A 144179-nucleotide genomic window follows, 5' to 3' on the forward strand; every position below is an offset into this window, starting at 1 on the left:
CTAAAATTTCAGATTTTTATCCATTTATTTATTTGCTGAGAGTATATTTTCACTTGTTTCAAGAATGTTTACAATTGCTTGCTGGAGCATTTTTATAATAGCCGCTTTAAAGTCTTTGTCAGGTAGTTCTAACATCCATCTCATCTCAGTGTTGATGTCTGTGGGTTGTCTTTCCCATGTGACATGGGGTTGGAGGATTTTCTGGTTCTTCGTATGCCCAATAATTTTGGATTAAATCTGACACATTTTGAATATCAGGTTGTGAGATTCTGGGTCTTGTTAAATCCTATGGTGAATGTTGATATTTTTGTTTTAGCAGCCTGATTAGGTTCAGGTTGAAAGTTTAAAACGACCTTCAGTGCACTGTAGTTCCGATGTTAACTCAGTTTTCAAAACCTTTGCAGCGTTATCTGAATGTGTACATGTATTACATGTGTACATCAGCCAGTGGCCAGCCTGGGATCTGGGTGGTGGTCATTTAGTTCAGTTCTCAAAATCTTTTATTTTCTGATTAAGATCTTATCCATATGTACACAGGTCAGGGGGTATCCCAGGAATCGATATACAACTTTGTGAGGTCACTTTCATAAGCTTCTTCACCACTACAATCTCTTCAGTACTTTCCAGCTTCCTGGGGAATCTCCTTTTTCAGTCTTTTTGCCAGAAATATGGGGCTTTAGTTATCCTGGTCTACCATGGATGTCCATAGCTGCATTCACATATGGGGACAAATGGTGGGGATTCCAAACAGAGGGGAGAAAATGGCAAACTCACCACTGGTCTGGTACTACCTTGAATTGTAGTCTATACCCCAATCTACCTGTCATTACTTTACAGTTTCCCAACAGTTTGCTCGTGCGTTCTGTCCAGGCTTTAAAACTGAATTCAGTGGAAGAGACAGTGAGAAGTGTGTTTACTTCATCTTACCCAGAACCAGAAACTTTTGCTGAGAATTTAAAGATTGAGAATTTTTTCCCTAAAGGGCCAGATAGTAAATCTTTTAGGCTGGTAGGTCGTACAATTTCTGTTGCCACTACTCAACTCTGCTGTTACAGCACAAAAGCAACCATAAACAATACACAAATGAACGGTATGACTGTGTTACAATAAGACTTTATTTTAAAATGGGTGTCTGGCCTGCAGACCATAGTTTGCCAATCTCTGTTTTAGATAATGAATGCAATGCTTACCGAGTGAAGGATGTTTAGTAGGGATGTGGAACGGTAGTAGGAAGTGTAAAAAGTTTTATCATTTCACTATCAAAATCTAGCATGGGTGCTGAGAACTCTCAAGAGTACCAGCTATTTTATTTTGATTGATTTAAAAACTCTGCTCCCATTTACTAGGCATTTAAGTGCTAAGGGCTTACTTCTTGAATTGTAGGCTAGGTTGCACTCTTACACTCTTCATGACCTCATTACTTGGCTTTGTTCTTTTGAGCTATTTGGTGTTCTTGGCTGAGATTTAATTACCTATGTCTTTGCTCAGTGTTGATTTTTGATGGGGTTAGGGTGGGACAGTTAATGGGCTCATTATCTGAGCTGGATGCATAAGCATTCTTGAGTGGTGCCATCTCTGCAGGTGTCATCCAAGAGAATGACAAGCAAGGATAATACTTTCATAGTGCAAGACTGACATTTCTAACTAACTCATGTAGACATATCAGCACAGTATTTACTATTTATCATAGTAAAGACTGTTGATGTTAGTCCTGGTTAATCAGAAGCATTCTTTCACATTTTTCTCCAGGCCACACAAGTCAGTTAGACGTATATTTTGACCAAAGAAACTCAGCCACTGTTCAAGTGTGGAAGCAAATGTGTATGAGGGTCTACTTGGGTTGCCTCTCAGGCCTAAGCATTATCCCAGTAACTCCATTTTTCACCATGGGAACACAAAGAAACAGTTTTGTAAGATCCCAAAAACCAGGGAGAATTGGCAGAGCTGTACTGTCTTGATTTCAAGAGGAGATCTGTCAGGATAACGGTAATTTTCAATTTTATATTCTAGACTAAAGTCTGGTCAATCTTGTGCAAAGCGGGCATCCCTAAAAGTTCTGAGACGTCCACCTGCCTAAGATTTCACATCCTAGTGGAGGCTGATAGGAGACTGTATTCAGGGGTTCTCATGGATGTGTCCAATGGACCTCTCCTTTAACCCTACTTTCAGCAACTCTCATTTGAGGAGCAGTGGGCTTTGCCATCCTCTCCTCTTTGAGGAGCTGATAATGAGGAGAACAAAAAGGATAGAAAGGAAGGAAAGAAGAGTAAGAGAGGAAATTATCAAACCAGAATTTCTTGTAAAAAGAATAGCTTAATACTTTCATACAAAAGTATATCATTTAGGGCTTCCCTCGTGGCGCAGTGGTTGAGAGTCTGCCTGCCGATGCAGGGGACATGGGTTCGTGCCCCGCTCCGGGAGGATCCCACATGCCGCGGAGCAGCTGGGCCCGTGAGCCATGGCCGCTGAGCCTGCGCGTCCATAGCCTGTGCTCCGCAACGGGAGAGGCCACAACAGTGAGAGGCCCGCGTACCGCAAAAAAAAAAGAAAGTATATCATTTAATCTCCACAACCACTCAGTAGAATGTGTGGGCTTGGAGGAGTCCTGGTGGGACTCAGTGATGTTCCTCAGTGCTCTTGACCCTCCAGAGGGCTGAAGCAGTTCCCTGATCTTCTGGCAGAAGCTCTAGGCTTAGTAAATGGATTTTCTTCCCATATAGTCTAGGTGCCTTTTAAACAGCTGGGTTTTTTTTTTGCTATATCCCAGGTGCTCAAGCCCCTCAGTTATATCCCTTCCCACTGCAGGTTGGAGTAGGTTTCCCATCGATACCATGTCTGTCTTTTCTACCTGTTGCTATGTGGTCCCTCTATGTGCAGTAGCTGTCCGGTCAGTCCTCAGGTCTTCAGGAGGAGTTGCTCTATATGTAGGTACGGATTCAGTCTGTCAGTGGGAGGAGGTGAGCTCAGGGTCTTCCTATGCTGGCATCTTGCCCTTCCCCCTGGTTTATTTTTTTAATTTATTATATTATTATAGAAGCTTTCATGGATATATAAGAGGGAGATTAAATTCTAGAAGAAACGACATTTCTGCTGTGGAATCACCTACCTACCCTGTACTTTGTGATATTCTGTCCTTCGTGAAAACTTAACATCCTTGGGACTTCCCTGGCCGTCCAGTAGTTAAGACTCCACGCTTCCACTGCAGGGGGCATGGGTTCGATCCCTGGTCGGAAACTAAGATCCCACATGCCACCCGGCATGGCCAAAAAGAAAAAAAAAACAAACTTAACATCCTTTATTAATATCTCATGCAAAGGAGATAGAAAAGAGGTAAAGTTTTTGTTAGAGATGCCTAATATATTGAGATAGGTCATAATTCAACAATCCCTAGTGTTACATTGTGGGAGTGAAGCCCCTACTGCAGGTGTTCAGTTTTACTGTTAGAAAGGTTTTCCTCCTCAGTAAAATGAGATGAAGAGTACTGATGTGTGATGGTCCCAAACACATGAAGGTTAGTTACCTACCCAAAAGGTATCTTAGAAGAGACGATTAAGAAAAGGAAGCAAGAACATACATGTCTTTTGAAGATGGTATGAAGAGAGGCAGAACATGTATAAGAACTTAAATTTGAGACTTGGAATTTTGGTTAGGACAAATTCTGGGTACTTTTATTTGAAAGGTCATATTTACATTCTGGGATGGTACAAAATAAATTGATTTGATTACCCTAATTTAGCTGTCACTCCTACAGAGATTCATATTTTCAGGGATCAAATGGCCTAACTTTTAAAGCTAAAATTTTCTTAAGGTTCTAAGGTCCTTCTTACCTGGTACTGAGGTGTAGCAGAGACAGTTGTTCAGCTGATAGAACATTGATAGAACATCAACTTTGGGGCATTGCCTTTGGGTCTAAACTTTACTTCCTCCCCTTAGGATGTTGCTCACTGTTAAGACTCACTGTGACTTTAGTAATAGTGTTTTGGAGTAAAACGAAACATTAAATATGTGTACAGATTTTTAGAATTAAAACAACTACAAAAATAGTAAAACAGTGAAATATGATATTTGATTACATTTCATGCCTGTGTGGCCCAGTTACATACAAGTGAAGGGATGTTCAGGATTTTAAGTATCTTTCTCAACATTGTATAACTAGTTAGGCAATACTTGTTTGAACCCCTGTATGTTTACTCTTTCCACTGACTAGTTCCAAATGGCAGTGCATGCCAGAATCATTTGGGGGAGCTTTTAAAATATGAACATATTTGGCTCTAGTAAATTTCCAGTAAATCTGAGTGTCTGAGGGTATGTTCCAGCACATGTGCTTTAAAGTATCTTCCCCGATAATTCTTTTCTTTTTTTTTAAGTAATTTTTAAAAATAAATTTACTTTTGGCTGCACTGGGTCTTCATTGCTGCACATGCACTTTCTCTAGTTGCGGCAAGTGGGGGATGCTCTTCCTTGTGGTGAGCTGGCTTCTCATTGTGGTGGCTTCTCTAGTCGCAGAGCACAGGCTCTAGGCACGCGGGCTTCAGTAGTTGTGGCACGCAGACTCAGTAGTTGTGGCTCACGGGCTCTAGAGCGCAGGCTCACTAGTTGTGGTGCATGGGCTTAGTGGCTCCACGGCATGTGGGATCTTCCTGGACCAGGGCTCGAACCCGTGTCCCCTGCGTTGGCAGGCAGATTCTTAACCACTGCGCCACCAGGGAAGTCCCGGGAACTCCCCCAGATAATTGTGATACACAGCCCCATGTAAGAGCCCTGCTAATCCAAGCTGAATGCTAGGTAGAGAGTCTTGAATGAATGACACTTATTTACAGTCACTCAAGCAATAGACTTCGAGAACAAATGCTTTTTGCTTTTAGCAAGCAAACATCTACATATTTTGTGGACTTAGTAGTTAACAGTTGGATTTTTTTGTGTGTGTGTATGGTACACGGGTCTCTCATTGTTGTGGCCTCTCCCGTTGCAGAGCACAGGCTCTGGACGCACAGGCTCAGCGGCCATGGCTCACGGGCCCAGTTGCTCTGCGGCATGTGGGATCTTCCTGGACCGGGGCACGAACCCGTGTCCCCTGCATCGGCAGGGGGACTCTCAACCACTGTGCCACCAGGGAAGCCCAACAGTTGGATTTTTATGTAGAAGAATTCTGTTTGAAACATACTCGGAAATCTATTTAAAAATATAGAGCCTACTATTAGGATAGTGTTTGTTTTGATTTTCTGAAAAAAGCGCAAATCACTGCCTGTTTTAGGAGTTGGCTTTTCTTCAGGATCCATTCCCAGATTCTAATCATTCCTAAATTTCCTGCAAGGATTATTGGCTTTTATTAGCTTTCTTTTCATAATTCCTATAAATTAATGTTTCCTACAAGTAAACATTTACTCCATTATTATTCTTCAAATTTGATTAGAACAACAATAAAAATAATCACAGTGTAATCCAGAAGGTTGTTATGGCCTATTGACTATAATCTTGGATTTCTGCTGTATTTTATCTATTTATTTACAACTTTATCAGAGTATAATTGCTTTACAATGGTGTGTTAGTTTCTGCTTTATAACAAAGTGAATCAGCTATATATATATATAAATATATCCCCATATCTCCTCCCTCTTGCATCTCCCTCCCACCCTCCCTATCCCACCACTCTAGGTGGACACAAAGCACTGAGCTGATCTCCCTGTGCTATGCGGCTGCTTCCCACTAGCTACCTATTTTATATTTGGTAGTGTATATATGTCCATGCCACTCTCTCACTTGGTCCCAGCTTACCCTTCCCCCTCCCCGTGTCCTCAAGTCCATTCTCTACATCTGAGTCTTTATTCCTGTTCTGTCCCTAGGTTCTTCAGAACCTATTTTTTTGTTCTCTTCAGATTCCATATATATGTTAGCATACAGTATTTGTTTTACTCTTTCTGACTTACTTCACTCTGTATGACAATCCCTAGGTCCATTCACCTCACTACAGATAACTCAGTTTAGTTTCTCCTTATGGCTGAGTAATATTCCATTGTATATATGTGCCACATCTTCTTTACCCATTCGTCTGTTGATGGACACTTAGGTTGCTTCCATGTCCTGGCTATTGTAAAGAGAGCTGCAGTGAACATTTTGGTACATGTCTCTTTTTGAATTATGGTTTTCTCAGGGTATATGCCCAGTAGTGGGATTGCTGGGTCATATGGTAGTTCTATTTGTAGTTTTTTAAGGAACCTCCATACTGTTCTCCATAGTGGCTGTATCAATTTACATTCCCACCAGCAGTGCAAGAGGGTTCCCTTTTCTCCACACCCTCTCCAGCATTTATTGTTTGTAGATTTTTTGATGATGGCCATTCTGACCCGTGTGAGATGATATCTCATTGTAGTTTTGATTTGCATTTCTCTAATGATTAATGATGTTGAGCATTCTTTCATGTGTGTGTTGGCAATCTGTACATCTTCTTCGGAGAAATGTCTATTTAGGTCTTCTGCCCATTTTAGGACTGGGTTGTTTGTTTTATTGATATTGAGCTGCATGAGCTGCTTGTAAATTTTGGAGATTAATCCTTTGTCAGTTGCTTCATGTGCAAATATTTTCTCCCCTTCTGAGGGTTGTCTTTTGGTCTTGTTTATGGTTTCCTTTGCTGTGCAGAAGCTGTGAAGTTTCATTAGGTCCCATTTGTTTATTTTTGTTTTTATTTCCATTTCTCTAGGAGGTGGGTCTTGCTGTGATTTATGTCATAGAGTGTTCCGCCTATGTTTTTCTCTTAGAGTTTGATAGTGTCTGGCCTTACATTTAGGTCTTTAATCCATTTTGAGCTTATTTTTGTGTATGGTGTTAGGGAGTGTTCTAATTGCATTCTTTTACATGTAGCTGTCCAGTTTTCCCAGCACCACTTATTAAAGAGGCTGTCTTTTCTCCACTGTATATTCTAGCCTCCTTTATCAAAAATAAGGTGACCATATGTGTGTGGGTTTATCTCTGGGCTTTCTATCCTGTTCCATTGATCTATATTTCTATTTTTGTGCCAGTACCATATTGTTTTGATTACTGTAGCTTTGTAGTATAGTCTGAAATCAGGGAGTCTGATTCCTCCAGCTCTGTTTTCTTCCCTCAAGATTGCTTTGGCTCTTTGGGGTCTTTTGTGTTCTCCATACAAATTTTAAGATTTTTTGTTCTAGTTCTGTGAAAAATGCCATTGGTAATTTGATAGGGATTGCATTGGGTAATATAGTCATTTTCACAATATTGATTCTTCCAATCCAAGAACATGGTATATGTCTCCATCTGATGGTATCTTTAATTTCTTTCATCAGTGTCTTACAGTTTTCTGCATACAGGTCTTTTGTCTCCCTAGGTAGGTTTACTCGTAGGTATTTTATTCTTTTTGTTTCAATGGTAAATGAGAGTGTTTCCTTAATTTCTCTTTCAGATTTTTCATCATTAGTGTATAGGAATGCAAGAGATTTCTGTGCATTAATTTTATATCCTGCAACTTTACCAATTTCATTGATGAGCTCTAGTAGTTTTCTGGTGGCATGTTTAGGATTCTCTATGTATAGTATTATGTTATCTGCAAACAATGACAGTTTTACTAGTTTTACTTCTTCTTTTCCAATTTGTATTCCTTTTATTTCTTTTTCTTCTCTGATTGCCATGGCTAGGACTTCCAAAACTATGTTGAATAATAGTGGTGAGAGTGGACATCCTTGTCTTGTTCCTGATCTTAGAGGAAATGCTTTCAGTTTTTCACCATTGAGAATGATGTTTGCTGTGGGTTTGTCGTATATGGCCTTTATTATGCTGAGGTAGGTTCCCTCTAAGTCCACTTTCTGGAGAGTTTTTATCATAAATGGGTGTTGAATTTTGTCAAAAGCTTTTTCTGCGTCTATTGAGATGATCATATGGTTTTTATTCTTCAATTTGTTAATATGGTGTATGGCACTGATTGGTTTGTATATATAGAAGAATCCTTGCATCCCTGAGATAAATCCCACTTGATCATGGTGTATGATCCTTTTAATGTGTTGTTGGATTCTGTTTGCTAGTATTTCGTTGAGGATTTTTGCGTCTATGTTCATTGGTGATATTGGCCTGTAGTTTTCTTTTTTCGTGATATTTTTGTCTGGTTTTGGTATCAGGGTGATGGTGGCCTTGTAGAATGAGTTTGGGAGTGTTCCTCCCTCTGCTCTATTTTGGAAGAGTTTGAGAAGAATAGGTGTTAGCTCTTCACTAAATGTTTGATAGAATTCGCCTGTGAAGCCATCTGGTCCTGGGCTTTTGTTGCTAGGAAAATTTTTAATCGGAATCTCAATTCCAGTGCTTGTGATTGGTCTGTTTATATTTTCCATTTCTTCCTGGTTTAGTCTTGTAAGGTTGTACTATTCTAAGAATTTGTCCATTTCTTCCAGGTTGTCCATTTTATTGGCATATAGTTGCTTGAAGTATTCTCTCATGATCCTTTGTATTTCTGCAGTGCAGATGTTACTTCTTTTTCTTTTCTAATTCTACTGATTTTAGCCTTCTCCCTTTTTTTCTTGATGAGTCTGGCTAATGGTTTATCAATTTTGTTTATCTTCTCAAAGAACCAGCTTTTAATTTTATTGATCTTTGCACTTGTTGCCTTCATTTTTTTTCATTTATATCTGATCTGATCTTTATGATTTCTTTCCTTCTGCTAATTTTGGGGGTTTTTGTTCTTCTTTCTCTAATTGCTTTAGGTATAAGTTTAGGTTGTTTATTTGAGATGTTTCTTGTTTCTTGAGGTAGGATTGTATTGCTCTAAAATTCCCTCTTAGAACTGCTTTTGCTGCATCCCACAGGTTTTGGGTCATCGTGTTTTCATTGTCATTTGTTTCTATGTATTTTTTTGATTTCCTCTTTGATTTCTTCAGTGATCTCTTGGTTATTTAGTAGCATATTGTTTAGCCTCCATGTGTTTGTACTTTTTACAGATTTCTTTCCTGTAGTGATATCTAGTCTCATAGCACTGTGGTTGGAAAAGATACTTGATATGATTTCAGTTTTCTTAAATTTACCAAGGCTTGATTTGTGACCCAAGATGTGATCTATCCTGGTGAATGTTCCATGAGCACTTGAGAAGAAAGTGTATTCTGTTGTTTTTGGATGGAATGTCCTATAAATATCAATTAAGTCCATCTTGTTTAATGTATCATTTAAAGCTTGTGTTTCCTTATTTGGATTTTTGTTTCCTTATTATTTGGATGATCTGTCCATTGGTGTAAGTGGGGTGTTAAATTCCCCTACTGTGATTGTGTTACTGTTAATTTCTCCTTTTATGGCTGTTAGCATTTGCCTTATGTATTGAGGTGCTCCTGTGTTGGGTGTATAAATATTTACAATTGTTATATCTTCTTCTTCTTGGATTGACCCCTTGATCATTATGTAGTTTCCTTTTTTGTCTCTTGTAATAGTCTTTATTTTAAAGTCTATTTTGTCTGATATGAGAATTGCTACTCCAGCTTTCTTTTGATTTCCATTTGCATTGAATATCTTTCTCCATCCCCTCACTTTCAGTCTGTATGTGTCCGTAGGTCTGAAGTGGGTCTCTTATGGACAGAATATATAGAGGTCTTGTTTTTGTATCCTTTCAGCCTGTCTTTGTCTTTTGGTTGGAGCATTTAAGTCATTTACATTTAAGGTAATTATTGATATGTGTGTTCCTATTACCATTTTCTTAATTGTTTTGGGTTTGTTTTTGTAGGTCTTTTCCTTCTTTTGTATCTCCTTCCTAGAGAACTTCCTTTAGTATTTGTTGGAGCGCTGGTTTGGTGGTGCTCAATTCTCTTAACTTTTGCTTGCCTTTAACGGTGTTAGTCTCTCCGTTGAATCGCAGTGACATCCTTGCTGGGTAGAGTAATCTTGGTTGTAGGTTTTTCTCTTTCATCGCTTTAAATATGTCCTGCCACTCCCTTCTGGCTTGCAGAGTTTCTGCTGGAAGATCAGCTCTTAACCTTATGGGGATTCCCTTGTATGTTATTTGTTGCTTTCCCCTTGCTGCTTTTAGTATTTTTTCTTTGTATTTAATTTTTGATAGTTTGATTAATATGTGTCTTGGCACGTTTCTCCTTGGATTTATCCTGTATGGGACTCTCCGCACTTCCTGGACTTGACTCTTTCCTTTCCCATGTTAGGCAAGTTTTCAACTGTAATCTCTTCAAATATTTTCTCAGTCCCTTTCTTTTTGTCTTCAGTTCAACTGTTGGTGCATTTAATGTCGTCCCAGAGGTCTCTGAGACTGTCCTCAATTCTTTTCATTCTTTTTTCTTCATTCTACTCTGCGGTAGTTACTTCCACTGTTTTATCTTCCAGGTCACTCATCCGTTCTTCTGCCTCAGTTATTCTGCTATTGATCCCTTCTAGAGAATTTTTAATTTCATTTATTGTGTTGCTCATCATTGTTTGTTTGCTCTTTAGTTCTTCTAGGTCCTAGTTAAACGTTTCTTGTAGTTTCTCCGTTCTATTTCCACGATTTTGGATCATCTTTACTATAATTACACTGAATTCTTTTTCGGGTAGACTGCCTATTTCCTCTTCATGTGTTTAGTCTCGTGGGTTTTTGCCTTGCTCCTTCATCTATTGTGTTTCTCTTCTCATTTTGCTTAACTTACTGTTTTGGGGGTCTCTTTTTTGTAGGCTGCATGTTTATAGTTCCTGTTGTTTTTGGTGTCTGCTGCCACTGGGTAAGTTTTGTTCAGTGGGTTGTGTAGGCTTCCTGGTGGAGGGGGACTGGTGCCTGTGTTCTGTTGGATGAGGCTGGATGTTGTCTTGTGGGCAGGACCACATCTGGTGGTGTATTTTGGGGTGTCTGTGAACTTATTATGATTTTCGGCAGCCTCTCTGTTAATGGGTGGAGTTGTGTTCCTGTCTTGCTAGTTGTTTGGCATAGGGTGTCCTGCACTGTAGCTTGCTGGTTGTTGAGTGGAGCTGGGTCTTAGCGTTGAGATGGAGATCTCTGGGAGAGCTGTTGCCGTTTGATATTACGTGGGGCTGGGAGGTCTCTGGTGGACCCATGTCCTGAACACAGCTCTCCCACCTCAGAAGCTCAGGCCTGATACCTGGCCAGAGCACCGAGACCTTGTCAGCCACATGGCTCAGAAGAAAAGGGAGGGAAAAAAAGAAAGAAAAAAGATAAAATAAAGTTATTAAAATAAATATTATTAAAAATAAAAAAAAATGAAAAAATAATGAAAGGAGCGCAGCCAAACCAAAAAACAAATCCACTAATGATATCAAGCACTAAAAATTATACTAAAAAACAAAAAGACAGACAGAACACTAGGACAAATGGTAAAAGCAAAGCTATACAGACAAAATCACACACAGAAGCACACACATACACACTCACAAAAGGAGAAAAATGAAAAAAATAAAATAAAAGGAAGAGAGCAACCAAATCAATAAACAAATCTACCAATGGTAATAAGCTCTGAATACTAAACTAAGATAAACATAAAACCAGAAACAAATTAGATGCAGGAAGGAAATCACGAGTCTACAGTTGCACCCAAAGTCCACAGTCTCAATTTTGGGATGATTTGTTGTCTAGTCATGTATTCCACAGATGCAGGTACATCCAGTTGATTGTGGAGATTTAATCCGCTGCTCCTGAGGGTGCTGGGAGAGATTTCCCTTTCTCTTCTTTGTTCGCACAGCCCCTGGGGTTCAGCTTTTGATTTGGCCCCGCCTCTGCGTGTAGGTCGCCTGAGGGCGTCTGTTCTCGCCCAGAGAGGATGGGGTTAAAGGAGCAGCTGATTCGGGGGCTCTGGCTCACTCAGGCCGGGGGGAGGGAGGGGTACAGAATGCGGGGCGAGCCTGCGGCAGCAGAGGCCGGCATGATGTTGCACCAGCCTGAGGCACGCCGTGCGTTCTCCAGGGGAAGTTGTCCCCGGATCCCGGGACCCTGGCAGTGGCGGGCTGCACAGGCTCCCGGGAGGGGAGGTGTGGAGAGTGACCTGTGCTCGCACACAGGCTTCTTGGTGGCTGCAGCAGCAGCCTTAGTGTTTCATGCCCGTCTGTGGTGTTGGCGTCGTTAGCCGCAGCTCACGCCTGTCTCTGGAGCTCATTTAGGCGGTGCTCTGAATCCCCTCTCCTCGTGCACCCTGAAACAATGGTCTCTTGCCTCTTTGGCAGTTCCAGACTTTTCCCCGGACTCCTCCCAGCTAGCTGTGGCGCCCTAGCCCCCTCCAGGCTGTGTTCACGCACCCAACCCCAGTCCTCTCCCTGGGATCTGACCTCTGAAGCCCGAACCTCAGCTCCCAGCCCGTCTGCCCCGGCGGGTGAGCAGACAAGCCTCTTGGGCTGGTGAGTGCCGGTCGGCACCGATCCTCTGTGCGGGAATCTCTCCGCTTTGCCCTCCACACCCCTGTTGCTGCGCTCTCCTCCGTGGCTCCGAAGCTTCCCCCCCGCCCACCCCCTCATCTCCACCAGTGAAGGGGCTTCCTAATGTGTGGAAAGTTTTCCTCCTTCACAGCTCCCTCCCAGAGATGCAGGTCCCATCCTTATTCTTTTGTCTCTGTTTTTTCTTTTTGCTTTTGCCTTACCCAGGTACGTGGGGAGTTTCTTGCCTTTCGGGAGGTCTGAGGTCTTCTGCCAGCGTTCAGTAGGTGTTCTGTAGGAGTTGTTCCACATGTAGATGTATTTCTGATGTGCTTGTGTGGAGGAAGGTGATCTCCACGTCTTACTCCTCTGCCATCTTGAAGGCCCCTTCTTCTGCTGTATTTTAAATACCTGCCATCTATCTCCCTTGGAGAAGGTGATCCCAGATTGCAAAAGAGAGGCTCATTGTTTATGCAGGCAGATTTGATAGTGTAGTAAATCTTGAAATCTTAACAACAGCAGAAACTTTGTAATATACCTTTGTGGAGACATTTGTAAAGAATGAAACCTCTGTCTGAACTGATGATTTTGTGAACATCACAGGGTCAAGACTAAACTGCTGGGCCAAATTCTTGATTTGACATCGAATGTGAGTAGGTCAGGCCCTTGTATCTTAGCCTGTTGAACGATCTACATACTACGTTCGCAATGAAATTGGTCTCTCTTCTCCTTAAGTGCAGTGGCCAAGCTGCTGAATTCTGCACCTGTAGCAACTTGTGGCTGATTTTCAAGGCAAGCCCAGGGAATCGCAAATTATACAGTAACAGGCCTTGTACAAAAGTTTAACGACATGACCTCATGTAGTCTTTGCATTAAACAAATCAGAAATTAAAGAAAATAAAGACAAATTAAGCAGCAAATATTAAAATTTCGTTGTTCTCAGCATGTATGGAGTTGGGGTTTGTACAACCATTTGCTTAGTGTTTTCACTGTCTGGACAAAGCCCTCTTTTTCAGGTATTTCGTACAGATATCTAGAATCCTAATACTAATTGTCAGGAATAATGAGGTTCTAGTTTTTTAAAGAAAATTATGTTTATCCCTATTAAATCTAATAATGAGATCTTTGCAAATAATTCAGACAGCAGTGCTGTCAGCAGAGCTTCTGAGAGGAAAAATAATTGCAGTGGTGCAGTGAGGTGTATGGGGGAAGTGGAACTTTTACACAATTTCTAGCCTAATGTCTAGTGTCTGCCTAGATAAGGTGGCTTCTAACCTTACTGAGGACTTGTACTCTCACATTACAGTAGTTATCCTAGCTATTGATTGAGAAAATATTATGATATGTCGGTAAATAAATGCATAAAGAAGAATAAAGTTAGAAAATCACTCTTGGCACTTGCAGCAGAATAATATCAATAGATTTTTAAACTAATGAGCTAAGGTTGTTGGGAACAGGAAATTTACATGGTCTTGAAGTATAGTCCCTTAGATCACCGACTATTACTTTCCATTTTGAATTTTTTAGAAATTGAGATATAATCGACATATAGCATCGTGTAGGTTTAACATGTATAATGTGTTGATTTAATATATTTGTATTTCCGTCATAGCATATGCTAACATCTCTGTCATGTCACATAATCATTTCTTCTTTTGTGGTGAGAACAAGATGTAGTCTCTTGCTACTTGGAGGATGCTGTGTGTTAGATCTTCAGAACTTATTTACTGGTTCCAAGTTTGTACCCTAATGATCCCCTGTATTTCCCCGAAACTCCAACCCCTGGTAACCACCATTTTACAGATTTTATGAGTTCAGCTTTTTAAAAATAGATTCCTTACATAAGTGAAATAATACAGTATTTGTCTTTCTTGTCTGACTTACATCACTTGGCATCACGCCCTCAAGGACCATCCACATGGTCACACTGTCAGGATTTCCTTCTTTCTCATGGCTGACTCATATTCAATTATATATCTAAAAACACACTACATCTTTATCCATTCATCTCTTGATGGACACTTAGTTTTTGTATCTTGGCTGTTGTGAGTAATGCTGCAATTAATATGGGAATGCAGATATCTCTTTGAGATACTGATTTCAATTCTTTTGAATGTATACCCAGGAGTGGGATTACCAGATCATATGACAGTTGAATTTTTAATTTTTTGAGGAGCCCTCCCATACTGTTTCCACTGTGGCTGAACCAATTTATATTCTCATCAACAGTGTACAAGGGCTCTCTTTTCCCCACAACCTCACTAGCAGTTTTTACCCCTTGTCTTTTTGATAACAGCTATCTTAACAGATATGAGGTGATATCTCATTGTTTTTTTTTTAAATGCAGCTTTTATTGGGTGTAGGATTGCTATAAGAAAGCCATATCTTATAGACACTGATATGATTTCTCTCCCGTTGCGGCACAGGCTCTGGATGCACAGGCTCAGCGGCCATGGCTCACGGGCCCAGCCGCTCCGCGGCATGTGGGATCTTCCCAGACCGGGGCGTGAACCTGTGTCCCCTGCATCGGCAGGCGGACTCTCAACCACTGCGCCACGAGGGAAGCCCTCATTGTGGTTTTTATATGTGTTTTCCTGATGATTAGTGATGTTTAGCATCTTTTCATATACCTATTGGACATTTGTATATCGTCTTTGGAAAAATGTGTTCAGGTTCTTTCCCTATTTTTTAATTGGATTATTTGCTTTTTTGTTATTGAGTTATGAGTTATTTCTATAGTTCTGAATATTAACCCCTTTTCACATGTATGATTTGTGAATGTCTTCTCCCAGTCTGTAGGTTGCCTTTTCAATTCATTGTTTCCTTTGCTGTACAGAAGCTCTTTAGTTTAATCTAGTCCCACTTATTTTAGTTTTTGTTGCTTGTTCTTTTGGTATCTTTTCCAAGAAATCTTTGCTAAGGCAAATGTCAAGAATATTTTCTCTTATGTTTTCTAGCAGTTTTGCAGTTTCAGGTCTTACATTTAAGTTTCTGATCTATTTTTTTTAATTTTTAAAATTTTATGGAAGTATAGTTGATTTACAATGTGTTAATTTCTGCTGTACAGCAAAGTAACTCAGTTATACCTATATATATATATTCTTTTTCATATTCTTTTCCATTATCGTTTATCACAGGATATTGAATATAGTTCCCTGTGCTATACAGTAGGGCCTTGTTGTTTATGATCTGTTTTGAATTAATTTTTGTGAATGGTATAAGATAGGGGTCCAGTTTTATTCTTTTTTGTGTGGATATCCAGTTTTCTCAACACCATTTATTGAAGATGCTGTCCTTTCCCCCACGGTGTGATCCTGGCACCCTTGTCAAAAATTAGTTGACCATATATATGTATTGTTTATGTCTGGGCTCTGTATTTCACTGCCTTATGTGCCTGTTTTTATACTAGTACTGTACTGTTTAATCACTTTGTAATAAGGCTTAGAATCTGGTAATGTGATGTGTTCAGCTTTGTTCTTTCTCAGAATTACTTTGACTCTTCAGCGTCTTTTGTGGTTCCAAATAAATTTTAGAAAAGTCTTTCTATTTCTGTGGACAATGCCATTGGGATGTTGATAAGGATTGTGTTGAATCTGTAGTTAACTTTGGGTAGTATGGACATTTTTGCAATATCAGTCATTCCAATCCAAAAACATGGGATATATTTCCATTTATTTGTGTCTTCTTCAATCTTCTTTTCATCAGTGGCTTATAGTTTTTGTTGTCCAGATCTTTCACCTCCTGGGTTAAACTTATTTCTAAGTGTTTTATTGATTTTGATGCTATTATAAATGGGATTGCTTCCTTAATTTCTCATTCAGATAGTTCATTGTTAGTGTATAGAAACACAACTGATTTCTGTATGTTGATTTGGTATCCAGAGACTTTACCGAATTCCTTTATTCTAGCAGTATCATTTTTAGTGAAGTCTTTAGGGTTTTCTGTATAATATCATGTCAGATACAAACAGGTAAGTTTACCTTTTCCTTTCTGATGTGAATGGGTTTTATTTCTTTCTCTTGCCTAACTGTTCTGAGTAGGATTTTCAGTACTATATTGAATAGAAATGGCAAAAGTGGGATTCTTTGTCCTATTCCTGACCTTAGAGGAAAGGATTTTAACTTTTCACCATTGAGCACAATGTTAGCTGTGGAGTTGTTGTGTATGGCCTTTATTATGCTGAGGAATGTTCCTTCTGTACCCAGTTTATTGTGTGTTTTTATCATGAAAGGATGTTCTGTGTTGCCAAATGTTTTTTCTGTATCAGTTGAGGTGATTATATGCTTTTTATCTTTGATTCTATTAATGTGGTATATCATATCGATTGATTTGTGTATGTTGAACTATCCTGAGATAAATGCTACTTGATCATGATGAATGATTCTTTTAATGTGCTATTGCAATGGAGACATATGCCTGTGATTCACTTAACCAAGTGATCAGATTTAGTGTTCCTTATGGTGAGACAAATGAGTATTATGTGTCCTGATTCAATGAAATAAGAATAATACAATATCACCCCTGTAGCATTTTTTACAAAAAATATATTAGCTGAATCTTTTAGTTGATAGATTCATCAGTCAGACAAATTAATTACATGACATATTTTACAAGACCACTGGCCTGGCCTCTGGCAAAAACTCAATGCCATAAGAAAAAGAGAGGGTACAGTTCTGTATTAAAAGAGACTCAAGGAAAAACAACCAAATTCATTCTCTGAATCTTGTTTAGATCCTGGGTCAGAAAAACCCTAAACTTTTAAAAATATTTTAGGATATTACATTGTTCATTGCAGCTCTATTTACAATAGCCAGGAGATGGAAGCAACCTCTGTGTCCATCGACAGATGAATGGATAAAGAAGATGTGGCACATATATACAATGGAATATTACTCAGCCATAAAAAGAAATGAAATTGAGTTATTTGTAGTGAGGTGGATTGACCTAGAGTCTGTCATACGGAGTGAAGTAAGTCAGAAAGAGAAAAACAAATACCGTATGCTAACACATGTATATGGAATATATTTAAAAAATGGTTATGAAGAACCTAGGGGCAGGACAGGAATAAAGACACAGACCTACTAGAGAATGGACTTGAGGACACAGGGAGGGGGAAGGGTAAGCTGGGACCCAAAGTGAGAGATATGGACATATATACACTACTAAATGTAAAATAGGTAGCTAGTGGGAAGCAGCCGCATTAGCTCAGGGAGATCAGCTCGGTGCTTTGTGCCCACCTAGAGGGGTGGGATAGGGAGGGTGGGAGGGAGGGAGACACAAGAGGGAAGAGATATGGGAACATATGTATATGGATAACTGATTCACTTTGTTATAAAGCAGAAACTAACACACCATTGTAAAGCAATTATACTCCAATAAAATGTTAAAAAAATATTTGGGGGTATCGGTGAAATTTAAATATAGTGTCTCTTTTATCCTCGCCCCCCCCCCCTTCAGTAGGTATGGGAGTCATATTGTGGTTTTGTAGGAGAATGTCCTTAATTTTAATCTTAGGAAATGATGCTAGAGTACTTAGGGGTGAAGAAGTGAAGTCTGCAATTTACTTCAAATAGACCAGGAAAATAGTAGAAACAGCATCACAGGTGAGCACACAAGAGAGTGAGAGAGAATGGGAGTATATTGCCAGTAATGTTAAAAATTGGTGAATCTAGATGAAGGGCAGATGGTTGTTCGTGTGCTGTTCTTCCAACTGCTCTGTAGCTTTGAAACTGTTCAAGATTAAAAGCTGGGGAAAATCTGCTTATTGAGTCAAACATACATGAAAATCTCCTAAGTGTGAGAGAAAGCTGAGTTCATTAATGTTTTTGAAATAATTTGAATTTTATTAAACATAAAATCAACTACTTATCTTTGAACAGAGTGTTTTATGTGGATGACATATTCTTTCAGCCTATAAGCATTGCTTGCTAACATGTAGACTCACAGATCTCTTGAAATAACTGTACACCTGCTCATGGTCAACTCTTGTAGGTACCTGTCTCCTTGGAAGGAAGTCTCTTATCAATAGAGGTTAGCTTCCTTGTAATCCAAGCTAGTCTGATGGAACTCTGTGCCAAGTGTAAAGCTACGCTTCATTTCAAAAATAAAAATTACACCCTGTGCAGCTGCTTCGGGAGATACTGTTCATTCTTGGGATGATTGTATCTGCATTGTTAGGGTGGCTGCTCTGATTCTGATCTCTGTCATATGAACATTTCCAATTCTGTGGAGAGAAACACCAGAAACACTTCAGTTCTGTATAAAATCAAAATTGGTTTGATATATACTTTCCATGGGTATCCTGTTTGCTCTTCAACTTCTGGATCTCTTATTCTAATGGAGGTACATTTTACTGTGCTTTGTAACCACGCCCTGAGTCCCTGCTCTATGCCCTCTTCTGTTCTAAGAGTGGATACAGCTGTAAGTGTAGTTTTCCAATAAAACGGTAACTCCAGAAAGGGGAGTTCTTATTTAAAAAGCATGCTCATTAATTCAGACTAATAAACAAAGGCAGGCTTGAAATATAAAGTATTTAAAGTATTTTTTCAATTTTTAAAAACGATCTTTATTATAAAATACAACAAAGAATTGCATAAACACAGGTATAACAATGAATCAAAGCAACTACCTTTGTAAGTTACCCATTTGAAGAAATAGAGCTTTGTTGGTTACCTTAGAAGCTTCATGCACCTTTATATTTGCAATTCCTCATTCCATTCATAGCCCCTTCTATTTCTTCTAAAAGTAACCAGTGTCCTGACTTTTAATGCAATCACTTTTTGCTTTTATTGTTTTATCACCCGAAGTGTGCAACCTGGAACTTCCTCCCATCATCTCTCCCTCCCTCTCTTCTTTCTTTTATATATGGTGCCTACGTAATATAGGATAGTGTAGTCCCTTTACGGTCTCCTAAATGTGCAGGTTTTCCTTCTTTCCCTACCACCACTTTCCCTTGCAATGTGTTGAAGAAACTCAGATCTTTGATCTGTAGAGTTTTTCTCACTCTGAATTATGCTAATTGCATCCCCAACATGTGGCTTAGCATGTTCCTCTGCGCTTTCTGTTTCCCGTATGTTGATATCTGGATATAGAAGCTTAATCAGATACTAATTTTTCGCAAGACTATTTCACGGTGGTGTGTGACTTTTACCGTTGTTGGTAGCAGCCGGTGCTGCATACTGCTCAGATGCAGCCCTTCACTGAGATTGCAAGGTGATGCCATCTATCATTCTTCATTTGTTGTAACCGTCTCTAAGAAGAAACTTACCCTCATCTACTATTTGATTATTCTTAAGTATAACTAGACTTAGAAAGACAGCATAGCTGTACTTCTTTCCCAGTAGTTACCGGTTATAATCCTTATTAAATCTCAAATTGGCCCTCTTTGGCTGTGGAGGCCTCCTTAGGTTTACTCCCGAGTCCTTTGCACATGCCCCTAGTAGTCCTGGACAGCTTCTTTGCTCTCTGGTAGGTGGTACGTTCTGACCCATCTTGTACATTTCCTGTTCCAAACCTCTAATCAGTCATTCCCCGAGAGTCCCTTGTGCCTTAGTGGAAAATAGTTTTTCAGGCCCATAACCTTGGTGTGAGGGGGTACTCACTGCTCCTGGGTTGGTCACTGTTTCTAAGCCTTTTCAGTGGAGTTAAGAAAAAAAGATACAACAATAAAAATATTTTATGCTGAGAAATGATACTTCGAAGTCAAATTTATGAGTACGGTGTTTCTATGTAATAGTTTCTATCTTACATCTGACTTTTCTTTCTTCCAAGAATTCTGACTCTTATGGACAAGAGATGATTGAATTATAATATCACTTAATTGCTTATTTACTTTATTTCACGTTAGTTACACAACAGACTCAGAATTACACACTGATATTACCATCACCAAGATAAAAACAGGTAACCTTTCTTTATGTATGCATTCTCCTTATTCTTCCCCATTAAAAAAAATAGTTGCATGATATTTTTGTCAGAATATAGCCACAGATACTGTATTATCACTCTTTTAACCATCATCCAGCCCTAGTTCTACAGTTAAGTGTATATTTAATGTTCATAACTCCTCTTTGTGATAGTGTTTCACTGGTTATATTTAGTTATCTGAAACTTGTTCTCTAGTAGATTTCCCAGGAAAATCATGGGAAAAATACTGAATTCTTGTGTGTTGATACTCGTTTGATGTGGTCATTATATTTGCAAGTTAGACTGGATATAAAATCCTTGACTTGCTTTTGCTTTCCTTAATATCTTAAATGCCACCCCATTTTCCTTCGGCATAAAGCATTGCTGTTGGAAGAGTCTGATAAAAACTGCTTTCTTTCCTTTATAAATAAGATAGTCTTTTTGCTTGGACATAGGGTTTTTTTCCCTTAAATTCCATTACTTTGCTAGGATTTTTCTGGGTGTTGTTAATTTCTATTTTTCTCAGATACACCTTTTGTTTCAATATTTGGTTTCAATTTGTGGTTTTAATGTTTTTAATTAAAGAAAAAATGTTTTTAATCAAATTTATTTTATCAAGTAAATTTTTATAGTCTGTTCCCTCAGTCTGATTTTCTCTTTGAGCACTCGTATTTATATATATTGAATATTCTCTGCTTACTTTCAATATTTGTCACTCTCTCAAATCCTTTTTACCTATTTCTTCAAACCTCTGTTTAATAGACTTTATTTTTTTAGAATAGTTTTAGGTTCAGAGCAAAACTGAGCAGAAAGGACAGAGTTCCATATAGCACCCGGCCCCTCCCACACACATTCTCCCCATCATCAACACCCCACACCAGAGTGATGCATTTATTATGATCGGTAAACCTACGTTTACACACCATCATCGCCGAAAGTCCGTCATTTACATTAGAGTTCACTCCATTGTTGTACATTCTATGGGTTTTGACAAATGTATAATGCCATGTATCTACTTTTGTAGTATCATGTAGAATACACTTGTAGGGCACTGGATACCGCCCTAAAAATCCTCTGTGTTCTATTTATCCCTTTCTCCCCACTAACCCCCAGAAACCACTGATCTTTGTATTGTCTCAATGTTTTTGCCTTTGCCAGATTGTTACACAGTACGTAGCCTTTTCAGATTGCCTTATTGCACTTAGCAGTATGCATATAAGATTCTTCCATGTCTTTTCATGGCTTTATAGCCCAATTCTTTTCAGTGATGAATAATATTTCATTGTCTGGATATATCACAGTTGATGTATCCACTTGCCTTATGTCTAGGTTGCTTCCAAGTTTTGGCAATGATGAATGAAGCTGCTGTAAACATCCATATGCAGGTTTTTGTATGAACTTAAGGTTTTAACTCGTGTCAGTAAATACTAAGGGGTTCAACTGCTGGAATCATATGGTAGGAAATGTTTAGTTTGGTAAGAAACTCTTCCAAAGTGGCTGTACCATTTTGTATTCCTACCAACAAAGAATAAGAGTTCCCGTTGCTCCACATCCTTGCTAGCCCTTGGTGTTGTCATGTTTGGGATTTTCGTCATTCTAATAGTGTGTAGTGGTATCTCATTGTTACTTTAATTCCTTTTTGATTTAAAAATATTTTTCTCCCTTTTACCTTCTATGTGTTTAGCGTCCACTTCTTTTTCTTTTATTCCTTCTAGTTTAGTGTTCTCTTCTAAATTCTCCCCTATCACGTCATTTGAGTTTCTCTACTTCGGACTTATGTTGATCTATTACGCCTTATCATTTTTAAAAGTATTTGGCTCATCTTGAAAAACATGATTTTCCGATATTTTTTGAGGATGGCTTTATGTCATGCTTTTCTTCTGGTAATTCAGCAACATGATCCTGAAAAAGTCCATTCTCTGTGAGCCTCAGTTTTCCCAGTTATAAAATGAGGAGAATATTCTAACACCAAATACTGGATAGAACTTTAAAATTATGAGGAAGTGCAAATCCTCTATTTTATTATTTTTAAATATACAATTTTTTAAAAGTCTACAAACTCATTGTCTTCCATATAATGAACATACCCTTCAGGTCACTTGGGAATTCCTCAGAAAACGCTTCCTGGTGTATAATCATGTTGACCTCAGTTCCACAGATTATGTTGTTTATTTCTTCTTTTTCTTATATTAACTTGTTATGAGATTAACCTCACTCCTTTTCCATTGCTTATTTTTATATGAAATTAGTTTTGTTAAACTTTTAGGAGTTATTGTTCAAGATAAAGTTTCTAACTTTACAGTCTACAGCTAACTCTTCTACTCCTTTGTGTAGTGTTACAGAAGTATGGTGGTTTACCTTCTTGATCTCCGTGGCCCTGTTCTCATGTCCAGCTTTTATGTGAGCCTCCTCTTTCCTCTCTCTCCATTGTTCTTGTGTTTCTCACCTGGATTTTATTCCTAGCACTTTACACTCAGTGTGGGGCTTTGTCCTGTGAGGGAGCTTTGGCAGCTGGCTTTGAATCCATGGGGCACAGACTACTCCAGTCTCTTCAGAACGTACTGCAAGGGCCCTCACTCTCATGCACTACTAGATTACGTAAAATTCACCGAGTTCCAGCTGCTGTTCTCACATTGGCCCTCTGAAATTTCCAGTGAGTTCCTGTTGGCTATTTTAGGAGTCTTAGGACTAAAGAGGATACCTAATTCTTTCTTACGCTTCCTCTGATACAGACGCTGTGTGTATCTTGTAGCTATTCAAAGTTCGTTCACACCTGCCCATACTGTGAGGCATATGAAGATACTTTGTCATCTCAGTTTGTTGGAGATGTTGATCATCCCTTTGCTTCCCTGGCTGCCTGTCTGCTTTGTATGGTGAAATTTAAGAAGATTGAAAAGCTAAGCTGCCACTGATACCATCTTCCCTGAATCAAATTTTATTATGTTCAAGAATACAAAATGAAGTAGTACAGTCATGGAATTACTGTAAACAAATAGATGATTTTGAAATATTTTTGTGATATAAGTACATAGAAATTTCCTTTGAGTAGTAATGAGTTATCTACCGCCATTATCCATGAACTCTTAGGAAATTGGCTGAGTTGTTTTGTGACCATGTTTCATGTTTTTCTCTTCAGTTAGTCCTCCGACCTCTACTGCCCTACATTTTTTTCAAAGAAGGAAGAATAAGAGTGGTAATTATCTAGGACCACACACATGGATTTCCCACTATTATAGTAATCGTACTTTCCAAAAGCAGGAACCATACTCTATTTCCTAATTCTCTTCACTTCTGAGTTGTATTTTGCTTAAAAAACTCTTAGAGCTCAACTTCTAGTTTGTTATATGTAAATATTCTTTGGATGTATAAGCAATGCAGAATCTTAAACTTTCACTCTTTTGAGGGTTTTTTTGTTGAACTATTGAGATCTTAGGTCATTGTAGAAGCAAATTCTAGTGGTTGATGAAATAGCATATTGTAAGGAAAGAAGGGAACAAAAACATAATACAGTAAATTGGAAAAATTAGCTTGAAGTCATACTTTTAAAATAAATACATGTTCCTGGTTTAGACACTTCAAAAAAAAGTCCAACAGCATTTTGTCTTTTGCCCATGATCATTTCTATAGTGTATCCTTAGTGTCAAGATCTTGTTTTATGTCCAATTTTGTTCTCTACATAAAAAGGGTCATGTCTCACTGGAGGTACTTGATTTGCTGCTTCAAGGCAGGAGAAAAATCAGGATATATATGGAATATCCTGTTGTCAGAAAGCAAGAATGCTTTGAGAGATGTAAGGGGCAGTAAAAAGAGTGAGTAGATCTGCTTAAGAGGACTCAAAAAATAACAATAATAATACTTAGAAATTAGCATCTGTAAAAACCATGAATTTATAACACACCAAGTAAAAAAGTTTAACATTAAGTGTGCAAAAAGTAGTTGTCATATAAAAGGAGCACAGATACACTTGGGTATTTTTTTAAATTTTATTGTTTTACAGTAAGGAGTATTACTACTATGTGGTATTTTGGTTTTGCTATTAAATGTGTGTGTGTGTGTGTGTGTGTGCGCACGTGTACACACACACACTTATTTCTATCTGTGTAAGCAGGAAAGAAATCCTGTGTAAAGTAGGAGCTCTATGAAGAGCAGGAAGTAGTGATTAGCATTTGTGGTCATATGAAATAACCAGCAAATTAGGTATAAAAGTTAATCAGACCTGTTGGTCAGGAAGATGGAGATTTCAAAAATTTGTTTCCAATAAAGTAGCCTAATCTCTAACAGCCTCATCTCTTGAGTCTAACAGCGCAAGAGGTGAGGTATTCATAGAGATTAAACCCTAGATAGCTCTAGTAATTAAAATTTTTAGAAATCTAGTAAAAATATATACTTTTAATAATGCCAGTAGACTAGGTTCATATATCATAGTGACAGGCCAAAAATTAGGGACCAATAAATCCGAAAGCTTAAGAATACATCATTTTCCAAAACGACACCAACTTTAAAAAATGAAACTTAAAACATTTATTATATAAAAGGACTCAGCTTACAATGCTCAGTGTCACTTGTGTGAATCACTGTGGCCATTACAGTCACACCCAAGGTCCCAAGCCAGAGTTTCCTAGCCAACAATTAGAATCTGCAAGCTTGATTTGTGTGACTATGATCTTTTTCTTGATTGTGTCTGGTAAGATGAACAAAACTCTTAAGAGCATCTAAAGATAGCACTTGCAATGTGTCAAATCAAGGCTAATAAGAAACGAAGTTAAACATTTATTTTTAGCATTTTGATAACTAGCTTTAATGTAAAGGTATTATAAATTTTTTAATCATTGTAATTTTATTATTTGCTGTTTTAGATGCTTAACACATTCAAAGGAATCAACCATACTAAATCTATAATTACGGTTTAAGGGAATTAATCACATTTGTAACTGGTGTCCAGGTGCTCAATAAAACAATTTTGCAAGTTTTTTTAATCAGATATGAGATTAATAAATTGGAATCACTAAATGAAGTACCATTTCAGTGTATATTCCTCTCCTTGAATAAAAACCCCTTGGTCATGATCATTATTGGTTCTCTATAAAGGAGCTTTTTAAATTTAAAACCAATCTTCTCTTGTGTCTAAAACTTTAACTTGCCTTTCAAATTACTTTCCCTCTGCGTTAAGAAGCTGCAGCAATGAAACTAAACCATTATGAATCACCACAGGGTGATTGATCATGGTGTCCACCACCAGCCCTTGGTCATCTATTTCTGTCATTGCTGAAATGGAAGCAGAAGAGATCAAGCACAGTGAACAAGCTGGTTGTGTAGAAGCAGAATTGTCTTACTGGATAGTAGATTTGCAGACTGGGCTTTGTAATGGGGCCTTAAATAGTGGCCTGGAGGAGAGAAAAATGAGGCATAGAATGATACTGTTGAAGTATTTGTCGTGGGTATTTGTTGTTTTGTCTTCTGTCCTTTCTTTTGGGGGAGCTCTGCTTTCTTCTCTGTGCCACCCATGTGCTTCTGATGGCAGCTACAATCATATAGCCCCTTATTTCCTCCCTACAGAAATGCACATGTGTCACATAAGGCACAAGAGTTGTACATCCTCTTGGTCACAGAGACTCGTTAAGGAAGGCAGCAGGGGTGGGGCAACCATGACTCAAAACTCCTTCAGAGTTTATTTATAATGAAGTTGAAGAGAAGCCTTCACCCCAGTCCTCAGCCTCCACTTTGGTCTTGGTTTGGAAAGTATGATTCTGGATGATGACAGTGTCCATGATCTGACTCATGAAAGAGCCCATCCATGGTTGAAAGGTACAACAGAATGAGGGTGATGCTTAGAGGAGAGCAAGATGGGAGGTGGAGAGGCAGAATGCTGCCGGTGTTGAGTCTCTGCTCCTAGCACCTGAGATCTGAGGAGCTGTCCTGGTTTTCATAGCACTTATTCCAGTTTGGGGGAGTGTGCTGGCTATCGGTTACTTCTCATCTCTAAACCTACCCTTTTTTGTCCTACTGTTTGGTAATGGATCTGGACATTGCAGACTGCATTTATCCTTTACCAACTGGCTTGACGTTAAGCTCTGCCAATAGGTGGTGCTGTGGAAGGGACAGCAAGATGAGAGAGGGAAGAAGGACGTTTTTTTTCTTTCTGTTTCCTCTCTTCCTTCTGTGATGGCATGCAGATCAGAGCTCAGTGGGTCTACCTCCCACGGTGCTGGCAGGTAGCCTGGAGTCACCTTGATTAGTGGCTATGTGTTCTGCAGCAACCAGTTTCTTCTCAAATATCAGAATCTCCCTCTTGCAGGGGGAAGCCCCCTTCTTTAAGTTTCTAAGTTGCTCGTTCACTTCTTTTAGCCTAACAACAGTGGCAGCAGCTTTCTGAAGTTGCTACCCTATTATACCTTAAAGTTTTCTTTTACATCTTTCAGTGAGTAACTACCTTTTACCCCGTTAACAAGTCTTGCTATTAATATTATCCTTGTTCAAATTACTGGTATGGTTTTTGTGTTCTAATTAGACCCCAGTGGATATGGCGAGCTGTCTGAATTTATTACTCTCTAAGAAATACTGGTTTTGCTTAAGGGAACTCAGTTTGGGTTTCTTCCCTTATTCCAGCCCTTCAGTTATTGTTCGGACTCATTCGATAAATCATCAAAAATACGTGAGGCACTAGGCCAAACACTGTATTAGGGGCTTGGGATATAAAGATTAGCATGCTAACCTACTCCCAAGGTACTAGACAGTCATGTACAAGATAATTATGATATGCAAGGTATTGTTGGGTTGACAGATATGTAAACAAATGATTAAGATACAATGTGATGCTTATTAAAAGTACAAACAAAGTGATGAGGAAGCATTAAGAAGGGAGTGATTAATTTTGTAGGAGGAAAGATTGAACTGGTCAAGGAAAGCTTCACAGAGGAGTGAAAGATTTTAGCAGCAACTTAAAGGATGAGTAAATATTTACTAAGGAGGAAAGTGGCAGAGGGAATAGCACAAGCCAAGCTAAAAAAAGTCTGGATTTGCTTAGGCTGTTCAGGGAACTGTAGTTGGTCACTGGATGTAAGGGGAAGAAAGCTGAGGGCCGTGGTTTTCCAGTTAGATTGGAAAGAACCCTGTGGGTTATATTAAGGAGTTTGGGCATATTCTAACCGTAGCTGAACATGTAAAGTTTTCTCCTCATACTATGTGCTAGATCCTGTGCCAAGTAATTACATGCATTATTATATACTTATATAATAATATAGAGTGGATACTCTTCTTATGCCCATTGTATATATAGAAAAGTAAATCTAAGTACACTGAAATACAATAGTTCCCCCTTATCCGCAGGGGATACATTCCAAGACGCCTCCAGTGGATGCCTGAAACCATGCATAGTACTAAACCCTGTATATATAGGAATGTGTATATATATGTATATAGGAATGTGTATATATATATGAGGGGGTATATGTGAATGTGTATATATGTGTACATATATATACTTGTAAACACACTCACATATATGTACATATACACATACATATGTGTATACATATATATGTGTGAGTGTGTATATATATATATACACACACACTATGTTTCTTCCTATATGTACATACCTGTGATAAAGTTTAATTTCTAAATTTGGCACAGTAAGAGATTAACAACAGTAACTAATTATAAATAGAACAATTATAACAATATATTTAGTATAATAAAAGTTATGTGAATGTAGTCTTTATCTCTCTCTCAAAATATCTTACTGTACAGATTTAACGCATTTTCCATCATAACTAAGCACTTGTCACACACTGGAGGCGTAACTTTTGCAGTTTGAGGTGTGTCAGCAAAACCAGCATGAGTTTTTTTCCTTCACAATTTCACAGTTAGAAGATTCCTTCTTACTGTAGATCTTAACAACCTCAGCGTAGGATTTTGTTTCTTTCCTTTTTAAGTTGAGAATTTTCACCTTTTCCCTTATAGGAAGCACGTTATAGCTTCTCTTTGACATATGTCAATTGGCTGAATCACTATTCTTGGGCTTTGGGGCCATTATTAAGTAAAATAAATGTTACTTGAACACAAGTGCTGTGATACCTAGACAGTCAGTCTGAGAACCAGATGGCTGCTGAGTGACTATTGGGTAGGATAAGCAGGGCAAGTGGATGATTAACATCCACGGCGGGACAGAGCAGGACAGTGCAAGATTTCATCGTGCTACTCGGAACAGTGTACAACTTAAATCTTATGAATTATTTCTGAAATTTTCCATTTAATGTTTTCCCACTGTGGTTGACCCTGCGTAAATGGGAAGCTGTGAAAAATGAAACTGTGGATCAAGGGGACTACTGTAATTTTATTGTGTGCATATGACCACACAATAGTAAATGATGAGGGTTTATGACCCAAATATATCCAACACCAAAGTCTAGCTTTTTGCCACTAAGCTGTACTGTTTCCACAGACAGTAACTTCTTGGGTCTATTTTTATGACTGACACTCATATGATACATTGTCCATTGCCCCCTAATTCAGTGGTGTGCTAGAGATAGCTTATACCAGTTCACAAGAGCCCACTGTGCCCATCTTTTTTCCAAATCTGATCAGTGATGTGTTGGCGGCTTGAAATTTGCCATGTCATTGATATTTACGCCATGGAAATAGGCAAGCACTACAGGTCAGTTTTCTTTTCTGTAAAACTGGTTGTTAAATGTATAGCAATACTACTGTTCCAAACTCTTAGATTTTTTAATATACAGAATGCATGGACCTATTGTTTTTCCATCTATTTTGCTTTCTTGTAAATTGAATGATTTTTGATCCAATACTTAAAAACCTTTCCAGAATACTTAATTGGCATTAATCCACATGGTGTCTTCATATTGACCTGATATTTTATGAGAATAAAGTCAAAACATTCACCAAGACCCCTGTTTTTTATTTAACCACTCGTTTCATTACGATTGTTTGTTATGATTTATTTATAAACAAATTACTCTTAATTATGGATTTTGATCCCTTTTTCTAAAATTGATTAGCCAACCTGGACTGCCATTGCTGTTCTTTTTCTGCTTCGAGTATGTATGCCTCTATACCTCCTTTTAGGGACTGGGATTATATTTACTTTCCCTCGCCTGTTTTCTCTTTTCTTTAAACTTGTCAAGTATGTAGTTCATATTTTCTCTAATTAGTCTCATGTTTTCTCTAGCATTCATTATTGGCTCATTATAATTATGTTCTGCTCAATTATTTATTGTCAGGGAAGAGCCTCAGGCCCATAATGAACAGCAAGGACTAAAACATTCAACAACTACATAAATAACAAAGTAGACAGTGATCTGAGTGAGACCGTTATTAGTATTATTCATGGCACAGCACACAGCAAGAGTACCAACACGGTAGCACTGATTTCCTTGCCCCCAAGTCTCACAGGCAATGCAGCGAACCCAGTGTGCAGTAGACTGTGCTTCAGGAGAGGAACATGGGGCCAAGGGCACAGCATCTTTTATGGCAAAGAGAAAACAAGCCAGTGTCAGTGCCAATAATTACAGTGGGCAACAGATGGGCCAAAAAACAGACTCCGTCTCAATGGCAGGCATTCCATGGCCCGCTCTCCTTCCCATATAAACATATAACCCAGAGGGCACGGGTTACTCCAGTTCAGGATTTGTCGTTGAACTTGGTTTGGCTTACTATTACTTGGGTTTGGTTAAGCACCACGGATAGTATCCCCAAGTAGTCGCAGACTTGCTTCTCATACCTGGTTGTTGGGTTGTTTGGGCTTCAGAAGACACATGTGCATTTGTATCAATCGTATTGACACAGCCTATGTGTCTGTCATAAATGGAGGGGAGGTCCCCAATGGGAGCCGTTGACAGTAGCGTTGAGTACAGAAAAATAATTCATGTATAGTCAGGCCCACATGAGTTTTCCTGTTCCCATAGCATGTGTACAGGGACCATAAACCCAGCAGAGGACCAGCTTGCCAGCTTACAGCTGCTTAACTCAGGCAGGTCACAGGATTGCTTTGCCAAGTTGTGGCGCTAGATCTAGGAGACAAGGATAATAGTAAGCATTTTTCTCTCCCCACACTTGTAAGGATCTAAGGTTGTCTTCCCCCTTAGGTGCCAGAGTTGTTTTTCTTCCTCCAAAGCCACATGGATTCTTCTAACTTAGAAGCCACTTCTCCTTCCCATTGCCCAGCCTGATGGGTCAGGCATCAAGGGGCATGGGGCACAATGGAAGAACTTGTAATGACCCAGTGTGCCCCCATCACTTTCTAAGTGGGCTAATGTAAGGATGCTTTAGAGTTTACTCCTTCAACCAGCTGCTCAATTTGCTTATGGTCTGTGATCTGTCCTGCCTAATAACTGAAACCAGGTAGAGTTCAAGCAGTAGGTTGCAGTCACTCAAACCCTGTTAACTAATTGCTACCCTAAGTTGAAACTAGTCAGGCCTCCCAGATGGAGAGTCAGTGGAGAAAAACAAAAAGTAGAGGGGTGATTGGGTATTGTCAGATTGTTGGGATCACAGATAAATAGATCTGGTCTCTGCATTCTATTTCCCATCTTCCCTCTGAGTTTACCCAAGCAGTTATTCCAAAGGGCACGTTCCCTTGTTGGGAATAGCTGTATTTAATGCGCTTACTAAGATGTTCAGCCACAATGCTGACAACATGTTCTGTCCAGAAATCTTTTTCAGTCAGGTATTTAGATGTCCATCCCTCCATTCCTCTGGGTGATTATGCCAGTATTCTTAGAATAAGGGTGTGAAATGTCTATCACATACCATGTCTATTGCTGGGTTCCTTTTGCCATGAGTAGGATGCCACTGTCATATATTGAAATAGCCTGGATATACAGAAACGTAGCATATCTTAGTTTCTAATGTTACTATGGTGTGGCTGTAGCTGGAGTACCTGTCAATGGCCTTTAGACCCTAGTGGTAGCAATGAGGTAGCAGCAGAGGATCAATGTAGTCTGTTTGCCAGAAACAGGCAGGATATTTGGCCTATGAACCCTGCCTGGGGTATAAGACTTAGTGTCCTCTTAGGTACAGAGAGACCTTAGACACACCCCTAGCCCTCCTTTTCTTTAAAGGCTGTCAAATCAGGATACCGATGTGCTGGGTCAGGCAGAGGAAGTACTGAAGGAATATTTTGATCTAAGGATGCCACCCAGATTCTTACTTCCTCCAGTAGATCTTCATGGAAGAATCTGGTTCTATAGAGGCACTTTCCGTTTTATTGGTCTTGGAGAAGTCTTTCTGGGCAGGCCGTGACATAGTCATTAAAATAGAAATCCAAAGTAGGAAGCCTTATTGTGGACCATGATGCTGTCTCAACTAAATTGGATGCATAGTTGGAAGCATAGGGTTGAGTGTGAGCTGGCCCAGGTGCTGCCATTCACCTTCTAAGAGCATCATCCTTCATTCCCTCACTTTTTTTTTTTTTTTTTTGGACACTTTTCCTTAGTGGATTTCAAGATAATTCTTCCTAGCCTAGCCTTCTCATAGCATCTCGGGTGTTCTCCATATATTTTCTCCGAGGATTAAATACCCACTTATTCTGAACTGGGTCCACCTGTTCCCTTACTGATTTAATTGAATGATGTGTTATACTTAATATGTTGCTTTAGGAGTGACTCAAAACTAACGGGTAGAACTAAAAGGAAAGGAGATGAGCTGTGGGAAAAACTCCAAAACCGACTTGGATGTACCCTTAATTTAGAGTGTATATTGCCATAGCCACCTGAATAGTGGCTATCAAACTGTGCAATAACCCCGTCTGATTGATGGCTTTGGCTCAACAATTTTTGGATAAACATGTTCAGCACAAACCGCTTCCATGCATTTTTTTTTTTTTTTTTTTTTTACTAAATAAAGACAATGATTATTTTGTCAAGATCAGGTCCCCTCAAATATTGACTTCAGAGAGAGAAAAATAGCTTATTCATTGAGTTCACAGTTGTCTGATCCCTTACCAGCCCTGAAAGTACTATTTTTATGATCTTTCAAAGCCCTAATGTCTTTAGGACAACAGTAAAAACTATAGACTGTGTACCATACACAAATCAGAAATATAAAAATATAGACTATGCACCATCCACAAATAAAAAACATATTTATAAATCTTTACCCACACAGTAGAGAGGAAAGAAAACCTATATGTGGGGACCAAGATTTCCTGAAGTGGAGGTGAGGAGAGGAGTGACAAAAGAGAAAGAGACCCTACCATTTGTAATGTCTCAGGGAAGAAGGAAGGGCACCTACGTGGCATATGGAGAACAGGTGAGGTCAGGGCTGGGGAACTACCTAGGGCAACTTCATGGGGCAGTTTTAGCCCCAGAAGAGTCTAGAACAATCAGAATGAATTGGATAAAATAGTTATTTCTCCTTGAATGTTATAGGACCAATTTATTAATAAAAGTTTGTTAACTTGTTAACACGGCTCTAATTAATATAAATGTTATAATGGAAATACTTCTGACCCTGGGGTGTCACAATATTTAACAACTAGTAATGCTTGGCCAGTGACCAACCAGGACCTTGGTCACAGTGTTGGAGCCCCTTTATGCAGCTGGGTGTTGACCCTTTCATTTTGGGACCCTGGAGACGTCAAGGTACGTCTAAGGGAGGGGCTAAGGATGGGGAAAGGGGGCACTCAGGAGGTACTGGGCAGTGGCTATATAATAACTTATATGGACATATTTCAGTATGTCATAAACCACTGTGGCTATACTAGTGTGTCGTGTTTGGTTATTAATGGGTTCTAACTCAAAAATTCTATCTCCAGGATTTTTCTCAGAGGAAATGAGCCCAAATATTGAAAATACTGTGTGTGTGATGACAGTCACTGTGATAATTCATAGATCATAGGACAACTGGGAATAACCTGTATATTCCGTAGGGGACTATTTAAGTTTTGATGTATTTAATCAATAGTATATTATGCAGCTTATAAAATGATGGTTATGAAAGCTTTATGATAACTTTATGCAAATGCCTATAATACATTGTTGAGTTATAACACTGTGTTTGTGTGTTGTACATAACTATTTAAAATATACATATGACCCTGAGAAAGCCATAATTCAAAAAGAGTCATGTACCACGATGTTCACTGCAGCTCTATTTACACTAGCCAGGGCATGGAAGCCACCTAAGTGTCCATCAATAGATGAATGGATAAAGAAGATGTGGCACATATATACAATGGAATATTACTCAGCCATAAAAAGGAACTAAACTGAGTTATCTGTAGTGAGGTGGATGGACCTAGAGGTTGTCATACAGAGTGAAGTAAGTCAGAAAGAGAAAAACAAACACCATATGCTAACACGTATATATGGAATCTTAAGAAGAAAAAAAAAATGTTCTGAAGAGCCTAGGGGCAGAACAGGAACAGAGACGCAGACATAGAGAATGGACTTGAGGACACGGGGAGGGGGAAGGGTAAGCTGGGACAAAGTGAGCGAGTGGCACTGACATATATACACTACCAAATGTAAAATAGATAGCTAGTGGGAAGCAGCCGCATAGCACAGGGAGATCAGCTCGGTGCTTTGTGACCACCTAGAGGGGTGGGATAGGGAGGGTGGGAGGGAGATGCAAGAGGGAGGAGATATGGGAATATATGTATACCTATAGCTGATTCACTTTGTTATACAGCAGAAACTAACACACCATTGTAAAGCAATTATACTCTGATAAAGATGTAAATAAATAAATAAATAAAATAGAACAGAAATCCAAGGTTATAGTCAATAGGCCATAATAACCTTCTGGATTACACTGTGATTATTTTTGTTGTTGTTCTTATCAAATTTGAAGAATAATGGAGTAAATGTTTACTTGTAGGAAACATTAATTTATAGGAATTATGAAAAGAAAGCTAATAAAAGCCAATAATCCTTGAACGAAATTTAGGAATTGTTGGAATCTGGGAATGAGGACCGAATTTTAAATTGATCTTTATGAAACTTTGTCTTGCATGTTTGAGCCCACTGTTCCAGACTGCCACATTCTATTAGCATAGGTATTTTGCCACCAAAGCCAAAAGCCTAGGATTCATTCTTGTTTGCTCTCTGCCCTTTATCTCCTGATCTAGTACCTTCAGTCTCCATCAGCAGCATCTTCAAAATCTATCCTGAATCTGCCCTCTCTCCCAGCTTCCACTACTACTATCCTCTTCTAAGCTGCGCCCATATCCTGTATTGATGCCTGTCATAGTCTACCAGCTTCCACCCACCCCCCACCATCTCCAGTGCCCACAAGCTGTTTTCCACATAACAGCTGGGGTGAGCCTTCTGACATGTCAACCACCTCTCATCACTCTCCTGCTTAAAACTGTCCCATGGCTCTCTACTACTCTTAGAATGAAATTCAGATCCCTTGCCAAGGCCTGTGTCTCTTGCCTGACTTGGCCCTTGTCTACATCTACAATCTCATCTTTCCCCATTCTCCCCTCACATGTGATACCCCTTCAGCCACTCTCTGTGGTTTCCTTCCCTAAAGCACATCAAGCTCTTCCTGCCTCCAGACATGTGCCCCAACTATTTTTCTATCTGAAAGATGTGCCCCCAGAGCATTCAGCCACAGGCTCCTCCTTGTCATTCAGGTCTTAGCCAAGTTAGTCGGTATTTTTACATTGTCAAAACTTGTAGGCATTTTATATGTAGGACTCTTCACATTGTGCAAATGTTTCGGAGTAGCTACTTCTAACAGGAAGCAGTTGAAGAGAGAGCATGAAAACACTTTGTCCTCGTTGGCTTGATACATGTATTTTTTTCTGATAAATCACTTCTGGGGCCTCTCATTTTAAGAACAGTTGGAGGGTAGGAAACATTGTTCTCTGAGCATTATTGTTGCATTTGTCAACAAGCATGCATTTACTGCAGGACTTTATTTAAGCCCTTTAAAAAGGGGTCAAACTGTGTGTGTAATAGGAGAGACAAAAGAGGAATGAAGTGTATGTGGCTGCTTGAAATTTCATATTGCTGAGCTTCCAGCAGAGAAAGCTTGAGATACGTGCTCTCCTCTCTGAGAAGCTGCTAGAATGGTCAGCATGGTAGAAACTGGACGAAAGGTAATGAATACATTTATAAATTTGCATCTGTGATTGTATATTTTCAATTTAAATATGTATACCATTGTTGCATTGATCATGCTAATCAACATTGTATTTATTGCTGTTATTTTTATTACTAATCATGATTACTAAATGTCAGATGATAATTTTGTTTTACCATAAGTCATTTTTTTCTTAAGGTTTGAAATACAAAATAGACATTTAAGTTTGTATGTAAAGGCACTTTAACAGGGGAGGCACATTTAATTCTGATGAACAGAGGCTTGCTGGATATTGTGAGTTTGTCATACCTAGAAATATCAGAAGTATATTTATCAATGTATTTTGCCATAGCCCATCCACTTTCTTCATTGTAACTTTCTTCTTTTTGCCTCTGCTCCTTAATTTCTTATATTACCTCAAAATTTGTAGGACGTTGGAGTTTTATAGAATGTTAGTCATATTCCGTAGGCTCTCATTTCGGGGGTGAAGAAACTACCATTTGAAAAGGATGTAGGGTCATGTTAACATATCTATTAAGAGTATATAATATAGGTGTGACATTAGAAAGATGGTAGAAAAGGAAGCCCCAAAACCTCTTTCCCCCTCCCCAGACACCAGTTGGACCAATTCCTGTTGTAAGAAATCCAGAAACCAGTTATAGAGGCTCCTTCACCCCAGGTGAACATCAAATCACCTACACACACTCATTATACTACCTCCCTTCAACTCAGTGTGTGATCAAGAGAAAATTCCCAGCACCTGGCTTCTCTCTGGAGGAGGGAAAGCAAAAGGACTGCGTATGCAGTGTTCAGACTTTTGGTTTTGGGAGTGGGGAAGCTGCCAGGGGAACTGGCTTCTGTGTTGCCTGAATCTAAGCACTGACAGGAAAGGGCACCAGGTTGGGGGCCACTGAAAACAAAGGCACATGTTTTGGCAGACATCCACTCACTTTCAGAGTCCCTCCCTCTGGCTCAGTGCAGAATATGTGGGAGAAAACATGCAACTTCCAGGACTCTCTCTGGTGAGGAAATAAGATGGAGCATGTGTTCAGCATTTCAGCATTTTAGGGGTGTGCCTGAGAGACTACTTTCTGTCTCATTTGTCTAGGAGCCATAATAGGGCCTGGTATACTTTAGATACCCGGAGGTTGCTGAGACCAAAAGAGAGATGGGGAGCTTGCTGTTGCTCCAGATGACCTGTGATACAGCAGACAGAGGCTGACATGGCTTGGTGGACTCTGCCTTGGTGGGGATATGGGGGAGAGGATGAGAGGAGTAGAGCATGCATCCAATGTTCTAATATTCTCAAGAGGCTGACTGAGAGACTGATTGCAGTCTTGTGTGACTTGGAGAACTGATGGGACCTTGGCATAATCTAGAAGCCTGGGAACCATAGAAATAAGAGAGAGCTGGATGGCCTGTGGCAAACTCAGAGAACTTGGGGTTCCACAGACAGATGCCAGAAAGAGGAAGAGATTATGATCTAAAAAAATTGGAAAATCACTCTAATTCATAATTTACATGTATAACTTTGTAAAAGACACATCCACAGAAAAGGTTTGATAGTATCCCACAATCTTTAACTGGGCTTCTTGGTGAAGATCTTTCTCTGTATGAAGGCAGTCTGTAAAAGCTGGCTTTTTTTCCCCCCTCAAAATTGTGGATTGCAACCCAAGGTTACAAGGTATCTGAAGCAAGATGAAAACGTGGTTAAATCAAAAGAACAAGATAAATCTCCAGAAACCAACTCTAAAGAAATGGAGGTATATGAATTACCTGACAAAGAACTCAGAGTAATGTCATGAAGATGCTTAATAAGCTCAGGAAAATGATGTATGAACAAAATGAGAATATCAGCCAAGAGACAGAAGATGTTAAATTGGGAAAGCTGCAGAAACAAATAGCTGAGTTAAAAAAATTCACTAGAGGTGTTCAACAATAGCCTTGATCAAGCAGTAGAAAGAATCAGTGAACTACAAGACGGATCATTTTAAGCTATCTAGTCAGGAACAAAACGAAAAAGAATTTAAAGGTTGAAGGAAGCCTAAGGGACTTAAGAACATCATCAAGCAGACTGGTATACAAATTATAGAGTCCCAGGAGGAGAAGGTGGGGGGGCAGAAAGCTTACTTGAAGAAATAATGGCTGAAAACTGTCCAAATCTGGGGAAGGAAATAAATATCCAAATTCAAGAAGTCCGCAGACCCCCAACTACAATGAAACCAAAAAGTCCATAGTGAGACACATTATAATTAAATTGTCAAAGACAAAGGGAAAGCAACAATAAAAAGTGACACATCATGTACAAGGGAGCCCCCGTATGTCTATAGGCAGGTTGCTCAGCAGAAACTTTGCAGGCCAGAAGACAGTGGGATGACATATTCAGAGTGCTCCAGAGAAAAAATGCCAACCAAGAATACTGTATCTGGTAAAACTGTCTTTCAAAAATGAAGGAGACATACAGACTTTCCCAGATAAACAAACTTGATGGAATTTATCACCAATAGACCTGCCTTACAAGAAATGCTAAAGGGAGTCCTTCAAGTTGTAATGAAAGAGTGCTAGACAGCAACATGGAAGCATAGAAAAGTATAAAGCTCACAGGTAAAATAAATATTATAGGCAAATAGAGAATACTGTAATATTGTGTAATGGTGGTGCATAAATCACTTTTAATTCTGGCATAGAAGTTAAAAGACAAATGTATAGAAATAACTATCACTATAAAATATGTTAATGGATATAATAGAAAACGTAATTTGTGATAGCAATATCATAAATGTGGGAAGAATAAAAGTATGTGATTGATGTTAATTTATTATCAACTTAAAACATCTTTTAGCTATCATAATCTATTTTATGTAAGTCCTATTGTAACCATAAAGAAAATATTTATAGAAGATTCAAAAAGGAAAATAAGAATGGATCAAAGGATGACACTACAAAATATCAATGAAGAACCAGGGAAGACAGCAAGAGAGAAAAAGAGGAACACAAGAAATACAAGACAGAAAACAATCATCAAAATGACAATAGTATACCCTCCCTATCAGTAATTACTTTACATGTAAATGAATTAAACTCTGTAATCAAAAGATAGAGTGAATGGATTAAAAAAAATCTAACTGTATGCTAAATCACTTTTTTACATTTTATTTATTTTTTTAATTGAAGTATAGTTGATTTACAATATTGTGTTTCAGATGTACAACAAAGTGCTTGTTATTTTTTCAGATTGTATTTCATTATAGGTTTTTACAAGTTATATAATTCCCTGTGCTATACAGTAAATCCTTGTTGCTTATCTATTTTATGTATAGTGTTTATGTCTGTTAATCTCATACTCCTAATTTCTCCCTCCCTCCCTGCCTGCCTTCCCCTTTGATAATCGTAAGTTTGTTTTCTATGTCTGTTTTTGTTTTGTATATAGATTCATTAGTATTATGTTTTAGATTCCACATATAAGTGGTATCATATAGTATTTGTCTTTGACTTCACTAGATATAATATTCTCTAGGTCCATTCATATTGCTGCAAATAGCAATATTTCATTCTTTTGTTTGTGGCTAAGTAATACTTGATTGTGTGTGTGTGTGTGTATATATATACACACATATATATATCTCACATCTTTTTAAGGCAATAGTCTGTTGATAGGCATTTGAGTTGTTTCCATGACTTGGGTATTGTAAATAGTGCTGCTATGAATATTTGGGTGCATGGCTAAATCACTTTAGATTTAAGGATACACATAGGCTGGAAGTGAAAGGATGGGAAAACAATTCCATGCAGATGGTCACCAAAAGAGAGCAGAAGTAGTCATAACTATTTCAGATAAAATAGACTTTAAGTCAAAACTGTTGCAAGAGACAGATAAGTACTTTACATAATAATAGTCAACCCACCAGGAAGCTGTAACAAGTATAATAAATATGTATTCACTCAACATTAGAGCACCCAAATACATGAAGCAAATATTAACAGAACTAAAGGGAGAAAGAGGCAGTGACATAGTAATAGTAAAAAATTTCAACATCTCACTTTCAAGAATGAATAGAAAGAACATGCAGACAGAAGATCAAAATGGAAACAGAGGACTTGAGCAATGCTACAAACCAAATGGACCAGACAGACACATACAGAACATTCCACCCAACAGCAACAGAATACACATTCTTAAGAACACACAGAACATTCTCCAGCATAGATCATATGTTAGGTCAAAAGCCAGTCTCAAGAAATTTAAGAAGGTTAAAATCTTACCAAGTATATTTTCCTACCACAATACAATGAAACTAGAAATCAATAACAGAACGAAAAGTGGAGCATTCACAAATAAGTGGAAATTAAACAGCATGCTTTTGGACAACCAGTGGGTCAAATAAAAAATCAAAAGGGAAATTAAGAGATATCTTGAGACAAAGGAAAACAAAAACACAATGTACCAAAGCACATGGAATGTGGCAAAAGCAGTACAAGAGGGAAGTTTATAATGATGAACGCCTCCGTTAAAAACGAAGACAGATCTCAAACATCCTAACTTTACATACACTTCAGGGAACTGGAAAAAGAACAAGCCAAGCCCAAATTTAGCAGAAGGAAGGAAGTGATAAAGATTGGAGAAGAAATAAATGAAATGAAGAACAGAAATGCAATAGAAAAGATCAATGAAACTTAACGCTTGGTTTTGTAAAAAGATAAATAAATTGACAAACTATTAGCTAGGTAACCAAGAAAAGAGAAGACTCAAATGAAATAAAATCAGAGATGAAAGAAGAGACATAACAACTGATGTCATGGAAATGAAATGGATTGTGAGACTACTATAAACAATTATACAACAACAAATGGGATAACCTATAAGAAATGGTTCAGTTCCTAGAAACAACCTACCAAGACTGAATCGTGAAGAAATAGAAAATCTGAACATACCTATAACTAGAAAGGAGATTGAATCAAAAAGCTCCCAATGAGAATAGGCCTAGAACCAGATGGCTTCACTGCAGAATTCTTCCAAAAATTTGAAGAATAATTAATGACAGTCCTTCTCAAACTTTTCCAAATAACTGAAGTGGAGGAAACTTCCAAACCAACTTTTTGAGGCCAGCATTACCCTGATGCCAAAGCCATACAAAGACACTACAAAAATATAACACTACAGGACAATATCTCTGATGAATATTGATGTAAAAATTCTCAACAAAATACTTGCAAACCAAATTCAAGAGTACATTAAATAGATCATACACCACGACCAGTGGGATTTATCCTTGGGATACAAGAATTGCTCGACGTAAAAAAAAAAAAAAAACAAAAAAACCCAAAACACCCCACAAAATCAGCATGGTATACCATATTAAGAGAAGGAAGGGTAAAAATTACACTACTTAAACATAAGTCCTGAAACTGAAACTCCTACAAGAAAACAGTATAAAATCTTGATAGCATTGTCTTTGCAATGATTTCTTAGAAATAACACCAAAAGCACAGGCAGGGCTTCCCTGGTGGCGCAGTGGTTGAGAGTCTGCCTGCCGATGCAGGGGACACGGGTTCGTGCCCCGGTCCGGGAAGACCCCACATGCCGCGGAGTGGCTGGGCCCGTGAGCCATGGTCGCTGAGCCTGCGCGTCCGGAGCCTGTGCTCCGCAACGGGAGAGGCTGCAACAGTGAGAGGTCCGCGTACTGCAAAAAAAACAAAAAAAACAAAAAAAAACAAAATACAGGCAACAAAAGCAAAAATAGACAGGTGGGAGTGTATCAAACTAAAAAGCTTCTGCAAAGCAAAGGAAACTTTCAAAAAAGAGTGAAAAGGCAACAAGTGGAATGGGAGAAAATATTTGCAAATCATTGGATAAGGGGTTAATATACAAAATAAAGAACTCATATAACTCAATAGCAAAAAACAACCCAATTTAAAAATGGAGAAACTGAATATATACTTCTTCACATACCTATTGGATGGCCAATAGGTATGTGAAAGGTGCTCAACATCGCTAATCATCAGGGGAATGTAAATGCAAACCGTAAGATACCACTTCACACCTGTTAGGATGGCTATTATATATTAAAAAAAAAAGTGTTGGAGAGGATATGGAGCAAAGGGAACCCTTGCACACTGTTCTTGGGAATGAAAAATGGTGCAAGTGCTATGGAAAACAATAGGTGATTTCTCAAAAAATTAGAGTTACCGTATGATCCAACAATCCACTTCTGGGTATTTATCCAAAATAATTCAAAACAAGATCTTGAATAGATACGTGCATACTCATGTTTATTTCAGCACTGTCCACTGTAGCCAAGAGATGGAAACCACCTAGATATCCATCAGTAAATGAATGGGTAAAGGAAATTTGGCATAGATACACAGTAGAATATTATTCACCTTTAAAAATGAAAGAAATCCTGTCACATGCTACAACGTGAATGAACCTTGAGGACATTACACTAAGTGAAATAAGCCTGTCACAGGACAAATCCTACATGATTCCACTTTTATGAGTTATCTAAACTAGTCAGACTCATAGAAACAGAAAGTAGAACGGTGGATGCCAGGGGCTGGAGGTGAGGGTGGAGTTCGAGGGGCAGTGGAGTTCCGTGGATGTAGTTTCAGTCACGCAAGAAGAAAAAGTTCTGGAGATCTGCAGTCCAACAATGTGCATATAGCTAACGAGACTGTGCTGCACAGTTAAAAATTTAAGAGGGCAGATCTCACGTTGTGTTTTTACCACAATAAAAGAGTGAGAACACGGCATCTATCATTTTTGTCACTCTTCCTACACTGTCTGTACCAGATTTCTGGGAAAACCAGAAAACAAAGGAAAGAAAGTGGAAACATGTTTAGTTTGAGGCCTGAAGATGGAAATATTGGGTATGACCAGATTTCTTGATGTCCCCAGTTTAGGAAAACCTGTGATTAATGACGTGTAGTACTAGTATTCACGTTGTTAGTGATTTCAGTTTTAAAACAAATAATTTTGCTCCTTAAAATATGTAGAATTTTAATATACAATATCTATAGAAACACCATAGAGAGTATTATATACAATATATAGCAGTGTATGCTTTATATAAAGTACTTATACTTTATTTTTTAAAGTTTATTTTTTGCAAAGCGCATATAATTATTTTTATATAGCGGAATAAGGCTTTCATGTAAGGGTATGATTGTACCATTTTATATTAATATTAAAAGTGTATTAGTGTGCTCATTTCACTTGCCAGTGTATAGTTTATATACCATACAATATATTTTATAGGTTGAATATATTTTTACATATAAATGCACACTTTTATATAATATAGAAGATACTTTCTGGGGGACAGTAATGAGGGACAAATAAGAGGAAAATAGGGAGCAGAGTCTGTCTGAAATTAGAAGTAAGTGCTCTTCCCTTTACTTTGATGGTGATGGAGGAAGGTGTGATTGTTTTGAGATGGGAAAGGGAAGTACAGGAAAAGCATCACTAGAGCATTCCTAGACAGGCGTGTTCACCATCCCTTGTCCTGAGGAGGGGCAGTGTGGTAGGATAGATGTTGGCTCTGGGCACCAGGAAATGTGGCCCTTGTCCCACACTCTGCCATCAGCCAGCTAAGGCACATGGGAGCAGTTCCCAAACCTGGATTCCTCATCTGTAAAATGAGGAAATTAATCTATCTGACTTCTAGATTGATTTCCTTGTTTCTTCATCACGGTGTCAGTTTCAAATATGTTTTCCCCTTTTCAGACAGTATCCTGATTTTGACTTAGTAAATATGGCTGCCAAACTTCTTAGGTCTGTCCCCAGACTGAATCTTGATCTTTTGTCACTTCTATAAAACCCAGGAGACTCTTTCCTCTCGTTGTAGTGTCTGAGATACAGATTTGGCCAGAAGGAAGGAGGGAACAGGGCTGTGATGAGCTGCTTTTAGCAGCATCACTCGGGTATCAGGCTGCGTCTCTGGGTGACGCTGGGTGAGTGCTGGTGACAGGAATGGTCTTTGGCAGAGAACATCAAATGAATCCCTAGAAAGGAGGATTCTGCCATTTAACCCCTCTCTTCGGCTGAATTTTCCTCGGGGTGTAACTTGTTAGTATCCATTGTTGATCACCTGCAGGTTATCACACCAATGCATGTGAGAATGTGTCTTAGAGAGATGGGCAAGGGCAGAAGGACCCTGTATGGAGCCTGGCAGAAATTCAGGACCTCTGAGCCCATGTACTGTAAGATCATCATTAAAAAACCAAACACTTACCAAGCACATACTGTAAACTAGGCGCTGTGCAAGATACCCTCCCTTACATTCACTCCTTATTTTGCTGGTCCAACTGTATGTTCAGTTCTCTTTTCTACTGCAGTGTTTGCCTAACATTCGAATGTCCCGATCTATGGCAGATCCTGTCCACCTTGTTTTCATCGTCCAGATCCTAACTCATAGCCTCTTCCTCACAACACCTCTGCATTACTTCTACCTCAATGGGACCTTTTCTGTATTTTCAGTTTTATTTGATGGTTTGACACACAAGCACATTTATCCCCAGGAAGGTCCTCAGGCTTGAAGAACCCTTCGAGTGTAGTGATAGGAACTTTATCTTGTGGGTCGTGACTTCCATGTCAGAAAAGTCCTGCTAAGGAGCATGTTGTTGACCTCACACCTATTAATCAACTGGAAGGTGTTTTTTTACTGAGTACATTCTCAGGGGCTGAGATTATTGTCATTGTGATATCATCTTAGATTAAATATGCATTCATATTTTTAAAAATCTTGAAACAGTCTACTCTCCCCTGAAAAAATAACAGTGACATCAAAGAGCTAACTTAGAAATCTGTCAATGAGTTTATCATCATATCATATCTTAATTTTTCCCCCTTGGAAACTGTGAAATCATGACATTTCTGTAACCCATAGCATTTTTCTTGGTGATCATAAATGTAAAGCCTAGATTAAAGGTGAAAACTGAGATTGAGTTTTTGGATTGGATTTAATTAGTACGAAATTAATTTGTCTTCTGCTAGACTTGAGAGAAATGTAATCATTTGTTAAATAGAGCTTGAATGATTATATTTTCCAGGCTGTTTTAGAATAAGCTACAAATGATAATACCTAGTGTTTATTATTACTTTGCTTTTTATAGTTACTAGGTATTTTCATAGCTCTAACCTCATTTAGATATGGTTTCTGTTCTCAAAAAGCTTACATTGAATAATTTGGGGAGAAAAACTAACCTGTGGAGCTACTAGAGAATAGTGATATTGAATAGGAATCTAAACATCATAGAGCAGACAAAGGTCAGTTGAGGTTGAATAAATCCCATTAAATGAGAATCAGCCTACTCCTGCCTCAGGTTGGCTTTGTAAAACATGCGTTAGTTGAACTTCCCTAGACTCAGACCATAGAACTATTACCCTAGCTCACAAATCCTAGATTTGTAAGAATGGTAGAGGTTGTTTGCACTCTCCAGATAGAGAACATGCCTATACCTAGTCCCCTCTGATTGATTCACTCAGTTGTATAAGCCAGAGACACGTGCAGTTATGGAATAAAATCATTGCCAGGGGCTTCCCTGGTGGCGCAGTGGTTGAGAGTCCGCCTGCCGATGCAGGGGACCCGGGTTCGTGCCCCGGTCCGGGAAGATCCCACGTGCCGCGGAGCGGCTGGGCCCGTGAGCCGTGGCCGCTGAGCCTGAGCGTCCGGAGCCTGTGCTCCGCAACGGGAGAGGCCACAACAGTGAGAGGCCCGCGTACCGGGAAAAAAAAAAAAAAAAATCATTGCCAGAAGAAACAGTGAGAATAATAAATTCACTCTTAGGGGAAAAAAGTATGAATTGTTCTGCTTGCTTTATGTTATTTTGTTTCTATTTGCCTCCATCATGATGCTGTATTCTCCCAAAAGAACCCCTTGAAGATCTTGCAGTTTATGTTTAACATCAGTTTCCTAACTGCAAAGGCTCATTACCTTAAGTGATACCATTTATCCCTCGTGGGAAATGTGTGCAGCAGGAGGAGAATTCAGACTCAGAATTAGCACAGGTTTGCGTCGGGAAAAATGGGGATTCATTTATAAGTTCTCTCTTTTTTTTTTTTTTTTTTGCGGTATGCGGGCCTCTCACTGTTGTGGCCTCTCCCGTTGCGGAGCACAGGCTCCGGACGCGCAGGCTCAGCGGCCATGGCTCACGGGCCTAGCCGCTCCGCGGCACGTGGGATCTTCCCGGACCGGGGCACGAACCCGTGTCCCCTGCATCGGCAGGCGGACCCTCAACCACTGCGCCACCAGGGAAGCCCTGATATTGCTCTTGAGAGGCTTTTTACCTTCGGAAGATTGATCGCTTTTACACTGATTTACTTATTACTACTTTATTTCTTATTCAAGTGCTATTGCTTCTGATGTAAAAATGTGATGCTATATATGTGAATTTTGACTATTCTGAATTCACATACATATCTTTCTTTGTTGTCAGATTATTTAATCAATTGATTTTATTGATGCTGTATCACTTCGGATAGGGAAAGTTAGACTGTAGTAACAAACAACCTCTAATATTTTTTTGATGAGCCAATATTGATACATTATTATTACCTAAAATCCATAGTTTACATTAGGGTTCACTCTGTGTTTTTCGTTCTGTGGGTTTTGGTAAGTGCATAATGACACATATCCATCATTACAGTATCATACGGAATGGTTTCAACTGCCCTAAAATTCCGTGTGCTCACTTATTCATCCCACCCACGCACAACCCCCTAACAACCACAGATCTTTTACTGTCTCCATAGTTTTGCCTTTTCCAGAATGTCATGTCGATTGTAGCCTTTTCACATTGGCTTCTTTTACTTAGCAATGTGCATTTAAGTTTCCTTCATTGTCTTTTCATGGCTTCATTGCTCATTTCTTTTTAGCACTGAGTAATATTTCATTGTCCAGACGTACCACAGTTTATCCATTCACCTACTGAAGGACGTATTTGTTGCTCCCAAGATTTGGCAGTTAGGACTAAAGATGCTATAAACATTCATGTTCAGGTTTTTGTGTGGATGTGTGTTCTCAATTCATTTGGGTAAATACCAAGGAGCATGATCGCTGGATTATATGATCAAATTTCAGAGCAAAAAATTTAGTTTTTGCTCAAACTACATGTTCATCTTGAATTAGACTGGGGGCTCTGATATGTTCTTCTTATTTAGCAGCTCAGGCTCAAAAGCACCTCTCAGGGGTCATTGGGTTTCCACGATCAGCACAGCAGAAGAAGCAGAGAAAGAGCTTTAGAGGGTCTTAATACTAGTAGTTCAGTACTCTAGCCTGGAAATGATCCACATCATCTATGCTCACTGGTCACATGGCCTCACCTGCACAAAAGGGAGCCAGGAAATTCATTTTTCCAATTTCCCGAAAGATAGCTGAATATCCAGATAGCTGGATTTCGGTGAGCAGCAGTAATAACTACTACATTCTGCCCATATGTCCATCAACTATTTGGTTTACTCTTCTAAGTACATATGAAGTACACTCAGCCCTCTCTTAGGATCACAACCCCAAAGTCCCATTTATTCATGGCATCAAACTCAAAGCTCAGGATCGCTGGATTATGCATAGGAGTCTCCACACCAGGAGTTGGGGATATGGCCATCATCTCTGGGTGGAGTTATGGGGATGGAGACTGTTACTAATTAGGCTTGTTGGATGGAGCTCCCGCTCTGTTGCTCTCCATAGCCCTTGGCTTCAGCCTCTGGGGGATTCTTGTTTTTCTAATATCCTTTTTGATCACATAGGAAGTAGGGATTGGATGGTACCTCCTCTTGAGCTCTGAGCAGCCTTCTCAGCCCTTTTTTTTTTTTTTTTTTTTTGCTATAGATGTTTGAAACCCCAAGTCTTTTAGGTTTCATGGTCTTGGTTTGTTTTGGCAATCCAGTTCTGTTTATAGCTCAGGTTTTTTCTTATTTTAATTCAATCACCAAAATGTGCTAATAGCCACACTGACAGTTGTTTTCTAGGTATTTTCCCTGGATTTGCTGTATAGCTCTGCTTTCTTACTCCTCTGCCTCTCTCAGTGTAATTGTGAATTCCATGGACCTACTGGGCTTCTTGGGCAGACACAATCCTTCAGCTTACCTTTTGCTGAGCCGTTTTCTCTCGACTTTCACAATTTACTGGATGCCATCTAAATCTGTTCAAAGATTTTAACTACGGGTGAGACAGCTAAACTCAGTTTAATTCTTGCTGCACTGTGGAGCTCTAGTTGGCATTTATTACTAAAGACATTTCTCAATTTTTTCCCTCATTCATTAGGCGTGAGAAGTAGTGCTCTCTTTCAGACTTAGAAGTTTCTGCGTTTGTGGACTCTCTCCGTTTCCTAATAACTTTGCTTGCAGTGTGGCTTACTCTTTACTGATTTCATCTCTTTCTTGTAATAGTTACATAATGGGTGGAGTTGTAGTCTCCCCAAAGGATACATTGAAGTTCTAACCCCCTACTACCTCCCCCTCTCAAAGTACCTTATTTGGAAATAGCATCTTTACAGAGGTAATCGAGTTAAAGTCATTAGGATGAACTCTAATACACTGCAACGCGTGTCCTTATAAAAAGGGAAAATTTAGACACAGAAACCACGTGAGGATGAAGACAGAGTGATGCATGTACAAGTCAAAGAATACCACAGATCGTCCACAAGACACCAGAAGCTAGCACGGAGGCATGGAAAAGATTCTCCCTCTCAATACTGAGGAGGAACCAACCCTGTCAATACCTTGATCCTGGACTTCTAACCTCCAGAACTGAGACAATACCTTTCTATTGTTTAAGCCACCCAGTTTGTGACAGCTTGTTGCGGCAGCCCTAGCAAACTAACACACCCTGTAAATGAAGCCAACGACGTTAAGAACACACTATACCGTTCTGATTTCTAACCATTTCTGGAGACACATGTTCACTAAGTATATTTATCAGCTTTCCAAACTATCACAGATAATTATTTTGTCAAATGTTATCACTGAACAGTGTGGATCACCATATTCCTGGTACCAATTTCTGCTTTCATTCAGGGTAGTTTATGCTGCTGTAACAACCCTGAAGTCTCAGCTCAAATGGTGACGGCTTATTCTCCCTTGTGCTACACATCCATCACAGGCTGACCGGCAGGCTCAGCTCTCTGTGGTTCTCATTCAGGGATCCAGGCTGATGGAAAGTTCATTTCAATGTGATTTCAGGATCACTACAGAAATCAAAAGCAAAAGAATACTTAAAGGTCTCCCACTGACAGTTAAATGCTCCCCTCATTTATAACATATTAACAAGAACTAGTTACATGTTATCATCCAACTAAAAGGGAATGGAAAATTTGATCTTTTGTGTGCACAGAGGAAAAGAACAAGATATTAGTGTAACACTGATAAGTACCACCAAAATATCCCTGAAACATTGATGTAGGAACTGCCAGTGTTTCAATTTACTCATTAATTCAGTATTTATCAAGTCCTTATTATACACGTACACTACGATAGGTGCTGGGGATAAATGGTGAGTAAAACTGAACTTTTTTCTTAGGGAATTTATAGCCTGGTGGGGGACATGTATGAAATCATAAAATGTAAAATTGCAACTATGATGATTGCTATGAAGAAAGGATACAAAAACTCTAATGTTTATGATGAAGCAATTTGACCTAGTCAGGAAGGTTAAAAAAAAAAAAAAAAAGGAGATTCCTTAAGGAAATAGTGCTTGAGCTGAAGTCTAAAGGATGAGTCATAGGAAACCAGTTAGAGAGTTGAGTTTTCAGGAAGAAGGAACAGCATATGCAAAGGTCCTGGAAAGAAGGGAGCATTAGATAGGCATGGGGTGAAGATGGTTAGCTACAGCATCATTAGAGATGAGGCTGAAGGGATGGGTACACAACATACCTTGTAAGGGTTTTTAGGCTATGGAAATGAATTTTGTCTTCATCTCAATGTAAACTGAAATTATAAGGTTTTAGCAGGAGTGTAGCCATGAGGTGAATTTCTTCTGTTAATAGCTGATGGTTTTTTGCCTCCACTACTCCCAGCAGCTGGGGCTCAAGGTCTTCCTTGAAGCGCTGGGAAGCTCATCTCCATCTCAACCTCACTGGTCTAATATGTGGTAGAGCCATGATTGGAACCAGTCTTGCTGAGTCCAAGTTCAGTTTTTGCTTCTTCTTACCACCAGAAACCTGGGGATTAAGGCATCAAAGTCAGAGGTAGAAAATACTGCAAAGTACAGTGGAGAACTTTGCCTGGAGAACTTTGCCTGGAGATAATAAGAGAGATAACATACAGTCAACTCTTCTTCCCCAAACCAGTATCTTTGGCAAATGAATCTTTTTTTCTCCAGGGTTCCTCCCACTTCCATATTCTTAGTGTCTGCCCTTTGATCTAAAATAAACTTTCATACAAGAACATTTGATTTTTTTCCTCCAGTATGACTTTTCATAACCTATTTAAAATTGATTTATAGTCTTACAGTCTTCAAATTCCAGGCATAGCCAGGAGGTCATCTTCCTCGTGATTTTTACAGTTTATCAGGGTTTTTCCTCTACCTAGTTTAAAGGGACAGCTTCAATCTCACTGCTTTGCTGTTCCTGCCTTTAGCATGCGTTCACCCAGGTAAATTGCACTGATCTAGGTTATCACCCATTTTCTTCTGCTTGAGATCATCTACTCTGGAGGCCACCAAGGCCATGTAGGCAAAGACGTATAGCCACTTGCTCAGTGTTGTGCCGCTAATTTGTCTGAGAGTTAACCATTGGGAACCAGACTTACCTACCCCTCGTCCTAGGGCATTTCCATTACAAGCCTCAGCCTCATTGCTCCTCGGAGGCAGAGAGAGCTGCCATGAGTGCCAGCCAGTCCCTGTGCTGAGTACTGCATCCTAGGAATGGCTTGATTTGCTGTAAGGAGATTCTGTTATGGTTTGCTCTACCTTTCTGAGCTTCCAAACTCACTCACTATGCCTGCTTCTACTCACTCAAGTTCTTAAATCGTGATCATCATTTTTATCCTTTGTGAAATCTCTAGGTTTAGAAAACCCTTATGCTGAATTTTCCTATGCTTGGAGGTGTCTGCTCCTCCCCTGTGGGGTTGTTCTGCAGTTATCTTGTGCCTCAAAATTGTCTTTCTTCTTTATGTATTTCTTAGTCTTCCTCGGTAATTAAGCATCTTTGATTAGTGGCTTTTGTCCTCCAGCTTAAGTGAGGGGTCTACTTTTTGGTCTGGAAATATTTATGTTGTATCTAGTATTGACAGAAACTTTTTGAAAATGTTTTATATACTTCCATCTTTATTGTTTAAAGAATGTTAAGTAAATATTTTTTGATATTTCAGGTTATAATTGATAGGTCAAGACAATCTATTCCAGTTCTTATATCTGCCCTTTTATGGAGGACACAGAGATTAATTCGTACAAGCTCCAGAGCAAGACCACTTGTGTGTGAATCTTGATTTATCCACTTATTAGCTGATGTCTTGGGCAAGTCACTTAACTTTTCTAAGCCTAAGTTTCCTCATCTGAGAAATGGGCATGACAGTGACAATAAAACATCACAGACTTGTCCTAGACTCTTATGAGATAAGGCATGTAAAGAACTTAACATGGTGCCTAAAACACAGATACGGATACTAATAAAATATTTATTAAGCATCGCCACATGCCAGGCATTACGTTTTACATACATTATCTCTTATAACTGTCATGCAGCTTTGCTAAAATGCCTATAATTTACTCATGAGGAAACTGAGTTACCCATGATCATAAAGCTAGTAACTTGCAGAGCTGGGGTTTGCATTGCTGTCTGACGCCAGGGGGTCAGCCTGTTTCTGCTGTGCAGCAGTGCCTCCAGAGCACTGCTTACTGTGGTCATTGTACCATTCTGTAAAATGGGTTCTCTCAAGGGCTCCTGGGATGTTTGAGGCTGGCTTATTTCTTACTGGATTTCCTGAACAGCTATGCCGTTCCACGTGGGGTTTCTCATATCAACTCTGTTATGTACTGCATGTTTGTCCTCTCAAAATTCGTACACTGAACCCCTAACCCCAGTAGGATGATATTAGGAGGTGGGGTCTTTGGAAGGTAATTAGGTTTAGATGAGGTGATGAGGGTAGAGCCCCAATGATGGGATTAGTGCCGCATAAGAAGAGGAAGAGACAAAAGAGCTATCTCTTTCGGTCATGTGAGTATATAGCCAGAAGGTGACTGTCTGCAAGCCAGGAAGAGGGCTCTTGCAAGGAACCAAATCGGCCAGCACCTTGATTTTGGACTTCTAGCCCCAGAACTGTTGTTTATCCCACTCAGTCTATGGTATTTTTTGTTCTAGAAGCCTGAACTGGCTAAAACAATCTCCCTCAGGATTATCCTCTTTTAACCTCGCTGTTGCATTCCTTGTACCCAAGTCCCATCTCTCACCTGTTGCCCTGCCTATTGTGTATGTTTTCTGCCCAAAACAATTACTTTGATGGCAACCCATCAGGTAAATTTCACTTCACATATATTAAGCAACTACTAAGTCATTGTGGTAGGCATTTTCACGTAATTTTTAATCCTCAAAAAACCATATTGTGCTATTCCCATTTTATTATCAAAAAACCTGCATTAGTGAATGGACCGGGGACCTGGAAGAACCAGTGTGTCCAAATCTAAGGGTTAACTTAGTAACTGGGGCCAGGATTATTAACTGGAAATACGGGATTGGTGATCTGACACGTTTGAAGGTAGTGAAGGTCCTGCAGTAGTACAGTGGGAGGCACAGGTGTTCAGGGTTGCGGTGGTTACTGAAATGATCACCTAAGGTTATCTAGAGGGAGGTGCCCATGAAGAGCTAGCTTGGGCAGGCCTGGAGGCATCTCTCACAGTGCAGTCCTGATGCACAAGGGATACTGGCCTGTGGGCTGGCTCCTCCTTCCTGGGGTCCAAAGCTTAAAGGAGGAGAACTACAAGCTCAAAGTTTTAATTGCTATCACTCTTTCCCCGACCATAGAGCTCTTCTTTTTGAAAGAGTTTGAACGGTAAGAGTTTTTTTTTTAATTAATCTTTATTGGGGTATAGTTGGTTTATAATGTGTTTCTACTGTACAGCAAAGTGAATCAGCTATACATATACATATATCACGTCTTTTTTTGGATTTCCTTCCGATTTAGGTCACTACAGAGCACTGAGATCCCTGAGCTACACAGTAGGTTCTCATTAGTTATCTATTTTATGCATAGTATCAATAGTGCATATATGTCAATCCCAATCTCCCAATTCATCCCACCTGCTCCCTTTCCCTACTTGGCGTCCAACATTTGTTCTCTATGTCTGTGTCTCTATTTCTGTTTTGAAAATAAGATCAGCTATACCATTTTTCTAGATTCCATATATATGTGTTAATATGATATTTGTTTTTCTATTTTTAACTTGACTCTGTATGACAGTCTCTGGGTCCATCCATGTCTCTACCAATGACCAAATTTCATTCCTTTTTATGGCTGAATAATATTCCATTGTATGTATGTACCACATCTTCTTTATCCATTCCTCTGTTGATGGACATTTAGGTTGCTTCCATGTCCTGGCTATTGTAAATAGAGCTGCAATGAACATTGCGGTACATGACTCTTTTTGAATTATGGTTTTCTCAGGGTATATGTCCAGTAGTGGGACTGCTGGGTCACATGGTAGTTCTATTTTTAGTTTTTTAAGGAAACTCGATAATGTTTTCCATAGTAGCTGTATCAATTTACATTTGCATGAACAGTGCAAGAGGGTTCCCTTTTCTCCACACCCTCTCCAGCATTTGTTGTTGGTAGATTTTCTGATGATGCCCATTCTGAATGGTGTGAGGTGATACCTCATTGTAGTTTTGATTTGCATTTTTCTAATAATAAGTGATGTTGAGCATCTTTTCATGTGTTTGCTGGCACTCTGTATGTCTTCTTTGGAGAAATATCTATTTAGGTCTTCTGCCCATTTTTGGATTGGCTATTTTTCTTTTTTTTTTTTTGATATTGAGCTGCATGAGCTGTTTGTATTTTTGGAGATTAATCCTTTGTCAGTTGCATCGTTTGCAACTATTTTCTTGCATTCTGAGGGCTGTCTTTTCCTCTTGTTTATGGTTTCCTTTGCTGTGCAAAAGCTTTTAAGTTTCATTAGGTCCCATTTGTTAATTTTTGTTTTTATTTTCATTATCCTAGCAGGTGGGTCGAAAAAGATGCTGCTGCAATTTTTGTCAAAGGGTGTTCTGCCTATATTTTCCTCTAAGAGTTTTATTGTGTCTGGCCTTACATTCAGTGTATAGAAATGCAGGAGATTTCTGTGCATTAATTTTGTATCCTGTGACCTTAGTAAATTCATTGATTAGCTCTAGTAGTTTTCTGGTGGCATCTTTAGGATTTTCTGTGTATACTATCATGTTATCGGCAGACAGTGTTATCGGCAGACAGACAGTTTTACTTCTTCTTTTTTGATTTGGATTCCTTTTATTTCTTTTTCTTCTCTGATTGCTGTGGCTAGGACTTCCAAGACTATGTTGAATAATAGTGGCAAGAGTGGGCACCCTTGTCTTGTTCCTGATCTTAGAGGAAATGCTTTCAGTTTTTCAACATTTAGAATGAGGTTTGCTGTGGGTTTGTCATACATGGCCTTTATTATGTTGAGGTATGTTCCCTCTGCCCACTTTCTGGAGAGTTTTTTTCGTAAATGGGTGTTGAATTTTGTTGAAAGATTTTTCTGCATTTATTGAGATGATCATGTGGTTTATTCTTCAGTTTGTTAATATGGTGTATCACATTAATTGATTTGCATATATTGAAGAATCCTGGCATCCTTGGGGTACATCCCACTTGATCATGGTATATGTTCCTTTTAATGTGCTGTTGGATTTTGTTTGCTAGTATTTTGTTGAGGATTTTTGCATCTATGTTCACCAGTGTTATTGGCCTTAATTTTCTTTTTCTGATATTTTTGTCTGGTTTTGGTATCAGGGTGATGGTGGACTCGTAGAATGAGCTGGGGAGTGTTCCTCCCTCTGCTATATTTTGGAAGAGTTTGAGAAGGATAGGTGTTAGCTCTTCTCTGAATGTTTGACAGAATTCGCCTGTGAAGCCATCTGGTCCTGGACTTTTGTTTGTTGGAAGATTTTAAATCACAGTTTCAATTTCATTACTTGTGATTGGTCTGTTCAAGAGGTAAGAGTCTTTTCACTCATCTAAGGCAAAGTTGCATAATGTTAGGCAAAAGTGCATTGTTTTGCTTTGTTGTTATTTGGAAGTTTAATTATGAGAAAGTGTGAAAGGACATTGAACTGTTAAAGGAACAGACTGTGACTGATACTCTAGGTTGGCTCACTCAATACCTATTCTCACTCCATTGGCTTGCTTTCCTCTACTACAGAGGTTGGAAAGCTGAGAACCGGTTTCTCTGATTCCCTTCCTGCTTACAGCGCAGGGAAGTGGCTTAGGTTCTATCAAACCAATGAAGCAGTGTAAAACTTGGAGGTAGACAGGAACCACTGTGGCTGTGAGCAAGGTGGAAGTGCAGTGGTGGACGATCTGAGTGTGTAGAGTGGTGGCAGCCAAGCTTCTGGAGTTAGGCCCCAGTGGTGACACCTACGGGGAACTGCTAGCTGTTCTCTTGGCTATGCAATAACAAGCTCCAGCGTGTCCGAGTGTGTAGCAAGCACCTTTGGTTCTGCAGCCGCAGAGATTCTGTCGGTTACAAACGTCTTTTACAAATTCCCTGTCTGATTACATTTCCCAGAATGGACTATGTTATTTCCAACTGAACACTGGTAGATATACTGCCTCTTCTGGTTCCAATTTCCTAGTCTTTCTACTTTATTACAACTTCTTTTCAAGAAAAAAATACATAGTCAAATGAGTTTGATTAGTCACATAAGTTTTACTTCTAAGATTAAGTAAAACAGACTTCCAGCGTACATGGGGACACTTTGTGACAACTAATTTTTAAAGTTTTTCACCCTTGGAGGCTTTAAATTAATTTCTAGAGTCAAGACAATTTTATCGGATTGTTGTCACTGGTTATTTGTATGATTCCATTGTAAAAAAAACTAATAAACTGTTTCCATAATGAAAAATCTGAGTTGTTTTTTCATTAACTAAAGTCTGCCATGTTATTTATTACATTTTTGAAGACAGTTAATTTATGGATTCCCCAAGGGTTTTAGAATTGCTAACTACTCTTTAGGCTTGTTACTATTTTGTTATAATTTTCTTACGTTTGATTACCTGACTATCTATAATGATACCTTTGTGGCTATTTTTGGAATAAGTTAGAGCTGTGTCTAGGTGGAGCGTGAACTTCACCCCTTCTCTGGTGAAGTCAACTGTGTTTAAATTTCAGCTTGAATCAGTATCATAATTCACATGGGCTCAGCTCAGAGTCCTTAGAGAAAAACTCAAGGGGACGAAGGGGGAAGTCGGGTCTACAGGGGATATGATCTAATTCCTAAGGGCATATCAGAGGAGTACGATCAAATCAGCTTGGTTTTGACATTTAAGAATGTCTCATTTGGTAAGCCTGGTCGCCTGAGTTAAGCCCTCATAGCCAAAGAAATACTTAAATTTCAGATGGGTAGCTGTGGTCTGGTTAGTTCCTGGAAAGACGTTAATTCGTGTCTAGGATTATTAAGTGCAGCTTCCAGCTTTTAGGAGAAGGGAGTTGTCAGAAAGGCTCTGTGCATGCGTGCCCTTGTGCAGGTCTGGCAGAGGAGGACGTAAAAGGGATGAGTAGTGAGGCAACCCCTGATCTGAGAGTTTTACCTGAGGCACCTGAGAACGTAAATCTATGGCAGTGAGATCATAAACCCCCATTAGTTAAGGTGAGGCAGTTGGGTTACTTCCTGCTACAGCACTATTGTTTCAGTCATGGCGTAAGTGGTGAGCCTAGCCAGGGGGTCTGTGCAGACAGGGACTGACAGATGGTAACAAAGGCACTGTGCTTTGGAACTGGAAACAATACAATTAATTTGCACGGGTCTATGAATGAGACATTAGCAGTCACTTTCGGGCCAATTGTTTTGGCCATCACATTTTAATAGTGGCAGTTACGGCCAATTTAATTAGTAAGTTTTTGTGAGTAATTTAACATTTCAACAAAGGAAAGACCATTCTGAGAGGAAAATAGGTATCCTCTCTAAATAAGATTCACTGCTCTTCAGAAGCCAATCAGTTAATAAACAGACGTCTAACAGCAGACAAGTTGTTGTTCCATAGTTTTGAAGTGACAATTTAATTAGGTATTTAAAATGGAAAAATAGAAACACTGTTTGCTATGAAAGGAGGTGATGAATAAGTTGGCTTAAATTTTGGCATAAATTTTATTCATTCTTATCACTAGTTCCTGAGTTCCAACTCATTACTAAATATGATCTATTTCTTCTTTTATTCTCTCCATTAGCCCCACTCCCCATTTCCACAGCTGCCATTTGATTTAAGCTCTCTTTGCTTGGTTTCTACTCTTTTCTGTGAAATTCCAGTTCTTTCTCCCACCAACCCACCCGTCAATTCAATTTAAGCTTAGAAAAGAACCGTTTGGTTCTTGGTACTCCTTTGTTAAAAAGGAAAAAAACATTCATACCTTCCTTTAGACCAATTCCACGTTTCTTAGACTTTTATTCAGAGCTCGCCACAAGTCTGTCCATCTGTCTTTTTCAGTTGGAGTTCTTTTATTTGAAGCTTCTGTCTGAGATTTACTCCCTCTCTCTTGAAGATACATAGATCTTTTTATTTCCTCTGGGGCAAAAATGTATTTCCTATATATAGGTATGAAAATACATAGATCTCATTTTCTCTGTAATTTTGTCTACACCAGTCAACCTACTTAGGTGCCTGTACTTTTTATTGTTCTTGTTAATTTACTTACAATTATGGGAGAGTACTATTTTAATCTCAGGATAAACACCCTTAGAAGTCAGGCAGAATTTGATCGTCTGTTATGGGATGATTTGTGTATTCCACCAGATCATAGAGTATTGAAGTCTTAATCCCTGAGAATGTGACTATATTTAGAGATAGGGCCTTTAAAGAGGTAGTGAAATGAAAATGAGGTCTAAAATACATGACCGGTGCTCTTATAAGAGAACATTAGGACCCGTTAGGACATGTACGGAAGGAATAAGATGTGAAGACCCAGGGGGAAGCCCTCAGGCCTCCATGCACCACCCCTGATCTCTCCTTTAGACAGCCATGCACAGGGGGGCTGAAATCCTCACTGCCACTCTCTCCCTCAGGGCTTTCCCTAAAACTAAGTGGCCCCCCTGAGTAACTGCTTGCCAAACTTACCATCTCTCCTGATCCCTCTTCTATATTTATCTGAGTGTCTGAGATTAATCTTCATATCTGAAACGCAAGCATAAGAACTTGGCTTTGTCATTCCCAAACTTCCAAGGCCCGTTTCAGGGTCTCCCTTGAGTCATGTTCTTCCCATGTATTCTTAACACTGATTATGTTTAGGGATTAGGTGCCCCTTCTCCACGCTGTCAAAATGCCTTGCGCATGCCTCTCGCATTGTGTTTATCTCATTAAACTCCAGAATCTAGGTGAAGTGGGGAAGCCATCAACAGTCTCATTTCTTACCCTGCTGTTGTCATTGAGGTAGACTCAGTACTTTAATGCATCCCTACACTGGTCCGAGTTCACCTTGCACTAATGATAGATGGACAGTCTACTGCAGGTTCAGTGGGGAGCTGGAGTGTCAGTGCGCCAGAGTGGCAGTGTTCCTCTCCTACAGCTTTTCTTTGTTTCGCTTCAGCCATCTGATGCCTCCTTGAAAATCTCCTCTACTGAATACGGCGATAAAGCTCTCATCCCTAAGTCGCATGTTTCATCCAAAAAACCCCCGAAAATGGGGAGAGAAAAGTTTTGAAGTGCCACTTACTCCTATGTCCACCAAAAGGTGAGGTTGGCTTATGTATGAGAAGAGGTGCATTAGCTTCAAAATAAAACAAGGCTCCAAAAATACCAGCAGAGTTGTTTTGGGAACTTAGAAGAAAAAACATAGCTTTTTATGTACTTGTTTTAGGTTTGCAGCTAGTGTCTTCTGCTAAATGGAACTGACAGTTCCTTTGTGATCCTGAAATACGTATATCCTGTGTTAAAAGCTGTTTGATTCCACTGGGGTTTCTTTTAAGTGAAGATAGAGTATTGACTATTTCCTCTTTAGCTTTGGAAATTAACACTGTCATTAAACTGCACGAGGATTATGAATTGCAGGTGTAAATCAGATACTGGTTTCTACCTATGTTTGTGGTTCCTACATTTATCTGTGGCATTTTCAGACTGTAAAAAAATTTTCAGACTTTAAAAAACTAATTATTGATAATTAGTAGCAATGCCTCAATATTTTAATATTTCTCTTTATAAAAAGCATATACTGAAATAATTTGTTTGCAGATGGCTCAGGAAGTGCTCTTTATGTTTGACCTAAAAATAGGAGAATAGACCCATCAGACCTGAAAAGTTAGGAGAGCTCATCTGTATTGTGCCTACCTAGGGTAAAGGATATGCCATTATTAAAACATTATAATGCAGATGACCTTAGTTCTGCTCCCATCTACATTCAGCCTAATTATCCAGCAGAGTAACTTATTTTTTTTAACATCTTTATTGGAGTATAATTGCTTTGCAATGGTGTGTTAGTTTCTGCTTTGTAACAAAGTAAATCAGCTATATATATATATACATATATCCCCATATCACCTTCCTCTTGTGTCTCCCTCCCACCTTCCCTATCCCACCCCTCTAGGTGGTCACAAAGCACTGAGCTGATCTCCCTGTGCCATGCGGCTGCTTCCCACTAGCTATCTATTTTACATTTGGTAGTGTATGTAAGTCCATGCCACTCTCTCACATCATCCCAGCTTACCCTTCCCCCTCCCTGTGTCCTCAAGTCCATTCTCTATGTCTGCATCTTTATTCATGTCCTGTGCCTAGGTTCTTCAGAACCATTTTTTTTTTTTTTAGATTCCATATATATGTGTTAGCGTACGGTATTTATTTTTCTTTTTCTGACTTACTTAACTCAGTTTTGTTTCTTCTTATGGCTGAGTAATATTCCATTGCATATATGTGTCACATCTTCTTTATGCATTCATCTGTTGATGGACACTTAGGTTGCTTCCATGTCCTGGCTATTGTAAATAGAGCTGCAATGAACATTTTGGTACATGACTCTTTTTGAATTATGGTTTTCTCAGGGTATATGCCCAGTAGTGGGATTGCTGGGTAATATGGTAGTTCTATTTGTAGTTTTTTAAGGAACCTCCATACTGTTCTCCATAGTGGCTGTATCATTTTACATTCCCACCAACAGTTCAAGAGGGTTCCCTTTTCTCCACACCCTCTCCAGCATTTATTGTTTGTAGATTTTTTGATGATGGCCATTCTGACCGGTGTGAGATGATATCTCATTGTAGATTTGATTTGCATTTCTCTAATTATTAATGATGTTGAGCGTTCTTTCATGTGTTTGTTGGCAATCTGTATATCTTCTTTAGAGAAATGTCTATTTAGGTCTTCTGCCCAGTTTTGAATTGGGTTGTTTGTTTTTTTGTTATTGAACTGCATGAGCTGCTTGTAAATTTTGGATATTAATCCTTTGTCAGTTGCTTCATTTGCAAATATTTTCTCCCATTCTGAGGGTTGTCTTTTGGTCTTGTTTATGGTTTCCTTTGCTGTGCAAAAGCTTTGAAGTTTCATTAGGTCCCATTTGTTTATTTTTGTTTTTATTTCCATTTCTCTAGGAGGTGGGTCAAAAAGGATCTTGCTGTGATTTATGTCATAGAGTGTTCTGCCTATGTTTTCCTCTAAGAGTTTGATAGTGTCTGGCCTTACATTTAGGTCTTTAATCCATTTTGAGTTTATTTTTGTGTATGGTGTGAGGGAGTGTTCTAATTTCATTCTTCTATATTTAGCTGGTCCAGTTTTCCCAGCACCAATTATTGAAGAGGCTGTCTTTCCTCCACTGTGTATTCTTGCCTCCTTTCTCAAAAATAAGGTGACCAGATTTGTGTGCGTTTATCTCTGGGCTTCCTATCCGGTTCCATTGGTCTATATTTCTATTTTTGTGCCAGTACCATACTGTCTTGATTACTGTAGCTTTGTAGTATAGTCTGAAGTCCGGGAGCCTGATTCCTCCAGCTCCGTTTTTCTTTCTCGAGATTGCTTTGGCTATTCGGGGTCTTTTGTGTTTCTATACAAATTTTGAAATTTTTTGTTCTAGTTCTGTGAAAAATGCCAGCGGTAGTTTGATAGGGATTGCATTGAATCCGTAGATTGCTTTGGGTAGTAGAGTCATTTTCACAATGTTGATTCTTCCAATCCAAGAACATGGTATATCTCTCCATCTGTTTGTATCCTCCTTAATTTCTTTCATCAGTGTCTTATAGTTTTCTGCATACAGGTCTTTTCCCTCCTTAGGTAGGTTTATTCCTAGATACTTTATTGTTTTTGTTGCAGTGGTAAATGGGAGTTTTTCCTTAATTTCTCTTTCAGATTTTTCATCATTAGTGTATAGGAATGCAAGAGATTTCTGTGCATTAATTTTGTTTCCTGCTACTTTACCAAATTCACTGATTAGCTCTAGTAGTTTTCTGGTAGCATCTTTAGGATTCTCTATGTAGAGTAACATGTCACCTCCAAACAGTGAGAGCTTTACTTCTTCTTTTCTGATGTGGATTCTTTTTATTTCTTTTTCTTCTCTGATTGCTGTGACTAAAACTTCCAAAACTATGTTGAATAATAATGGTGAGAGTGGACAACCTTGCCTTGTTCCTGATCTTAGAGGAAATGGTTTCAGTTTTTCACCATTGAGAACGATGCTGGCTGTGGGTTTGTCATGTATGGCCTTTATTATGTTGAGGTAAGTTCCCTCTATGCCTACTTTCTGGAGAGGTTTTATCATAAATGGGTGTTGAATTTTGTCGAAAGCTTTTTCTGCATCTATTGAGATGATCATATGGTTTTTCTCCTTCAGTTTGTTTTTATGGTTTATCACATTGATTGTTTTGCGTACATTGAAGAATCCTTGCATTCCTGGGATAAACCCCACTTGATCATGGTGTACGATCCTTTTAATATGCTGTTGGATTTTGTTTGCTAGTATTTTGTTGCGGATTTTGCATATATGTTCATCAATGACGTTGGCGTGTAGTTTTCTTTTTCTGTGACATCTTTATGTGGTTTGGGTATCAGGGTGATGGTGGCCTCGTAGAATGAGTTTGGGAGTGTTCCTCCCTCTGCTATATTTTGGAAGAGTTTGAGAAGGATAGGTGTTAGCTCTTCTCTAAATGTTTGATAGAATTCGCCTGTGAAGCCATCTGGTCCTGGACTTTTGTTTGTTGGAAGATTTGTAATCAGAGTTTCAATTTCAGTGCTTGTGATTCGTCTGTTTATATTTTCTATTCCTTCCTGTTTCAGTCTTGGAAGGTTCTGCTTTTCTAAGAATTTGTCCATTTCTTCCAGGTTGTCCATTTTTTTGGCATATAGTTGCTTTTAGTAATCTCTTATGATCCTTTGTATTTCTGCAGTGTCAGTTGTTACTTCTCCGTTTTTGTTTCTAATTCTGTTGATTTGAGTCTTCTCCCTTTTTTTCTTGATGAGTCTGGCTAATGGTTTATCTATTTTGTTTATCTTCTCAAAGAACCAGCTTTTAGTTTTATTGATCTTTGCTATCATTTCCTTCTTTTCTTTTTCATTTATTTCTGACCTGATCTTTATGATTTCTTTCCTTATGCTAACTGGGGTTTTTTTGTTCTTTCTCCAGTTGCTTTAGCTGTAAGGTTAGGTTATTTATTTGAGATGTTTCTTGTTTCTTGAGGTAGGATTGTATTGCTACAAACTTCCATCTTAGAACTCCTTTTGCTGCATTCCATAGGTTTTGGGTCGTTGTGTTTTCATTGACATTTGTTTCTATGTATTTTTTGATTTCTTCAGTGATCTCTTGGTTATTTTATAGTGCATTGTTTAGCTTCCATATGTTTGTATTTTTTACAGATTTTCCCCCCGTAATTGATATCTAGTCTCATAGCTTTGTGGTTGGAAAAGATACTTGATATGATTTCAGTTTTCTTAAATTTACCAAGGCTTGATTTGTGACCCAAGATGTGATCTATCCTGGCGAATGTTCCATGAGCACTTGAGAAGAAAGTGTATTCTGTTGTTTTTGGATGGAATGTCCTATAAATATCAAGTCCATCTTGTTTAATGTATCATTTAAAGCTTGTGTTTCCTTATTTATTTTCCTTTTGGATGATCTGTCCATTTGTGAAAGTGGGGTGTTAAAGTCCCCTACTATGATTGTGTTACTGTTGATTTCCCCTTTTATGGCTGTTAGCATTTGCCTTATGGATTGAAGTGCTCCTGTGTTGGGTGCATAAATATTTCCAATTGTTATGTCTTCTTCTTGGATTGAACCCTTGATCATTATGTAGTTTCCTTCTTTGTCTCTTGTAATAGTCTTTATTTTAAAGTCTATTTTGTCTGATATGAGAATTGCTACTCCAGCTTTCTTTTGAGTTCCATTTGCATGGAATATCTTTTTCCATCCCCTCACTTTCAGTCTGTATTTGTCCCTAGGTCTGAAATGGGTCTCTTGTAGACAGCATATATACAAGTCTTGTTTTTGCATCCATTCAGCCAGTCTGTGACTTTTGGTGGGAGCATTTAATCCATTTACATTTCAGGTAGTTATCAATATGTGTGTTCCTATTATCATTTTCTGAATTGTTTTGGATTTGTCTTTGTAGGTCTTTTCCTTCTCTTGTGTTTCCTGACTAGACAAGTTCCTTTAGCATTTGTTGTAAAGCTTAGCCAACAGAGTAACTTTAAGAGACACTTACTGCATGGGACAGGCAACTGCTTAGCCAAGTATTCATGAATAATTGATTTTTGGGTGGGGTAGGAGTCAGTGCTTAAAAATGAAATGGCAAAAGGATGCCAGCCTGCAGAAAATAGCTGTGAGGAGTGTTTGAAAGGTTTTTTATAAATTCTCTATTTTATATAGGGTGCCTGCTAACGTGTAAAATTGGGGAAGAGAGAGAGCGATGGAGTCACCTAACCTAAGTCATTGCCACCCACAGGGCATTTCTCTCTCCTTTCCATTTGGGGGATGAATGGTTCAAGATTAAGGTATCGTCTAAAGGCTATTACCTCTCATAAGTTTCTAACTTAATTCCACTATGCAGAAGTAATCTTTACTAGATCCATATATGATTCCTGGAAAATTATCTCCAGCCTCAGGACTTCCTTATATTTCAGGTGCTGTTTAAACCAGATGTATAATTATTTAGCTAATTTCTCTGAGTTTTGTCCAAAAGCAATTGTCTTCTCCCTGTTCATTCCTTGTAATTTTCTTTGAATTTATATGTACATTTAACATGGATTCTTTAGTTTAAAAAATCTTGAGTGATACAAAGCATGCATTTTTTTCAGTGATCCAGGATAAAATTAGTTTAAAACATATTCTGGAGCCATACTGGTGATCTCTGTTGGGGGTCGCCTGCTGACTCATGGTCCAGGTGGGACTCCATGTGATGGTTTAACAGTACTCAGATCACTCTGGTCCAGAACAAGTCCTTAGCATATGAACAAGAAAAGGTGACGCATAGAGAATAACACTGCTAAAGTACAGCTGTGAAAACGACCTACTCAGCGTTGCCTGTCCGAGCCATGTCTTTGTATTGATAGGTCTTTGGGTTCTCATGGTGACAGGGGTGTCTTCATGTTCCAGAACATAGGACATGTCTGTTGGTCATTTGAATATATTTTTGCATCATTCTGTTCTTGATTCGGTGTTTACTTCTGGAATCCATCAGTAGTCCACTTATATCCCAGAGATGGTGGAGGTGGGCAGTGGCTGTGTTAACAAGGGCAAGTAACCTATGCTCTGAACCTTAGTCTTGCTGTCTGTGAAATGGGCTTTCTAATGCCTATATCACTGTCATTTTGCACCAACTAGAAGTCAGTCTCTCTCTTCTTCCACCTCTGTCTTCTCTCTCTCTTTTCAGTAATTACACACAACACTCTCTTATCCCTCTAGTGCCAAGTGTTTTATATATTTAGTATTAGAAGTCAGGATAAAAAATACCTTCTGAACCTTCTGAAGCCAGAGTTACTCCTAGAGTTTGTGGAGCCCAGTCTATAATCAGTTTAAGATACCATAAATCAGTGTGTCAGTACCATTCTGGAGGCCCAATCTCAACCCCGCAAAAGGAATGCCTCACCAGTCAGCAGGAATGATCTGCCTGCCAGGTTCCTCCCCCAGCTCCTGAAATGGGGCTGAACATGGAGCCCCAGGATGACCCCACAGGCAGAAGTCCAGAGCTCTTTGGGGTTTTGGTGAACCTTCCATACAGGGTGGAAGGTCAGGGAATGCCCTAAGGGGAAGAAATGGGTTTGGGCTTGGGGTCCTTTGCCAGGGTGACTGACCATCTGTTCCAAACACCAGAGAAGACTTAGAAAGTTTTAAGAGTTGCAGTCCAAATCATGGAAACATGTGACTTGTGGATCCTGAGGCAGGGTCCGCTTTTTCCAGAGCTTAATGGAGATGCTGTCTGAATCTATGGTTATTTTCAGACGTCTCAATTCCAGTCATCTGTTTTCAAAACTCTCTGCATTGGGGCTGTGGATTTTCAGGCTAAACTCTGCCTTCTCTATTTAGTGTTCACTAGATATAATTTACAGTAAAGGGGGCTAAGAAATTATATAAACCTGTAAGAATTCCCGAAATCCTGGAGAGAAAAAGTAAATCAGGTTATATCCTGGTGTAAGATTCAAACAATGCCTCTCTGTTTTACAACCTTTTCCTGTTCAGGAAATATGAGTTTAACCCTGGAAGTTCTTGGGTTTGTCATCTCAGGTCTGCCTTTTTTTTTTTTTTGTGAACTGAGGTCTTATGGGGACATTTCTACAGGTACATAAAGCATCAGACTATTTACAACATAAACATCTGTGCTGGTACCATCTGTTGGTTGATTGCTTATTACTCATAGGATGACCTGATCTTTTTTCTCTCTCAATCATTTACATTTCTATAGTTATCAACCAAAAATGAAAATAAAGAAAAATAACCATCTGGCTTTATTTGTTACTTGTCTCCGTTAAGGTCTCTCTCTTTAAGAGCTCATATTTCTTATTTTACCAACTCCAGAATGCTTTTGATCTTTTCTTCCTTTTTATTCTTAGTGAGCTTGGCCAGCTAGTTTGTTGTTTTATTCACAACATTTCTAGCATGTTGTCCTCTCAAGTGTCAGTTCACTTTATATTGGTGAACTGAAATATCTCTTAACATACATCCAGTTGAAAAGCCCACAAACTCCACTATTTTTATGTATAATGGTGTTGATTTCTGGCTTCCTTGATTTTTGGCTTTGACCTCAAATTATGATGAGCTGATTTTGGATTTGTTTGCATGCCACAGTTATGCCATTTTTTATTAGGAAATAGAAATTAGTACATTTCTTGACCATCTAAAAATAGTCACTTAACGTAGACCTATTTTTTAAAAAATTCTAACTGCCATGAGCTTGATTTTAAGGATATTTTCAAGTTAGGGGTCACTGGCAATATCTAAATCCCCTGAGAGATAACCTTTGGGACTAACCCCTGATAATAAAGGTCAAGAAGATATGTGGTTCCTAGAATCAGTACTGCCCTTAGCACTTGGCAATTGCAGCCCTACCTTGGCTTTCTCACTTTAGAAGAACAGAGTGTCAAAGGAAAACTGTACCAGACAGAATTCAACAGGCAAGTAAGACTTTATTCCAGACTATTGCAACAGGGGAGAGTGAGAGAGAGAACTCAACTCAGCTGAAACAAAGGGTGGCTGAGTTGTTAAAGGTCAGCAAGTGGAAAAGCCCTGGAGGACTTTAGAAGGGAAGTAAGGCAATGTGATTAGGCCATCTGTGTTGCTGATTGTTGCTTTGGAAAGTTAGGCTGTTCCTCCTCTTCAGAGGCTGGGAGGTGGGGCTTTATCTTCCTTGATGCTGACACTTCAAAGGGGTAGCTCCCAGGTCCTTGAGAAAGACTGTCCTGGATTGTAAAACTGGCAAGAGGCTGGGAGAAGATTTATATTGTAATAGAGGCAGAGGAAGAAATCAGAAATGCAAGGGGTTTGTTTGTTTTGTTTTGTTTTGTTTTTTAAAGGTAGTTCCTCTAAGAAAAGGGAGCTCAGAGGTTATAGTCAGTAAGAAAACTGTCTAAAGTGTAGTCAAGCCAAGACCATCTTGCTCACCACTCTTGCCCTTCACCAACTGAGTCCTTCCTGAAATTATAAGGAATCCATAGGGCAGAGGAGATGTGACTTACCCAGCAAGTAATTCTTCACAGTATTACCTCAGTTTTTCATGGCTGAACTCTATAGACTTGGGAGATTTCACTAGGTAAATGTACAAGGCCATCTGTTGAGTCATACAAAATTAGACTACTTGTTTTTCTTTCTTTTTTTGTTTTATATTTAAAATTTTTTTATTGTATACTGGCATATAGTTGATTTACAATGCTGTGATAGTTTCAGGTGTACAGCAAAATGATTCAATTTTACATACGCATATATTTTCTTTTTCAAATTCTTTTCCCATTTAGATTATTACAGAATATTGAGTAGAGTTCTCTGTGCTATACAGTAGGTCCTTGTTGGTTATCTACTTTAAATATGGGAGTGCATATATGTCAAACCCAAACTACCAATTTATCCTCCCCTCCCCACCTTTGCCCTTTGGTAAGCATAAGTTTGTTTTCTAAGTCTGTGAGCCTGTTTCTGTTTTGTAAATAAGTTCATTTCTATCACTTTTTTTAGATTCCACATATAAATGATATCATATGACGTTTGTCTTTCTCTGTGTGACTTATTTACTTAGTATGATCATCTCCAGGTCCATCCATAGTGCTGCAAATGGCATTAAGCAACCTAAATGTTTATTGACAGATAACTGGATAAAGAAGATGTGGTACATATATACAGCGAAATATTACTCAGCCATTAAAAAGAATAGAATACATGTTTTTCATTATAGAGTTTGTTAAAAAAAAAAAAAAAATTGATAAGGTAAACCACACAACTCTTAAGGGTACATCTCAGTAGGTGTTTATACAGGTATAAACCTATGTAATTCCACCCAGATCATGAAATAGAACTTTTCCAGTGATCTGTTTGGCCCACTGTTCCCCCACTCTCGGTAAATACTACCCAAAGCTAACCATTATTCTGACCCATATTACCATAGGTAGGTTGTGACTTTTTTTTTTAACTACATATACATAGAATCATAATGAATGTGATCATTTGTGTGTTTATTTATGCTGTCATGTGTAGCAGTAGTTCATACTTTTTCCTTGTGTGGTATTTCATTCTATAAATATATCACAACTCTTTCATTAATTCTACTGTTGATGGGCAATAGGGTTGTATCCAGGTTTGAGCTATTATCAGTACAACTGTTCTGAATGCTTTAGTACATGTCTTTTAGTGAACAAATGCCTTTATTTATTTTGGGGGTATTTCTAGGAGTGGAATTCCTGCTCTTAGGTTAGGCATATGTTTTATTTTAGTAGATAATGCCAAACCAAGTGCTTGCACCAATTTACATTCCCACTAGCAATGTATGTGTTTTAGGTTACTTCACTTCCTTGTCAGCACTTGGTATTATCTGTCAGTTTAATTTTAGCCATGTTGCTGAGTTTAATAGTGTATCATTTTGATTATAATTCCAGTTCCATGGATAAATAATGTTGTGGAATACAATTTTCATGTTTGTTGGTCATTTGAATATTTTGGCTTTTTCTGTAGGAGGAGGTTTCTATTTAAATCTCATCAATTTTTTCTGTCAGGTTGGCTGTCTTTTCCTTAATGCTTTGCAGGTCTTTATATATTCAGAATATGAATTCTTTTATATATATATACATACATACATACTGCAGACATCTTTCCTCAATTTGTATATTGCTCTCTTACTCTTTATAGTGCCTTTTGATAAACAGTTCTTAATTTCAGTGAAGCTTAATCGTTAATATTTGCTTTTATTTTTTATCCTGTTTAAGAAATTATTGCCTATCCAAAATTATGAAGGTACTCAATTGTACTTCTAGAAAACTATTTTTTTTTCAGCTTAAACATTTAGGACTGTATGCCTAAATTAAAGAATGAAGTACCTTACTGTATTGGATAGGACAACCAGTGCAGTATGGATTAGAAGTGGTGATAATGGCCATCGTTGTCCTATTTTAACTCAAAATAATTTGAAAAGAAGAACAATAAGATGAGGTACGTTAGCTACAATTTGGTCTAAAATATATTTCCAGAGTTGTAAATAAAATTTAGTCAAATTCAGTTCTATACTGGCCAGTGCTTGGCTAAAAAGGATGGGTCTGAGGATTAGCACTTTCAAAGAACACATCGAAAGCGTATATACATTCCCAATATCCTGTGTGCTGTCTCATAAAATTCCAGATACTTATATTTTAATTCTTCAAGACGCTTTTTCTTTCATAAGGTATAGGAAGAGAAATAATGAGACATGCATTTCATCATCATTATGTGGATCACCACTGGTGCCCAGCCATACACAGCCCCTTGCAAGTCATCTCACACTTAAAGGCAGAGGATACAGCCTTGCTAACAGAAAATCATACAGCGTATGAACTAAAGAGGGTGGGAGGCAACTAAACTCTGGATATGAGGTTAGGACTGACAGAATCCAGTAGCATATGTTAGTCTCCTATCATAAATGGCCACGACTTTTACTGAAGTGCATATCAGATAAGTTAGAAAGTGACTTAGATTCAACTTTTCACTATTTGACCTCACTGGGAATTTTAGGACTGAATCTGTTGCTGACTTGGGGCGGTGTATACAGAAGGGAGTCGCTCGTGTCAGCTACAGCATTAGCTGAGGTAGCAGCTTAATGAAACCTCAGAGTTTTGGAATGCCCCTTTTTTTCTTTTTTTTTTAAAACAATTTATGCATTCAGTTATTCATTCAACAGATACACATTTTCTACAATATATAATGCATTCTGAATTCAGCCCTTATTTAAGGAGCTTAGGGTTTATTTGAGGATATGAAGAACATATATAAAAAAATCATACTTTAAAAGAGAAGGGGATGGATTTTTGCTGTTTATATATATTTATCCCTTAGACCAATTTTCTTGAAGGCAAGAATATGAATTATTTTGGAACTAACGCCTGAATCTTTTTTAAGCAGGAGGGAATCTGTTTCCCAATGCCTGCCTCATTTTATTCCAACAATTCTTAATATATTTAGCAACCTAATAAGTGCCAGGTCTGTTCTCCAGTAGGTCTGTGTCTTTATTCCCGTCTTACCCCTAGGTTCTTCATGACATTGTTTTTTTCTTAAATTCCATATATATGTGTTAGCATACGGTATTTGTCTTTGTCTTTTTGACTTACTTCACTCTGTACGACAGACTCTAGGTCCATCCACCTCATTACAAATAGCTCAATTTCATTTCTTTTTATGGCTGAGTAATATTTCATTGTATATATGTGCCACATCTTCTTTATCCATTCATCCGATGATGGACACTTAGGTTGTTTCCATCTCCTGGCTATTGTAAATAGTGCTGCAGTGAACATTTTGGTACATGACTCTTTTTGAATTATGGTTTTCTCAGGGTATATGCCCAGTAGGGAGGATGGGAGGGAGGGAGACGCAAGAGGGCAGAGATATGGGAACATATGTGTATGTATAACTGATTCACTTTGTTATAAAGCAGAAACTAACACACCATTGTAAAGCAATTATACTCCAATAAAGATGTAAAAAAAAATATATATATATATATATAAGTGCCAGGTACTATGTTAGACACTAGAGATAGAGAGGAAACAAAGAAGACAATGTCTCTGAGGGCATATAGCTTATCTTGAGAAAGGCAGTATTTGCATTGGTCTTGAAGTATGAACACAATTTCTGAAGATGCAGCGACTAAGCAAAAGAATATTTCCTTTCGGCAGAAAAAAACAATGGGAGCAAAGACATGAAAACAAGACATTTTGTGGCAGTATGGAGAACAGTTAATAGCTCAGACTGACTAGAAAATGGAATGAATAAAAGAGAACATAAGGTGTTGGGGCCATGATAAATAAATCTTCTGTGCTTGGGTTCTGAACCATGTGAGAAACAGGTAAGGATGGAGTTGGATTGGCAAATGTATCTTACTATAAGAGGCAGCGGACCTGAATTAAACCTCAGGATCAGCTAGATTTACTCTTACTGCTACAGGCAGAGCTGGACCAGCTCAGGCCTACCTTGGCAAGAATTAGCCTCTGCTTAACTTACAGAGTGATTCTGTGTGGGTAGGTTCTCTCCTAAGAGGAAAAAGTATTAGGTAAGCTTCCCCAACTCTTTTCCCCAAATGTATCGATTAGAAAAGTCACTCCACTTAACCGACCTTAGAAAATTATAAGAGTGAAGAGGGTCAGAGTTATGCTAATTAAGCTCTCTGCAAGAAAAAAGCAGTAGTAGGAGGGAAGCATTGCTTTCTATAAACGTCCACTCTCCCTTTACTTTTTTAACCCGTTGTGTTAGAATGGGAAAATCCTCATGCTCAGGAAAGGAAATCTGAAGTTTCTCGGACAGCCTTGCTTGCACCTACCTGAAACTCTTATACTAATATCCACTGTTGCTCCTTTGAGTATCCTCCTGGACTGCTGGTGAGCAGATTACTTTTTGCTTCCAGAATCGGAAATGAATCAGCATGTTAATTAAATACCTAAAGTTACTCCATTCTTAAGACTGAACATTTCTTCTCTAATCTGTATCTCATCCAAGTTAGTCTGGTCACATTGTCCAGCACACCTTATCAAAAGCCCTCAATGCCACTAAGTGACAATATTAAGGTATTGGTATAATAGACTTTATAAAGACTCTCCGACATAAAATGCCAGCAACATGGAATTTCCCCAAATCAGAATGTTAAAGCCCCACATCAGATTCTTGTGTCTTTGTGAGTTAGAAGTCCTAAGTCTATTTTATAGATGGAAAAACTGAATTGAAGTTGTATGGTCTGTTCAAACACAGAGTCAGATTCTAGCTTCAGCATGGAGATTTTATCAAGTACTCTCGTTGTACTTGATAAAAGTACTCTCTCATACTCTTGGGTATGAGTTTCCTACATTTAAATATTTGGCTTTACTTGTTAGGTTGCTTTCACCCAAGGAGTTTTAGGGTTAGGGTTAGGGTTTTAATGCAGAAAAGCCTGATGTATGGCCATGTATATGCACAGGCCTTGGCCTTCTTGCTTAGAATCATCCCTTTTAATCAAGTCTCAAAGGAGCCCAGAGACCCTCAGAGGTTAGAGGTGAAAAGACCTTAAATTTGGGAAAAATAAAATGGGTGATCCTTCCAACTCTATGGTACCTCTTTCCTTCTCCTCTGCCCACCTACTCTGAGAGTGTCCACCAGAGAAAAGGAGAAGGGAGAGCAATTCTAGTCATCTCCAATATTATAGAAGGGGTGACTTCATTCATACGTTTATTCAACAAACTAAATGCCATCTATGTGACACTGTTCTAAACATTGGGGCTATATCAGTGATCAAGACAAAACTTCCTACCCTCGCAGAACTTACGGTCTAGTAGGGAGGGGCAGACAAACAAGTAAACCTGCAGTATACCTGGTGTTGATAAGTAGTATGGAGAGAAGAAACGGGGTACGGAGTGCTGGGATAGGGATGATGTTGCCTCACTGCCCGAGACATCTATGGAAATAACATCTGGGAGCTGAGGAAAGACCTGGGAATCAGGATGCTCTTTAGGTGGCTGATATAAACAGAAATTAAGGAAATGAATCAGATTAGTCCGGGGAGTCCCGAAGCAGATGGTAGTATGTAGCTGTGAGGATTGTGGGTCTTCCTAAATTACACGACTATCTCCTGACTCTTTGGAATGAGGTTCAACTCTTCAGAAGCTGTTCTACTTGGCTTTTTTTTTTTTTTTTTTAATGAAACAGTGTGTTAAGAATGGTTCTTAACTGCTGCAAAAAGCCACAATCAGAAAACCTTGTCTTAAATTACTTTTAAAATGCAGGAAATCAGAAGAAACTGGAACACATATCGAACAATATTATTCCTGATTAGATCGATACCTTTCAATTCTAAGTTGATATTATCTTTTAGGCTCCAAGGGGTACACATCCTTTTAGAAGTCTCCTGGTGTTTTACTACCAACTTATCCTCAGTAGTAGCTTTTAAGAGAGAGAATGCAGTGAGAGGAGTATTTCCACCCTTTTACCCTGTGGCTTTTTTTCCTCCTTAGGAGATAAAACTGAGTAATAAGTGCCAGGTAGTAGATATGATTCTCATGGCTTTGCATTGTTGCCACTGCTCTGAATTACAGGATATAGCAATGCTCTGCAGGACCATCTAAATTCCAGCATCTAAACTTTTATAGTGCAAAGGCTCTACAATTTCATTTACAGATTTGAAATGAGAAAGGGGCAAGTGCAGATAGGACAACACCTGGAATTCTTGCCGGCTTTTCTTGCTGGTTCTCTCCTATATCTGGGTGGAGAAGACCTCTTTTGACTATCAGGTACTTCCATGTTAGTTAATCAGTGAAACTAACTTCTCTTGTGGAATATGGTGATAATCTTAACGAGCTAGTGAAGGCTTTTCAGCTGGTCTCCTTTCATAGTTGACTGCATGTCATCTTTTATGCTCTGTGCCATCCTTCCAACCTGGCTATTTGCCTAGAGGTGATGAAGGATGATCATTATAACTCTGATAAGACTCCTGATAAGTCCTCATTAACATCATAATAGCATGTACTGAATACTTAATGTGTGCCAAGAACTTTTCTGAGAACCCTATGTACCTAAATTTGAATAATAGCTATTATTACTTCTATTTTAAAGATGAGAAAAGTGAAGCATAGTTAAGCAAATTATCAAAGGCCACCCAGTTAAGAAGTGAAGGAGCCAGGATTTGTAGGCAGGTGGTCTAGCTAAAGAGTCCATTCTCCTAAATTCTACATTATATGGCTTTTTGATGAAAATTCAGAGTCAGTATTAGAAATAATAGTATGTTTCAATATATGAATTAGTATTATAGTGGGGACACACATTTGTCCCGTTTAACTCAAATGGACAGAGTAATAGTTTACTTTTAAATTTTTCTAATTTTAATTTTTTCAGTTAATAGCCTACTGTTGACCGGAAGCCTTACTGATAACATAAACAGCTGATAAACACATTTTTAATGTTATTTGTATATCTACATATACTTTATGCATTCATGATGGCATACCTAACTTTTAAAAATTTTTTCTATATTTTTAGGCTTCGTGGTTTGTCTGAGAGCTTTTTCAAATTGTTGCACATCTCCAGAAATTTTTCCAATATATTTATTGAAAAATGTCTGCATGTGGATCCATGTAGTCAAACCTGTGTTCTTCACACAGGTTTGCAACTACTTTCTCTGCCCAATCCTGGGCAATGGGCTGGAGCCTACCCTGAGTTTGTGCTTCTAGCTGTTGGTCTCTTTCTCGATGACCTAGCACACTATAGCCTATTTCATCTTTCCCCAGGCTCCTGCCCACCCACTGGGCCTTTCAGCACATTCATAACTGCTAACTGGGGCATGTGGGCCCTTCTTCATTCCCTGCATACCTTACAGAGCTCATAGAAACCAGGACTATTTATCACTTCAAATCAGAGCTTCTTACTTACCTCCCATCACATTGCTGCTGCGTTAACCTGTGCCATTTGATAATGGCCATGAACAAAGCTTCCCCTAGCATACCCAGGGAGTGTGCCCCAAATTACAAAGCGTTTGAGCTGTCCTCCTGTCTACCCGGATGTTTCCCATTGCCTCCTCCCCTTGAGGTTTGACATCAAAAGGGGTCAAAGAAATGAAGCGCTTTGTTTTTGATCTTTTCACTTTTACAGTATCCCTCCTTTTTCCCGCAGTCTTCTGATCTGGAAGAAGCAAGCTTTAGGCTCTCAATCTATGTAATTTTCTCCTTCTACCCTGTGCGTAAAGGTAAACTTAATCATCTGGTCCTCTAGGCTTATCTTTTAAGATGAGGTAAAAGAATTTAGAAATTTTTCTTTCTCTTTTAACATTGCCTGTCTTATCTTGCTGCAAACTCAAAAATCATCATGCAAATTGTAGAAGATGAATAATAATTGCATCTTTCCATTGGAATTCCTGCTGTAGAAATCTTTAGCCTCCGCCACCACCCCTGCTGCTCCCTCTGTCACTCAGGCAGATAGGTGGCTCAGGTTAACTAGAGATATCGGGTTGCGTGTTGTCGAGGTATCCTCTCTCAGCTCCAAAGGCGTCTAGTTCCGCTAGGATTTGTACTGGTGAGACTCTGCAAAGCACTTTTCTCTGTCACCACTAGGGGCACTAGGAGGAGACTGGAAGACAGGAGAAGCGAGAAGGGCTTTACTCCTTCCTCTTTGCTTCCTGTTCTGGCGGCGTTGTCCGCAGCAGTGGCCTCTAACCTGGACTGCGGCAGTTTGTTCCACGTGTGGGTTTTTCCCCACATTTCCAGAACCAGCCTTATTTGTTCCTCATCCTCAGAGGTCTGAATCCTGGCTCCTGAGCCTCCTGTCTGAGCTTCCGTGATCTTCCCTTTGTTCCTCCAGCTCTGCAGGGGGTAGCTGCTTCTGGCAATTACTCTCTTCCTGTTAACTCTGTGTGTGTTCCCTCTTGGCCGTCTCAGTTCTTTAACATGCATATAGAAAATTGATCTCTGTTAAAATCTAAAAACTAGTATAGTTTATCTTCCTCACTGGATCTGACTGAAAGGGGTTTGTATATACATAAATGCATTCGAGAAAATCACATTAATGTATTTCAGAATATGAATGCCATTCCAGTATAGTAAAACTATGGAGAAATTTTTACCAGAGCTCTTTCTGGTGATAGCATTGCATTTTGGAGGAAGCATTTCCTGAAAAATCTTTTTGGCATGAGAGGTAAGTCCCCATGCAGCAAATTCTTAGTGTCAAAAGGTTTCCTGATAGAGTTCATTGTAATAAGGATCAGTGCCGCTCATGAGAGGTCATTTTTTTTTTTAATTGATCACTCTGTTGGCTTTGCATGTGCATGAGTGGAATTGCCCTGTATATCTCAGAAGCAAGAAGAGAGGAGCAGGCAGCCTCGTGAAGGAGCCTAGGCATAAAAGGGAGAGAAGGAGAAACGCCCAGATGGCAGCTGGGTGACAAGGGATGTAGGAACATAGAAACATCTAATAGAAAATTTTGAGCTATTAGTTGAGGAGTGTTTGAGTAGCCTTCTCCTAAATTTTCTCTACAAAATATTCAATAAAGCTTATGTTGCCACCTGTTGCTTGTGCTTCAGTGTACTTTCTTGGTAAGAAAACTTCCAGTGCTAAGCTCAACATCTACATTTGTGTGGGAGCTAAAATGGGGGTATTGGCATCTAGTTTGTTGTGATCTAGAGCTCAGGTTGAAGCAATGGTCAATGTCTGGACTGTGGATTTATCCACAGCTGGGTGTTGAGCCCAATTCCACTTATTAACTGTGTGGGTTGGGCTGTGGTACGCAAGCTCTCTGAGCCTTTTTTTTTCCTAATCTGTAAAATGGAATATTAATAATATCAACTTCATATGGTGGCTGTGAGGATCACCTGAAAGAAACACATTTAAAGTGTTTGGTATATAAAAAATGCTCAAAAATGCTATTTTAGCATTTCAAACCCAAATTAAATGTCATTTCTTCAGTAGAGCCTTCTCTCAAATCACTTTCCCTCCATCTCTCAACAGAATAATCCAGTCTACTTATTGATTCACTTACCTATCATTGGTATTCCATTGTACTATAGTGTCTTATTTATCTGTTTTTCCTGTCTGATCCTGAGACCCTTGTAGTCAGAATTCCTATCTTTGTTTCTTCAACACCTACAATAGGTTCCTGGAACATAATTTAAAAATTAATGAATGTTTGGTGAAAGGATGAATTTTGAGAAATTGTTTCCTAGGAGAGTTTCTGAAAAATAACCTTTATTTAATCAAAGACTTCTTGATGTCATAGAAAACAAGGTACCTCCTTTTTATTCTATTTTCTTTAATGTGGAGTAGCATGGCAGTACTCCACTGTTTGATATCCTGTTCAAAAATCAGAATATAGATGAGAAAATCTGGAAAGCTTCATGAGGCATCAAATTAACTGCTAATAGATGAGACGAACTGTGATGTGTATGTACAGAGAAATAGGGATTTCCAGGCAGAGAGAAGCATAAGAGGCAGGGAGGGGAAGTCAGATGAAGGCTGGTTAAAGATTAGTGAGTAAATGCCTGTGACTGGGTGACACCATGGGAGTGTGATTACCACAGAAGATAACGCTAGTTGTATAAGTTGGTACCTTATTCTGGAAATTTTCCAATGCCTGCCCAAGGAGTTTGGATTTTCTTTTCTATGGTTTAGAGAGCTATTCACTGCTTTTCAGTAGGGTCATGCTGTGATGTGAGGTGTTTTTTAAAAGATCATGTTGGAAGTAGCATGTAACGTCGATAATAAAGGGAACTGAAGGAAGGATGGAAGGAGAAATAAACACTACAGCAGGAGATAAGGAAGGTGGGCAGGGGCTGAGGGGGGAGCACTGAGAGTGGAAAATCAGGGGTACCTGGGAACAACACTGCAGAGGTTGAGATGGCAGGAAAAGTCCCCCAAAGAGAGGGAGGAAATGAAGATGACAGAATTTCAGTCTGAGCAACTGGGAGGAGGCTGGTGCTTTTAATAATAATTGAGAAGACAGGAGAAAGAGCAAATTAAAGGAAGGAGGGAGTAGCTTTTTCGTATATGTTGCTTTCGTGGCATCAGTAATACATGTATATGGTGAGGTCTTGCAAATGACAGAAATGATTGTGAATGTTCAGGCTGAGTGATTTCACTTGGAGGACCTCTACACAGAGTGTTGAAACTGTGGGAATGGGTGACCCAAAGTAATGGCATTGGAACCTTTATAAATGAAATCTAAAGGTTTTTTAACCAGATGAAGAAACGTAGATGGAGACATTTCTGGGGACGAATTGTTATTGAAAGACATGAGTTTCTTATTCCTTTTAAGGTGGAGGGAGAAGGCTCAATTACTGCATATTAAGACATAATTTTCATTCTTCTATCCCCTCCATGCAATAAGAATTAAGTGACATCGCTGTTGTCCAATGTCAGAATCTATCATTAGATTCTGAGAATGTTGAGGGAGGAGAGAAGAGGAGACTTGCCTTTGTTTTGCAGTCTGAGGGAGAGAGAAGACATTGTAGAAGAACTGGGATTGGAGGCAATGGCTTCGAGGATAAAGCAGAAATATCCTGAGAGTTTATCAAGGTGTTCGGAAACATAATTATTTAATCCTGCGCGAAGCCGTTTTGGTCTCCTACAAAATGGACACCGAACCATATTTTTTTCCCCCAGTCAAACACTGAGTGGAAAAAATTGCCCTTTGTTTACCTGATGCTGACCCAGAGGAGACACTTCAGGTGCCATCAGCAAGCCCCCCGGTATTTGCATTGGTTTCTTGATTGTGTCCAGCCCGTCGCCTTTTTCAAAGTCTGCAACCCTGGAAGAGAGCTGAGTAGCTCTACCTTAAAAGTAACCTTACTCTCTGTGCATTCTGTACTCTTGATTCCTTCTGGGAGATATTCAAAAAGCAAGGTTTTTCCCCCCCATAATTAAGCAGCAGTAGGTGTGGCAGACATATCCTCAGGTGACCTCCAATGAACCATGTCCTTGTATAATTCCTTGAGCACAGGTGAAATCTGTGAGGCTCTTCTAACCAATAGAATATGCGGCAAAGGTGATAGGGTGTCACTCCCATAATTATGTTACATTATGTAAGAGTTCGCCTTAGCAAACTGGAGAGTGCTTCTCCTGCTGACCTTGAAGAAGCAAATGGCCGTGATGGGATGTGCACTGTCTATGGGGAGGGACCTGTGGCAGAGAACTGCAGCCAGCCTCCAGGAACTGGGGGCCCCACTCTTATAACTACAGGGCGCTGAATTCCGTCAACAACCATGTGAGCTTGGAAGGGGCCCCCAAGTTCCAGAAGAGAGTGTAGCCTGGCTGTCACCTTGATTTTAGCCTTCTGAGAACTAAGCTGTGCCCGGATTCCTAACTTAGGGAAACTGAGGTGATAAATGTTTGCTGTTTCAAGCTGCTAAGTTTGTGGTGATGTGTTAACGCAGCAACTGAAAACTAAAACAGAAGGGAAGGTGCTGATTTAGCGGTCAAGACCCCCAGATAAAATCCTATGATCTGTAATGAACTAGAAAATAAATCTGAAATATTTCTACTGTGTTAAAAATAAGTAGAAAAAAAAATTGAAGCAGACTATTAGGGTCCCTAATGCCTCACGGCAGGCAGAGTTATTTGGGAAACAACAAGTTTGTTCTGGTCGTTCCTGCCTAGCTATGAGAGCTGAGTGATCCACTGGAAGGAGAAAGAAAGAGGGGTGGGCCCTCTTATTCTGCCTGTGCCCTGAATTCTTACCTAGCTTGATGTTGAACTTGAACACCTTCAGACCTCCTCACATTCTGTGTCCAATAATGGTATCTTTTCCTTTGGGGTCTGTAGATGGAACAGCATTAACTGAGGAAGGGCACCAGTGTCTCTTCCGACCCTCTTTCACTGTTCACTCGATACTTCTTAAAATTCCTCAGAACTTTACTCTGTCATGCATGTTCATTGTATAATATTCTAAGGAGAGTCAGATAAAATACTGATAAAGTATTATTTGGTCAGTGGAACAGACGCTCCTCAATTTAGGAACTGTAATTTTATCCAGTTCTGGTGGAGGGCATAAAGCTATAGGCCAGAACAGGTCAGCTCTGCCACCACTAACATGACATTTGTTGCTTGGACAGAGTCATTGTGAATTTGGGAATAAGTGGCCTTCTGAGCCTTCTGAATAGACTTGGATTTTAAATTGGAGACAGAGGGCATCAGCATCACCTTAACTTTGCAGATGTGGTACTGAGGCCCAGGAAGAAATGAGGGAGGCGATTTCTCCATCACTAGTGAGCCCACTTCTTCATCCCCTAGCAGTGCTCGACTCGGGCACGCCACATACTTTGCTGGGTCCCAGTGGTTTATCTGCAAAGTGAACATAGGCAGCCTTACCTGTGAGAGAGGAGGTATTTGGCCAGATGATCTGGTGTTCTTTCTTTCAAAGCCATTAGATCTACTGCACTAAATTGGAGTCAACTCTAGCATTTTTAGTGCCTCAACACTTCCAAAGCTTACCCAAAAGAGCATGTATATATATTCTTATATATATTGATATATAAGAATTCTCAAAACTCAACTGCAAAAATACAATCCAATTAGAGAATAGACAAAACACATGAACAGACATTTCCCCAGAGGGGATATACAGATGGCAAATAAGCATAGGAAAAGGCATTCGACATCATTAAACACTAGAGAAATGCAAATTAAAACCACAATGAGATATCACTACATGCCTAAATAAATGGATAAATTCTATTAGCTCCAAAAATTATTATTATTATTATTTTTTTTTGCGGTACGCGGGCCTCTCACTGTTGTGGCCTCTCCCGTTGTGGAGCACAGTCTCCGGACACGCAGGCCCAGCGGCCATGGCTCACAGGCCCAGCCTCTCCGTGGCATGTGGGATCTTCCCGGACCGGGGCACGAACCCGTGTCCCCTGCATCGGCAGGCGGACTCTCAACCACTGCGCCACCAGGGAAGCCCTGAAAATGAAATTATTATACATGTTGCTGGGTATAAATCTGAATAGTTAGTTGCTAAAAAGGGAGTCAGTCTACATAAATTCTTCTTTAAACTACGATGTATATAACAATACAATATGGTATATCTATAGTATATCTATGTTTGTTATCTATGAAAAGGCTTTATGATACATTTAAGAGAGAAAAAGCTCACCAAATGTGATGAAACTTGTGATTCTGCTTCGTGGAAAGCGTACATCGATTTTAGAAATAAATACACCAGAATATTAATACTAAGAGTACTTATCAATGAGTGGTGGGGTTATGAGAAGCTTTGTTTTCTTTGTGTTCTAGCTTTTCTATAGATGAGATGTCTTGTGTGGTAAGAAGTGTTAAATTAAAAACCAAATTCCTACTCAAAAAAATTTTTTTTAAATTAATGACACCAAATTCTGACAAGGATGTAAAGAAACTAGGTCACTCATACATTGCTAGTAGGAATTTAAAGTAGTACAGCCACTCTAGAAAATTTTGGTCATTTTTTTAGAAAAGTAAACATTCAATTACCATATGACCCAGCAATTGCACTCTTGGGCATTTACCCCAGAGAAATACTACTGAACGATAAAAAGGAACGTGTTAGTGAAGCGTCCAACAACATGGATCAATGTCAAGGGAATTATGCTGAATCAAAAAGCCAGTCCCCAAAGGTTATATACTGTATGATTCCCTTTGTATAACATTCTTGAGATAATAACATTAGAGAATTGGAAGACAGGTTAGTGTTGGCAGGGGTTGGGGGTTAGGCAGGTGGCATTATGGAAGAGCAACAGAAGGGATCCTTTTGGTGATGGAACGGTTCTGTATCTTATCTATAGTGGTGGATACACGAACCTATGCATGTTATAGAATTGTATAGAATGTAATATTCATATGTACACCATTGAGTACAAGGAAAATTAAGAAAACCTGAATTAGGCTGGTAGATTGTAACAATTTCAATATCCTTGTTATTGTATTATAGTTTTGCAAGGTATTACCATTGGTGGAAACCAGGTAAAGGGTATACAGAATTTCTGTTATTTCTTACAATTGCATGTGAATATACACTCACAGGTTTAATAACGATCAGCGTTATAGGTACCCTTTAGTAAATAAAAAGCGAAAGCACCAACAGGCATTTGTTAGGCACTTACTGTATGTCCCTGTGCTCACCATTGCCCCGTCCTAGAGACCTCTTTAGTTTGGTGATATAATCATGGAACAGTCAGAGAATTATATAAGATAGATAATACAGTGCTCTTAGAAAGCATCTTTTGGCCAACTCTTTCCATTTGGACAGCTAAGAAATCACTAAGTATTTCCTCGGTTGTCCTCAGTTAACATAACAATGACAAATATTGACTTGACTCTATTGACATTTATTGATGGCATAACTAGCTGGGCACCAGGGGAAGTAATTTGGGGAAGACTTCAGTCCAAATCCAAAATTGACATTCTTGACAAAATTACGAACAGCTCATTTATAGTGCAATATTCTGCAATCCCCTCGTAGTTTCAGCCTGTACCTGTAAAAACCCACATCTTATGATGGGAGTATGTATGGAGATACAGGTGAGGCTTGCCACCATCACCCTTGCTGTTAACTGGGAACTGCTAGTTTGGGAAGGTCCCCTGAACTTTTATGCAACTTCATATATACACATTAAGATTTTTGGCGATCTTGAAAAACAATATGTACTTCTGTCCTCAGAAGTAACATTTAAGAAGAATTTCATTTTGGATCACTGTACAATGCTTTCAGAGTTTACCTTTCTTTCTCTTTTAGATGCTAATGGAATGTTCCAAACAGGCTTCTGAAATGCTCTCTACCACCTGATTATTGATAGATGTATCCCTGTGTGCCAGTGTGTTATCTTCTGTTCAAAGAACTATGCTGTTAGGAACTACATCTAACAAAATTTAGAGTCAACATTTGTTGAAAACAAAAATTAATTGTCATGTACTTTGTGCTGGTTCACATTTTGCATAATATTTGTCAAATAGCAGCATCTTTCTCTTGAGAACAAACTCGTGAGATTAATTTTCCCAGTGATTAAAGATTTCTAACAGTGGTTTACGTGTGGGGCTGTGGTAGCAACACATGCTAATGAGAAGGACATGCGCTTAGCCGTCAGCCTCCACCAAAGTTTTGATATGTCATGCATGGGATAATTCAAGAAGTATTTTATTTCTTTTCTTTACAAAGTTGAGCTGTGCAAATTAGTTTGAAAATCGACATTGGCAGATACAGTACTTTTGAGGACACTTGCGCTCTTTTTACATGGCCTCATTCATCTCAGCAAAGGCAAGAAAAATGCTGTAGTTTCATCCACAGAGCACCTTGCATGCAGAAACCCCAAAGCACTTTCCTACTTGATCTTGCATCAGTGGAGAATTTGGCGTTGTTACAGTGCTTTCTTTTGGGTTCCTTCTTACCTCTGTTCTTAAACTGTTGATCTCTTTTCCTTATTTTTTACTTTGTTATTGTTGGTTCTCCTTTAATTTATACTCCTAAAGGTTGATGTTCCCTGGGACCTTTATCTCTCACTATTTAAAACCTAGGGAATAGTTTCCACAGTTGGAGATATTTTGATGATTTTGTTTGGAGAATCAGGATGTGAGATAGTGAGGTTGGAAATGAGGAGTAAAGCTCAAAGTACAGCTGAAGTTTCTTATTGCTGGGACTTTTTTTTTTTTTTCCTAGTGGAATTTTCTTCCAGAACTTTATTAGCTCCTAAATAAAAAATATAATAAAAGAAATATAGTACATGTTAAGAGTAGCTCCAGTTTATTGAGTACCTCTTATTTGTCAACATTATATTTATCACCTTTATAGGTGTTTCTAATCTTCTTTGAATTCTCATCATAACTTTATAAAGGAGCATTTTTATCTTAATTTTTCAAGGGACTTGTGCTCACTGCAGCCAATTAATTAAGAATAATAAAAATAATCGATTGATTACTTGATTTTAGGCATTGTACTGAACACTGACAAATGTATTTGTATAATACTAAGCGTGAATTTTGCTTTGTAATACTAGGGTGGGAAATGGACTATTTATTTCTCTTAAATTGGTTAAATCTGCTTCACTGGAGGAAAATTCAATTTCTGTTGAGGGAGAAAGAAGGGCCAGGGAAACCCTTTGCCTCTCAAGTGATGTATGAGAACCTGAGGTCCTTTACGGTACAGACTCTATGAAAAAGATCCAGTGTTCTTTAACCCACAGTGACCACTCCCTTGCTAGGACTTTTTTGCCTTTTGCTGGCAAGTCCAAGATTGAATCCAGGGTTGGGACGGGCTTTCAGCCAGTTTCTAGCAATTCGCCCACCTCCCTTATTCCTTTCCTTATAACTTCCCTTGGGTTAAACTATTAAACATGATGGCACTCACTATTAAACTCCCTGGCTTGATGCCCGGAGCTCCTTCAGGAAGAGAAATGATCTGTTTTTCCAGTTGCTCCCTTGCTCCTAGCGCAGGGACTTTGAAAGCTGGCATCCGGGAGCCTTTTTCTGGCTGCCAACTCATCAAAGAAGACAGAGCTGGAGGCGGAGGGTCTGTTCACCATCCCTGGTCCTCCTCTGTGTGCCGCTTGCAACTGAACATCTGTCAGGGTTTGAAAGCGCTATGGAAATACACTGCCTGGCAAAGGAAGTAGATGGCCAACAAGTAAATTTGGGAATGTTCAGTTATTTGTTGAATCAGATGAACAGCGGAACATCAAAAGCCCCAAGCATGTGAAAGCGTCTATGCATCAGAGCTAAGGAAGTTAAATTGCTTCTGTTTCTCTGAAGAAGAAGAAAGAAAGGGGGCCCCAAACACCATCTCTCATAGCGCAGAGCCAAAAACTGAACCAGTACGGCACAGAGCAAGTTAGACAGAAAAAGCACAGCACAATAAGACACAGATTGTAGGTCTATGGTTTGCAAAAAGAAGATAAGAGGGAGAGAAAACCAAGAATGGAATTCGTATTTACAAAATTTCCAGGGAAAAGAACTGCTGCGGAAGTGACATTTACAAATGAGGAGATGGGTGGGCTGAGATGTTAAATTAAAAAGTGTGACTGTAAGGCAACAAAGCATAAGAACTTAAAAATATCTGTTGAGAAAGGGTACAAAAGCAACTACTTGGAAGCTTGTGGCACTAAATGATTTGATCAACATGACATATTTAGATCCAAGGAAGCTGAATGAAGGAAACAAAATTTCATGGTCAAAACGAGAAAATAGCTTTTAAACTAGCCTGTACATGGGCAATTTTAGAATAGCAGAACAGCAAGAACACATCACCCCTATGTCTAAAAAGACAAGGAAAAACTCAACAACTATGAGATGATCCAAGTTATAAATAAAACACCTTTGTAGTAGAAATATAACATTTCTTCTTAAAATAGTCTTTGAGTAGGCACAGCTGACTTACCTAGGAAACGGCCTAGTCTTAGTCATCAAATTAATATACTTTTTCCTGCTCATGTCCAGACATTGAAAAGTGGACACAGGCAGAGGGCAAGCACATGATAAAGGTGCGTGTCTATCTTGGGGCAAGAAGTAGTTGTCAAACTGATAAATTCCAAGTCTGTTCTTAGTAGTGTCATTAATAATCTGGACGAAATAGACTGAGCTTTAGATGGACCTGAATTTTTAGTACAAGCATGGGCCCTGGATGACCTTGGGGAAGCTATATAATGTCACTGAGCCACCTTCCAAAATTTAAAATAATGATAACAATAGCTGTCTCATAACACCTGTCTCCAGGGGATGTTAAAAACCTAATAGGATAACATAAGCAAAATGCCTAATACAGTAGACACTGAATGCACGCAGCTTCCTCTTTTTCTTTCACCTGTTTTTCTATGCATAGCTTACCCTTGCTGGGTATGCTGCTTTACGTTTGTATTAGCTTCTTCTCCTTTATGCAGGTCACCATGTCTTGGTTCATCATCATGCCCACTTTTTTCTCTGCTCCACTTACACTGCTTACAATATTAATGCAGTTTGCTGCTCCTAGATGTGTATTCCTGCATATTCTTCGATTACTTTGACACTGCAATTAAGCACCTCTGAAATGCATTAGGGAATTTAAATTCCATCTTGTAAGGCAGTGGTTCCCACCCTTGGTTACATGTTAGAATCACCTGAGGAGCTTTAACAACTGATCCCTAGGCTGCGCTCCAGACCAATTAAATTAGTCTCTGGGGTGCTGGACTCAGGAATCAGTTTTCTTTTAAAACTCCCCAGGCGATTCTAATGTGTAGTCAAGGCTGAGAATCCCTGTTCTAACCCTTTGGCAAGGTACTTCATCTTGATGCCATCTGGAAAATGAATGAGAATGTCTTTCGTGTCATCGTTGGTTTGATCAAGACAGTATTTGCGTGTGTGCTAGCTGAGGTGGGGGGAATCTCAGACCCAATTCCTCCACCACCACAATGATTCTGTTCCACTCTAACCCCTCTATCATGCTGGGGTAGAAGACAAGTCATGTTTATAATGCAAAAAATAAGACGATCTAGTACCATGCCCTCATTTTAGAGCTGAAGGAACTGAGACACAGGAGAAGCAACCTACCTCGAATCCCAAGTTGGTATTGGAGCAATACGCAAATGACAGTGTTTATGCTTGGTGTCAAGGGAGAAATTACACATTGAGTTCATTTTGATTGCAAGAAATAGAACAGTGCATTCTCTTTAATTTTAACCAAAATTCTCTCTTCTGCTATCAGTGCTGCACCCCAGGGAGTATTAATTGAAATCAGTTAATTTCAACCCTATTATTATTTTTTGGTAAGCTTAATTTCTGTAGAAGGTCCCATTCAGTGCTGGGTGATGTGTGTAGATGTTGAATAAACATATTAATAAATGAACAAGTGCAGACTTAAGTCACCAAATTAATTTCAACAACAAGGAAGGGGCCTGACAAGGAAGGAAGGATTTCTAATCCCAAAGATGCTGAGGTCTTTAAGAGATGAACCTTGGCCCCCGGGGTGCAGTATTGATAGCAGAAGAGAGAACTTTGTTTTATAAGTTCTGCTTCTGAATCTCCTTGAAAATAGACCACTCAGCTCATCTGCATTTTTCTGCAGGGAGCGTCACTCAAAACTCAAACTCACTGTCAAAGAAAAATTACACCAGAGTCAAATAGGCAAGGAAACTTTATTCTAGACTCTTGCAGTAGGGAAGAGAGATTGAGTTCAACTACTCTGAAACAAAGGTGGGAGAATTTTAAGCACTGGCGTGAGCTCATTCCAATATACTGAAAAAGGTAGAATGGAGGTTAATCATTATGATTTGGTCTCTAATCAAGAGCCCAGCCACAGCTCTGGCTAAAGCATCATAAACTTTCCAACACAGAACTCATCATTGGGTTTGGAGGTTCTCCGTCCCTTGCTACACATTAGAATCCTCTGGAGAGGTTTTAAACATTATCAGTGCCTGGGTCCCACCACCTGAGAGCCTCATTTAATTGGTCTGGGTTGACTCAGACTCTCTAATGTGTTTTTTTGTTTTTTAATTTTATTGAAGTATAGTTGATTTACATTGCAGACCCCATATTGTTTTATAGCTCCTCGAGAGATCCCAGTGTGTAGCCAGGGTTGAAGACCACTGAAGGAGGCCAAACCTCTCATTTAACTTATGAGAGAGAAATGGGGCCAGACAGGAGGGGGATGATGGCACATGACCTTGTCATCAGTTACAGCCTACCCACGTCCAGCACTCAGATCTCTACTGATAGTTCAGTGCTTTCCTTCAGTTTTCTCTACATTTACCACATTTAGATTTGAAGCAAATAACTGAAGTTCCTTATATTTAATTTCCCTTCAATCTGTGTCTGATTGGTGGTTTCAGAATATAATCTTGGAGTGCTAGGGGATGTGAGAGTCCCTCATGTGATCAGGGGACTGTAAGGCCCTTTGCTTCTGTGCCTCCAATTCTCATCTTTAAATTGACACTGTTTATACACTCTAACTAGGAGTTACAATTTTGATAGAAGAAATCGTTATATTCCTTAGTCCCTGGTTATGCTTCTGTCCATAGAGTAGCACACTGATTTTGAGAACAATTTTAGCAGGTATCTGTCTGAATGGGTCTCATTGTTGTTTCTGGGGACAACATAGGCATGAGGAAGGGACAAAAGAAGGGCGTCTTCCATTCCTAGAGACTTGTAGTTGTTCCTTGGAGAGTCCAGTATGGCTAGCTGAGTAGGCAATCTATTCTACATAATAAATCTTTTCCTTTTAAAGATGGTGCAAACATTGTTTCCCAGTTCTTTGTTTTTACTATTTTATATAATTTTCTTTGATACACAAAAGATTTAAATTTTGGGAAGCCAAATGTCTTTTTTATGGTTTCTAAGCTTTGGGTCTCACACCGGAAAGCCAGGCTTCCTTTAGTATCATTAAAAGCGTCCCTTCCTGGGTGCCTGTAAAACTGAGTGCATAATACTTCGAGGAAGAGGTACTTATAACCAGCTTTTTGATTTTCAATTATGAGATGTGTTCTCCCCACCTCCCCAGAGTACTATGCACCCAGATTTTATAGATGCATGGGTTGGGACAGTCAAAGAGGAAAGGATGGATTCTCCCGTTTCTCTCCCCCATTCCTGTGCTTAGCCTGATCATACTTGACTTAGAATGGCCTGGAGATTGGGGCACATCCAGGAAGCATACGTCAAGGAGAGAGATCACTTGCTTTAGTTGTGTGTGCATCCAACAGAGCCTTGAGATATACTGCAGCTAATGTGTCTTCATTAAAAAATATTTTGAAAATCATTTCCATTAGAGTATATTATTTTATGCTGTTATAAAGTTTTGAGAAATGTGGACTATGAGATCAAGGTGACCCAGTATTTCAGAGACACAGGTGTCCCATTAATGGATCAGTGATATTTATCCATAGAACTTCTAAAATATGTCACCAGCAATTTTCTCAGTCTCTTAGATAATAGACTATTTTAAAGGACTTATTTAGGACACCTGATCTTTGATCTTTCTAGTTTCTGACACGCTAGGAGCAAAAGAGAATAAAACTAACATTTACTGAGCTCTTACTTTGTGCCAGACATTAGATTGGAGATCTTGCTTCTGTACTTCTGTCCTGTTTTACAGAAAATGTTTTCTTTTTGTTTTAATGTATGCACGTATTTTGAGCACCTGAGCCTCAAACGAAGCCTGTTGCTCTTAAAGCTATTTCTAACTAGATTCTTGTTTCAAGTTACATCTCTCACCATTCTCAAGAGGTATTCCTGAGCGATGGTTATTAATATGTATACAGAAGAGGAATGAATTCTGCATGTATCACTATAAAACTGAGTTATACATAATTCTGAATAAACTGAAAAGTGGAGCTTAAAAATGATGAATCTTTTAAAACTTGGAGTGCTAGCTAAAGTGAACATTTAAAAAATTATGGCATTTCGTGAAGTCACGGAAGGCTCCGAGTAGAGGGTCATAGAAAGAACTGAACTTAGCAATCAGACAGATGTAGTTTTGATTTCCACTTTGGCTATTTGACAACTGTGTGACTTAGATGAATTAATCTTTTAGAGTGTCAGCTTGCTCATTTTCAAAAGAGAAATCATTATTTCATAGGGTTGTCATGAGAATTAAAGAAAATAAAGTATGTAAAATATATGTGAACGCCTAATAGACACGGTTTCTCCTCTTTTACATTTTGAAAATGTCTATTATTAAATGCTCTCTGAATAACTCTGCACTGGGGACTATTACCTTGAGTTCAAAAACACTGCAGTGGTTTCTTGGCTTGTAAAGTCAAATTATGTACCTCTCCCTTTACAGAGATAGAACACCTTTTAATATTTCCTAGAGGCATGTTTCAGAGCTTGGCACTGTAGTTACTGTTTTTCCCCAGCAAATATATCTTATTCAAAAAAACTGTTTGGAATTTTTCCTTGTTTGTACGACTCACTTTTACTCCTTTTAAAAGAAAAAGCTCTCCTTTCATTGTCTGTAAATGCTGCATATTTATCAGAAAACTAGATGCAACCAGATGAGAACAACTTCACCTTCTCATTGCCAATTTGATCAAGCCCTCTTCCTCTGTTCCTACAGAGTGTCCCCCTGCCCTTAGAATAGAAGTGTTTGTTCTTCCTGCTAAGACCAAGAAAGCCTTTCCACAGCCCCTCTCCTCTTCTCAAAAAAGTTCTTGCTACGTTGTCCTCTTCCTCTCCTAACACCAGTTTCCGCCTCTACACTGGATTGTTGCTATCAGCACACAATTATGCCTCAGTAATATTTGCATTCATGTTATTATCGACTCCACATCTCTCTCCTGCTACTGCCCTCTGTCCTAGCAAACTCCTCTACAGAGCCGGCTCTCCTTACTGTCTCTGCTTTTTCAGTTACATTTTCCCTCAAACCAGTCCAATGTGGCTTTGCCTTCCACCTCTCCCTGGAAGTGGCTCTTGCCGAGGACACAAGCTACATCAGCGTGCAAAGCCTGTGGGTAAATCTGTCCTCATTGAACCGGGTCTCTCGGTAGCGCTGATGTTGTCAATCAAGGAGGAGCAAGAAGTGCTCCTTCAGGAAGCCTCTGTACGTACCTGTCCTTCTGCGATCCCACGTCTCCCATTTTCCTTCTGACTCCCTGGCAGCTCTGCCTCATTCTTTTTCACTAGCTTCTCTTCCTCTACTGCAGTACTAAATCTTGGAGTGTTCCAGATGTCTCTTTTTCTATGAGTCATATCCAATGTCCAGACATTTGCTCACAACCAGTACCCTTTCCCCCTTATAATTGCTCTCTCTCTCTCTTTTCCCCTCTTCCTCCCTCCCTCCCTCCCTCCCTCCCTCAAGTTAATGGACTTTTATTGAGCAGCCTCTATTTTTTTCTGGGCTCTAGGCTAGATACTAGATATACAAAAATGAATAAGATATATTGTCTTCAGGCAATTCAGTGTCTACTAACAAAAGTTAGACATGGAAAGAAATAATTATAATAAAGAATTAGAATTGCTATGAGAGGACTGTAGTTAGGTCCTACATGAGTACAAAGGACAGAGTGGAGGAGGGCGGGGGACAGTTCATGGAGGATTTCCTCGCTGCAGTAGAAATGGCTCACTGAATTCTTACTCCAAACCCATAACCCACAGGGGGTAAATAAACTGACGATCACACATAAATGTTTTAAAAATGTGATCTTTCAGGTAAAAGAGAAAATGCAGCCATCTCAAACCACCTGAGTTTTAAAAATATTAATAAGAAGCAAGACACTTTAAAATTAAAATAATAAATAAAATCCCTTAATTTCTTTGTCAGTTTTGTTTTTATTTTTATTATAGTGGTCCACACCCATAATTTTTAAGAAGTCAGATGGTTCTACAAGGTCAATTGTAAGCAACAGAGCTCTCTGGTTCCCTTCTCCCTCCCTTCCTATTTTCCAAAGATAACCCCTTTCATCTATTTTATTGAGTATTTATATCCGTATTGCTAAATAATTTATTTTTAATGAGTTATTTTTTTCCCGGTTGAACACACTGTGTGGAGGAGGAAGATTTCATCGTCTTACTTTCTCCTCCAGGCCACACACGTACAACCTTCCCCCATCTTCCTGTATATAATTTTTAGTTTGAACTGTATTCAGTTTTTATATTGTGACTGTGACATTTCTTCACAACCAGGTCACGTAGTATACTCTATTCCCCCCTTTTTTTGTATATGTTCCTTGATAATAATTACATTCTGGTTTACTTAATTTTTAGATATCTATTACTAATTCCCCTCAAGACTCTCTGCTTGAAATGTAAACCTCTTCTGTATATGTTCAGAGACATCAAACACCCTGTAAACTCAAATCTTCGTGGTGACTTCCTGCTGGGAGCCCTCTGTGTTTCTGCTCTAACCAGGACTGTACCCTCTCTACACCTGTTGTGCAACTCTATTCCTGGGATCTCCCTAACAATTATCCTGGGGATTATCTTTGTCTCTCTTCTGTGTTGGTGGCCCTGAGTTCTATATTCCATGTTGTTTTCTTTCTTTGTTTATATTCCTGTTATGGCACAGTTCATCCAACAGCTTCCTAAGAAAGGACGCAGGAGGGTAAATTTTGAGACCTCTTTTTCTTCTTTTTCTAAATCCTCACAATTAGTAGTTTTCCTTTTCAGGGAAAATTAGATTAGGAATAATTTTTCTTGAATATTTGTGTCGTTCTGTTGTCTGCTGGTTTTCAGAGCTGCATTGAGAAGATCAATGTCATTCTGATTCCTCTTTGGCTAGGACCCAACTTTAAAGAATGGAGTCTGTGAAATCTTCCCTTTACTCTGAATTTCACTAGGAAGGGGCTTTTTGGGTTTCCTCTTTTCTCTTGAGCTAGACACTCAGTGGGCTCTTCAATTTGAAAGTTCAGATATGTCAGTTCTGGAAATTTTTTCTGAATCATTTCTTTGATTTATTTTCATCAACTTTCTTTGCTTTGTTGTTTCTGGAATTCTATCATTTGGAAGAGCTTCTCTTATTATCTGAGCTTCCTACGTTGATTCTCTAATTTTCTTTTTTGTTGTTTTTACTTTTTTTGAGCTACTTTCTGAGGGATTTCTACAACTTTACATTCTGGTCCTTCTCTGGGAGTTGTTTTTCTTTCTTTCTGTTATTGCATTTTTAACTTCTATGAGCTCTCTTTTGTCCCAGAACATTACATATTTGTAATATCCTATTCTTTTTTCATGGCTGTAAGATCTTCTGTCATCTGCCTGAGAGAAGGATTTTTGGTTTGTTTTCTTCTCTCTGCAATGTCTGTTTCTTTCAATTTCCTTTTTTCCTGATGGATTCAGTCTCTGCTGTATGAGCGGCTCTCCTCAGATGTCTGGTGCTCTCAGGCTTACCACTCTTATTTAAGGTTGAAGACTGAAAATCCTGATTCTAAGCACCCTATGTATGTGTTAGGGATGGAGGTTCCTCTACACCATTGGTGTAGCATATCACTCACATGTCTGTATCATTAGGTTGTTCCTCTTTGGGTGATCATATTTCCTTGAAAAGACTTTGAGTTACCTTTGAAAGGTACAAATCTAGTTGACTCTGTTCTGGGATCTGAGTTGGGGAAGAGGCTAGGGATCTCCCCCTTCAGTGAATAGACTTTCACTCAATCTAACAATTTCTGGTTTAGTATGCCTGTTCCTAACTGTGCCTGATACTCCCTAGAATTCCCCAGTTTATGCTATCCAGAGAGCAAATTTTGTATCTTTTGTTGAGATTGGAGAGGGTATCTATTTTCTTTCTAGACAGACTTTCAACCTGTTAGCTCTGCCTTCACCCAGTCCTTTCAGAGGTACCAGGTAACTTCAATTCCTGAACACCTCTAGGATTTGTCATGTACACTGGCTGCTTTGGAGCCTCCCCATTAACCAGACCAGTTTCAGGGTTTGCAGGTTTGCTAAGTCATTTACCACTCATCTGTCTGATTTCTACCTTTTAATACCTTGTTGATGGTGTCTCTTCCTTGTTGTCTTTGTCCTTGAGGATTTAGACTTCTGGGAACACAAATCCATATTTTCATTTTAGTTGTGTTCTGAGAAGAAAAGGAAGTTTAAAATGTGTCTTTAATCTTCCATTTTTGACCTAAATCTTGCCAATTTGTTCACGTAATCAGTTAAGGAGAGAATGAAAAGGAGAAAAGGTGACACGCATACAAAAAAGAGAGTAAACAAAGGAAAGGGAGGGAGGAAGCAATCTCCAAGAGGAAGACATACACAGGTAGAGAGAAGGAAAATTTAAGCCCTAGACTGAGTAAAGGCAGAAGACCAGAGATGCTCACATTACAGTGACATTGATTTAATTCATTCATTTATTTACTTATCAATTTATTTGTGTAACAAGTTTCCCTAGAGCCTTTGGGTTAGGAACTCTGAAAGGTGTTGCAAATACCAAATATATGAGTTGAAAGTGAATCAGCACTTTTCATTGATAGCTCATTTACTGAGCCCCCTGGAAAGCTTATAGCCTGGCATCTTCAGATTATTTCAACTAAAAAAAAAAAATTATTCAGAGTCTAGTAAGAGTCAGACATGGTTCTGTGTGACAGAATATTATTGATACCTTTCTTTTGTGCCCTCCCTCTGGTAGTTGATTTGTTAATACCCACCTTACTTCCTTAATTACTCACTTTTCATACCTCTGTAGGTAATATTTCTCTTTAAAACCATGAAAGATTTTAAATCCATTCACATGTGAATATGTAGCATGCATTTGTATTCTTATACTGATATGTTTATATGTGAACAAAAAGCAATAAAAGGATTTTTCATGTGTGACTTACAGATATCCACTTCTTAACTTGGAGTTACTTGTGGGACACTTGCATGGTATTTGAAAATTTTCCTTGAAGAGCAAGTATGTAGAGCTTAATAAAAAGATTTTATAATACTGAAATATTCATATGACTAAATCACTAGAGGTTTAGGATAACTTATAGATACAGAATTTGGTAATAATAACAATAAAAGTAGATAACATGTGTTGAATGTTTGGTATGTGCCAGGTGCTCTTCTAAGTGTTTTACCTGTATTAACTCATTGAGCCCTCAAAGTGAAGGAGATTCGATCTTTATCTCCTACTTAGAGATGAGGAAACTAAGGCATAGATTCAAAGACAGTTGTAGATGTCTGAAGAGTATCTGGACCATAGTCATCATTAACATCAATATCATCTATTGGAATTGATCCATTTGTCACAATAAACCAGAACTGGGTAGTGGCTAAAGCAGTCAAAACAGATTTTACTCAGGAACTGCAGCAACTGGGGAAAAGAGAACTCAGTATAGAACTGGGCTCCATTCCAGATACAGCATGGGCAAGTGGGGATTTAGAGCCAAGGAGCAGGGTAGGGGTGACTGGATGGACAATTACTACGAGTAGGGTAGTTCTTGGCTAAACTGAACTGATAGGATTCTTGCTGAAGGTACACCAGGGTGATCAACTATTACATGGAGGATGTAGACAATGAGTAATTTGGGTGGGAATTCTGCCTAAACTGACTTAGATTCTTGCTAACACTTGACTCTACGAAGACAGAGGCAGAAACCGAAGGTGAAGCCTAGTCCAGCAAGTGGCTCAGAGGAGGCTGGCTCAAGTTTGGTCAAGGATAGCATTTTTCTCTATAGATGGGAACTGAATAATCATGTGAAAGACCTCTTAGAAAAGATCCCAGAATACATCAGTGGTATCCAAGGAGGTAGTAGATCTGCTAGGTTTTTATTTGCTCATTTATTTATTTGCTTTTTTGGGGCGTTAGATTTGCACTGATGAATGTATAGCGTGATAAGTATGGGAGAACTAGCAAAAGGAATTGTAAAGCTTTGAAATTTTTAGAATGTTTGAAGAATAACTTAATACTAGAGATTCTTGGTCCATGTTTCTGCCATTTCTTCAAAATAACCCATCAACGGATTTTAAGGGAAAGGATTTGTTTATACTGGTTTCATAGAAGGAGGCACTTTGGGAATTATTCCTAATGCTCAGAATATCTGTCTAAACCCAGTTTATGAATTGGATACTATCGTCTTCTAACATCACTGTCTCCTAAGGCTTATTAGTAGTCGTGATTTGCAAATGAACACCTACACCCTACTGCTACTGATTTGACTTCATTGGCTTGTATTTTCACTGTTTAAGTAATTAATGGTCATGGTTTTCTAGCTGTTGGTAGTTCATCCAAGTGCTGAAGGAAACACAATGTTGGATGTAGTGATTACTGGATAAATGAGGCAGCACGACTACATCAGCAGTTATACCCTTTTAGACAACATTATGGGTCTAAGGAATTCTGGATTAATCTCTGTTCTCAAAAGATTATCCTGGATTCTTCTGGTCCTTCGTGGCTACTGTATGGAATAAAACTAGTCTGACTTAGAAACATACGGTCATAGTTTATTTGACACATAAAGAATGTGTTGGTCTGTCATCTCTATTTTTATCTCTAGACACCATAAGTAAGCTCTCCTATCTATGAGCTAGTGATTAAGTCTAAGTCTAAGAACTACCATCCCCCCAAAGGATCTAATGTTTGCATATGCCATTGCACCAAAATCTGTAATCTTTCTTATATAAACCATGTCAGTTTGTATATCTCTTATAATTTTTTATTGAGGTATAGTTGATTTATAGTATTATATAAGTTTCAAGGGTACAGCATAATGATTCACAACTTTTAAAGGTTATACTCCATTTACAGTTATTACAAAACATTGGCTCTATTCCCTGAGCTGTACAATATATCCTTGTAGCTTATTTTATACATAGTAGTTTTGTATCTCTTAATTCCCTACCCCTATCTTGCCCCTTGTGATCTCATAATTTAAAAAAAAGATTTTTTTTTTACTGGCTTTGTAAACTTGAGCAAGTTCCCTAGCCTTTCTGGGCCTCACTTTTGCCCTCTGTTAAATGGAGGTGATATCATACCCATCTCAATGGGTTATGTGAGAGTGAAAGAAAAGTAGGATTGAGGCAAGTGAAACATTATTGGGTGATAATGATCCCTCATATCTGTTGGTTATACTTACTGCCAATGAAAAGTGCTCATTTACTTTCAATTCACATATTGATGTTGAACACTGGAATACAGAGAAATAGTCCCTTCTTTACTATTCACCTTGAAGTGCATTCTGCCTGTTTATCCTGTTCTTTTATGCCATGTTTCTGGGGTAAGAGACAGAGATGATCCAACCTGAAAAACTATAGCCTGACGAGTCTGTGGAATTGATGATTCTGATTGAAGCTCCCATTGTCACATTCCTCTGTTGAACTGCACTTTTACAAAATGATTCCGTTTTCTAGCATCTCACTGGTCACAACGTGAGCATCTATCCCCACCCACTGTGAAAATATCTGTATAGAAGAGCCTTGTTCAGTGTCAGATATTGGAAACATCTGAAAATTCAATGCAAATGCAGTGGAAATCAGTTGCAAAGTGAAATCTCAGATACTGGTGGGGAGAGTTTAGATTTCATAACATCCATGAAAGTGACTAATCACAGGAAAAGCCACTGAGAGTTGAAAATGCGGTAGACTCACACTATTTAACAGTTGAAGAGAAACAGAGGTCATGAAGTGATGGACTCAAAAATAATGATTTGAATATCAGAGGCTTCAGTGGCCCTTAAGGAAATTAAAAAGCCTCAGTTTTATTTTTATTAATTCTTATTGGAGTATGGTTGCTTTACAATGTTGTGTTAGCCTCCACTGCACAACAAAATGAATCAACCATACACATTCAGATATCCCCTCCCTTTTGGACTTCCCTCCCATTTAGGTTACCACAGTGCATTAGGTAGAGTTCCCTGTGCTATACAGCATGTTCCCATCAGTTGTCTATTTTATACATAGTATCAATAATGTGCATGTGTCAATCCCAGTCTCCCAATTCCTCCCACCCCGCCTCTTTCCCCCTTGGTATTCATACATTTGTTTTCTACGTCTGTGTCTCTGTTTCTGCTTTGCAAATAAGATCATCTATACCATTTTTCTAGATTCCATAAATACGTGTCATTATACAATACTTGCTTTTCTCTTTCTGACTTACTTCACGCTGTATGACACTGTCTAGGTCCATCCATGTCTCTGCAAATGACCCAATTTCATTCCTTTTTATGAAAAAAGCCTCATGGGAGGGGGAGTTAAATGTGGTTCTTTATGATCATCTGTAAGAATCAAGTGTAAATTGATTAGCATACTTGTATTTAAAAAGTCACGTTCTGAACATTCGTTTCTTTCCTAAGAATTAATGCCCTGTTGCAGTTACAGTATAAGTAAATATGTTAATTATAAGAGATAATAAAGATATTTCCATAATTTTAGGGTTCTTTTCCAGGATATAGTCCCAAGCAAACCCTAATATCTTCGTTTTCCATGTATTCACATTTAAAAGAAAAGAAATCTTTGTAAAATACCTATCATCCCTTAGGTAAACTTTTACACGTTTCTTAGAGGCTATCAGCATAGGTCAGAAACTACTCATCCCTGATTCTTCCACATGGTTTACTCAAGCATCAGTTACTAAGAGTGTGGAAACGAAATAAAGAAGTAAGATTCAGCTGTACTTGTGCTTCCAGAGTTTTAAGCACCCCCTTCCTGTACTTGCAACTTACATTATCCTCACATAGTTTTTCAAACCTGCCTGAACACGCCAATTAATATCCTAGTGATTATTATGTCATTCACCTCAAAAAAGTTTCAGTCAAGCCCAAATTAACTTACTGAAAATATGAAGTTAAAAAAATAAATAAATAAACCTTAACAAAGTGAAAATTCCTACTGAGGGGAGGAAAAAAAAAGTGCTCTATTTGATATCATCAGATTTTACCATTACCTTGCAAGAATGTCAATTCCTACTTTAGCTCTGCTCAAGTGTATGAAATAAATCATTTCAGAATTTTGATATTGAGCGCTCCAGCATTTACTGAGGAAAAGGAGAAAATAGCTGTTACGATAAAATTTCTGTGATAAAACTAGTCCATAGAAAGAAAATGAAGGCAGAAGCGTTTAAAAGCTATGTTGATTTTTGGAAGCTAGGTGGCATTTGTTTATGGCAGGCCAAGGTAATGTGATGAGTCATTAAGCAAGGAAGTGGTGTCCCAGTAGATTTCTGAAATTAACTGCTCTACCTCTGCGTTCATTGCAATCCTGTCTTGTTCCTTCCAGAATATGACTCAGTAAACCTCCCTAACCACTTGGCTTTCCCCAAGTCCTGCCCTTCGCTCTTCTTTTCTTCCCAAAGTCTCTTTCTTATCATTGCACCTACTCTTACAACGGTAACTCACACACTGAGGCAGACGATTGCCAAATTTGCATTTATAGCCCTGTCTTCCAAGCTCAGTCTCACATTTCTAAATATCTGTTAGACATTTGCACCTAAATGTACCACCCGCACCTCAAATTCAAAATGTCTTAAACTTATTTTCTTATTTCCAGCTTTCCTTTTTAAAAAAAATGGTAGCCATCATCTCCCAACGATGCACTCTCATGACATGCAAAGTATGCTTGTATCTCCTTTATCTTTCTTTATATTTCTGTTGTCACAAAATCCCACCAATTCTTTCTTTAAATTAACTCTGTTCAATTCTACAAACCCATCTACCGGACGGCTCTCATTAGGCACAGCTCTGTGCTAAAAGCTATGGTATCAACAGCAAGCATACCAACAACACAATATAAATTCTGTCCTCAGGGAGGGACCTTGTCATCTAGTAGCGGAGATAAGCTGTAGATGCACATTTCGTTCCCAAGACCGTCAGATTAATTTTCTTACATACCATACCCTCCTGCTCTAAAACCACCCGTGTTTGTTTTCTCCTGGATGAAGCTCATATTCTTAATTCTGGCTTCACTCAGACTATAATAATAACGTACATTACTTGATTAGCTTACTGTGTGCCAAGTACTGTTCTAAGTACCGTTCTCAATATTTCACCCGGTATTTCACTTAATCCTCACAACAACTCTGTAAGGTAGATATTACTATTATCCTTTTACAGACCAGGAAGCTGAGACACAGAATCATTAAATAACTTGCCCAAGGTCACACAGCTTGCAAATGAAAGATCCAAGGGTTGAACCGTGGAGTCTGGCTCCAGAGATGAGGCTGTGAACTGCAGTGCCCTAATGTCTGCCCTGTACCTCTTGTCTCTGTTTCTCCTCAGCACAAATGACAGGGAAGGACCCCGACCCCCCAAACGCCAAACTGTTGGCTGGACAGTCACTTACAATTTTTGTGTCTTGGCTTAACTAGTACCGATTACTCATGTCACAATTACCCTTGTTATGAGCACTTCACATTTGTCCAGATTGTTCTAACTTCAATTTCCTTTAGATGCTTTTAAATAACATCTTTCTATTTGCTCAAACTTTAACTATTTTTAGTTTTCTTTTGCAAATTCCTGAGAGGATATTAGCCATTTTCAATAAGTATAAACTTACAATTAATTTAAAATTAAGTTTAATTAAGATTATATTTAAATAGGATACAACTCAGAATTCTAATTTCAATTAGAAATATTTTGCATATTTGAATCAATATCACAGAACTATCTCAATCATATTCAACAGAAATGAAAGGAATCAGAGTTAGCCCAGTAATCCTGTAGGAAAAATGATTGTAAGTTAAAAAAAAAAAAAATCACATATGAAATAATGATGTTTTGATTGTTGCTAGTGAAAGATACTTCCCTAAATATTTCATTAGAAGTAATAAAAATTGAACAATATTGTTAAAGCTGTTGAAACATTCTTGTTAAATTTCTTAAACATTCCTGTTAAAAATTATAATAATTTGATACATTCAGAAAACTCGCTTTTCTGCAAGCTGTCCTTTAGGGTAAAGAGCTTTCTGGAAATTGATTGAAGACCCAGTGGTCAAGTCAGTCTCATTTCCCTTAGCGTTTCAGTAGCGTTTGTCAGAACAAAAACACTTTCTTCACGTGACTTCCAGATTCCTTCCTACTCCCTGGGTTTCCTGCCCTGGCTCTGGCTCTTCTTAACATCAACATACTGGAGTCTTTTCTCTCCCTACACAGCTTTCCCTTGAGATCTCAAACAGTTCCATGGTTTGCAATAACCTCTCCTGCTGCGCTCTCCTGAGCGTGTCTCTCTAGTCCTGCCCTGTCTCCTGACCTCCAGACTCTAGACCCAATTGTTGTCCACTTAGATTCTTAGTAGGCATCACAGCTTCGACATGCTGAAAAGAGAACAATTAACTCTATTCTACCCCTCTGGTCCAGATCACTACCAATTTTCATCTTTGTGTCTAATTCCCTACCAACTGCACCCTGCTTCTGCTTTTGCTTCTCTAAGGTCTGTTTCCCCAGAACAGCCAAAGGAGTCATCTTGGAAAGCATACTCCAGGCTCCATTCTCCATACTATCTTTGTATCTTTGCTTTTCCATGTCTCACAGGGCCTACATGACCTGGTCCCTGCCTATCTCTTTATCCGTACCCCCTTTTCCTTCCTGTGTACCCTGTTTGGCTCCAGCCACACAGGAGTACTTTTTTTTTTTTTTTTTTTTTTTTGCGGTACGCGGGCCTCTCACTGTTGTGGCCTCTCCCGTTGCGGAGCACAGGCTCCGGACGCGCAGGCTCAGCGGCCATGGCTCAAGGGCCCAGCCGCTCCGCGGCATGTGGGATATTCCCGGACCGGGGCACGAACCCGTGTCCCCTGCATCGGCAGGTGGGCTCTCAACCACTGCGCCACCAGGGGAGCCCCACAGGAGTATTCTTGTTTCCAGAACATGCCAGGCTCATTTACATCTCTGCAGTTTTCTACTTGCCCTTCCCTCTGCCAGTAACACTGTTTTCACCAACATTCTCTTTCACATTGTTTAGATCTTTGCTCCAATGCTGTATCCCCGGGGAGACCTTGTCTGATCCTTCTATATATAGTCGGGCTCACTCCTACTTTCTATGCCTTGAACCGATTTTACTTTCTTCATTGCCATCATTCCTACCTGACATTATAGTGCGTTTGTTCGTTATTACCTGTGTCTCTCACTAAGCTTCACAAAGGCAGGGACTTTACCTGACTTACTCAGAATTTTCCTAGTGCAGCGCCTGGTGCAGAGCAGAGGTTCAGTAAACACTTGCTGAGAATGAACACATGAGAGATAAGTTGTGTTTTTCTTGACTTTGAAACCTTGGTAAAAATGCCAGTCCTCAGGCTAACAAAACTGTCTGTCTTACCTGCATGTAATCAGTGTCCTTATGGTTTTTGCTATCTTATAGCTGATTCCAGTATCAGGTGTACATCACACTGCTACCAGGAAAGCCACAGTCACCCGTTGTATGGAATATAGTAAGCTGGTTCAGGCAGACTGGCCTCTTCAGTCTGAAGACAAGTTTTTGATTTGCTGGAAAGGCAATTCTCATGAATAAACACTCCCTGGGCTGGATCACCTTAGTTATTCAGGAAAAAAAAAAACAAAAAACACCAGGAGGAAAACTGGAAGTGTCATTCTAGATCCCGAATTTCCCTAAGGGAGAGGGTTTTAGCTGGAGTTGAAAACAACCTATTCAAATGAAATCCATAGAATAGTAACTTCCAGTGGAATTAGCGTAGTTCTGACATATGTTAAAGAGAGCTTTATTTTGTGTTCTGATTTGTAGCAACGTGTGTGAAGTAAAACGGGTGGTGGTTTTTATTGCATGGCTTTCAGACAGTGCATGACCGATGGGGTGAGCGTTCTGCCAGGATTTATCCTTCCCCTCCGAGCGCGCCAGATCTCACATTCTGTCACAGAGCTCATTCACTGTGCACAGAACCTTCTTCGTCTCCAGTACTCAGGAGGGATTAAGATGCCTCGCAGGTCAGAAAAGTGCTGAATGGAGCTTTGGATGCAATGTTTGAAGGATGACCTGGGTACAAGAATGATGTCTTAACACATCGTAGTCAAACCTGACTACTTGTTTTGTCGGACAATTTTTTATCGAAAGAAAAAAAAACCCAGAAGTAGAAGCAGTTTGCTTCTGCCTGCGTTCATGATCATGCACCTTCAGACTGGCGTGTGTGTATGAAAGGGCAAGTGGTTTAATGATAGGTATCAAGGAAAGCAAAGATAAATTGAAACCTTAGAAATTGTTATTAAAGATAATAGATTTTGTCTATTTTAGCGCATATGTGTTGTTTGCTTATATGATTTCTAGAAGCATATTTTGTGTCTTATCCTCCTAGTACTTGCCCTTTTTTCCTCATAACAGCGTTGCATTTGTTCAAGACATTAGCATTCTCAGGGCATTTACACTACATTATCTTTACCAAATAACTTGATGTTCCATTTGTCATGATTTCAAGTCAAGGGACCAATATACAAGCGATGCAGAGTTTACATACTTTAGATTTGGCTTCTGTGAGATTTATAAATAGAAAAAGAAGACTGCATTGGCTCTTTTACTAATTTGTAGCAGACAGAGGAGGGAATTTTATAGATCTCTCCTGTTCATCCTACACAAATCAACCAAACATCCATTCCAGAGAGTTACAATCCAAGGGATAACAGTACCGCTGATAAATATTTAGTAGAAAGAGAACAATAAGGAAATGAGGGGCAGGAAGGCATTTTCACATGATGGACATGCAGCCAATCAGGGCATTTTTCTACCAGGAAACTCCCTAGTAGAGTATGGGGTAACAGGAGGGTGCTTTTCAGTACCTCTTCTTTCCTTGCCTGTGGGCTGCCTGTCTGCCAAACCCTCACCCCACTACCCCCTCTATTTGGAACCAGGGAGTCAAGAGGATTTTTAAATGACTCTTAAGGGCAGCCCTAAGAAGGTAAAGAATTGAGTGGGGGAAGGTGGGGAATAGAACTGTAACCCACTTGGTAATGGCGCAGTAGAGAAGGATGTAGGAGTTTGGTCTGATTATGTGTTTGAGAACCTGTTAATTTTTATCCCATTAGCTGGCAGAGCCGTGTCTTCATTTGGAGAAAGGGAGTGTGCTATTATTATTATGGTGTTGTGGGCATATGTTTTAGAATCAGACGGACTTCAATTTAAGTATATATTTATATCATTTACTCACTGCATTGTATTTGGAGCAAGTCATTTAACTGAATCTCGGTTTCCTCATCTGTAAATGGGGAGCGTAGGAGCTGTGTTTAAATGTTGTAGGAATTGACGGTAGTATAAGCACAGCGCCTGTCACAGTGGCTGCCCTTGTGAAATACTGTTTTACTGCTTCCCTGAATTTTCCTCCGTTACACTTTCTATACATTTACTCCCTACCCACCCCCCTCTGCCACATGAGGTTGCACCTCTCAAGGGTCTGTTCCCTCAGGGTCGGTGTGACTCGCTCATGGGTTGACTCTACAGCCTCTTTGTCAATGAGGCGATGACTGTGTTTAGTTGGGGTGAGAGACATACAGGAAACTCCTTTCTTGACTCAAACTAAATTCAAGTCTACCAAGATTTTACCTTCAAAAGGAGAGACTTTCAGGTAGCTGGAGAGGGAGTGGGATGGCCAGACCAGGCAACTCTGACTTCTTTCCTTCTGAATTTTGCCTCTTTGGTGGGTGGGGGGAGCTTTCATTTCAATGGTGTTTTAATGCTGTCCTTAAGGGATATACCAGTCCCTGTTATGGTCTCTAAACTGAGTGTGGGTATGAGTCCTTCCCTTGATTTTTCTTGGGAGATGTGAAGCAGGTGGTAAGTTTAAAAAAAAAAAAAATGGAAGAAGGCAAGACAGAGAGGGGTGAGAGGGGGGATAGAGAGAAAGAGACACACACACTGTCCCCAACTGCTGAATGTCTTCTGTTTGCAGCACCAAGGGACTGAGGTGCACACTGGGGCAATTATAAAGAGAAACCAGAGCACTGGCTTATATACCCCTTGTGTCCTCTACCTTAAGTCAACAGCTTGCCTTGGAGTCCCAAAAAACAATAGACCCCTTTCAACCAGCTGGGTTCCTTGTTACATAGTTGGTAGGAACTAATGAATCTGTAGGCCTCTGTTTTCCTATCAGAGAGCAATGAAGAGAGAGTACCCACATTCATTATGGTGAGGCTCACATGTGGAAATTTCAAAAACCTTTCATTAGAGATTACCATTTTTAGCCAAGCTGGAAAAAGAGGAGCTAGATTTAAGATACTGCCTAAGACAACTAAAAGACTCAGACAGGAATATATAAAGCAATAGTTTTGAAGACATTGGACATTAGCCAATGAATGTGATCTCTGATCACATCAGGCAGGATGTGATCCCTAAGAGATGAGAAACCAGTGAAGTGTACACTATGATTGCCCCAAACACTGCCTTGAGGGAGCTTCCAGTCCATGGGGCAAGGAGGAGGAATGCAGGAGGACTCCTTGAGTTGAGTTAGATGGGGCTGAGAGGGGAGAACAAGGCAGCTGGAGTTTGTAGGGCAAAATACAGGAGAGAAGAGAGCTGCATAGAGAAAACTCCAGAGACCTGAAGAGAATCCTCCTTGGGTGTTCAGCAGAGAATGCTCAGTATATACATAGGAAGAAACTACTCATGGTTGGAGAAAGAACCACCAAAAAGAATGAGAAGTGACAGTCCCTGGAGCTCACACAGCCCCAGGAATTGTGCCTGTTTTCATCAGCCAGGCTAGAAAAATCCATAATTCATGGGACATTGGCTACAGAAGTCAAAAGAGTCTTGCTTCAGCAATGGAGCGTGCTTAGCCCTAGTCTAAACTGCTCTTGCCTCATTTAGCAAAGAATAAAATAATATTCAAAAGGATCAAACCGTTTCCAAGGAAGTTTAGCTATATCCCAGATAGAAGTTCAAGAATATTTATAAGGATATAAAAATACTGTGTACCTAAAAGTTAAAATTCACAGTGGCTGGAATCCGATAAAAAATTACAAATCATGCAAAAACCAAAAACACAATAAAGTAGAAATAAAACTTTCTCTTATTAGTAGTTGAGATGTGAAACCAAAGAGAAAAAAATGGATGCTCAAGGACATCATACCTCTGAGACTGATTTCTTTTGTTTTCTCCTTTCTCTGTCAACTAGTCTACCTGCTGTTGAAACAACTTAGAGAATGTAGGCCTTTTGTGGAAATGACTGGCCTTGTCTTTGCTTGTTCTGTATGTCTTCCATACTTAACAAGCAACAGTTACAATTAAGAGGCAATTGAAAGTTTGTTTTTTATATTTATACAGAGACTTATTTGACCTCTACAGAATCACATTTTTAATTTTTCAGACAGTGAGAAATGAAAGTTACTGAAGTTCTTATCTAATTTCATTCTTTAAAGTCCTCCTTGGGCATCAGGACAAAAACCAACACAACAAAACAAACAAAAAAACTGCTCTGCATTCGTAGTAAAAGAACTATAGTAACTTGACTCTAAAGCACTACACTCACCCAGGTTGTTCTCTAAGACTGTTGCTTTTCAGAAGAATGATCAACTATCATGTCTTAGTTTGAAGCAGTTGAAATAAAGCCTGAAATCTGTCCTCCCTCCTCACTACCCCTGAACACAGGCACGGCTTTCAAAAATTTAATCAACTGGGAAGTTCTCAGTGTTTCAATCAGAGCTTTCAAACTTCAAATGACCGTAGGGTGTTTTTGTTGTTATTGCTTTTTTCCTCACCACTCTTTCCATCTCCCTGTGAAATCTTTTTTAGTCTGTTTCCTAGTTCTGCTTCTGAGATAATGATACCACTAAGAAGGAAACTCCTGCCCTCTATGTTCTCGTTAATTCTTTTCAAAAGAACAGGCTGGTCTAGTTCTCTTCTCTTTGATTCTGGAAACTGCTCTATTCACATGTCTTTCTGATTGATTCCTGACAACCAAGTCTTGGCAGGTGGCTACGTTTATACACAGAAGTGAGAAGAGGCACCAAGCATGAGTGAGTTGACTCAGTTCTTACTCTGGTCATGTTAAAAAAAAAAAAATCTGTCTGATGTTAGGGAGAGCCCTTAAGTTGTCTTTGATTACCTAGAACTGTGATCAATGCATAATATGTAATCAAAAGAGTTGGTGAGTTTCAGGAAAAAATATTAATATAAGAGCAAGCACAGAAATGCCCTTTATAGAAACTGCCTGTGATAACTGAAAACAAACACAAGTTGAGGTGTTACTGGAAGGGGACCCCTTCCAGGGCCTGAGAGTGGGCTCATGTCTATCACTTGGAAATGAGTTGTCTGAGGGGAGACACGTACTGACAAAGCAAAAAACTTTATTGGGAAGGGGCGCCCGGGTGGAGAGCAGCAGGGTAAGGGAACCCAGGAGAACTTCTCTGCCACGTGGCTCACAGTCTTGGGTTTTATGGTGGTGGGGTTAGCCTTCCAGGTTGTCTCTGGCCAGTCATCTTGCTTGTATCCATACGTGGTCTGATTCAGGGTCCTTCCTGGTGGCACACACATCTCTCAGCCAAGATGGATCCAGCGTGAGGGTTTCTGGGAGGTTGGCAGGACATATTATGGACTGGCATCTCCTCCCTCCTTGTGGCCCCTCCCGAATTCTCCCAGTTAGTTTTTGGTGGCAGCACCATGTTCCTTATCAGGACCTCCTGTTGGGAGACAACTCATGTAAGAGATGGTTATCGTGCCTGGCCAAGGCAGGTGGTTTAGGTCAGTGGCTCCCTTGCCTCAGTGCTGAAACTAGGGAACGGTGCCAACCACATGCCAGGACCCTGAGAAATTTCTAAGTATAGTCTGCCTGGTATTATTTTGAAGGAAGTCATAAAGGGCCAACTCATCTCTCTCTCTCTCTCTTCCCCCAGTAAAATGGAGCAGAATTCTAGGAAGTACATAGTCAGTTTTTGAAGAAGACCACAACGCTCCTAATTTTGCGGGGCCAGGGATAGACGTGAGGAGTGCCATGGGAAACCAAGGACTGTTTCATTTTAAGCCAATTTTAGCTTCACAGATATAGACTTCCAAGGGTGTCAGCAGAGAATGGAAAAGCAGTATCTGCCATAGTAAGCAAAGTGTGTGAGTAGGAGGGTGCTTCCCTTGAAGATTCAATAATTGGTGGTTGCAATGAAAATTCCACTCTCCAACTCAACAGACGGAAGCACTAGAAAAAGGGCTAGACGCAATTAGTCCATATACTTGAAGTAGGGACCAGACCAAACAGATAATCAGATATAAATGTACAGATGCAAAAGTTAAAATACACAGAGAAAAACCATGCAAAAAGGCAGCTCCCTCATTTGGGTGTTCCATGGCCCCACTCACTTGGCCTTGTCTTTAGGCTCCTGGATATTTGAAATTACTCAAAACTAGATTATCTAACACTCCAGATTAATATCCCGGAGGAGAATTCCAAACACACACTTAGGTAAATTGTGAAGATTTTTGAACAAATATCAGGTTTAGGGAAATACTGCATTCTTAAAATGGAAATGGAAAAATGAGATTTTTTGAAAGATATTTTGTACCATAAATTAATGACATAATCATGGCAAGTTAAAGAGATAGAGGAAGAACATATTTTTAAAGGTTTACTACAAGCAAGAAAGTACACTTCAGACAGAATCTGCTTTCTGCTCTCATCTAAATGAAAGAAAACGGACTCTGGAAAATTAAAAGAGAGAAAACAACAGATTTTGGTGAGTGGGAATCTGGTAGTGGTGAGGAAAGGATTCAAGGAAATGTAAAACCACAACATGTAATTAGCACAATTAAAAATAATGTTAGATGCTGTAAAGAGTGGAATGGATTGTGTTGAAAATTGAATCAATGAGGTGGGTACCAAGATTGTGAGGCTTCATCTTAAAGGATGAAGACATGAAAGTGATAGAAGTTGAGACAACAGCAGGTATGGAGGACATTCAGTGAAGACCCAACACACAGATAATTTGTTTTTTCTAAAGAAGTAAACAACGAATTGAATTGATGATGGTGTTCTTAGATAAAATGAGAACAATTCTGAATTGAAGAAAGTCACAAACCCACAGGTCAAAGAGCCCATTCTGCACCAAGCAAAGTTAATGAAGAGGGATGAAAATCTAGACATAGTGAAAGTTTGGAATTTTGAGAGGCCTATAAGAATCCAGGGAGAAAAAATGTTGCCAGGAAAGAGGGGAAATACCAAACTGGTCTCAGACTTGAAATATTAGTTACCAGAAAAAAAGATTGGAACAATACCTAAAGTGTTTGAGGAGTATTTTTGTGCCCACCCCATCCAAGGGTATGTCAAGCCAGGTGATTTTTCATTTATGAACACTATGAAAATATAGTCCCAGATACATAAGGGCTAAAATATTGTTCCTTTCACATACTCTATCTGGAAAAAAATTAAAGATTTATCTCAATCAACCGAGAAACAATTTAAAATAAAAGTTTGCAAATCAAGAAGTCACAATGCCAGAGAAATAACACTGAATATGAAAACCATTTGAGAAAAAATTAATTCTAAATAAATAGTGTAAATACAATTAGAAGAGAAGATGCAAATATTAATATGCTTAAAAGAGAATGTATAGGATATAGCAGAAAAACAATAATGACCATAATAAGATAAGAATTCAAAATCATGTTAAAAAAAGAAAATGTGGAGAAAGGAAAGAAGGTGATGTTTGTATTGCTTAACCTTACGTAGAAAGAAAAAATTTAAAAATTCCACTGGTTTAGAAAAATGTTTAAATTGTTTCCTAAAACATGAACAGTAACCCCTAATAAAAATAAAAGCAAGCTACATAACTTTCAAATTATCAGAGAAGCAAAAATCAAAAGAAACAACTGGAAAATTTAAAAGTTAAAAATATAAAACAAAGTATCAGAAATAAGACCCACTATGCTTGAAATGACAATAATTCTAAATAACAAAGTCAATTTAATACATATATATCAGATTGGGTACTAAACCCAAATGAAACTCTATGCCATTAAAAAGTAACACAATGTCTCAGAAAAACTACAAGTAAAAAACAAAACATCCCATATAAATGAAAACATAGAGTTGGGCTGCAATATTTTCTGAAAAATGTGGATTTTAAAATGTGAAACATTAAATTGATCAAAGGTAGAATTGTGTGTTATAAGGAAGGGGATTACCAAAAATGTGGTGTAATTTTCATTGACCATAATGTATAGGAGAATATCACAGTATTAAAATACAGACACTAAAAAATGATTAGGAATAAATAAGGAGGAAAAGGATAAAATAAAAACCAAAACAAAACCAAGTAGAAAGATACACACATATATACATAAAACAATTTTTAAAAACTGCAATAGAAAAACCTGAGATGCTCTTTTTCTCTTCCCAGATGACAGAAGATAAAAGATTGCTAATTTCATACATATTCAAAGGTGTGGTGAAATGCATCCTTCCAAACACTTCAAATTTTTAAAATCTTCCTGGTGGGCAGTTTGGCAATGTGAATGAAAAAAAAATCTTTAAAACGTCAATTTTAAAAAATCTATTCTTTCTATATCTAGGAAGTTATCCTAGGGAAATAACAGGGCATATACACTGACACATTCAATCATTCACAAAAGTGTTAAGATCCCTATCTCACAGCAGATACATTGGTTTGAATCAAAGATTTAAATGAGAAAATTGAACCCTCCTTCCCAAATACCAGAGGTGGACATAGGAGAATGTTCATGCAATCTTTGAGTGAAATGAAGTAAATAGTGACCAAGAGGATATTGGTCCAACCTTCAGGCCTTTTCCCTTTCTGTTTTCTTTGCCTGGAACTGTGCCTCCCTACTTCCAACCACGTAGCTCATTCCTGCTTCACTCAAGTCTCTGCTCAAAAGTCACCTTTCTTGCCAGCCTTGTCCAAAATCCTGGCCCTCCCCTGCCCAACCCTTCTGTGCAACATTGCATTATCTTTTTCTTTATCATGCTTGTCCCTACTTGCATTTATAATGTATATTTGTTTATCTGTTGCTCTCCCTCTAGACTCTAAACCCATGAGTGCAAGGATATTTCTATTCATGATTATATATTCAGAGCCCAGAACAAGCTCCTGAATATTTGTTGAATGAATGAATGCATGAAATAATGGGACATAATATTAAGTAGTGGTTAAAAATGACCATATGGCTGCATATTTATTCACACAGAACAATGATTGCAGTGAGAGAAGTGTACATATAGAGATGAACCCATTTTTGTAAAACAACCATGTATTTTATTCATATCAAAATGCAAAAAAGTATACTATTTTAACGTGTTTCCTTCTCTTTGCTAATTCTATTTCCTATTTATTTTCTACAATCGTATGTGAAATCTTTGAGATCAGAAAGAAAAAAGAATTTCGAGAATGGCTGTTGAATGGTTTCTTAGGGTGTCCCTGCCTTTGTATTTTTCTCTGATATATGAAGAAACAAACAATGTGCTATTTTACGTATGAAGACTGTGCTATTAAACTGTGTGGGTGCATTGTCTGAGGGGTTATTTTATTTAGTGTTCTGAAGAATACCATAGCCATTCTTCCAATTCATCAGCATCCCCTTGAAAACCTGACTGGATCAGATCTGGTGGCAGGACCCTGGAGAGCACCAGGCTGGGCAGGCAATAGCCAAGGTCACCTGTGACTGTGTTGCAGAGACAAGAGACAGGAGTGTAATATATGAAACTGCGAAGGTTGTGACCAGGAGAAAGTGAAATATGTGTATTGATGAGGAGAGATTGAGACCAGAGAGAGCAGTGAACTTGGCAGCAGGAAAAAAACAAACAAGAAAACCCCAGAGAAATGACACACAGCTTCAACTATGGGGAAAGTGAAAGGGTTCAGGACCCAGTCCTTAAGGCATATTTTGATGGTTGCCTGCTACGTAAAGGATCCATTTTAGCTGGGCCTGTTTTTCCTTTTATTGTTTCTTTAAGTAGAATTTTTAGTTATCAAAGTAACACGTTGACTGTGAAAACAATTTAGATAGTGCAAAGGGAATAAAGTGAAAAGTTGGATTCGTGGGCTTCCCAGGTGGCGCAGTGGTTGAGAGTCCGCCTGCCGATGCAGGGGACACGGGTTCATGCCCTGGTCCGGGAGGATCCCACATGCCGCGGAGCGGCTGGGCCCGTGAGCCATGGCCGCTGAGCCTGCGCGTCCGGAGCCTGTGCTCCGCAACGGGAGAGGCCACAACTATGAGAGGCCCGCGTGCCGCAAAAAAAAAAAAAAAAAAAAAAGTTGGATTCATCCACTGCTGCCATCACTCCTGCTCCAAATCCACCTTTATTCCCACTCCTCAGACTCAAGCACTATCAAGTTTTCTACTTTATTTTCTATGGGTTTAAAGAAAATGCTATGGGTTTAAAGCATTTATCCATCCACCCAACAATCTATCTATCTCATTGTATACCAATTGTATTATTCCATACATAAGTTTCAGCAACTTGCTTTGTTAAGAAAATATTTTCTGTATAAATACACAGAGAAAGATCTTAAGGGCAATTATTCTATTGAATGGATTTTCTAAATATATATTTGCAAGTATGTCTGTTGGATAAATTCCTAGCATTTCCTGGGTCAAGTATTATGCAAATTTAAGTTATTTTTATTGGTATTGTCAACAGTTACAATAATTCTTTTTACAAGAGGTAATTAGAGTACTCATTTCTTCTTACCTTTCCCATAGTGTTACTCTTTTAAATCTTTTCTAAACTTTTAGGTGAAGAATAGCATATTACTGTTTTAATCCACATTCCTTTGCAAGTGAGATAAGCATCTCTTTATAGATTTCTTGGCTATTGTGTTTCTTTTCCTATGAACTCTATTCATGTTGTTTGCTCATTTTTTGCTTATTTTTATCCTGTTCATCTTTTTTGTTGATTTATAGGAGTTACCTTCGTGTTAAGGAAATAAGTAGTCTATCATGTGTGACTATGTATTTTTTCCCAGCTTGTCATTTGTCTTTTGACTGTTTCTTCTGCTTTAAAAATGTTTCAAAGTTTCCTCTGTTTTTAAAAGTTTTTTATGCAGTCAAGCTTATATTGACAGGTTTGGGAAACACCACTGAAAAGCTGTAGGATTAATTCTTCATTTTAATGAGAATGAGATGAGGGATACATGCGAAGATTGAATTTTACATAATCACAAATCTATGATTATAGAGAATGTGGACTTCTTTGTCAAATCTGGGAATCCAGAGCTAGGATTACTTCACGTAGCTGCAAGTAAGTAGTTTTTAAGACATAGAGCAGGTAGTGAATTTACGGACGTTATTATTTAAGAGGTAGTGTGGTCAAGAAATCAGTACATTTAAGAAAGATTTAAGCATGTATTTAGAAAGAATGAGTCATATGGTTTTTAAGGAAAATCAAGGCTATTGGAGATATACTCCTAAATGTTAGAAGAGATATTGTTAAGGTCAAAAGAAGTTTGCCTAAATTCAGAGATAAAGAATTAAGGAAGCACTTTTAGTTGCTTAAAGTGGCAGCTCCGGAGTCAAAATTCCTGGGTTCAGTGTCAGTCTCCACGATCACTCGCTTTGGGTAAAGTGCCTTAATTTCTCTTTGCTTGAGATTCCTGGTTAGTAAGACTGTGGTAAAAATGGTGCCAATTTCATATGAGACATATGTAGGGCAGTTTAGAACATTGCCTTACATATGGTAAAGATTTTATAGATAATAGCTATTAATACAGCAAAGTGGATTGCTTGAGGTATATTCTTGTTTTTTAAGGAAGTAGAAGGGTGGATTGACATTCTTTCTCAAAATCTTCCTCTGAACTATAGGTGAAAAATAAAACACAGTTGAGACTTAGCCAGTGCGAGTGATGGCATTTCTGCCTTGATCTTGCTAAAGAGGCACCTTAATTTCTCGTATCCAGTGACCAGGGTTTAACAGCCCCATTGAGGGGTGAAAGGTCAAGGTGTAGAGTTGCTCTCTTTAGCAAATAAAAATACAGGATGCCTGGTTAAATTTGAATTTCAGACAAACAATTTTTTTCACGAAAGCACGTCCCATGCAATATTTGGAATATGCTTATACTAAAAGAATTGTTTATTGCTTAGTGGAAAATCAGATTCAACTAGGCCTCCTACATTTTATCTGGCAACACTAATGGGTGTGCACCTGGACTGTGTGTCTCTGCAGGGTGATGAAGCCATCGTGCTTTGGGAGGCTGACTTAATACAGTCCTATCCTTTCCATTCTGAAACATATTTTATTCTTGTCCCTGCCCATGTCCAACATTTTTTTTTTAATGTAGATGTTTAAAATTCAGTTTGTTTCATTTTGTGGCTAAAGCTGGACAGACTTTGAGCTCTATTTTGACTTTTGGCAAATTGTAACATTTAGGAGGTGGCACCGTTAAGTATGCCCTTGGGAAATGGGTGGTTTATACCCTGCGATTTAAATAAACGTTTTAGTATAAATGAAAGGAAACTCATTTTTCCATAACGTGTGGTGTTATTTCACATCATCAGTGTGTTTAAGATGAGGGTTTTGCATTTACAATCATGCTTTTCAGAATCCTCCAACTTTCTGGACACATTCATGGAAGTTCACTTTATTCACCTAAAAAGGGACTATTATCTGTTAATGAGAAGAAAACCAACACCCCAGAGAGACAGCCTATTGAAAGAAAAACTGCTGACTTACCTGGGCATGGTGGTAGCATTTGTTACTCTGTTGGCAATTCTTTGGAGGAATGCTTCAATTTGGGAGTGTCAGAGAAAATTCGGCAGTAGAAAGATCATGTTATTTATGTACTCATGGAATTTCTTAACATTGTATCCTCATCAGAGAAAAAATATTAAAAGTTTATCTTTATTCCAATGCTCCTACCTCAGAGATTAAACATTTTCCAAAATGTCTCTTCTCCCAGTGATGCCCTTGGGAGGCAAGTGCGTCTCTAATGTTCTGACCGCCTTGTCTTCCCTGGGGTTTTAGACCTTTGGTCAGCTGGGGTTCCAGCAAGTGAAACTTTCTTCAGCAAAACCTGTGTTTGCATCAGAAGATGACACCTCTGGAAATTCAAAGGAATAAATTAGCTCTTTTTTCTACTCAGGCTTATTTCTGAAGCCTAGCATAACACCCACAAGATGGAGAAAATAGAGTGGTTGAGGGAGTGGGAGAGAAAAAGGAGAAAGCTTGGGTACAAGGTTAACATCCTTGCTTGGGTGTGGCGTGGAGCTAGACAACTTCTGAAGTCCTCCGCCACATCTGTGGGCAAGGCAGGGAAGTTGCTTTTTTAAAAAAAAAATTAAGCAAGACAAAGAGAAAACAATAGATTTGACCATTAAATCCTATGGACTTAAGAAATGAAACATAACAAAGCCATGAGAAGTCATAATGAAGACAACATTTGCCACCCACCACGGTTTTTTTCTCTTGTCAAATTCTAGGGTCCCTGTGTTTAGGAGCGTATCAAAAAATACTGTGTCACACTATCTGTGGTCAGTGTCAAGAGTCATCTTGCATTTTGCTGAGACTGGGATGAAACGGGGAAGGTGGATGTAGACGTTGTCAGTCACCAGCTGCATCATTTCATGCACACGTGTGGCACCAGAAAGCACCTCCATGTAGCACTGGCTGTATTTTTCAGTTTTGCAGGGCTTCCTGGAATGTCAGGGAATATAATAGACATGTCAAATTAAAGAAAAGTTGAGTTATTTAAAACTCAAATGTGGCTTTGTGGGTAACTCTTATTCTTTCTCTTTCTCTCCTTTTTTTTTTCTTTTGTTCAGAAATTCAGGGCAGGAAACAGGAAAGCAAGGCTCTGATGATAGGGACTGTGAGTTTGCATTTCGACTTCTCCTCTAACATGACTATTGGCCGGTCTTATGCTGTAATAGCTTCCAGCCTTGTGGGGAGGAGAGCTTCTTCCCAACCCCGCTCCTGATGTCTTCTTTCCTGTAGATGCAGCGTCCCTAGCATTGCTGTCAGCCCGCCTCTGCCCCGTCATGCAAGTTCCCTACAGGGAGACATGACAATCTCAGGGGGGATTTGAGAAGGAGAAACCAGGTGTGTACATTTCAATTCCTTCCTTTTCCCTTTTCCTTGGGAGCAAATCTACCCAGCCAGCACATCTGCCCTTGTCTATGTGATCAGTTTCACAGTCAAGGTTGAGAAGATCTGTGGTTACAACCTGGGAGGGGAAGTCTGTATGTTTGCGGCACTTAGCATAAGGAAACCCACTTCCTTGCAGATACAAGCTATCTTCTCCAAGACCATCTTTATTAGGATAAAGGTGTTATACTGTGTATCTATTTTTTCTACTTGCCTTACTATATTGTTTTATTTCTTAATTGGTTCAGAACCCCTCTAAGGATGAGAGGTATCATTTATTGAGCCCCTTTGTGCCTCAACACAGTCATTCAGTTCAGTGCAGTGTCATGCACCCAGAAAGCAAGCCGACAGCGAGGTGGATTCAGAAGGAAGGTAACAGAGCACCCAGCTTGTTGGGGTGGGCAGAAAGGCGGTTAGAGCTGGGAGACTTTACCCTGGAGATGGTGAGGAGGCAGAAAGGACAGAGACTTCCCTCCGAGCCCAGTGCTCCAAATGACATGTCAGCAATTCCTGAAAATAACCAGTCTCCTTTGTTCTGCACTTCGCGTTAGGCTGAACAATAAAAATAGCTAACATTTATGATAAGGTATGCAATTAATTATCAACACGTATTTTCATGTAACCCTTACCTCCAGCCTATAAGATAGGTGCTATTGTTGCCCATTTTACAGATGAGGAAATGAAAACAGAGAGATTAAGAAACTTGTGCAAGGTCACCAATAGCAGGTATTTAATACCTGGTAAAGGGGAGAGCCAGGACCTACAGCAAGGTAGACTCGCTCTAGAGCACTCTGCGACGCCAGCTCTTGTATGAACTCCACATCTGTAATTTACATTTGACTACACTTTTCTCCAGTTTTTTCCCAAAGGTTATGAAAAGTGATTCACTTATAGATCCAAATTGTAATGCTTGCTAAGTCCTTATTTTTTTCTTGCCGAATGCTCTTTGGCATCTTTTGTCAGTGCAGGAGCTAGAGAGCTTCCTGCAGAGAAATTACAAGAGAACTGAAATTCAAAGGGAAAAAGTGAACCAAGTCAGGGACATTGCGGGGCAGGACAAGAAAACTGAAATAGAAAGCCATCAACAAGGAGCGGGGAGTTACGCGTTTTGTGCAGAACCTGGAAGCAGTACTGGGAGAAACCCCTGGGAAAGAGGTCTATCACAGAGTCCTATATAGTGCAGTGAGAACCAAGCCCAACTGCTTTTTGGAAAGAAAGAGATAACTATATTTTGTTACATAATGTTTTTTTCAGAGCAGCTTCAGCAACAGATTGAAAAAATTCTGAAGCAACAGCAGCTTGAAAATAGGATACCAGTTTCTGTGGCATGTTTGTACTTTGCAGTAAAGAATTCATGGAAAACACAGCTGTGTTTTAGATCCATGTGGCTAGAAAGCAGAACTTCAAGATTTTACTGCTGGGAGGTTGCATGCCATTTTATGCATATTGAGGAAAAGTAGGCGACGTGTGGTGTAAGTGCCGAGATCTCCTGAGAAGATTACATGATGAAGATGCAGCATTGGAGGGTTAGTGCTACAAGTCTAAAGCCTGGTTGACTGTGATTGTTAACTATTTGATACTTGGAAAATCTATGAGAGAAATTTGCTTGGAAAATCGTCAGAAATTTTTAGATATTTAGGATGGTGACCAGAAAGATCCCAAAGAAGTCCATCTCTGCTATAAATTTACTTTAGGAAAAGAAAGCAAAAACACAGGGGAAGCTAACTCAAAAGCAAGGTATCTGCTTGGAGGATGCATGCACACTTGTACCACTCAATAGAAAGATATTACCTGGATTTCATTTTTGCCATAGGGAGGTTCATTATAATTTGGGTAGATATTATAGATGTCTTTAAACCAAACTAGAATTAAGGATGTTACAAAGAAGCTAAAAGACACTTCCTAAAAGACACACATGGGAATAAACCCAAAATTAACTTTTCAGTCTGTGGAAATGATCTTTGTTGAAGGCTCTGTGAGGGATGATGACCTCTCTGCTCAGAAGCAGAATGAAGTTAACTCAAGTATCAGGATACTTACATCCAACTATAGTCTGTGAAGCTAAGTAGTTCTGGGAACAATTGAGGGAGTGTCTGTAGTCGGAGGTTTGGCATGGTTTTTTCTGAAAGGTGGGGAAGAAGAGTTTAGATTTGAAAGTTGGCAGTTTAGTCTTTTGAGAAATAAAGATTTACAACTGGGCACTGTTTTTAAAGGAATCGAGTGAAAGGATACCACCAATAAAGTGCAAATAAATCACCTGCATTGATGAGCTACAAATAATACCTAACAAAAACTCAGGAGCAGCTGAGGCCAGGTCAGAGTCCAGATCTCAGGTGCCCAAAGGAGTGAGGGCATTTTTTTTTTTTTTTTTTTGCAGTACGCAGGCCTCTCACTGTTGTGGCCTCTCCCGTTGCGGAGCACAGGCTCCGGACGCACAGGCTTAGCGGCCATGGCTTACGGGCCCAGCTGCTCCGCTGCATGTGGGATCTTCCCAGACCGGGGCATGAACCTGTGTCCCCTGCATCGGCAGGCGGGCTCTCAACCACTGCGCCACCAGGGAAGCCCAAGAGTGAGGGCATTTTTAAGCCTTGATCTAGGACTTCTCACCTTGCCCCTCAAAGAAGCATGGGCCTTGCAGAAAGAGTGACTAGACAGGTTCTAACACAAAGGATCTCACCTGTGTGAGAAAGTCACACAGAAAGTCAGGTGAGGTCGTCTTCTGATGGAAAGAACTGCTGGGAAAGTGGAAGAAACGATAAATGAAACACGATTCTAGATGTGGAAGAGATCACTAGGGCTGGGAAACAGCAGGATATGCTTAGGGATGAGGCTTGGGATGGCCCAAAGATTGAGCAGGGTGTAAAGAAGATCAGAAGAAGGCAGACAGATCAGAGGAAGATTGGGTGCTAATGTAAGCCCTGAACATAGGGAAGCCTCATGAATCACAGTTTCTCCTTACCTACTGGTATTGAGAAAATCCATTTGGCTAAACAAGTTCGTCTTCTGATATGCAAACATCTTAATGGCTGGTATACTAGTTTGTGTCCCTTAAAAGCAGATCCTAACAGAATTTTGAGTGCAAGTAGTTTAGTTGGGAGATACAAAGAACACTGGTAGGAAAGTAGAGAAGTGAGACAGAGGAGGTACATCAACGGATAAGGGGTGCATCATGATGCCAGCAACCATAGTTCTCTAACTATGTTTAGAGAACTGGGGTATTTATACCACCAGTTCCCTAGAGTCATTGGTTGAAGGCTACTCCAGGCTAGTGTTAATTCTCTAGCACTCCTGGCCTGATTCATGCACTGTTCAACCTTCCACAGTTCCAAAAGCAGCCCCAGGCACAGAAATGCTGTGTGAGGACCCAGAGATATAGGCAACAACAGCATCTAGTATCAGTGGATTAAACCTGTTAGTCATTCTCAATAGAGGGTGAATTACTTGAATCCAAGTGCTCTTTTTTTCATAGATGAGAGCCTAAGAATTTTGATGGGCTTGTATGGAAGGTGGGTAATTTATGAGTTGACAACCTGGACAGGAGGCCAGAGTTGGCCTGTGACTCAGTGCCTCATCCCTAGTAGCTTTCCAATAACTGGTAGTTGAATTGTATTGAAAGGAAGGTGGGAAGATCATTCAAAGGCAAACTTCAACAGTTCTATAATTTTTTGAGCCTACAAACCATTCCAGATCCTTTACTAAGATACATACACTTGTAATTTTATAATTGGCAACATCTGGAAAACAGGATGTTTAATAAATATTGAACAATAACAATGAGATAATCTGTGTATTTCCCACCATCTGGGAGTTTTTACACTAGTCTTCAGTTATCATGTTCTTATTCATCCGATTTAATTTTACTCATTGTACCAACATAAATAATTCCTTTCAGTGAAGGAAGTTATTAAATATTCTCATTCTTTATTTTATTATTATTATTTTTTTATTTTATTTTTTATTTATTTTATTATTTTTTATTATTTATTCAAATATGAATTATATAATTTCATATTCTTGGAATGATTCACTTTATTTTTACTTTTGAAACATTTTGTTAGTTCCATATCAATTACTTTGAGGGGTTAATGTTACTGATTTGATTCCACGTTAGCAGGTGGTAGACATAATCACAGTAAGTGGTGATTAATTTTTTAAATAATCAGTAGCTTCGTTCTTCAGTCCTTGTACTGCACACAATATAGTTTTTCTTGGAACTTATGATGATACTCAGCTTTTTAAGTTCTTCAGGTTCTCAATCGATTCTGGACCTTTTGAAGTCTGATTATTGTTTAACTTTTGTTAAGCCTTAAACTATTTTTTGTTTTGAATTCTCCTTTGTCACTGAAATTCTCCTAGGGCCTTAAAGACGTGTGTTATTGAGATGCACACACCAAGGTTAGGAAACACCTTCAAATAACACTCCTTCCATTTTATGCCTGGACATTGCATACCTGATTGGGTGTCATTACCTGGCATATCACTTGACAGTAAATTCAAAGGGCTGTCTGAGACTTTGGTCATGGTGATGGTGGTGCTGACAGGGATGTTAGGAAGGACTGGGGAATGGGGCAGAGACGATGTGAAGGTGAACACATGGCAGAGGCCGTGAGGAGTAAGCTAAAGTCAGTAAATGATGTTTTACTCCATCAACAGTGGTTCGTTGAGCGTCCTGGGGAAATTTAGAAAATGTGGAGACAGAGGAAGTTCATAGATATGCGAGATTTATTATAAGTTCCACAACAGTTGAAACTTGCTCCCATCTGAGGACCTGCATACTTATTCTCCAAGAAAGTACTACATCTAAGACCCAGCGACACAGGGCCTGTGTGAGACTAAGGCTGAACCAGAATCAAAGAGAATCACTCCTGCCCTTCCTTCTAGGCTAGGATGTACTAACTAGAAAACAGCAGAGCCTGTACAACCTGGGGAGGTAACAAGAACTCTGCCTGGAATGCTCTTCTCAGTTCCCTTGGTTGAGCTGTCTACCTGTCTGTAGGTATTTGTATCACCTCTGCTTTTCTTCACTACAGCAGTCTGGCTGAGGACTTTGGTACATCCTTGTCAGTCCCCCATAGCCTTGTCTATACCTTTTTGTCTCCCACAAAATCTTCGTGTGCTTGTTTCCTCCTCATCATTTTAGTCACAGTTTCTATCTATCCCATTGTCCTATTTTGTTTTCTTCGTTACAATTATTATCTGAAATTACATTATTCTTTACACATTTTTAGGTGTTAATTATCTCTCTCTCTCTCCATTGGAATGTAAGCTCCATAGGGTAGGGATTTAATTTTGTTCACAACTGAATCCACAATATACAGGATGTACTCCCTGCATAGAAAGTACTGTATACCTATTTGTTGAGTGAATAAATCCTTATAAAGTGAAGAAGTGCTGTGGGATTCAACTATACGCCAATATAAAATAAAAATTAAATTGAAAAATCAAGCACAATAACAGCAACAACAAAAAGAAGTGCTATGGGAAAAAGATAAGGTTTCTCAAGTTCTTGTCTTAGGAGTTCATTTTTTTAAAATATACATCTTTATTGGAGTATAGTTGCTTTACAATGTTATGTTAGCTTCTGCTTTATAACAAAGTGAATCAGCTGTATGTATGCATGTATCCCCATATCCCCTCCCTCTTGCGTCTCCCTCCGACCCTCCCTATCCCACCCCTCTAGGTCATCACAAAGCATCAAACTGATCTCCCTGTGCTGTGCGGCTGCTTCCCACTAGCTATCTATTTTACATTTGGTAGTGTATATATGTCAGTGCTACTCTCTCACTTCATCCTAGCTTACCCTTCCCGCCCCATGTCCTCAAGTCCATTCTCTGTGTCTGTGTCTTTATTCCTGCCGTGCCAGTAGGTTCATCAGTACTGTTTTTTAGATTCCGTATATATGTGTTAGCATACGGTATTTGTTTTTCTCTTTCTGACTTACTTCACTCTGTATGACAGACTCTAGGACCATCCACTTCACTACAAATAACTCAATTTCCTTTCATTTTATGGCTGAGTAATATTCCATTGTATATATGTGCCACATTTTCTTTATCCATTTATCTGTCAATGGACATTTAGGTTGGTTCCACGTCCTGGCTATTGTAAATAGAGCTGCAGTGAACATTGGGGTACATGTCTCTTTTTGAATCATGGTTTTTTCAGAGTATATGCCCAGTAGTGGGATTGCTGGGTCCTATGGTAGTTTTATTTTTAGTTTTTTAAGGAACCTCCATACTGTTCTCCATAGTGGCTGTATCATTTTACATTCCCACCAACAGTGCAAGAGTGTTCCCTTTTCTCCACACCCTCTCCAGCATTTACTGTTTCTAGATATTTGATGATGGCCATTCTGACAAGTGTGAGGTGATACCTCATTGTGGTTTTGATTTGTGTATCTGTAGTGACTAGTGATTTTGAGCTTCTTTTCATGTGTTTGTTGGCAATCTGTGTGTCTACTTTGGAGAGATGTGTATTTAGGTCTTCTGCCCATTTTTGGATTGGGTTGGTTTTTTTTTTGATATTGAGCTGCACGAGCTGTTTATATATTTTGGAGATTAATCTTTCGTTAGTTGCTTCATTTGCAAATATTTTCTCCTATTCTAAGGGTTCTCTTTTCATCTTGTTTATGATTTCCTTTGCTGTGCAAAAGCTTTGAAGTTTCATTAGGTCCCATTTGTTTATTTATTTTATTTCCATTACTCTAGGAGGTGGGTCAAAAAGGGTCTTGCTGTGATTTATGTCATAGAGTGTTCTGCCTATGTTTTCCTCTAAGAGTTTTATAATAGCTGGCCTTATGTTTAGGTCTTTAATCCATTCTGAGTTTATTTCTGTGTATGGTGTGAGGGAGTGTTCTAATTTCATTCTTCTACATGTAGCTGTCCAGTTTTCCCAGCATCACTTATTAAAGAGGCTGTCTTTTCTCCACTGTATATTCTTGCCTCCTTTGTCAAAGATAAGATGACCATATGTGTGTGGGTTTATCTCTGGGCTTTCTGTCCTGTTCCATTGATCTGTATTTCTGTTTTTGTGCCAGTACCATACTGTCTTGCTTACTGTCACTTTGTAGTATGGTCTGAAGTCAGGGAGCCTGATTCCTCCAGCTCCATTTTTCTTTCTCAAGATTGTTTTGGTATTCAGGGGTCTTCTGTGTTTCCATGCAAATTGTAAAATTTTTTGTTCTAGATCTGTGAAAAATGTCATTGGTAATTTGATAAGGACTGAATTGAATCTGTAGATGGCTTTGGGTAGTATAGTCATTCTCACAATGTTGATTCTTCCAATCCAAGAACATGGTATATCTCTCCATCTGTTTGTATTGACTTTGATTTCTTTCATCAGTGTATTATAGTTTTCTGCATACCTGTCTTTTGCCTCCTTAGGTAGGTTTATTCCTAGGTATTTTATTCTTTTTGTTTCAGTGGTAAATGGGATTATTTCCTTCATTTCTCTTTCTGATCTTTCATTGTTAGTGTATAGGAATGCAAGAGATTTCTGTGCATTAATTTTGTGTCCTGCTACTTTACCAAATTCATTGATTAACTCTAGTAGTTTTCTGGTGGCATCTTTAGGATTCTCTATGTATAGTATCATGTCCTCTGCAAACAATGACAGCTTTACTTCTTCTTTTCCAGTTTGGATTCCTTTTGTTTCTTTTTCTTCTCTGATTGCTGTGGCTAAAACTTCTAAAACTATGTTGAATAAGAGTGGTGAGAGTGGGCACCCTTGTCTTGTTCCTGATGTTAGAGGAAATGCTTTCAGTTTTTCACCATTGAGAATGATGTTGGCTGTAGGTTTGTCATATATGGCTTTCATTATGTTGAGGTATGTACCCTCTATGCCCACTTTCTGGAGAGTTTTTTTTTATCATAAATGGGTTTTGAATTTTGTCAAAAGATTTTTCTGCATTTATTGAGATTATCATATGTTTTTTCCTTCAGTTTGTTAGTATGGTGTATCACAGTGGTCCCCAACGTTTTTGGCACAAGGGCCCGCTTTTGTGGGAGACAGTTTTTCTGCAGATCAGTGGTGGGGGGATGGTTCAGGCAGTAATGTGAGCGACGGGGAGAAGCAGCCTAAGCTTCCTTCACTTGCTGTTCACCTCCTTCTCAGTGGCCCGATTCCTAATTGGCCACGGACCAGTACTAGTCTGTGGCCTGGGAGTTGGGGACCCCTGGTGTATCACATTGATTGATTTGCATATATTGAAGAATCCTTGCATTCCTGGGATAAACCCCACTTGATCATGTTGTATGATCCTTTTAATGTGCTGCTGCATTCTGTTGGCTAGTATTTTGTTGAGGATTTTTGCATCTATGTTCATCAGTGATATTGGCCTGTAGTTTTCTTTATTTGTGACATCTTTGTATGGTTTTGGTATCAGGGTGATGGTGGCCTCCTAGAGTGAGTTTGGGAGTGTTCCTCCCTCTGCTATATTTTGGAAGCATTTGAGAAGGATAGGCGTTAGTTAGCTCTTCTCGAAATGTTTGAGAGAATTCACCTGTGAATCCCTCTGGTCCTGGACTTCTGTTGGAAGATTTTCAATCACAGTTTCAATTTCGGTGCTTGTGACTGGTCTGTTCTTATTTTCTGTTTCTTCCTAGTTCAGTCTTGGAAGGTTGTAGTTTTCTGAGAGTTTGTGCATTTCTTCCAGGTTGTCCATTTTATTGGCATAGAGTTGCTTGTAGTAGTCTCTCATGTTCCTTTGTATTTCTTCGGTGTCAGCTGTAACTTCTCCTTTCTCATTTCTAATCCTGTTGATTTGAGTCTTCTCCCTTTTTTCCTGATGAGTCTGGCTAATGGTTTATCAACTTTGTTTATCTTCTCAACGAACCAGCTTTTAGTTTTATTGATCTTTGTTATTGTTTCCTTCATTTCTTTTTCATTTATTTCTGATCTGATCTTTATTATTTCTTTCCTTCTGCTAACTTTAGGTTTTTCTGTTCTTTTTTAATTGCTTTAGGTGTAAAGTTAGGTTGTTTCTTTGAGGTTTTCCTTGTTTCTTGAGGTAGGATTTTATTGCTATAAACTTCCCTCTTTTTTTGTTTTGTTTTGTTTTGCGGTATGCGGGCCTCTCACTGCTGTGGCCTCTCCCATTGTGGAGCACATGATCCAGATGCGCAGGCCCAGCGGCCACGGCTCACGGGCCCAGCCTCTCTGCAGCATGTGGGATCCTCCCAGACTGGGGCATGAACCCGTGTCCCCTGCATCGGCAGGCAGACTCTCAACCACTGTGCCACCAGGGCAGCCCTAAACTTACCTCTTTGGACTCCTTTTGCTGCATCCCATAGGTACTGGGTCATTGTGTTTTCACTGTCATTTGTTTCTATGTATTTTTTTGATTTCCTCTTTGACTTTTCCAATGATCTCTTGGCTGTTTAGTAGTGTATTGTTTAGCCTCCGTGGTCAGAAAAGATGCTTGATACGGTTTCAGTCTTCTTAAATTTACTGAGTCTTGATTGGTGACCCAAATATGATCTGTACTGGAGAATGTTCCGTGTGCACTTGAGGAGAAAGTGTATTCTGTTGTTTTTAGATGGAATGTCCTATAAATATCAGTTAAGTCCATCTGATCTAATGTGTCATTTAAAGCTTGTGTTTCCTTTTTAATATTCTGTTGGGATGATCTTTCCTGTGGTGTAAGTGGGGTGTTAAAGTCCTCTACTATTATTGTGTTACTGCCAATTTCCCCTTTTATGGCAATTAGCATTTGCCTTACGTATTGAGGTGCTCCTATGTCGGGTGCGTAAATATTTACAATTGTTATATCTTCTTGGATTGATCCCTTGATCATTATGTAGTGTCCTTACTTGTCCCTTGTAATAGTTATTATTTTAAAGTCTATTTTGTCTGATACGAGAATTGCTCCACCAGCTTTCTTTTGATTTCCGTTTGCATGGAATAACTTTTTTACATCCCCTAACTTTCAGTATGTATTTGTCCCTAGGTCTGAAGTGGGTCTCTTGTAGACAGCATATATATGGGTCTTTTTTTGGTATCTATTCAGCCAGTCTGTGTCTTTTGGTTGGGGCATTTAATCCATTTACATTTAAGGTAATTATTGACATGTATGTTCCTATTACCATTTTCTTAATTGTTTTGGGTTTGTTTTTGTAAGTCTTTTCCTTCTCTTGTGTTTCCTGCCTAGATAAGTTCCTTTAGCATTCATTATAAAGCTGGTTTGGTGGTGCTGAATTCTCTTAACTTTTGCTTGTCTGTAAAGCTTTTGATTTCTCCATTGAATCTGAATGAGATCCTCACTGGGTAGAGTAATCTTGGTTGTAGGTTTTTCCCTTTCATCACTTTAAATATATCTTGCCACTCCCTACTGGCCTGTAGAGTTTCTGCTGAAAGATCAACTCTTAACCTTATGGAGATTCCCTTGTATGTCATTTGTTGCTTTTACCTTGCTGCTTTGAATATTTTTTTTCTTTGTGTTTAATTTTTGTTAGTTTTATTAATACATGTCTCGGCATGTTTCTCCTTGGGTTTTTCCTGTATGCGACACTCTGTGCTTCCTGGACTTGATTGACTATTTCCTTTCCGATGCTGGGGAAGTTTTTGACTATAATCTCTTCAAATATGTTCTCAGGCCTTTCATTTTTTCTCTTCTGGGACCCCTATAATTTGAATGTTGGTGTGCTTAATGTTGTCTTAGAGGTCTTTGAGGCTGTCCTCCATTCTTTTCATTGTTTTTCCTTTGCTCTGCAGCACTTAGTTCCACCATCTGTCTTCCAGCTCACTTATCCGTTCTTCTGCCTCAGTTATTCTATGATTCGTTCTAGAGTGTTTTTAACTTCAGTTATTGTATTGTTCGTTACTGTTTGTTTGCTCTTTAGTTCTTCTAGGTCCTTGTTAAACATTTTCTCGGTTTCCTCTTTTCTATTTCCAAGATATTTCCATTTTCACTATCATTATTCTGAATTCTTTTTCAGGTAGTTTGCCTATTTCCTCTTTATTTATTTGGTCTTGTGGGTTTTTAGGTTGCTCCTTTGCCTGCAAGATATTTCTCCTAAATGTAATGTAATGTAAATGTAAATAAATGTCTTATGTAAATAAATGTAACGTAAATGTAAATAAATGTCTTATGTACAGTATTTGAGGTCTCCTTTCCCTAGGCTGCAGAGTCGTATTTCCTCTTGCTTCCATTCTCTGCCCCTGGTGGTGAGGTTTATTCAGTGGCTTGCGTAGGCTTCCTAATGGGAGGGACTGGTGTCTGCATCCTGGTGGGTGGGGCTGAGTCTTTTCCCTCTGCTGAGCAGGGCCGTGTCAGGTGGTGTGTTTTGGGGTGTCTGCGAGCTTAGTATGACTTTAGGTAGTCTGTGTGCTGATGGGTGGGTTTGTGTTCCTGTCTTGTTTGTTGTTTGGTGTGAGGCATCCAGCACTGGGAGCTGCTGGCAGTTGGGTGGAGGTGGGTCTTGGATTCAGGTGGAGGCCTCCGTGAGAGCTCCTGGTGATTAGTGTTCCCTGGGACGCCAATTCTCTAGTGGTCCAATGTTCTGGACTCAGTGTTCCCACCCCAGAGCCTCAGACCTGACTTCTGGTTGGCAGACCAAGACCCCTCAAGTTCTTTATCCCAGCAATAAATGGGATTAAAAAAAAAAAAAAAAAAGACTAACAAAATCCCAGACAAATGGTAAAAAGTAAAATCAAACAAACAGAAAAAAGGAAACATGCACACACACAAAAGAAACAAAAACAGAACCAGATAAATCAAAAAGGAAGAGAATATCCAGACAAACAAGAGAACCCAAGAATGAAATCAAACAATTAAAAACAAAACTAACAAAAACACAAAACCATAAAACAAAACCAAAGCAGAGTGCCAACTGAAGAATGGAGCAAAGGAACAAAACAAACTGACAAAAATCATTAAAAAAAGAAAAAGAGAAAGGGGAAAGAAGACAACAGAAAAGCCACATAGAAATAGAAACATAAAAAACAAAATAGAAAATATAGTAAAGAAAAAAAAGACAAACAAAACCCCAGAGAAATGGTGAAAAACAAAATCAAACAAACAGGAACAGGGAAGTGCACACACACACATAAAAGAAACAAAAACAGAGCAAAATAAAGCAAAAAGCAAGAGAGCAGCCAGACAAATAGAAGAACTCAAAATTGAAATCAAACAATTAGGATTAAAACTAACAAAAACACGTAACCTAAAACCAAAACCAAACCAGTGTGCCAAGTGAAGAATAAAGCAAGGAAACAGAACAAACCGAAAAAAGTGATTTAAAAATAATAATAAAATAAAGTAAAAAGGGAAAGAACACAGGACAACAGAACAGCAAAGCAGAAATGGAAATATAAAAAAAAAAAGAAAAATATATTAAAGAAAAATAAGAAAAAAATATGGGAAAAGAACACAGCACAACAGAAAAGCAAAGTAAATATAGAAACGTTAAAAACAATGTTATAAAACAGAGATCCCAAAAGAGTAAATTAAAAAAAACAACTAACTAAAACAACAAGAAACAAACAGAAAGAAAAAGAAACCAAAAAAAAAAAAAAAAAGCTAGAACCAACAACAGAATGAATCAAAACATAATAAAATTAGTAGTAATAACTAAATTTCCCTGGGATCTCTGCTGTGAGTGTCCTTGCACATGCCCTGAGCCACAGCCCACCTCCGCCTCCCCAAGAGGCTCTCCTTTGCCTCTGGGCTGGTCTCTGAACCTGCTGTGGGCCCTGTGGGGACCCCTCAGACTCTCATCTGGCCCAGTTCCTGCGTGTGCTGCCCCCAAAGTCCATAGCTGCCAGAGCTAGACCGTTTTCAGTTGTGGGAACCCTTGTTGTCTGCTCAGATATTCCATAGACGGGATTTAATCTGCAGCTTGTACAGCTGATGGAAAGATTTTTGATCTTCTTCCTTAGTCACCCTGTCCCTGGGGTTCAGCTTTGGTTTTATCCCCACCTGGTGTGTGTGGTCCACTCACAGGAGTCCTGAGGCTGCCTTGGAGCTCTTGGGTCTGCCCCCGTGAGCACCGGGTGCAGAGGTGGTATGACTGCTTGGATTGCGGGAGCCCTGGTGGCGCCAAATGCACAGGGAAGTGGCGGCCATGGGCACAGGAGATATGGCCCTAGTGAGGGCCTTTTCTGGCGCCTGGCGTAAGGCATGGGAGGGCCAGCTCTGAGGGGGCTTTTTTTTTTTTATTGTTCAGCAGCCGGCACATGAGAGCCAGCCCTGAGCAGGCTTCTTTTATTGTTGTTGGCAGGCACCAGCGTGTGGAGAGAGAGGCTACAATAGTGGCTCCTCCCCCTGCGTGTGACTCAGCAGTAGCACCTGCTTCCATGGCAGTCCAGTCTTCCTCTGTAGGCATTCCCTGCTGCAGATTTCCTCCCTCCTGTCCCCCAGTCCGTCTCCCCACAGCCAAAAGCAGTTCTCGCTCTGGGCCTGTTCTCCAATCCCCATGCACCAGCTCCCAGCCCCCTTGCACACCTGTGAACACACATCCCAGTCTGGGGCATGTAGGGCCGTGGTTCGGACCATCTGTGTATTTCTCGCTCTGTCCCGTCTGCCACAGATTGGCCACGTCACCCTCCCCCGACAGCCTCAGATGCTTCTCTTCTGTCCCAGTCGATTTCCCCAATGGAGTGGGGGTTTCCCCAAATTCAGGAATCTCTCCTCTGCTTCAGCTCCCCCACCCCAGGGTGCAGGTCCTGTCCTGCTTCCTCTCCTCCTCCCACTCCCTTCTTTTTTCTGCCCTACCCAGTTACGCAGGGATCGTTATAGTCCTTTACAGTGTCCCAGACCTTCTGTTAGTTTTTAGCCGGTGTTCTGTAAGAATTGTTGCATCTATAGCTGTATTCCTGATGCATCTGTGGAGAGAGAGAAACTCCACGTCCACCTATTCCTCTGCCATCTTCCATTACCCCAGGAGTTCATTTTGGTACATAAAATCTCTTCTTCATTATACTGCAAGAGTAAGGGTTTTTACCAGCCATCTTTTTGGGAGTTGCCTATAATGTGTGGCATTTGCAAAAACCTCTCCTTTTCTGATCATCTCAGAATTCCTTGAACCAAGGCTGGTATGCTGCTTTTGAAACTTAAAACCCATACACATTTTATTTACCAGAGGGGACAGTTTTCTGTTTGCGTTACAAAATGTTATAGACAAGATATACGGGAGAGTGGCAGGGATGTACCAACATCTCCAACCAGACCAATAAAATGCAGACAAGGAAAGGTTGTTTAAACTCACATATATACAAACAATAGGTAGACAGTTTAAAGGAGGAACCCAGGTACCAGGATGAGAAGCTGCATTTCCTCAGCCACAGCCCTGTGGGCTATAGGCCTGTGTTCCCACATTTCCTTAAGAAAAGGCAATTATCAGGATTTTTCTGAAATTACCTAAACTTTAAATGTGGAATATAAAATCAAATTTAAAAAAACTCTGCAGGCCAACAAAACTTTTCTAAGAATCCTGGATAGCCAGCACACTCTCAGGCTAGTAGCTAAAAGAAAGTCTTTAGGCCAGTTTCTGTGGTTTGCAGTGTTTAAGAAAAATTCTCTAATCCCTTTTAACTAATGGGGCATGTGGCAAAGAATTATAGTGTTCCTATCTGTGTATATAGTTTCACTTTATGTAGTTTTAATATAATGTCTCTAAAACCTTAAGCAGTGTCTCTCAAAAGATCTACAGTTAAGGACTGATTTGTTTTTTGTTTTTTTTTTTTTAATTTCCTATCCGTCATGGTCTGACATTCTGTAACATACAATATAAATGAATTACCAGAAAAGTGATAATGTGCTTGGATGTCACGGTCATTTCAAACTTCTATGAGTTTCTAAAGGTGTATTCTCAATTTCTATATTTCTTTCCTTGCTAGACTGGTAACTAGCAGTTGGCAGATGAGGTCAACCATTTGAGTAGTAACTAGCATGCCTTAAGGCAAAAATATCACAAATACTCTTCCCTGTGTTTTACAGTTTCGTTGCATGTCTGCCTTTTCTGTGGATTCTGAACTCCTTAATGGCAGAATCTCTGTGTTTTTTAATTTTCTATTTCCAAGCCTGACTCGGTGCCTGGCATATAGTAGGTGCTCAGTGAATACGTGTTGAGTGAATAAGCGTACTAAGATAGGTGAGGACCTTAACAAGGAAATTGTGCTGTTTGTAGATAATAAAATATATCTTCAGTTTCTCACACTTTTCTGTGATAGAATTCGATGCCATCAACATTCTCAAATCTGATCCCTGTGCTCACATGACCCTTGGTGGAAAGGATCCTCCCATGGTCTTGTTTTCTGTTTACCTTTGTAAAGAAGTAAAAAACCTCTTTGATTATATAACTTCCTTGAGACTGCCTTATTCCAATGAAAATTTTACAGCCATTTAACTTACCACATACCAAGCTTCTTCTCTGTCTGAGAAATGGGAATTTGTCCATAATCAGACCCTTTCTATAATGTGACTTTTTCTTTTGTATGCCAAGTCAATTCGTAAACATGTGATACTTGGTTCAGATGCCATGGGGCCTAACTATTCAAATGCTTCTTCAAAACTGACATGGTTTGTAAATGGAGAAATAGTTTTTATAAACAGAGACAAAGAGTTCATTCCTCTCATTTCTTCTATGTTTCCAAGGTAGAAGTCTTTCTCCACCTTCTCTATCCACGTGCTTTTCCTGTCCCCTGCATTTCATCCAGATAACCCGCAAGCTCCAGATTCTTCGAGAAGGAACTTTCCTCAATTCCCTTGGGTAATTCTCGGGAATGCATTGGTCTTGGGAATGTTGTAAAAGCTAAAGGCAAGCAAACGAAGAGAAGGGAGGCAGGAATGATCTGCTGAGATTTAGTCACTACTTCCTTGAGTAATGAAATTTCATTTGCGCTGGAAACCCTTGCTGTGAGGCCTGTGGCTCTCATAGGCTGCTCCTGGCCGTGATAATGACCGAGATCATTTGACCCAGACTCTCCAGTGATCAATCCACAGCTGGGGAATGACTTCCCGACTTTGTGAAATGATTGATAATGGCAATCAATCTGTTTCTTAATGGCCTTCTTTTGACTGAAAAATTAATAAAAGAGATACAGAACTTTTTGTTTGCTTCATGCCTAAGGGGAGTATGATGAATATCTACAAGTCATCTGGAAGTGAGTGGAACAGAGTTTCACATATTTGCTGTAACAAATTCAGCAATAATTAGGCCCCAATAGAATTGCTTTATACATTTATACTTGCCATCAGTAGTTCTCCTTGTGGCCTCAAATAGGATTTTAATGATGGAATCGTGGAAACACAAGCTGGTGAAATGGAGAAATCTGAGGGTTGCTGCCTTCCCTTCTTTGGAAGACTGGAGATGCCAACACACGTTCTTGCAGTATTTTGTCTGCTTTTGAAGGCAGGATTTATCTGGAGACGGAATGTGGACACATCTTAGGCTGGCACGTTGGGCTAGCTCTCTAGGCTTTTCATGGGCTATGTGCCTAGAATGCCAGCTCTCGTCTTGCTTCTCTAATGCCCTGAAGCCACATCCACCGATAACCTCACCTGCAGTCTCAGATGTGTCCTACTTCCTCAGCCAATCCTAATAAAGTATTTATCATAGCTTTCTGTCCTCTTGTGTCCTGGTAAACTTTTATAGTGTCTACCTTCATCAGACCTTGGATATAGTTTCAACACTCACCTACTCTTAAGGATAGCAAGCTAGGTTTTCCACATCAGCTCAGTATGAGATTCTGAGATTCAGATGGATTTCTGTCCTGACGGACCCTCTTGAGAACTGAACCCCACATCACGTACAGGTTTTGAGAGTCTTGGTGCTTGAAGCTGGATTCTTTCCCTTTCCCCATCTGAGTTCTGAATCATTTGAGAGAGAAAGCAGACAGATGAAGATCAAAACAGTAGCTTTGTACTGAAAGTTTCCCAAGCTGGATTGGAAAACACAGTTTACCTATGCTGCCCTAGTGGGTTCCCTGTACCTAACTCCAGAACTGGACTTGCTCATCCAGACACAGGCAGTGCTGAAAGACTGCAGACACTTCCCACCCACCCTGCTTTGGGGTCAGTGCCTGTGGAAGCAACGGCATAGAGGGGCCAGAGCTATATGCTTCCTGCAAGGGCTGCCCCCCAGGAGGTAGGAAGCGTTGATCATGTGATTCTTCTCTCAAACTCCAGGGAGAGCACTAAGGGGTGGGGACAGGCCAGGGGTATTCAGGGAAAGTCTGTGTCTTAGTACCTCTTGCTGTTCTGACAAATGTGTCACAAGTTTAGTGGCTTAAACCAACACAGTTATCTTACAGTTTTGGAGGTCAGAAGTGTGAAAATAAGTCTCACTGGGCTAACATCAAGGTATCGGCAGTGTTCCTTCTGGAGGCTCTAGGAAAGAATCGGTCCTTGGCTTTTCCAGCTTCCAGTGGCTGCCCACATCGCTTGGCTTATGGCTCCCCTCCAGCAAGGGCATCCCTCTGACCTCTGCTTCCACCGTCACATCTCCTTCTCTGACAGTGACCCTCCTGCCTCTCTTTTACAAGGACACCTGTGATTACATCGGACCTACTCCTGAAAACTTCCAGGATACCCTCCCCATTTCAAGATCCTTAACTTAAGCACACCCGCCAAGTCCCTTTCGCCATGTAGCATAACATGGTCGTGGCCATCTTTGAGGATGACGTTATTCTGTCTGTCCCACTCTGTCATTGTGAAAACCAGGGCAGTAGGGAAGAAGTGTGTGCCTAACTTGCCCCTGGGCCTGGCTGAGACACTGCCTCCAACGAGTCTGATCTTCTCATGACCTCCCCTCCTACGTGACACCAGAATACTGAACGTTGCTTCCTGGATTCACTGCCTCTGTGCTGTAAAGGCCACTTTCAGGGTCATAACTGAGATTGACCTGCCCTGGTGTCACTGTGCCTTACATTATACAACAACAGCAGCAACATAGTCCAACGCTTTGGGAGTTTATATGAATTATTAAAAATTTTCAGGCCTTCCCTTGGTGGCGCAGTGGTTGAGAGTCCGCCTGACGATGCAGGGGACACGGGTTCGTGCCCCGGTCCGGGAGGATCCCATATGCCGTGGAGCGGCTGGGCCCGTGAGCCATGGCTGCTGGGCCTGCACATCCGGAGCCTGTGCTCTGCAACGGGAGGGGCCACAACAGTGAGAGGCCCGGGTACCGAAAAAAAAAAAAAATTTTTTTTTCAAATGACGCCCAAAATAGGTATTAACATTTCTATTTTACAAACAAGAACTGAGGCTCAAAAAGGATAAATTATTTGCTAAAAAAATACACCAGGGAAGGGGTAGGCCTGATATTTAAACCTAGGTCTTTGATTTCAAACCTTTGTGCTTTCTGTTTTTTTCCTTACTGTCTTCCCACCTTTCACCAGCATGGATCCCCAGGCCCCACCCCACCATCACCAATGGGCCTTTTCCTGTTCCTTGTTCATTATCACTCTTTGCTGGTTCTATGCGGCTGAAGACCCATCATTCCCAATGATAGAGAGCAGTAGTGAATCCCCAAACATGCTTGACCCCTTGTACTTTATTCTCCCATTGCTATTTTAATATAGCTTAGGTGAGGGTTTCTCCCAAAGCAGCTGAGCTTATGACTGTATGAGACAAAGGAATGCCTTTCGGGAAAGGTCCAGGAAGCCCACCCCACCACTGTCCCTGGGAAATTTGATGACTATTTTCTCCCAGGCAATGAGCAACTCCAGTTCTGTTCCAGGGTAACTTGGATGATCGTCACAGGTGAGGCATACTGGAATTTAATGGGAAGAACAAGGACAGTTTCTTATGACTAATATAGAGAAATAGTCCAAGCACTTCCTGAGGCTGTATCATGTGAACATCCCATTTTGTGCACAGCCTAACACAGTGCCTGAAACAAAAGGATGGCACTTAGTAAATATTTGATAAATTCAGCCCAAATGCTCAGCCGTGTCAAAACTGACACTGGTCACCATTTGATGTCCTCAATACTAAAAATATAGGACATAGAATCAACTGGACTGACTTGTGACTTTAGCAGAATTGATTTCAAATGTATCATCATCATTATTAACATTTGCATACACTGAGAAGTTCGTATGCGCCGTGTACTGGAGAGGAACCCAAAATACCTACAGGTGATTCTATTCCACAATTTATATCAGATGCAATGAAAATCTCTCTTTGGTTATATCCTTAGTAAGACCACACATGAGTCTAACTTTTAGCTTTAATAGATATTCTATCTTTGAAGCAGTAATACTAAACAAACAAGCCTGTACACAGCAGTGATGAGAAGATTCCTTCTGTGATTAAGTTAGCTTAAAAAATAATTATCAAAATTTTCAGTTTGCTAAGAGTATGTCACCAGGCAGATTTGCATTTTCCCAATTCACACAGGCCAGTGGCATTATCTCTGTTCATCTGGGAGTTCTAAAATTCACCAATGATATAATGTTTAAGAACATTAGCCTCAGTTTGTGGTAAATGTGCTCAGTCTTCTCAAAAGTTCAAATGTTTGGGAAGACCTAACCAGAATAAGACAGTAGAGTAGCTTTCTTTTGACCCAATTGCTTGATTTTTGATGGATTTGATTTATTTTGCTTTTTGAGACTTGTGCAACATTTTAAAAACCTTATATTCTTTAGTAAATGTAAGTGTTCAGGCTTGCATTAAGGAATTTCATGCATTTTGGCCTTCACTCTGAGTTTACAAGTTCTAATTTTAACTTTTACCTTCACTTTCCTACCAGCAAATTTAACATATCCTTGAAATACACCCAAATACCTAAAATGTAATGTAATCCCCTTTCATTTGTGTACATTAAAATGAATATATATTTAACCTAAAAAAAAGTTGTATTCTCATCATATTTGTACATTTAAAGAGTTAACTACGAAAGATTTGTTATAGATGAAAAGTTATCTTTTTTCTCCTTCCCCAGAGGTGCCCTCTTTAAATATTTTTAGCTTAGGTTTCAGAATTTCCCTCCATGTCTATAAATAATATGCATGTATTACTCTTTCTTTGTTTAAATCAATTTTTGATATTTTCTATTGAATTCCCACTTTGAAAGATGAGGAATTAGGTAGTTTTCTTTCCCCCATTTTACTCTGACAGGCATACTTACCTTCCCCCACTCTATTGTCTCAATATAGCTGGATTATAATTTATGTTACATTTTATTATTAAGACTATGTATATGCTATTTTGAGTTGAGTCAGTTAGGAGGCTATGATCATACTTCCTTTCATGCACTGCCTTTTGTTTTCCCTGGAGTTAATAATTACCTATGATTACTTATTTGCTTGATTTTCTATTTGTATAGCGTTAATTTAATCCTGAACTTTCTAACACTTGTCTAAATCTATTCTCTGTACAGGCATTCTCATCAAGTTCATTTTTTTATAGATCTTGGCACCCTTCATTCTGGACTGCTTGCTCTCTACACCTGGGGTACAGATGTGTTAGTTAGGAATCTGTCATCATCGTTATCCTGAGTATTCCCAATATTCCCTTTTCCTGTCTTCTGTGTTGAATCTTCTGTTTCCTGTATCCCTTGTCCTTATTTTTTAACATGTGGTTTAAGGACTCACTTGGTTGGAACACATTTTTTGATAGTTTCTTGGGAATGGATTATGAAGAAAAATTTTCTGAAATTTTACATTTCTATAAATGTCTCTGTTCTACCCTTACACTTGATGAGAGTTCAGTTGTAAATAATTATCTTTCAGTATTTTGAAGGTACTGTTTTATTTTCTTATAGGTTTCAGAACTGCTGTTTGAGAAGTTTGAGTTTTTTCTGCTTCCTGATCTTTTGGATGTGACCTATTTTTTTTTCTCTCAGAAGGCTTGTATGATTGCTCTTTAGCTCTGATTCAGAAATGTCTACACTGATGTAGACTTGGGTGAGTCTACACTTATTCATTTGTTTGTGCACTTGATGGGACTTTTCAATCTGAAACTTATGTCTGAAAAACTCTCTTTAATCATTTTTATAATGATATCCTTTCTGTGTTTCCTCTTTCTGGAACTTCTTATCATGTACATATTGGATTATCTGCCACCAATGGAGTGCAGAAACAGATTTGAGAATCCAGCTGTCTTTTATTAACTCAGACATTAAAGAGAACTGAAAAAATGTAAAGCCAAGTCACTATCGTCACTGATTATTTTTTGTTTTGGAAAATATAATTATTTTTTCATAAAAATACGTTACTTATGTTTTTATATTGGTTATATATTATATAATGTTTCGTTATATTGAATCAATAAATATTTTTAATTTATCTGTTTTAATTTCTAATATGATAAATACTGATGGATATGATCTACATAAACAAAAACTTTTTGTGATCCTCAAGTTTTTAAGAGTATTAGGGAAAGGGATCCTTAGAACAGAAAGTTTGAGAACTGCTGCTTTTAATGTTCCTTATTAAATTATCATATTCTTGTTTCATGGATGCAATATTTCTCTTATCTCAGAGGATATGGATGGTTATGTTTTTGAAATTTGCTTCTTTTCAGATACTCTCTGTTTCTACTAAGTTGCTTTCTTCTGTTTGTGTGTTTTGGTATCTATCTTGAGGCTCTCCTGAGATCTCTGGGGATCTCTGGTTGTCTTCATGTAAGAGTGGGGCCTAGCAAAGGTGATTGAAAGCTCACAGCATTGGGCAGGATTTTCTTTGGTGTCCTTTGCTTTAGGGTGATCTGGCTGTTGAGGAAATTCCAGATGTGGAAGTTGGTATCTTTAGATATTTCCTGTTAGGCTGAGCTAATTCCCCAGAGAAAATTCATGCAACCTCTTGCCTGGAGAGTAATGACAGGGCTGCCATTGTCCTGGGAGCCAATAAAGGAATTGACTTGAGAGATCTCAGCAGTCATCATGTGAAGTTTGCTAAACTCCCCTGTTTGCAGTGAGGTGTCCCCACTTTCTTCTGTATGTGTGTTCCCCTCAGTCCAGAAACTCCGTGCTTTACTCTCTTCAGAGAGTAAATCTCTAACGTTCTGCTGTACTGGGGGAGGGGCCGTAACCCAGCAGCATGAAGTGAGTATGAGATATACAGAATATAATGCCTCTCATATGTCTTTAAACCAATTCGTCTCATCATAGCATCCCTCTGGAGCCCTACCCTAGGAGGGGTAGAATTCTTAGCCTTTCGAGAATCTACCGTGTATACCAGATTATTTCATAGCTTTCCCCATTGCTGGTTTAGGATTTTGCTCTTTCAGTTCTGCCAAGCGAGTTGGCACTTGTCCATTTGCTTTTGAGTTTCCAAAATTCTGTTGTTATTATTGCCTCTCTTTTTTTCTTTGTCCAGTGAGTTTATGATTGTTAAAAAAAATACGTCCATCATATATAACTCTTCTAGGGTTTGCTAATCTATAGCAAAAATGGTTGGATGTGTTAAGTGTGCCGTTTTACACAAAACCAGGCCCAGTTTCTTTATGGGCCCAGGCACGTGTCCAGTATTTATTTTTATGAATGTTCCATTCTGAAGATTCAGTAATTATGTTAAATTCTGTTGCCAAAGCTGTCTTTAGCACTCTGCTTAGTTTATTTTCAGCAAAGCACGGATACATTGACAAGTCTAATATTAAAAATCCTCCCCAAGGTTTTTTTTTCTTCCTTTTAGTATCATGGCCTTACATGGATATATTTGATTTCAAAGAAGTTGATTTTAACTTAAGAAAGAAGTTACTATTTTTATAACAGTTACTATTTTTAACTGTTATAACAGTTTTTTATAACATTTTTTATAATAAATATTTTGTCTCTTTAGATATTGGTATTAGGTGAATGTTGGCTGTGTCATTTTCTACAGGAGATGAAGTTCTCCTGTAGAAAATGATATAAAAAGCAGATAAGCTGAATATCCTATAGGAATATTTTTGATATTAACATTAAAACTCATTAATATTTATTGAACTCTGTAATTCCTGGGCTCCAAGTCATACCCTGGTAGTTTTTAAGGAGACTCTGTTACTATTTCAGGTTCATTGGAGACCATTTAAGGCACAGTAAGTGCTAGAATCATTTTTAGAAAAATGACTAACCAAAATCTACTGCTAGGGGAAAAAACTGGTGATGCTCCATGGCTTGGTAATGAGTCTTAAAAAAAGATCTTTGCATTTCCTACTTATTTAAGTGGCTCGAGAAACGAGATTCTCCTCACTTTAAGGTCTTATAGCCAGAATGACCTGATCTGATCTAGAGATGCATTTCTTGAGCTGTAAATCACCCTCACCCCAGATTAGGGACCATTTCTCCTTGGAGGGATTAACTTCCCTTGTGCACTCAGGGCAGCAGAGTTTCCATACATGCCTGAGGCTATTCAAGCTGGAAGCAAGAAGGAAAAAATAAAAGTGGATGATACTTTAGCATTGGGGATGCTGGGAAAGATTTTATTTTGACAATTCATCGTCGTGTCATTCTTCTGTTGGCATTCACTGTGGATAAAATTGAAATGAACGTTTCTATGTGGATTTTGGTACATAGTCTGAACACTATAGTGATAATGTGAGGACTTGACGACTTCCAGTCAGAGGGATTCAAATGTCAGCGTACCTGACAAGAAATAGGTTGCAGGTCAGAAGTCAGAGATGAGTGACTAAATATTGAGGAAAAGTCAGGAATAGGACCTGGAAGTTTGGGTTAAAATCAGCAGAACTGAAACTTTAGAGTATTAATTTAGTAGGGCTGAGGCGGGGGTCAGAGCCCTGAATTTATCATATATCCCCTAGGTGATTCTTAGCGAGTTTGTGGTTCATAATTTTAAAGGCCATTTTTGAGACCTTTATAGACTCTTCTACTTCTGTTTAAACGCAAAAATCATTAATATTATAAATATATATGTATAACATATTGCTTATATTTTGTAAAGACTTTTATGGTTTTTGCCTTTGAAGTGATTTAGCTGCAATAACTCATTTAATTTATGATTAGCTGTCATTTCTCTGCAATCGTGCATTGGAAATTATTGAGAAGTCAAAACTAACCTACAGATTGTTTTCATATGTAATGATTTTTAATGAATATTAACTTTAATAATGAATCTGGCAAAATGATAAGTTTTACAGATATCTGATAAAACTTTTATTTCAATTTTTAAGGTTTTGTTTAGTCTTGTGGAGCCAATAGCTCACTTTCATACATTTTCAGCTCTGAAAAGCTTGTAAGTCCAAGGCAATGTGTCTATCATGTCTGGAAGATAAAACAGCTTGACGCTGAGGTAGAGTTTGATCCTGGTGTGAGTGCTGGGGTACTACTAATGAGTCCAAGGCATAGAAAGCTTTGATCAAAAGAGCATGAAGGAACACAGATTTGGATGTTAGAATCAATAACCAACTGAAGAAGAAGATTAAAACAGACATGGCAGTGATCTTCATGTGTCTGAAGAATTATTGATTGAAAAAAAGACTTATTTGTTATGATCCATAAGACAGACTTAGGATCGATATGTGTAATTTATGGGGAGGTGAATTTTGGTTCAATATAAAGAAGGAGTTTCTAGCATTTAGAGAGTCCCAGTGATGGAATGAGTGGATTTGTAAGATGACAGACCCCTTCTACAATACTTGTTCAGGCTGCATGTCCATCTGCAAGAGTATTGTAAATTTTTGATCGACGGATGGTTTAGATGATCCAAGGTCCTCTCAAACTCAGATTCTGTGAGAGAAGCTTTAAAAACACACACACATTGTCAGTAGGTGGAGAATGGTTTGTATTTGAATATAATCCCTGATAAGTTCACCTTGCTGCCCATCTACAATCAATAAGTCTGTCGGCAGGTGTAAGGTTATACTTTGTCACTAAGTAAATTTATTTCAGCAGCTCTTTAATTTCATTTAAAAGTTTTAATTAGGTGTTTGCTAAAGGAGGTAAGAAGCCGCTAAAGCACAACAGTTCGTCACATTTGTCACGAGATTTGAAAGAACAGAAAAGTTGCGCAATGGAGTATAAGTGTAGCTAAAAGCAGCAGTACCTTGAGAGAAGACTTTACCTTTGGAGACAAGGCATCTTATTTTTGTTTTCTTAAATGGTAATAGCTCTTTATTTGTTTAAAGTATTTCTATCTAATTAAAAAGAAAAGCTTCACAAGGTAAGAAACTTTTCTGAGCATATCGATAGGACTGTTTTTGTCTTCTGATCAGCGCAAGGTGGGGGACATATCTTTGTAGCTTTAGAGTGTTCTGCACCAATTCAAAGACAACAGAACAAGTTTCAGGTGACATGTTGATATAACGTCCTACAAACAAGCATCACGTCAGCAACAGAAACAAGGTGATCTTGGTATTCAAATTTATTGTGCTCATTATAAAAATAAGCTAAACATTTGGTCCAGTAAAAAGCTCACCAAGATTTTTAGAAACTAAAGATTTTTTTTTAAGCCACTTGCAATGAATAGTCTGTCTGGAAAGGGGAAAATAGCTAATCAAATCTAGTACTTGATTGCTTACTCTTAAAGTCACCTTGTTCTAAATATTTTTACCTGCTTTTCTTTAGATCTTGGCCTTTAGAAATTTTAGGATCTTAAATCTAGAGACTGCAGCCTCTAAGTTTTGGGTTTTTGTTTTTTTTTTTAATCTCTATGTATTTATTTTATCCTGACAGGAGACATGAGGTTGTTGGATCAGAGAACAGACCAATTACTAACTTACAGAACATCTGTGACAGTTCCCCAGGCCTCAGTCCCTCATGGGGTGACATGGTGAGGGCAGATGTCACCTGCACATACAGTGGGTTCATGCCACAGGAGAGGAGCTCTAAAATTATGACTTTTGGAGCTTATACAGGAGCATACCTGCCCTTCCTCTCCTTCAGAGAAAAAGAGGGCAACACTTTTGAGCTTTTATTCTGTGGGATGTAAACAAATCCTCTCTAGAGAGATGAACCCAGGTCCCTAGGTCTGTTACTGTTTGGAATGTTAACAAATGGCTTCTGGGGAGATAAACCAGTAATCCTCTCCAGATATCTCTGTCTTTAACTTCTCAGGCTGGTTTGCCATTTAGCATCCTTTAACCCAGACTGCTAGTACTCTGATCAGGGAGACCTGACCATGCAGAAACATGAAAATAATAGCTACCACCTGATGCTAACTGACCCATAGTACAACTTACCTTATATGTCACCTGTGGTTCAGGATTGAGACCCACTTGGATCGTTTCTCATCTCATTTATTATGGGAGTTCTTTCTTATGCATGGAAATTTAAAAGCAATGGATATTCCAGGTTCCTAAAGTCATTTTAATTTAGCTATTGCTATGGGCTGACAGTGTCCCCCTCAAAATCTGTTTATTTGTCGAAGTTCCAACTCCCAGTACTTCTGAATGTAATACATTTGGAGATAGGGCCTTCAAGGAGGTAACATGAGGTCCTATAGGTGGGCCATAATCAACGTGACTATGTTTGGAGATGGGGCCTTCAAAGAGATGATTAATTTTAACTGAGGTCACTAGGGCGGAGCCCTAATCCTATAAGAGAGGGAGGAGACACCAGGGGTGTGTATGCACAGAGGAAAGGTGGAGAAAGGACACAGCAACAAGCTGGTCATCTGCAAGCCAAGGACAGAGGCCTCTGGAGAAACCAAATCTCCCTACACCATGATCTTGGACTTCCAGCCTCCAGCACTGGGTGAAAATTAATTTCTCTTGTTTAAGCTATGAGTCTGTGGTATTTTATTATGGCAGCCCTAGCAAACTAGTACAGATTTTATTCATTTATATGTTTGGTACCTAAGTATTTACTGCACACTTGCTATATGTGAGGACAATCTATTAGGGCAGGTAGGACGAAAGTGATGCAGAAAAAAAAAAGTGAGGCCAGAAAATCTTATTTATAGAAATAAGTAGTATAGTAAGAACGGAAATTCAGGCTTCTCTAATTCCTCATATACTGTGTCTGCCTCTGTCTTTGAGGAAGAGTGGCTATTTTGGAAGATTTTTCAAGATACTAGAAGTGTTTTGATGATCCATGGCTGTGTAACAAACCACCTGCCAAACTCAGTGGCTTAAAAACAATAGCACTTCATTGTTTCTCATTATTCTATGGACTGATTCAGCTAGATAGTTCTTCAGCTCCATGTGGTGTATTTGAGGTCACTCATGCATCAGATTCAGCTGGGAACTCAGCTGCTGATGGAATGTTCACGATGGCCCCTCATCCTTTGGGGCATCTCTCCACATGGCCTTTCATCATTTAGTCATCTAGTTTGAGCTTCTGTACAGCATGGCACCTGGCTTGCCAAGGGACAGAGTTCCAAAAGGACAAGTTTCAATGTGCAAATACTTATCAAGCCTCAGATTGCATCACACTTGCTAATGTTCCCTAGTCCACTAGATAAGCTCAGAGTCGATGAAGGAGATTACATAAAGGCATGCCTCCTGAGAGGTGGGAGTCATTAAGGAACCCTTTGTAAGCTGACTTTGTAACAGTCTACCACAAGAAGAAAGCTGAAGGTTGCCCTTAATTCGATGTTGGTGCTACGAATGTGGGAGACTCCCAGGATGCTAGCAAGAAATACACACATATAACTGGGTTATCGCATTGCACCAGGAATTCGTAGATCTCTGTGCTAATGCTCTACTATTACTGTTCCTCCTCCAATCATTTGTACATCATTTGGCTTTGGGCTCTCTACCAAAGAGAGCTCAGCTCTCTTTCTTTTTCTCTCGTTATTTTGAATTTAAAATATCAAAGAATTTATGATTGTTCCAACTAGTCACCTTCTTACATCCTTGTTATGCAGAGCTTCAGGTGCAATCCCACTTTAGGCCACTGGAGCATAGGCCTACTCCGTCCAGATGGCTGTTACCAGAGGAGAGGGTCACATAGTGAGAGCATGTTGAATTTCACAGAAGTAGACGGGGCCTAAGAAAAGAAGCCCCTGATGGAAGCTGTAGTGAATATTCTGAGTCTTGACCTGTGTATGTTTTTGGCTTATCATTGCATTGTTCCATGGATGTCCTCTAATGACATGGTAATGTTAAAAGATCTTTCCCGGGCTTCCCTGGTGGCGCAGTGGTTGGGAGTCCACCTGCCGATGCAGGGGACACGGGTTCGTGCCCCGGTCCGGGAAGATCCCACATGCCGCGGAGCGGCTGGGCCCGTGAGCCATGGCCGCTGAGCCTGCGCGTCCGGAGCCTGTGCTCTGCAACGGGAGAGGCCACGACAGTGAGAGACCCGCGTACCGCAAAAAAAAAAAAAAAAAAAAAAAGATCTTCCCCTTTGAACGTACAAATCCTTGTGCAAGGACTCACTAGCACTGCCTTGGCTCAGAGTAATCATTTACCTGGTTTTGTGAATAGTGAGACACAAACCAAGATGATTTAAGGAAGCTGTCTCTTTGGCACTATATTTCCAGGGAATTTTGTCCCTACCTTCATTACTACTCCTAAATTTTTGAGGACCCACGGGTTCAAAATATCCCAGAATGTCAATGAATCCTTGACATCCACAGGAGAAAATGAAACAGTTGAGAGCTGCCAAAATTACGAATAACACTATAACATATAGCTGCCAGAAGTATAACTGACACATTTAAGTGAGCCTTTTGTTTCATTAAGATGAGTTACCTTGCACGTGAAGGTAGTGTACCATAAAGCAATGTTTAGCTGTTGATGCCAAGCAATCCTGTTATTACTGATCTATGTTTCTCTAAGGACCTCACTCTCCCACCCTCTGCAATGAGTTTCATACTTCAACTCTCTCCTCACACTTTCCATCTAGCCCCACTCACCACTTTATCTAATGACCTTGTCTTATATGTTGCTGAAGAAAACATAGATTATGACCCAGATATGTCTGAATCTTCCCGTCTCCAAATCTACACACACGAACGCACCTTGATTCATCTCTCCTTTCCTCCTGCGTCCACACTCGCCACATGTGCTCCGGATCCCTTCCATTTTCATCATCCCAAAGACTTTCTTACTGCAGGAATTTATTCTCTTTTCTGTAAATTCACTTTCTATCATATCTGTTCAATCATACAAACCCCTTCATTGACACTATAGCCCCCTTCAGTTACCATTCCGTTGTTCTCTATTGCTTAAATTCTCAAAAATATTGTCTACACATTTTCTCTCTTAGTCCACATCTTTTTTTTAATCCTTCAACTCGTTCCATTCTTGCTTCCTTCCATATAAAGAAATTGTTTTTTCAAGGTTACTAGATACTTCCACATTTCAAAATCCTCAAAGTTCTTATTCTGCATAATCCATCAGTAAGTCTCATCGAAGTTGATTTCTCCCATCTTTAAGGCCATGGCTTTCGTTTCCACTTACCTCACTGAATATCCCTCCTGTCTCCTTTCCTTATCTCCTCCTATAAGTATTGGCGTTATATACAACTCAGTACAGAAATCCCTTCTCTCTCTCATTCTCTCCCTAGATAATTTAATTCATGATCAGGGCTTTAGATGCCATCTGCATTTTGACAGATACCAAATCATCTTTGAAGGCATCTCCTTGATGCTGGTCATTTTCACATACACATTTCATATTCACTTTAATTTTGTATTTCATATTTGCTCAAATATTTCATAAACACCTTTCCTTTCCTCCCGTTCCTCCTCCAGTCTTCTCTAATCTAATAAATAATCCATCCACTTGACTAAGCTGTAATCCTGGGAATACCTTAAGCCATAATAATTTAATCTGAGTTTCTGCTAAGAGTTTATCTTACATGCTTTAAATCCTATATCAATTAAAATTATGTTTAGAACAATTTCCAAGCATTGAATCACAACTGCATATTAAATACAGATTAAAGGACAAAGTCATACTTTATAATGACCTTTGCCATTGACACCTCTGAGCGCACTCGCTCACTCTCTCTCTCTTTGGTCCAGATCTGCATCCACTAAAATAAATTAATACTGCGTTTTTACAGATCCTTTTGGTAG

This window comes from Monodon monoceros, unplaced genomic scaffold (assembly GCF_005190385.1).
Source record: "Monodon monoceros isolate NGI ecotype Baffin Bay Population unplaced genomic scaffold, NGI_Narwhal_1 Super_Scaffold_8, whole genome shotgun sequence".
NCBI lineage: Eukaryota > Metazoa > Chordata > Mammalia > Artiodactyla > Monodontidae > Monodon > Monodon monoceros.